At 41.1% G+C, this 102,107-nt stretch overlaps 6 protein-coding genes and 1 pseudogene across 9 annotated transcripts; 3 read left to right on the top strand and 4 right to left on the bottom strand.

Moving 5' to 3' along the window:
* The first annotated feature begins 14,369 nt into the window (after positions 1-14,369).
* On the top strand, positions 14,370-34,167 carry ylpm1 (YLP motif containing 1). 2 transcript variants are annotated; one of them, XM_070987823.1, is made up of 22 exons: positions 14,370-15,215; positions 16,806-17,030; positions 18,024-18,212; positions 18,541-19,049; positions 19,331-21,988; positions 22,250-22,373; positions 22,601-22,745; positions 22,831-22,920; positions 23,005-23,185; positions 23,307-23,330; positions 23,424-23,602; positions 23,817-23,971; positions 24,057-24,119; positions 24,272-24,391; positions 24,527-24,703; positions 24,791-24,874; positions 24,971-25,054; positions 25,138-25,212; positions 30,018-30,069; positions 32,782-32,903; positions 33,103-33,288; positions 33,900-34,167. In XM_070987823.1, the coding sequence occupies exons 1-21, from the start codon at positions 14,655-14,657 to the stop codon at positions 33,247-33,249; spliced, it is 5,964 nt and encodes a 1,987-aa protein (XP_070843924.1). In that variant the 5' UTR covers positions 14,370-14,654; the 3' UTR covers positions 33,250-33,288; positions 33,900-34,167. The 2 variants fall into 2 exon arrangements, with proteins under 2 accessions (XP_070843924.1, XP_070843925.1); XM_070987824.1 differs by lacking the exon at positions 23,307-23,330.
* A 2,585-nt stretch (positions 34,168-36,752) lies between these two features.
* On the bottom strand, positions 36,753-41,267 carry LOC139348119 (prospero homeobox protein 1-like). The gene is made up of 3 exons (XM_070988069.1): positions 41,256-41,267; positions 40,957-41,151; positions 36,753-36,920 (listed from the first exon to the last, which is right to left on the bottom strand). The coding sequence occupies exons 1-3, from the start codon at positions 41,265-41,267 to the stop codon at positions 36,753-36,755; spliced, it is 375 nt and encodes a 124-aa protein (XP_070844170.1).
* A 401-nt stretch (positions 41,268-41,668) lies between these two features.
* Positions 41,669-60,109, top strand: LOC139347943 (YLP motif-containing protein 1-like). 2 transcript variants are annotated; one of them, XM_070987821.1, is made up of 22 exons: positions 41,669-42,522; positions 43,092-43,319; positions 45,045-45,233; positions 45,533-46,005; positions 46,207-48,972; positions 49,138-49,261; positions 49,489-49,633; positions 49,719-49,808; positions 49,892-50,072; positions 50,194-50,217; positions 50,311-50,489; positions 50,704-50,858; positions 50,944-51,006; positions 51,164-51,283; positions 51,419-51,595; positions 51,683-51,766; positions 51,875-51,958; positions 52,044-52,118; positions 57,315-57,366; positions 57,574-57,695; positions 57,902-58,087; positions 58,653-60,109. In XM_070987821.1, exons 1-21 carry the CDS (start codon positions 41,962-41,964, stop codon positions 58,046-58,048), a joined length of 6,039 nt encoding a protein of 2,012 aa, XP_070843922.1. In that variant the 5' UTR covers positions 41,669-41,961; the 3' UTR covers positions 58,049-58,087; positions 58,653-60,109. The 2 variants fall into 2 exon arrangements, with proteins under 2 accessions (XP_070843922.1, XP_070843923.1); XM_070987822.1 differs by lacking the exon at positions 50,194-50,217.
* Positions 60,110-60,299: 190 nt separating this feature from the next.
* On the bottom strand, positions 60,300-66,978 carry LOC139347946 (prospero homeobox protein 1-like). Its single transcript, XM_070987825.1, has 4 exons — positions 65,632-66,978; positions 65,382-65,483; positions 63,414-63,608; positions 60,300-60,549 (listed from the first exon to the last, which is right to left on the bottom strand). The coding sequence occupies exons 1-4, from the start codon at positions 66,976-66,978 to the stop codon at positions 60,382-60,384; spliced, it is 1,812 nt and encodes a 603-aa protein (XP_070843926.1). The 3' UTR covers positions 60,300-60,381.
* A 971-nt stretch (positions 66,979-67,949) lies between these two features.
* On the top strand, positions 67,950-75,393 carry LOC139348004 (dihydrolipoyllysine-residue succinyltransferase component of 2-oxoglutarate dehydrogenase complex, mitochondrial-like). Its single transcript, XM_070987926.1, has 15 exons — positions 67,950-68,089; positions 70,962-70,995; positions 71,247-71,289; positions 71,411-71,475; positions 71,564-71,638; positions 71,745-71,800; positions 71,904-72,012; positions 72,433-72,600; positions 72,734-72,807; positions 72,905-73,002; positions 73,182-73,312; positions 73,446-73,519; positions 73,615-73,698; positions 73,855-74,022; positions 74,246-75,393. The coding sequence occupies exons 1-15, from the start codon at positions 68,027-68,029 to the stop codon at positions 74,378-74,380; spliced, it is 1,377 nt and encodes a 458-aa protein (XP_070844027.1). The 5' UTR covers positions 67,950-68,026; the 3' UTR covers positions 74,381-75,393.
* A 3,371-nt stretch (positions 75,394-78,764) lies between these two features.
* LOC139348118 (leucine-rich repeat-containing protein 74A-like) lies at positions 78,765-83,001 on the bottom strand (annotated as a pseudogene).
* Positions 83,002-84,769: 1,768 nt separating this feature from the next.
* Positions 84,770-97,216, bottom strand: jdp2b (Jun dimerization protein 2b). 2 transcript variants are annotated; one of them, XM_070988054.1, is made up of 5 exons: positions 97,079-97,213; positions 95,813-95,865; positions 87,403-87,620; positions 86,196-86,300; positions 84,770-85,890 (listed from the first exon to the last, which is right to left on the bottom strand). In XM_070988054.1, exons 3-5 carry the CDS (start codon positions 87,595-87,597, stop codon positions 85,699-85,701), a joined length of 492 nt encoding a protein of 163 aa, XP_070844155.1. In that variant the 5' UTR covers positions 87,598-87,620; positions 95,813-95,865; positions 97,079-97,213; the 3' UTR covers positions 84,770-85,698. The 2 variants fall into 2 exon arrangements, with proteins under 2 accessions (XP_070844155.1, XP_070844154.1); XM_070988053.1 differs by lacking the exon at positions 95,813-95,865 and having other exon boundaries at positions 97,079-97,216.
* Positions 97,217-102,107: the final 4,891 nt, after the last annotated feature.

Below are 102,107 nucleotides of genomic sequence, written 5' to 3'. Positions count from 1 at the left end.
GCTGTATAATATGAATCACTGTACTGGAGTCAAATGAGAATAAGTCCTCGTAATGGGTCAACGGTGGGATTTTTTCTTCGGTCTTTTTCTTTTCTGTGTCTTTGTGTCTCTCAGTGCTCATCGATTTTGGTTACCAGCACAGCAGGACATATAGCGAGTGAAGTAGTGTAGACCCTATACCTCAATTCATATTTTGAAAATTACACTGGGTTTGGAAACGGGCCATGGCTTCCTCCTGGGAATCAGTGGCACAGAAATAAAGTGACATCACTGACTGGGTATTAAAAAAAATGTAGATGAATCTACTGCAATTGGGGAGCACATTCCTCGGAGGAGAAAGCTGCTTATTCGCTGTTCCATTTGCGGACTTATCTCCTTGCACTCTGAGATGACGAGATTTACATAAAACATGGAGGAACCTCCCTGGCCGTTCTGGTCTGCGGTGTATAAAAGACCGTGCTAGGTGTATGTACCGTAGACATGTGATTACCCAAGAGGTTTACTCCCCTCAAAAGCAATATGTTAGCAATTGTGATCTGTGAATCAAGTAAAAAAAGGGAGCTTTGGTTGATTTTAATTAAGAACTTACCCTATGCTCAGAAAAAGGACAGGTTGACTATGCACACACACGTTCGCCATCATGGTGAGACAAAGGGAAAAAAAAAAAGTGAAAACGTTGGAGCTGAGAGGCAAAAAGCCAAACCACAGCTGGGTTTCACTGGACAGTTATTGTGTGGCATTTTCTTGTGTTTTGTTTGTTGTGTTCATGCATAATGTACCCATGTGTAAATATATGCTTTTTTTTGGAGTGAGTCAGATCAAACAGTGCACTGAATGTACAGTGACAATAAAATCACATGGTTTATGTAATCACTGCAGAGGTTTTCTTTGAATGTCTAAGAATACGGGAAGAAATCAATCTACAAAGAGAGGTTGTGACATATTTACTGGCAAGATTCACTTAATATATCAACTTTTTTTTTTTTTTTTTTCAGGATAAGGTGGAAACCAAAAACATACCCACACCCTGCTTGCTGGTCATGAACGTGACAATGTTTCAACCCCAGTGGTCTTCATCAGATCCTAACCCTTCCTCAGACCTGAGAAAGACCATTTGTGTTGTAAACATCGTCCTGTCAGCACAGAATAAAAGAAGAACTGGGAACAAGAAAGCAGTCTTTGTGCAGCACCTGCAAAGATCTCCGCATGCATGTACCTCATGATGATTGCCTCCATGGATACCTTTAATAATACTGTGTGTTTGGGGTGTATTTTGAGCACCACTTTATAAACTCTTTCATATGAAGATGTGAAATAAGATTGCTGGTTTAAGCTTTTAATAAGTAGCCAAAATTGTAAGATGCAATGAATTCACCCTACAATGATGATGCAAACACCATACAATGTAATATCATTTTTCAATATATGTTTTATTTGCATTTTCCCCTTAAAATTAACTAGTTATGTCAAACGAAATTAAGAAAAAAGTGAATTTTAAATTGCGACGTTTTAAAATGTGTTTCATATAAAGTTAATTGCTGTAATGTTATATTCCGATGTTTTTATTCATATTAAGTGTAATAGTAATTTCACGCTCTCATCATGAAGCATCTACATCCTGCGCTGCAGCCTCGTCAAGAAATGTACAGTCCACCGCTGCCTAGCATGACCAACCGTGAACACGCGTGTGTCTACGTGTGCACTTGTATGTTGACGCTGCCTTGGGGTGTGACGGCATCCTCCTGCCCCGACTGTCAGTTGGTTAGCTGTCTACACAATGTCCCGTTTGACCTTGCGTTGGCTACAACGCCGGCTGAATGCACATCTGACACACTCCCTTCCTTTGTGGTGCAATCCTGTGGAAGTCATTTCATTTACTGGGCTTTCAACTTCAGCCAATATGGGGGTTGTGGGGGAGTAAGCCTGTGTTTAATCAGCCTGCCACAAAGCATTCCCCTAAACAAAATCAACTATGATGTCCAGCAAAAAGATCTCTCAACGGTAGATTGAATTAAACATATAAATGGGCTTGTCACTTTTTCATTTTTTATTTATTCTCTTGGCACGGATACGCCCGCCACTCCATATTATTGCTGGAAATAACAACTGTGTATTAACTTGTGGATTGTTCTGCATTGCACAGTATGTCAGCATTACCAGCAGTGGATGTATAGATGTTATCCACTGACATTTAAGGATAACTAAGAAGAAAAAAAAAACTGCAAGGGAAGTGAAAGAAGCTCAAAAACAGATGCAAACGTGAACTTCTCATCAGTGGTGCTCCTCTCTCATAGGACTGCGGTGAGTGTTTTTTTTCTCTGTTTTCAGTCTTGTAGAAGGGAATTAGGGCATGGCCCACTGTCCTCAGAGTGACTTTCCATCTTGTCAGCCATGTTTTATTCTCCTTAAATTGTCAGCAGTCGTCGGGCCTGTCTGTGCTTAAGGAGGGGCATTGACACTGTCACACTGCGGTCTGTTAATCAGCCAGCCTTGTTTCCTACCTCTTTCACAAAATCTATGATCACACTGTTAGTGCAACCTTGTGCTGTCACCACCGGCTTTAGCCCCGCTGCCGTACACGCTCACGCTCCTTCCTTTGACTCGTGTGAGGATTATTCAGCGGCTGAGGTGAGAGTCCACTGAGGATAGGCAGTAAAGTGTCAGTCATGGTTACCCAGAGTGGTGTTGTCTTAGACAATGTAACTAGGTGAGTGTGAGTGAAGGAGATAGGAAACCATCAATATGCTCCCTGTGTAAATTGAAGAAGGTCATGATTTATGGCTCCTGGCTACAGCGTACATACATGCTGAATCTACTCTTTTTTTCCCCCTCTGTCGCCTGGCTCAAGGACAGGTAAGGGTGCCTTTCTCCACAGCTCATCCCCAGCACCATGCAGTCTGTGGCGCTTAGTGATGGACAGCCCTGAGAAAGGCCGGTGGTTTCTTTTTTTCAAAATGAACTGAGCGCCATCTATAGGTCAACAGAGTGACTGAGTGACGGTGCAGAGGGTGCAGGAAGGAAACAAACAATCAGATTGGCGTTAAAGCAGTGCACTTCACTACCTGTGACACTCCTCACCCACTTGCCTCTTTGCGTGTCTCACCACTTCATCAGTCACGTCCGTCTTTCAGTCTCCTTTTACTTGGGGACTCAGACAGAGAGGGGACAGCTGTGGGTTTTCTAAGGCCTCACAACAGCTGCAAGCCCCGCATGGCATTGCATCTGTTCCAGTCTTGCAGCATTATGGCCTGTATCTTAGCTAAAGCAAGTTGCCTTGCAGTCCATAGTGGGGTTCTCTCCGGTCTTACCCTATTAACCAGTGAGCAGATGGAAATTATATGGGAGGGTGTTAGGCCTGAAAATGGACTTGCAAGCATCTTGCTGTCTCAAGCACGCAGCTTAAAGTGGGACAATTCAAATAAGGCCACATGAGAGAAATCAGGGCTTGTCTGTAAATTCATTTGATGTGGCACAATGAATGCCGCGAAGTGCATGAATCTTAAAGTTTATTATATATTTGGATGATTTATTACGTCTGGGTGCCTCTGACGTTGTTACTTTGCCTTTGGAGGGAGCTAGACATAACAAATGGAGTGCTCATTAGCATTTGACCTCCACATTATGCTTTGTTTACCTGCCTCTCCTCACCTCTATATCTCCTCAGACAAAATCAGGGCTTTCGCAGAAGGCTCCAAGTGTGACACAGTTTTGTTACTGGGCGGTAAAGGTAAGTACCACATTTGCATTGCAAGATTTCTCAAACAACTTGAGCATGCAGAAACAAGGGAGGGGGAGAGATGCTCTGCTCCTCTGGGATGTAGCCACTCCCAGACGCTGTCGTCTAGGCTCAGGAGTCATGACAGCTGCTTAAATCCCCAGAGATGGCAGAAAGAAGTATGAACAAAAGTTACAGTAAAGAGTCACAGACACATCCTTTTGTGTGAGGGGAGGGGACTGTTATGTTTGGATGGGAAGTTGTTCACCACTAATCGCTTATGGCCAGTAACGTCATGAATGCCAGCAATAAAATGGATTTTATGTGTGAATTAACAGTTCATGCTTGCAAACAGGTTTGCTTTTCATCACCCATGACAATGATCACACAGTGTGGCTGCAGAGTAGCTAAAAAAAAAGAGTCAGCATATCCAGGTTTCCACAAGTGCTTTGAAAATAATTTAAAAATGTGCATTAAAGGGATTTTAGTCTATGTAAATATGTTTGTGTGCATCTTGTCATGTTTACTCATACAGTGCAAGCATACCAGAAAAGGGGAAAATGCTTGGTATAAGATACGAGTAAAATCAAATCAAATGAAAAAATGAATTAAATGTAGCTGAAAAACTTCTCCATAAAAAAAATAAAGAAAAAATAATTACAATCGCAATTATATGCTCTGTGCATTATTAACATTTCCACTTTTCCTGGGTAAGCAGGTCATGCATACAATGTGTGAAAAGAGAATCATAAGCAACAAGTAATGGTAAACTGGCAAACACACACACGCACACACACACACACACACACACACACACACACACACACACACACACACACACACACACACACACACACACACACATTATATTACCAGACCGCGGGGTGTGGCAGGTAACTGTGTGTGCTGTAGTTAATTGCGCAACGAGAAGCTGCTCTCTAATTTATTTCTTGCCTGTCCTGTACAAGAGTGATCATGAAACCCCATTCATTTCACAGAACACAATTTTCATATTTAATGAGCATGACTCCAATACAATTACAGTAATTAGTCAAATCTCACTCACGGCCAATGGAGCTCGCCACCATTATTAGTGGATCTTATTAATGATGTTGCACATGTGGTGCTCATAGGGTAATTGAGGGCATGTGTGGGTATGGGAACAGGGGTACTGGGGATTGGCAAGCAGTGGTAGTGTCAGTCTGTTTTCTGTCTCTACTGGGCCTTATGTTAAATGGAGGTCTGCTTGATATTAACTCTGAGATGTTTAAACACGGTGGTAGGCAGCGCTATTGATTTGACAACATGGTCGACCGCAGTGGATTTTCCATTAGTTTTAAATAAGATTGAACTTGATTTCTACCTAAATTCAAGTCAGTCACCAACTTTACAAAGACACGTCAGTTTGTTGCTCCATTAGTTGACCTGAAAGCCTTTTACTAGCTGCTTTAAATAATTGCTTATCTGTTCACAGCATCGCCGCTGCGCTCCGGACCCAGGAGGATCGCAATGTAAAAGACAAAGGGAGACGCTGGAAAAAGAAGCCCATTTACCTTGAGTGATGATACTGCAGTGTCTGACATTTTGGAGGTTTGTAGAGCTTCTCTTTCCAGACTGGTCCTTATTAAACCTGCAGAGCTGTGTTGTCGCTGCAGCAAGAGCATGCAGCACCAAGTGACACGTGGAAGAAGTCACTGTGTGCACATTTTTCTTTGTGTTGGTATGTGCAGCTGTGATGGCAAGATTTCCTAATGTGGACTTCGATCTGTGGTATTACATTTAAAAGATTTTAAAGATGGCAGCTTTTCCATTTCGCTAATGTCTTACAGAAAGACAACAAAATGCAGCAAACAGCGCATTGCAACCACAGCATGGTGGAAGTCTTATGTTGTTTCATGTGCTTTGAACCAGTTAGTGTCAGGGCTGATGTTTATAAAGAAGCAATAATTTTAATCAAAGAAAAGTGACTTAATGGCCTCTTATCCAATTAAGGGCAGTGTCACCGCTGAGTTAATGAGTGTGACGCCAGAACAGAAAAACCTCTATTAACACAACATAATTAGCGGAACATGGTGGAATTAGACAGCAGCAATGACAGTGCTTTGGTGTTTTTATAATTATACACGGGGAAAAGACAACAATTAAGCCAGATCTTAAAACCCCAGTCTCATTCAAGCCGGAGAGGACATGTTTTGTTTTTGGGGAAAGCTCTTGAGACACTGCCGCTGTTGTGTGAAGTTTGAATTACAGTTCAAAGACAAGAGCTGAAAGTGAGGGAGGTCACGACGACAATGTGAGGGATTCAGGGAGGCCGGAAGACTCGCGCACAGCTACCGTACAGTAGGTGCCATGTTTGTTACAGAGAGCTGAATGACATCTGTGTCACAAAAGGGCCTCTGCCTTTGGTGCTCAGGAGAAAACGCGAGGGGTCGGATCATGAGAGTTTACATGGAGCTCATTTTCAGCACAGATTAGAGTTCCATATGGTGGCGTACTGCTGCCACCATGATGAAACGCAAACAGAGCAACCATATCTATTCTTTTTTAAAAAAAATTGAATTTAAAAAGATAAGTTTGTGTGTTGTTGATGAGGACAATAATATCCTGTTATAACAACAATCTTATTTTTTCAGTAATGTGCTGCTATAATTCCACATTTCATCTGTTTTTCTCTTTGCTTACTTTGAAGCAGCTGTAATAAATATTTTTAGCAGCATGATCTCAACAACTGGTGGATGGCTTGTCAAGAAATTTTATTCAGACATTCATGATTTTGGTGATCTCTTGGCTTCCTTTGGCTCACATTTGTGTTTTTGAGTGAAATATCCCAACAACTATTGCATAGATTGCCAAGAAGGCACCGATATTCATGTCTCCCTCAGGATGAATTGCATTAAGTCTGATGATCTTCTGACTTTTCATTTAGTGCCTTCAGGTCAAAATAACAATGTTTCCACTTCTTTGGTCTATAAGCAAATGCCTCATCTTATGCTAATTAGCAAACATTAAACTGATGTACAAAATGGTGAACATGGTAAACCCACTGAACCTGCCCACCATCAAACTGTAGACAGACAACATTTGCCACAGCAAGTTAATGCCTTATCAGCTTCATGAGGTGACCATTTATCAGCGTTATGACAGCTTGTTGCGCTGCCACCAGAAGCCAAAAAATCAATTATCTCAGGTTTAAATAATGCTGTAGAAAGCACTTGACATTGACATTCCATTGCATGACCTGAGAGTGTGCATTTGTTTGTGGAAATTGATTCTCCTAACACAGCTTTGTTCAGGACTCAGTATCAGCGCTAACGGTGAAGGTTTGTCGGGATGCATCTCAATCTGAACCAACCGATTATTCTCGCCGCAGCATGCTGGAGGGCAGGCCTTATTACTGATGTGCTAATGTGACATTAATTGCTTTTACTTTTTCACTCCATTAAGAGGCTGCTATCTGTTTCAGGAGCCTGGCCAGATGGTTTATCGGCTCGGCTTTGGCAGTGGTGTTGCTAATGGACTGGAGCGCGGAGCTGTAAAATAACGACAGCAACAGGCGACCACGAGAAATGCCCATATTGAGTGAGTGTGGAGGTACAGAGCACCTGTCAAGGACAAGTGATTTGAAAGTGGGGCTGCTGTTTGATATCGCGCGTCCCTCAAATGTTAACCTGACAACAATCGAGAAAAGGAATTCGGAGGAAAAGAATGATGGAAAGAAAAATGAAAGCTTTGACCTCAAATACATCACGCCTGTTTGTGTAGAGTATCTTTAAGCTATAGAGCAGTGACAAGTCTTCGTTCAAAATATTGGCAGCCATTGATTATATGCTGAAAATAAGGCAGCCGCATTGAGCAGTAAAGCCAAGACCAGGGTCAAATGCTAAGTAAGAAGAAACTGGCACTAGAGACACCCAGGGGAAACCTCTTCCTCTGTGTCCTTATTCCCTCTCTCCTCTGTCCCACCACCCCTCCACCTCTCCCCTACCTTGATGCCAAACCTCTATGACCTAGGCCAAGATCAATAGCACAGTTTAAACAGGATGGACTGTGTAAATAGAGATGATAGATCCTGCCGCTGAGGATGCCTTGACCACTGATGGCCTCTGACTGTGTGGTAGCATTTGATCAAGTCTAACGTTGATGGCTGTCAATACATTTGGCGCACAGAGGTTTGGATCCTGTCAGTGGGACATCGAGATCTTTAAACATATAGGGGCTGGGTCCAAAGATGAGTGGTCAATTTTTAGATAATTTCCTGTTTGAGTGTTACAATCAAGGATGAACTGGGGCCATGAGGGATCTGGACTTGCAGACAGGTATTGGCAAATGGACATCCAATAGCAGCATCCCGTGGGTGTCCAGTGTGCTGATTCACCTTGTTCAGATCAGAGTGGCTGAAGAGCACATTCATCCTTTTAATATGCTTCTTAATATTAAGAAAAGCTCATAGCAATGAGTTGCAACAATTTAGCTGATTCATGGAGGAGCTGATCGACCTGCAGGCATCTATTCTGACACTTATTTATCAAGCAAAATTTTCCTCATTTTTAGCTTCTCAACTGTGCAGTTTTTCTCTTTTTATTGGAGTCTAAATTGAACATCTCTTTGGACTGTCATCAACACGTGTAGCAGCATGTTGCAGCTTGTGGTTTTAAACATGGAATAGCCAGTTGTCTAGTTAAGGTGCAGATTATGGGCTTTAATGAATGTATAAATCAGCATGTCCTCTCCATCATGCTTTGATTACAAATGTTTTCTGTGGACGAGTGTGATGTCATGTGTGCACACATTTCTTCATGGGGACTAAATTAGCTGTTTCTGTTTTCCACAATAATATCATGCATCAGGTTGGAATTCCCCAAATAAAACCCAGATGGCATGCATTTTCAAAACTGATTCACTATAAATAAAACATTTTTCTGCATCTTTGAAGACTTGCATTACCATATCTCGGGCATCAGCTTTTCTGCGCAATATTCCTCTTTGCAGCAGTTTTGATGGACCATGTGTATGATTATTTATATAGTTTACAGCTTCTCAGTCAGATGTCGTGACATTTATTGGACCCACCCCTTGGCAAACAGCCTCTAACCTCCAGGTGCATTTGTAAACTGTCAATCAGAGGGCCAAAACTGGACTTTCAAATGTGAACGTTTTGGAGTTTCACAACAGAGTTCTCCACTTATTTAGCATTACTATCTGATGGCATTGTTAAACTCACAGTGGACAATATTTTAGAGAAAGAAAAATAGATGCAATAGAACCAGAAATATAATCTTTTTTATTGCATGTTTTTCTCTTCCTTTTCAAATCACAGCACCTACATTACCCACAATGCAGTGCAACTACTAATAGGTAAGTACTTTCAGGATATTCGGGTGTGTTATACTCATAGCGGCTAACATAGTCTCAAGCCTCTGGCCTCAGGCAGATGACAAGACTTTATACAACTTATTTTTACATACACAGTTGTATTCCCCGAAACTTGTAAAGAGACTTTGATGTGTAAAATCAGTGGAGTTCCCTTTTGCTTCTCTGGCAAGAAGAAATAGGCTAAAAATGATAGTAGCAATCTAAGTGTGTAATAAATGCTGACCCACATTGATTGAATGGCTGAAGTTATGGTGTAATCCATTCCTGCAGCATAACTATGAGCAAGATTTATATGTTTTTTGAATGTGGAAACCAACCTTTTTTACACTTGTGTATAGACAACATAAGCAGATAGCATCTCTCCATCGAAGTTAATATTTCTTCAGTGAAAACAAAAGCGTTACTCGCCTACATTTACACAGCATGCATATCCAATAGTATACTTTGGAAATGCAGAACATGTTGGTCATAATTCTGCTTATCTTATCCATGTGACAGCTCACATTTTAGTATATAAACCAGCCCATTACCGCCTGTGTAACTTATATGCATCAACACAATCTGTTGAACCTGTAGCCAGTCGGCTGCTCATATTAATCAAACAGCCCACTTCCCTTTATGACACAAAGCAAATAGTCATAAATGCTCTTATCAGCCTTTCTAATAGTGCGGACGTTACAATCAGATTCATGGTGGCATAAACTATTACATTTCATCTTTATCATACCAAACAATCACTTCTTTTTCATGAGCGTCGTTTATAACCACAGGACAGCTTGTTGCGTAATGAAATTCAAAGCAGTCTATCGGCTCGAGGGATCTCACACTCTGTTTACTTATATTTACATATATTTATGTGGGTTTTGTTTTTCCACACAGCCAAACAGGCATGATGAATGTATGGCTGCGGTCCCACTGGGACATGTGGCTCCCTGCAGAACTGATCTGCGGTCAGGCAACATACAGCTTTACTATAGAGTCTGAGTCTGTGCAATGGTACATCACAGCAGAGCCTCTTCATCATCTCAACATGTTGTACTGACAAATAAAGACTTTCTCTTCAGAGTAATGTAACGATGACATTATTGACCCGATGTATGTGCAAATTATAGAAATACATAAATAACTGTTGTCAAGGCTTGCACATGAAAATTCTCTTTATTGCCGTATTCTCAGCAAAAACCTTCAAGACATATCTGGCAAATATTCAGCCGACAAGGAAATTTAAACAACAGCTTCATAGTCAGATGTCAGCAAACAGTTTATTGTTTATCAAATAGGTGACACGAGAGCATTCTTCACAATCAAATGTGAGGGAAACGTTCAGATCCCCTTTCATTTGAAGCACCTTGATTAATCAATTAATATTCCTCTCTCAAGGTCTTTTTATAAACCTCATCATTAATAAAAGCAGACATTCAATTAGCAGCCAAATCTTGATTGCCAATTTTGTCATAACAGTCTCCCTTTCTATGCTTTTTTTTTTTTTTTTTTTTGGTTCACTATAGTTGGGAGTATGGCGTGGTTAGAGAGAATTAACTAATTTCATTAATCTAATTGTCATCGCTTTCAACCATCCCACTAATAAGTACAAATTAATATGATTAATCAATTTGACGACATAAACTCATTCAATTACAGTTTTTCAAAGGCAAGTGGGTGTGTTGGGGTGATAGGGAGGTGCGGCGAGTGAAGGGAGGTGGGCAGCCGAGCAGCTTGCTCTGTGAGGAGCCCAGCCCACAAAATTGAAGTCAAGTCAGGCAATTAGTCATTGTGAATGATAAATAAATGGTGATAAATTGCGAAGGATAGATACCCCACTAACTACAGTCTCATTTGATTCAGTGAAATTTAGTCCTTTTTATACAGAAAAATAGACCGTAGATTATTGACTGCTTTAGTGTTTTAGACCAGACTGTGTCCATCTTCTTTTACAGCTGTGCATTCAGGATCAGGTCCAAACTACTTTTGTTTTTAGGTGTAATTTAATGCAGAAACGTCTAACTCTCTTCATGCACAGATAACAACTGAGAAACCTTCGCTAGGTTAAGAGGCACCTCTGGAGTTCACTCACTAAGAGCTGCACAATATACAGTAAGCTGTCAGACGTTAAATGCAAACAGTGTATGTTTTTCAATTCTTCTTTCCTTTTTAATACATGTGGAGGTTACTGCTATAAATGTACTATCTGTGTTTTGTTTTACATGGAGTTCAGGCAGAGAAGCTGGTGCCAAAGTAAGTACTCCATTAAAACAAAAACAAGTTAGCGTGTTTCCGTATTTTAGCCATGAAACAGAAGGTTTATTACTTTGAATTAGAATTGTGATCTCATATTTATCCTGTTTGCAATAATAATAATATTGTGTTTGGTAAATCAATTTTAAAAATTGTTTATACATAAATAGAAAAATAACTATCTAATCTAGTAAATTCAACACCTGACAAATGAATAAAGGTGCTTCATCACACTGATGCAGAAATCATATCAAAATCCAGTTTTTTAGTTGATTCAGTACAAATGCAACCACATAAAATGATAGATACCACTGTAAAAGCAGCACGTAAAAATCTCAGCTGCACAAATTCATACACTATATACAGTATATTGTCATACAGCACAATATTACTTTTAACTGAACAGTCCTTTCACACACCAAACACATTCACTTGTCATTGTAGGTGTTACGTATAACACTAACAATGGCTCTGTTCTATTCAAATGTCCCAGCAAGGCATATCAGTGTGACAAGGAGGCGGCATGAATTATACCAGGACCCTGAAACTGAAGCAGCTAAATGGAATTCAGCCTTCATTCATTTCATTACTTACACCTGTGCTTTTCTTACTCTTCCGTTTATAAAGAGGACTGTTGATTATGTCGTAACATACACAGAAAAAAACTCATTTGAATACCAAATGTTAGTTTTACTACATACTCTAAGTGTCTTCAAGGTCATTAATTCAATCGATTTGTCCTTTGAGTTCGTCACTGTAGCTGTCCTAATCCAAATTTTAGGCTCCTAACGAAGACTCAGATAGTATGAACTGCTGTAGTTTAATGACTTGGAGTGTATTTACTTGGAGCAGCTGCTGGGATTGTATTTGTGTATTTCAGATGTACTGTGCTGAGAGGAAGATGTGCTGGCACAGCACTTTGGGTGATGCCCTTTAATGCGCTCTATCTTATCAGCCCAGCATCACCCCTATTCAAACCAGCGTCTGATTGAGCAGCGTGATGCTATTTGGGTCTTACATTGGGAATAGTTTATAGAGGCACCATCTCTAATTTGTGAAGTGAGGTATTATAGAGGAGACAATTAGACCGAGGTTCGATTGGCGCATAGAGGCTTGGATGCTGACAGTCAAGAGAAGGCTTTCAAATGTCATACCAATTAATCTATCCAGCCATCAAACAATATTCTGGAAACAAAGTCAGGGGGGGCGATCAATCCGCATCACTTTTCTCCTCACCGGGTTATGGGAAAATTGATTTGTCAAACAAAGCATTTTGGAAGCAGTGCATGGACTTGTTCGGGATCCATTAGCCTCCATTGAGCATTTTGTTTAACATAGGATTTTCATCACAGAGAAAATGCAGTGTCCTCAATACTGTGAGCCACAACTTTACGATTTCTGATTTCTTTGTTCTTGCTTAGAAAGCTTGAGAAAGTGCTGATGGCGATTGAAAGGTGCTAACTGCATCTGAAAATATTACGCTGCTGTTTTCTCTCATATAGTCATCAAAATGGTCCAGAAATGCATCAGATGGTATGTGTTATTAATACACTACACAACTGAACAGTACACCCGTCAGGCCCCTCTCATCCAAAAAGCATCAGGCATTAGTCCCCAGTATCAGTATTATTGTACACTGAGGGGCTATCCTGCCATCCTATACAGTGTGGCTGCTCTAAGCTGTATCATGAATTCCCTGTGCAGTGTATTGTTCTAAGACAGAACTGTATCACATTGTGCCCGTCATGCTGTTTTAGAGGGGAGAGAGCTTCCTCTATGGGATTTCTCCAAGCCCCATCCCCTGATAATGTATCTCTCCCTAAAGGCTAGGCCTCCGTGACCTTGTCTTATTCATCGAGGGCGTCTTAAGCGAAAGAACTGAATCCTGAATGGGCCATTTCCCCTCTTTTAACACCCCTTTAATGTCATCAGTGAAATATGAAGTCATTAGGCGATATTAAAACACTGCTGACAAACTAATTAACGGGAGACATTAAACAGGACGGGCTTGATTAATCCGCTTTAACGATTCTTTTTAAGTGGTTCTGGTCAAAATTAATACAGATTTACTGGTGATCTTAAGAAAAAAACACTCTTATGTGTATCAGACCTCAAGGGCAACCTAAAGTCACTGGTCTTTTACCTCCCACTGCTCTCCCTCCCACCTTACCCTCTCTGTTGCTAAACACAGTCTGAACTCACACAGTTGGTCCCTGAGTCCCTGACAACAAACTGGACATGGACATGCTGTGGGTCGACCGATCCCAAAATATTTTCGGGCTATTTGGATTATTGTGTCATTTGGAGGCTATTGTAATCAGAGCAGTTACATCCATGATTGTTGTTAATTTAAATAATTTTATATTAACTTCAATTAGAAGTGTTTTAGAGCTGAAAATTACTTGGAATGAAAAACGTGACTTTTGTCACTTTTATTGTCATCATTATTATGATTAATATTATGATTAGCATTATCATTATTATTCATATTAATGTTACTGTTGTTCTTTTAAATGAGGCACAGACCGTTACCGCTATCTTTTGTTTATTTATTTATTTTTTGCAGCCAACTGTTCCTTGTTGAATAGAAATGTCTTTGTAAATGTCTCCCTCTTGTGGCAAAATACACATCCAGGTTCAGCTGCTCGGCATCGCATATTTGTTGTGGCCAGACGTGAAATAGTCAAAACTCACCACTGACCTCATTTTTTTGTGTTTTCAGATCATAATTTGATTATTGATTTTTTTTTTTCCAGTCCAGTATCTTTGGTGCAAATCAATATTATTGGCGTCATACGCTCGTTGGTACAACAGTATCAACGTCAGATCTGAAATCTTTCTTTTTTAATTCTTTATTAGAAAATATAAAATCTAAAGGATTTTTATAAAAAGCAATAAATAAAGAAATGTAGACAAAATGAATACATTTTGAGTGTTAGAAGAAATTAAGATGTTTCATTGCAGCATTTATTTTTGTATTTCTCAACATATAACATTCTGAATGAGCGAGACCGGAAGCTGATGGTGATAAAATGTGATGTGCTCCGTCATCAGTGTGCGCCCTGCAGTGGCGCTTCAGCCGTACGACTATATCACTGTTTGTAAACGTTTTTGTAATAAATTTTCTCAAGGATAAACGTGCACGTTTCTTTCTCTGTCGGATAACATTTTTTTTCACTACAGATGTGGTATTTATAATCTTTGTTTACTGTAAATTAAAATGTAGCCATCACTAAACTATAAGGGGGGTTAGCTGTTAGCTTGTATAGCCACTCAGGCTATATGTAAGCACAAAGGCTGTGTGACGTTACACCGTATCGTCTTTTTAACAATGTACCCTTCCTGGGGAAATTTTGGTGGACCCCAGTCACAAAACTATGGAGGGCCTGGGCCTCGCAAGCAACCTGGTGGCGTCCATGCCGGCCCGGCAGCGGGGTTCGGCGGCTTCGAGGCCCCAGCCAGCGGTTCGCTGTTTTCCAGCCTGCAGGAGCAACACCTCCAGCAGATGCAGCAGCTGCAGATGCTGCATCAGAAACAACTTCAGTCTGTGTTGCACCACGGCACCGCGGCTACTGCGTACGGTGGACACTCCGGTGGGCAACCAGGGACATCGTGGTATCCAGAAGGAGCAGGACACTTAGACAACAGTGTTGCAGCTCAGCCGTACTATAAACAAGACGAGACTCCTGGTCAGTCGACGAGAGGCCCCCCTGCTCCTCAGCAGGTTCACTCACAGCCTCCTCCACCCCCACCGCAACCCAAAGAACCCCAACCAGTGCCTCCCCCTCCAGAGTCCTCGTTAGTGAAGCCACCGGAGAACCTCAGTGCTCCCAAAGAGGCCAACAAGAAGCACCCATCCACGACAGAAGACGACAAATCCTTACCTCTGCAGGTAATGTACGAGATTGTGTAGACGTCTTTTGGTGTTAAATCACATCGCTTTTATCACTTTGATAGATATTTTTGCATTATTTGCAAATATGCATTATTTTATTGTATTGTTTTATTAGTATTGATATCGCACATAGCAGTAATACACCTGATTGAAAGATTGATATATTGCACCTTAAGTTGAAATTCACCTGAGCTAAATATTTTCACAGTATGAGTGAACACAGTTGATGTGTATTATAATGCAATCAGTTTGAAAGTTTTGGTGAGTGTGTGGTCTACTGGGAGCACTGCTGGTTGTAAAGTCTGACTGCTGCAGGGAGGAAGGACCTGCGATAGCGTTTCTTCACACATTTTAGGTGAAGCAGTCTGTCGCTGAAGAAGCTCTAGTTAACCACTCTAGTGTTAATCACTCTAGTTAACCACACCATCATCATAGAGCCTGTCAGTCTCTTGGCTTGCATGGTGTATAAATATCAGTGTGATTTCCACTTTTCAAACATTTTGACTTGAGGAACATCCAGCTGAGATTAAAACATTGTCATTATCAAAGTTTTGTGGCATAGTAAATGTGCAGGCATTAGTTTTTTCCACATCACACTTGTTTAAGTCGAATATTGGACCAGGATTGTCTTCTAAACTCTTTATGATGTCACAAATCATGCTCATAGGCCCACCTCCTTAAAATTGGATTTTCAGTGAGCAAAGCGAAACTTTCCCCTTTCACCAAATGAATCTGAAAGTATTCTTCTCAAGTCAAACTCTCCACATACACCTTTCTGCACGATATAAATATTGAACATGTGGTTTTAATCACACAGTCTGAACCAGGACAGCAAAGAGCAGCTCAGTGTTTGGAGACCCCTGTGTGGGCACTTAGAAGTACCTGACGGTGGCCTTCTCACGGCACACTCAATCTGAATGCACAATATAAATGCAACGCACATATAGCTGATAATAATAAGAATCAGTCAGCAAAATATCGAATCAGGTTTTGAGAGTCCAGTTAGTCATGCAAGAATCCAGACAGTCCAGCCTAAAATCTGGGACATTGTGTGCAACCTGATTATGAAATGGAGAGCTTAAGTCTTTGTTATTAATATGCAATACATTACTGCTTGTTTAAGAATTGTATCTATTTTTATTTAGACTTGACACAACATAGAACATCACTAAGTAAATGAATTAGCAACTCTAATCAGAATATTGAGATTCTAAGAGAAAATGTTATTCATTTAATTCAGCAGCATAGTTTGGTATTGTCTATGTCTCGTGGTCAAAATGAAATTAGTGTAAATCTTTGTGATGTGCAATATCAAGCATGTTAACAAGGAAAACAGGGACTGTGAAGTCATGTAATCATTAAATCAGTATTTATGCATGAAGTGAATTTAACCTCAGGTGGGTTTACCTTGTTTATGTTTTCAGTTAAGTGAAATATAAGCTTTGTAAAGGCCATCTGTCAGCAACTTTGTGTTTCACTAATAAATCGTCTCACCTCTGCAAGTCACTGAACTGCAGTCACAGTACGAGTGTGGTCAATGAAAAGAACAAGGTTCTTGACAGATGTCCTTGTAATCGTTTCACCCAGGAGCAACAGCAACTTTGGTACAAACAGCATCTTCAGAATCTACAGAAGTTGAAGCAAGAGAGAGCCAAGCAAAGTCAGAAAGAGGGTGATGGTCCTGTGCCACCACCAACCTCGGGCCAAGCAGGTCCTCCTCCTCCTCCATCAGAACCACCAACAGGCATACCTCCTCCACCTCCTCCAAAAGAGGAGCCCCCACTACCGCCTCCACCTCCCGAGGAAGGAAGGGTAAGTATTCCTGTGTCACAGGTGTGTTTATGCAAGAATTTAAACACAATTTTGAATGAATTTTACACAAAAGGTGTGTTTAAAGGTCTTGGGGAGTGCTATTGCTGATGTGAATGAAGTTTTAATGCATTTTGTGGCTCCAGAGGAAGTCCCACGAAATCTGTTCATTTGCCTCAATTGATGTTACTTAAGTCAGCATTCAGTATGTGGCAGACTACAAGTTTGAATGTGAAAAAAATTAGGCTTGGTGAAGTTAAAAAGGCCTGCTCCTTGTCTCTGCTTGAGGCTGTCAGCTCAAGGCTACTTCATCCACAAAGAGCATAACTCATCTGAATCTCCAACAGAACTGTTGGTAAAGTTGCGTTGTGGATAATGTAGGTGCCAGGGTTTGTCAAGGAAGAAGAATGCATGCCATATAAAGATGATATCTCTGGTTATGTATCTGGTTCTGCTGCATCGATTTTTATGTCTTTTATGTGTCATTTCATGAAACAATGAATAATACAGAGGGAGTAAAAGTAATAAACTTGCATGCAACAGTTCAGTAGTACAAATGTAGTAAAGCAGTAAATCTGAGCCCTTTTTTTATCTGAGGAAAAACACACATTTCACAGTACTTCTAAGCACATGAAGTACCTCTTTAATTTTGACCTTTCCATTTCATAAAATTGAAGTCATATGCATTTTTTTGTGTTTTGTAAAAGTACGTGAAAGCTATAAGTATCCTGCTTGTGAATTCAAAATGGTCTGGTGGTGTGGTCTCAAAGGCTGTATGGCTGGTTTTGGGGTCACTGGGCTTTGATTGCTAGTAAGCAATTGAAATTTTGTCATAATTCTTAGATTGAACAATAATTTTGAATTCAATAACATCTGGTTAACAGTGTTTGGTATTTTAGTTATTTAATTACATTACAGAGTGCCCTCTGTAAAAAAAACTCTTTTTGAGTCACATAGATATGCTTTGTTCCAATCTTGCCATCTTCATGTTCACAGCCCAAGGTCTCACAAGACCCAGAGGAGGCTGCCCGCCTCCAGCAGTTACAGGCTGCAGCAGCACAGTGGCAGCAGGTGCAGCAGCAGAGAGCAGGTATACAATACCAGGCTCTCATGCAACAGCACGAAAAGCTTCAGCAGATCCTGGAACAATATCAACAGCTGATTCAGCAACCTGCAAACCTACAGGTAGGTAAATGGTAGTTTCTATGACAGCGACTATCTGGCTAGTTATTTTCCCTCGTCTCAAGATGACCTGTACAGAAAGTCACCAGTGAATAGAAAAGACAGTCTGCTTAGTGGAACCAAAATAGGGTATAAGAGTGGAGGAGCTGCAGCAACTTGAATCTGCAACCCCTGACAGTATCTTTAATAACTCTTTAATTTTCAATCATCTTTAATGTAATTTCTCGATGATTTCTCAATGTACCTTTACCTCAGTGTTGTACATGTGCCTAAATGGGAATACTAATTCCAAAGGTAAATAACATCTTTTCCTCTATGGTCTTTCTTCCAGTCATTGTCTGCTGAAATGCAGCTGAGGCACTATGAAATGCAACAGCAGAAGTTCACCCCTTTGTTCCAAGACTGGGATTGCTCCTTTGTCCTGTGGCATGAGCAGTTCCAGGCCTATCCCCACAAAGACCAACTGCAGGACTATGAGCACCAATGGAAGCAGTGGAAGGAGCAGATGAATGCCACCAATGCCCACCTTCAAGAAAGGGTGGCCACTCTCACTGCCATGGTGCCATTCACTTCAAGCCAGTACAACAGTGGGATGATGGGACAGTATGGCCAGTACCCGGGACAAGACATGCAAATGCAGCAGCAGTCAGTAAAACCGGGTATGCAGCATTCCCCTGTTGCTGCTGGTCCCAGATCTCAAGGTCCTCGGCCCACTGGCTTTGGGCAAAATTTAGAACCTGCTGGACCCCCTGTGAGAGGAGGTAGTCCTGCGAGCATTGTCAGACCCCCAGGCCCCCCCACCGTTCAGCCACCAAGTTTCAACAGCATTAGAGGTCCACGGTCAGTAGAGAATGTTTTCTGTTACTGTGGTTGGCATTTTTTAAGTCTTATAATTGTGAATTGTTTTTTGAAAGGAAAATGTTTGATAAAATCAAGTGAGAGTATTTGAATTCAGGTGGGCAATTGAAATTACTAATTACAGGACCTGATGTTTGCAATGGATAAGTATTGTTTTCTATCGCTAAGCTCTCACTGGGTGTCTCTAAAAGAAAGCCTATTCTAGCAATAATGATTTCTTCCCATTTCTGTTGTCCTACTTGACCCATTGGAAACAACCCCAGATTTGACCAGGCACAGCAAGGATTTGATGGGCCTCCAAGATTTGACCAGCCTCAGAAGCGCTTTGATGCCCCCCCGAGGTTCAACCAACCACAGCACCGCTTTGATGTTCCCCCAAGGTTTGACCAACCACAGCAGAGCTTTGATGGTCCCACTCGATTTGACCAACCACAGCAGCGCTTTGATGCCCCACCTCGATTTGACCAACCAAGGCAACGGTTTGATGGTCCCCCCAGATTTGACCAACCAAGACAACGCTTTGATGGTCCCCCCAGATTTGACCAACCTCGATTTGGGCAGCAGCCTAGGTTCGAACAGCCCCCAAGGCACCCTGGCCCGCCGCCTCGTTTTGAACGCCCACCAGTGCCGCAGCAAATACAACAGCAAGGCCCTCAACCTAAGGCAGAACCTGCCACTAAGCAACCTACTGGTATGGATTCTAAGACTCCTGTAAAATCAGCTGGGCAACCCCAGCCTGAAAAAGAAAAAAGTGAATCAGAACCAGATAAGAAGATCAATGATGAAGACATGACAGATGACAACTTGTTAGGAACTGAGGGTTTTTTTGTACAAAGTGACCCCATTCCACAGACATTACAAACAAACGCAAAGCCTGAAGAACCCGATGACAATAATTCCTCTAAAAATATTGAAAAACTCAAAGCTGTTAACAGCAAGCCTACCGTAATTGCCCCTTCTACTATTGCATCTAAAAATACTGCTGTGCAAGATGCCCCAAAACCAGACGGACCATTGACAAAAAACAAAAACCCAGTTGTTCCAAAGCCCCCAGCAGTCCAACAAGAGCCACAAGCTTCTGGCCAAATGCAGCCAAGACCAGATCCTCCAAAGCCTCCCCCTGGTAGGGGACGAGGACAGCCACCAGTACGTGTCTCAGTCCTCGGAAGAGGACGTGGGCAGAGGGTTGGTGGAGAGTTCAGGGGACCAAACACTGTACCTCTTGGGGAGACAATGGGAGAAATGTCTTATGACTACATGCCTCCTGAAGAGGACTTTGAGATGCCAGAAGAGCAAGAAGAGTATCAGGAAGAGTATCACTGGCAAGATTCTTCATATGACGATTGTGGTGGTGGGGAGTCAGAGGTGCCCACTGAGGAAATGTGGATGCCAGAGGAACATCACTTCCCAACAGAGGAAGAGTATTATGAAGAGCCACTCGGAGGACCCCCTGTGGGGAGAGGAGGGCCCCCAATTATGAGAGGAGGGCCCCCCATGGGAAGAGGAGGCCCACCTATGGGTAGAGGTGGTCCTCCTATGGGTAGAGGAGGTATACCTATTGGTAGAGGGGGACTCCCTTTGGGTAGAGGAGGTCCACCTATGTGTCGAGGGGGTCCACCTATGAGTAGAGGGGGACTACCTATGGGTCGAGGAGGTCCACCTATGGGTCGAGGAGGACCACCCCCCATGGGTAGAGGAGGACCACCCCCCATGGGAAGAGGAGGACCACCTATGGGTAGAGGAGGGCCACCCATGGGAAGAGGAGAGCCAATGGACAGGCACTGGGAAGAACATGAGTCAGTGGAGTACTCAGAGGAAGGGGACCCTTTCTGGAGTGAACGGAGACCTCCAATGAGAGGCATGAGACCCCCATTTCCACCTGGCCGGGGTCGTCCCCCACGTGGTCTTCCTGGTTTCATGCATCAAGGACGAGGGCGACCCCCTCACCCAGGGCATGGCCCAGTGGATCACGAGCCATTAGGCCATGGAATGGAGACTGATAACGAAATGGATCCAGCAAGGCACACTATGTACCATGGACATGACCCTCATAGCCATCCAATGCATCCTGATGTCGGACGAGGCAGGCGTTGCGTGCCACCACCACCTCATGAAATGATGGATCCTAGGGAGGAGCCATTGTATGATGAAGGTATGGAGAGAGAATTGGGGTGGCAGCCACCACATGGCAGAGGCCCTCCGCCGCCTCCACATGAGATAATAGATGTAGGCGGAATGAGAAGGAGACCTGTGGGTCGAGGAATGGCTAGAGGCATGTGGCGGCCAGGTCCAGCACATGAAGAATATGAAGAGGGATATAATGAGGCTTATATAGAGGATTATGGTCATGGGAAAGATGGTTATCGCTGGCGGCCACCACAGGACTATCCCCCTGATGACTATCGGCATGAGGCCAAGTACTATGACTCTGAATGGAACAGAGAGCATGCTCCTCCTGAGAGGGACTATCCCCCCAGCATGGCACCACCAGAGACCTACAGAGATAGCCATTGGCTAGAAGAAAGAGAAAGAGGTCAACCATATCCTTATGATGAGCATGACAGGGGAAGAGGAGAGCTTAGAATCCGTGATCACAGGGATGAGACCCCATACCGACAAGATGAGCCAACACACCCACCCCCACCAACTTCAGAATGGGATAGGCCTTCAAGATTTCCTCCACCCCCTGAGAGAGCATATCCTGGTGATTATGAGGACCGCAGAGCTCGCTATGAAGGGCACAGAGAAAGAGATCCTTTGGATAGACCTCCACATTTACCTCCAGCTGCACCTGTCACAAACTTGCCAGGGAGCTCAGTTGATCCAGCACCACAAGGAACAAGCGGAGCAAATGTGCTTGCTCTCTCTCAACGTCAGCACGAGATCATCTTGAAAGCAGCTCAAGAGCTTAAACTTATGAGGTAATTTCTAGACTTTCCACTTTGATTCATATATGATAGGTTCACACATCTTGATTCCAAAAAGGCTGGAATGCTGTGTACAACATAGAGCAGAATGTGATAACTTGCTAATCCTTTTTGACATATGTTCAATTGAAAACTGTACAAAGATGATATATTTAATGGTTAACCTCATCAACTCCATTGAATTTTTAAAAATCTTTTAATTTTTTTTTTTTTAAATATATGCTTATTCTGAATTTGATGCCTTTGGATGTGCAGGGAATTACAGGAGGTGAAGACACCTGGTCCTGAACCTCAGCCTGGACCAGCTGACATCCTGCCTGAGCTTCCTGCTGGTCTTCTTGGTTTGGAGATTCCACCAGATGTCAGGACTGTTCTGAAGGTCATTTATATTTTCGAAGGCTAATTGTTTTAGCCCCATTAGTAAGAATACCCTTAAGAATGCAAAGATCATTGGTTATGCAAGTTGGTTCAAGCAATGTTGGTAACTACAAGATAACCCTTTTTATCTTCCATACATTTTCATAAATTCAGTTTAAATTCTATTGTTACTTTTCCATTTTGAATCTAACTGATATATCCATATCATATCAAATCTGTCACTCTTAGGGCATGACTGCAGCTGCACACACAGGTGTAACTGAGTCTGTGTCTTTGGATACCAGGCCTGCTGCCACAGTTTATCAGTCATCTCTCTCTGTTGCACCCACACCTATAGTGATTCCAAAGACTGTGGATTATGGGCATGGTCATGGTATGAGCAGCCAAGATGAACACATTTAGTCATTTTAAGTTAAGTTTCAGGGCTTTGTTGGTGACATTGATACTTAATGTTTCAGAGCCTGGAGCCACCGTTGAGCGGATCTCTTATGGTGAGAGAATTGTGTTGAGGCCTGACCCAATGCCATCAGACAGGGGCTATGAAAAAGGTGAGTTTTAATTCAACGAAGCTGAGAGCTTTCTTTTGCAACTTTTGAACCATTGTCCATTGATGAACTATTCAATTCTCGTAGAACCTCTTGGTCCCAGAGATCCTTACAGCAGAGACCCGTATTTTGAAAGACGACCAGACCCTTATTTGGACCGCCGGGAGTACAGTAGAGAGAGGGAATTATACAGAGAGAAGCTTCCGCCTGAATATGAAAGAGAAAGATTTGAGAGGGAGCGCTTTCCCCCAAGAGACAGAGATGACAGGTAAGATGTTTAATCAGTGGCTCTGCAACTCTTTGCTGTTTTTTTTCTTCAAACGATAGGGAGGTGTGCTGCTTCCAAACATATGTAATATTCTTTTCTGTTTGTTTGTTTTTGGTTCAAGCACACAGTCCATGGTTGAAGAAAGGTACTATATCACATTGTGTCATACATTGTGATTCGTCATCAGTGTGTGGCAGTTTAATGAAATGAAACTTAATAATGCTCTTCCTCTGTGCAGACTGCCTTTACGCTCAGGATACAGGGAGAGAGAACGAGATCTTCGAGAGAAGGAGCGAAGTGGCAGTCGAGATCGAGATGAACATTACGGAAGGCCTGTTTATGATAGACCTCCATACGAGCGCACCGGACTTGACCGCAGTGCGCTTGATCGTTACAGCCACAGTTCCTCACCTTACGGTATGTTCAGTCCCATCTGTTTACAGACACATTTTCACATACTTCAGCTGTTTGATGGAATTTCACTGAAACTTTTTATTTATCAATTACTAAACTGAACTTTGTTGCACTATAGATGATACAGTTGAAAAAAGTCCAGCCAGTGAAGTAAATTTATAATAGGAAAAATGAATGCCAGTTCAAAAATACTTGAATTGCAAATAATCTCATACAGTGGACAGAAGAAGTTATCCAGAGGACCGCGGGCCTCCCACTGCACCACCCCTCCCACCTCCACCTCAGCCGCCCCCACGAGTGGAGAAGAAGCCAGAGATCAAGAATATCGACGATATCCTCAAACCACCTGGCAGATTGTCTCGGCCTGAAAGGGTACTAATTACTGCTGCAGTGTTCCTCCATGTACCAAATGACATTGTTACTATTGAGTACTTATTTCAGTGATGTATTTGAACAGATCGTCATCATTATGAGAGGGCTCCCAGGAAGCGGCAAAAGCCATGTTGCAAAGCTTATAAGGGTGAGTGGAGTCATACCAGCAAATCATACTGAAATGTAATTAGAATTTGTAATGAAAAGTCCTTCCCAAAGGGTTGTTTTTTGCATCAATAAATATTATCACCTTTTGCAAATAGAAATGTGAACTCTTTGCAATTTCAATTTTGTTTTAAGGATAAGGAAGTCGATTGTGGCGGTGCACCTCCAAGAGTTCTTGTTTTGGATGACTACTTCATGACTGAGGTCGAGAAAGTGGAGAAAGATCCAGACACAGGGCGAGGGGTCAAAACTAAGGTGAGTCTGACAAGCCACATTAGCAACATGCTCATGCAGTTTACAGTTGGATATCAAATTCAGCATCACTGAGCTGATGTATTACACTTATTGTAAACATGATAAACCATGTAATACAATAAATCTGTCCCGCAGGTTCTTGAGTACGAGTATGAGCCAGAGATGGAGGACACCTACCGGAACAGCATGCTCAAAACCTTTAAGAAAACTCTGGATGACGGCTTTTTTCCCTTCATCATTTTAGACACTATTAATGACAGGGTTAAGCATTTTGATCAGTTTTGGAGTGCAGCCAAAACGAAAGGCTTTGAGGTGAGTCGTGTTCTTGAATGAGTCAGAAAAACCATGTTTCTCAAGTCGTCTCTGTGCTACAAAGGTTTTTGTTTTTCTTATGTCAAGGTGTACCTGGCTGAAATCACTGCAGACACTCAGACTTGTGCAAAGAGAAATGTCCATGGGCGCACACTTAAGGATATAATGAAGGTCAGTAAGACCCGCTCGCTCTCTCAGATTCATTTCTAATAGCAGTCATGTTCACTGAAGCTCATGCATGCTTCTTCTGGACCTCTCTATAAACAGATGTCCAACAACTGGGAGCCTTCGCCACGTCACATGGTTCGCCTGGACGTCCGGTCCCTGCTTCAGGATGCTGCTATTGAGGAGGTGTGGTCTTCACCACGTGACGGTTCTCATACTATTAGAGCCCTTCATCAGTAGCTGAGCTAAACTAATGTGTCTTTTATTAGGTTGAAATGGAAGACTTCAATCCAGATGATGAGCCCAAGGAACCCAAGGGAGAGGAGGAAGAAGAGGGTGATCTGGTAGGATGAAGAAATTTTACATTTATAGCCACATAGATTTTAGAATAATTAGAATTATTTGTATTCCCATCCACCACATTAGGTTTATCCAGTCGGCTGTTATTTGCCATTAGTCTTTCCATCCTGTTGTTTTGTTTTATTGATCAGGTGAGTTTTAGACAGATAAAATTAAAAAATAGGGGAATTTCGTGGGAAGTCATAGGCTCATCTTTGGAAGACCAGAGCAGAACAGAGAAAATACAAGGGAGCACCACAGGGACTATTGTGCATCAGTCCTAAAATGAAGTTATAGCTGCAATAGTACATTCACTAAAGGAGCAGCTGCTTCCTGTTTAGATGTTTTCTTGTTTTTTGATCATTTGCGCAGATTTCAGTGTTTGATAGTCACATTTGAAATCATTTTCATCTTCACATGAAGTTTTAAAATTCATATGGTTGCTCAAGTACCACCGTCAGTAAAAGTGTTTCCAGACTTAAGTCTGCATTATTGTAGATTAGACTGGACCAGTTTGCTGAGTTCAGATTTTCTTTCACAGTCAGACATATTTTTTATCACACTGATAAAAACTGAAACTAAAACAAAATTAAATGTTTAATCCAGAAATCAAAATCCTCACACGGTAAAGCTGAAAACATTTCTGTTTAATCTGTTTTAAAATTTATTTTTGTGAGAAACATTCTTATGCTTAATAAATTACCACAAAGTTAAAGATTCAAAAGAAAAGTCAAAAGAAATCAATTTCAGTTTCTCATCTACAAAATGAATTTTACAGGTAAATACTGCTTTGATGAGGCAAAATCTTTCCAGAAGCATTTCTAATCAGACACGAGTGTTTTTGGGTTCAGATTTTGATACTTTTTAAAAGCAGATAATATAATTGCTTATGTTGAACAATTATTCTGTTGAAATTTGAATTAACTATCGAAAATATTCAATTACATGTGAGTGATGGACTTCTTAATATCCGCGAAGTTGCAGTGAGGTTCTCCTCAGTTATTCCAACATGTTGATGAAACATTTAAAGCTGTTGCACTTAGTCACAGACTTCAAAGGTTCAAAATGTAAATGTTTCCTGTGGTACCACTTTAAAAGGGAACATCATCATGAAAACCAAACAACCAATGTGCTTCGGCTTAAAGCACCTATAATTGATATTTTTCTGACAATGTATGAAATGACAATGAGAAAACAATGTGACAATGATTACCTTAACATCCAGAAACCACCCCAATTTTTGTCCTTAATCCAAAAAAAAAAAAAAAACCCATTCCTACTGAGCCGTTTTCATGGCTATTGAAAATGAGTATTCCACTAATATTCCAATTTACATGCCGCTGTGCATACTCTAATTAACGAACACAGCCTCACACCTTCATTCACCATCCTGAAAGGGTTGGCGTTGCTATATTTGCATATATCCAAAAACCTGTTGATTTCCAAGTCTTTCAAAATGTTTTAAAGCAGGTGTGTGTTTCCCTTCCAACCAGTAATGTGGCTTTTTCTTTTGTCTGTGTGTGTGTCTATCCCAGCCTTGCAAACTGTTGGCTCGGCAATGTGCAGAGCTCATAGTAAACAGGCAAGAAGCCATGTGTTGCAAACTGCAGTGAAAACCCTAAATGAGATGCATATTCTGAATGTGCTGTGTGCAGTATATTGTATCCAAAGAATGCTCCTAAAACCCAAATAATACCTCAAATATCCTCGTTGGAACATGATAGATTTGGAATAAGGTTTAATTCTGAAAATCCAACCAGAATATCCTGTTTCCATGACCTATATCAAGTTACCATATTCAGAATAATAGTGGAATATTAATGTGCAATTAAACATCATCAATGTGAAAGGGTTCACTCACAGCGATGAACCTACAGAGATTTATCAGCTGAATCTGCAGGTCCCCTCAGTTTTAATAAATGTCATATTGAGATTCAGCTCATTGTTTAGCTTTTCAACCCACAACTTAATTGTTTTTGTTCACTCTTACTGCTCTCGTGGGGTCATTTTTGTCTGTTGTGTGTCCCAACAAATGTTTTAAACAGACAACCAGTTTATTTAATTTTACCCTTTCCCACTTATCATTTCTCTGCAGAGGGCACAGAGATAATTGAAGCAGTCTTATTCTTATTATTTCTCCACATGACAGAAAATACTTGCCTGTCCAGCCCTCAGTTTCAGTGGGCAATGACTCATCTGAAAACAGTTGAACTTGAAGTGCTGCATGCATTTCCAAAAAATCTTTATAATAAACTGGAGGTGAGAATGCCATTGAATTTGTATCTGTCTCTGGACAGAAAAAAAAAAAATGTTCATAATCCACCCCACATCACAGTTGGATGTGGTCACATATTGTCTGTTGAACCTGACCACATCTAATGGTGATATGGTGTTGCACAGTGTGTGGACAGAGCTTGCAGCAGCTCCTACCTGGCAATGCAAGCTGAATATCTAGTCAAAATGTAGTTATTCTTTTTTTTTTTTTAATGTGAATATTTTTCCTATGAACCATTGGGATGCACTGGGTCTTCTGTGTGTATAATCCTTTTACAAACAGACTCTCAAGTCTGTTGTCTTGTAAAGCAACAGGTTGCCTCCTTTCATCAGCTTTAATCGTCAAGCTTTGGTTTGTACTTTAAACTATCGAGTTAAAACTGAGCAGATGCTGCTGGAAGTTGAATTTCCAGTAATGTATCTTTATAATTCATGTTATATGTATATACTCACAACAAACTGAGCAAGGCTGGTCAACATTACAGCTTGCACCTTAAATATACTGAATAAACACACTGACATATTTAAAGCTTCTACACACACAGAATCCACCCACACAGATAATTTCACTCACAACCTGGATTCCAAAAACCTGTGATGCTGTGTAAAATGTAAATTAAAAAGAGAACGCAATTATTTGCAAACAAATTGTATTTTAACAAAGTGTTCCTGAGCCCATGTGGTAAAATCCGTTGCACAGGTCTAATCACGGCTTTTACAGCACTTATCGCAAAGAGCACTGGGTTCTCTGGTGTCCTGGCAGAATTCCCAACTTGGCTATCTCCATCTGACTCCGAATCATCTCTGTAATTCGCTCAAGAGCATTCTAGCAAAAAAGGCTGCCATGCATCACCCAGGCAGGCACTATACAACGATGGTTGAGGGTGAGTTTTCCCTCCCCTCACTGAGGCTCTTGGAGTGTCACGATAAAGCTCGACATAGATTTAATCCATTGCTATTGATTATTAATATCAGGAAGAATAATAGTAACACCAGTGTGTTTTTCTCAAGATTTGCACAAAACTGAAAAGAGGTAAAAATGTATATTAAAAAAAATAAAACCAAATAATAAAATAAACTCAGCATGACAATTAATAATATAGGTCAGACATATAAAATAAATACATGCAAAAAAGCTATTATATTTTGTCATTTTATTTTAGTTATTAGCCACTACTTACCTGTCTTTGCTCCGGTAGTTTGATTTGATTGTTGACTTTTTTTTGTTTTTGTTTTGTTTTTTCATTTTTTTCAAAGGTAAAAGCTGGTTCAAACTTAATCCAGAGCTGCTTTGAAAGCAACAAGTCCTCAAGCCCAAATCTGACCAAAATGTTGGATCATTCGAAGCAGGTTTCACTCCTGTTCCTCCTGCCTGTCAATAGATTTTTAGATTCCAGCGTTCCTTTTCTTAGAGAGGCAGCTCTTTAGGCAGCTGTTCAGAACAGAACTTGCAGGGTATTGAGAAATCAGTCGCATCTTTTTGTGTTCGACTCACCTTTTCACCACAAAAATTTAACAAAGTATAATGACTGAAGAGAAAAAACAGGACAAAAACTGTCAAGAAAAAATCAAAAGAAATTTGAACAGAAAGAGATGAATGAGTCTGAATGTGTAGTTAGTGGACCCATGAAATCAGCAAACATGTTGTTGAATCAGAACATTTTGACAGATTGCAACTGTAATTTAATTTCATCACTTGTAGAAGCTCTTTAATCTGTTGTATTCCAAAGGTTTCATCTCATAGTTAAGGTTCCATGTTGAATAAAAAGATGCCAAGATAACTTCCTCCAAAATGAACGAATTATACTGTGAAACTATTCTGCAAGGTTTGCAACGATTGCATTTATTCTGAATACACTCTATGTTCCTAAAAACAGTACATGGGGTAGTTGGGGTTCAGTTCCAATTAGGTGGTGAATTAATAAATGTGTTAAAGGAAACAATAGTTAGCTAGCCAGCCAAATAGCATCAATTTAATTTGATATCTGGGGGTTGGTGAGGGAAATGTGATGCTATGTCAGAAAAGCGCACACTGAGCATTTTCATGTTAAGTTAGCGTTTCTGTAGAAGTTTGAGCAGCAGTACTGCAGACTGCCACAGGGGGCATCGTTTTTTGTAATGTAAAATGTGTTGATCGTTTGTTCAGACAGGCAGAAAACATGACTGGAGGTTGAACTGCTCGTTTTGATTTTTTCTCACTTGAGAGCAGATCAAGGTTTGCTTGACGATTATTTTTCTTTGAAGGAAAGCACTGTGACACTGAATTTGAGCTCTCACAGCTGTTGTTCACTATTTTTCTTTAGCATGTAGTTAAAGGCTTAGTCTGAACACATTAGTTTCTTCCCGTCTGCAAGATACAAAAATTTGCATGCCAGTGTTACTTTATGTGTCCTCATGCAGTCTCATCCCTCAATTGTCTTTGTCTACTGATAAACCAGTCTCCTCTCTTTTCAGCCAACCCTGCTTTCTCTCCCCCTCTTCCACCCCTGAATCATCCAGATGTTTAACCTTTGAGGTGTTTCTTTATATAATATAGGGCTACATTCCGAAAAGCAAATGGGAGATGGACACCTCTGAGGCAAAACTCGGTAGGTATTCCTTTTTGTTGGGCTTTATTTTATGACTGACTACCCCAGTTTTATGATGTTTATGATGTCTTATAGCTGTGCTATGCTTGTATCTAATTACACGTCAACGTCTTTTTCATGAAAAATATTTCCAAAGGAGCTATTCACATGAAATCTAGACCACATGTTGGTATTAGCTCAGTAAGACTACACATAAAGAAATCTTAACATTCTACTCAATAAAAAAGTTACATGCAGAAGTATTGAACACAGTAAGAAAAAGCACTAAACCATTTGATTCCACAAATTAGTTACTCCTACCTGCGCTAATAAGATTGTAAGTGAATCTTGGTAGGTTTGTACTTACAGTCTTTCAGAATTATTGCAAGTAAATCATTTGTTACCTAGCAGTCACACAATAAACATCAGATGGGTAGAGGGAAAGAGCTTTCCCAAGACCTTCAACAACATTGTTAAGCAACATAGGAATGGAACTGGTTACAGAGGGATTTCTGAACCATCTATATGTGCCTATAAGCACCATTAGTGCCATTATCTGTAATTGGGAAGAACATCAGTCTGTCATCAACCAACCATGCACGGGAGCTCCTCGCAAAATTTCCAACAGAGCATTAAAAGTTATTCAGAAGAGTAGCCCAAGAGCCAAGGACCACCTAAAAAGATTTCCAGAAAGAGTCATCACAGAGAAAACGGGCAATGCACCCTACTGCTATGGTCTCCATGCACCATCACCCAAGAAGACTCCATTACTAAGAAAAATGCATGTTGAAGCTTGTTTGAAGTTCACTACACAACATTTGGAGAGGCCTGTAGATTATTGGGAGAATGTCATCTGGACAGATGAGACAAAAGTCAGACTTTTCCATGACAATCCGACAATACGATGTTTGGAGGATAAATGGCTCTGTATATGACCCTAAAAATACCTACAATGAAGATCAGAGGTGGAAACATTGAGGTATGGAGCCATTTCTCTTCTTATGCTACTGGCAGAATCCATATTATCAAAAGTAAGATAAACAGAAACGTACCTTGAAATTCTGGAGAAGAATCTGGTGCCGTCCACCAGGACGATGAGATGCGGGCGAACCTTCCAGGACAGTGATCCAAAACCTACTGCAAAGAAGACTGTCAATTGGTTCCAGAGGAAGGAAACAAAGGTGCTGAAACAGCCCAGTTAATCACTAGACTTAAACCCAACAGAACGTTTGTGGAAGGAACCGGAGACCAAGATTCACCAGCCCCAGAATCTTCAAGATGTCAATACAATGTGGAAGAATGGGTCTGAATCCACTCTGAACACTGCGAGAGATTACTTTCTTCATACAGGAAGCATCTCGCAACTGACATCACCAAGGATAAAATAAATTTCAGTTACTGTGTTCAATACTTTTTCCCTGTGTCAGATTCAAAAACTTTATTGTCATTAATGCAGGCAATAATGGAAAATTGTCTTTTGCCAAATTGGAAGTATGTTTAATGAACAATTTACATGCCAGCAACAGACATGCATACCAAGCAGAGACGGCTTTCATGTAACCACAAAACCAGCTGAGCTAGCACGCAGTTTGAAGTATGGCTGTGCAAGGCTACACAGAAAGCAAAGTGAAAAAACAGTTTCCCACATCCAACCTGCTATTTGTCATTTAATTGGCTTCAAATGAGCCTTAAAATTTGCAGTTTCTCTTGACTGTCACTCAATATTAAATGAGCCATTATTGCTTTTTTATGCTAGATGCTACTAGCCACATTAGCCACAGAAAGTCAAATTCAACAGGACAACCAGAAAAATAAACAGTAAAGCAACATAAAAAAGGCAAAAAGTTACAGGTTGAGCTGCATGCCTACATACATGCCTGAGCTAAAGTATTTATTCAAATCCTGCTACATGGCCCCCAAAGGTGTCTGAAGCAACGTGAGTGTGGGACTTTTCCGGTTGTTGTGGGGACATTCCCATCATGTTAATCCTTTGGGTCTTCCTTGGAAGATGGCAGTAGATGAAGATTTTTTTGTTGGATCTTCCAACAACAGAGAAATTGGCATGCATTGCTCATAATGTTACCTTCCACATCTTCATGTTAGTGAAGTTAGCATTCTAGTGAGGAAAGTAGCAGTTTGTGGATGTAACTCCAGTTTTATGAGTATGTGCATAAGTATGTTATCACAACCACAGTAAACCCCATTATTTGTCACATGCGAAAACATTTATTACAGTAATGACAGTATTGTACAATCCATTGAGCATGACAGCCCTAACATGTTGAATACTCATTTACTCAACTGTATGTACATCAAGTCCATAAGGAGAAATGGTCCTATGTGTGAATTATGACCCTCTGTCTCTGCACAGAGCATGACAATCTAAGATATTCATGTTGGGATAGATAGATACTTCAAATTTAACAGTCTTAATAAAGCCCACTTTAGTGTGTATCTGAAGAAAACATGTCTTCATATGAAGGGTGAATGTTCTGAGAAAATTAAAAGATCAGGTGGTCATCAGATGGTTCATCCAATCACCTGCCAAGTATTATTTGAAATTGATGATGGATCTGTGTAACAAACCATCTGGCACATCAGGTCAGGTTCCACATCTGGTCAAGAAATGGGAAGGGTTGAGGCTGGCCTGTTAAGGAGAAATGAATGTTAGGTTAGTTGACGATTTAATGGGAGGATAGAGCTGACCTGAACAGTAATCCTCCATTTGTACAGACAAGTTGGACGGTCTGGGGAGCAGTGGGAAGAGGAAACGTGAAGACATGGCAGGCCTAGATCACTACCTTCAGCTGCCAGACGACTATGCCACACGCATGTCCGAACCAGGAAAGAAAAGGGTAAAATGACAAGTTGTGCTCCAGAGCTGAGCTTGAAATTTATTTGACAACATGTCAGTTAACAAAAAAATACTGAATGTAAAAATCCAGACACTCCTCTTTGTCAAATTAAATATTAAATACGGTAAGTGAAATCATGCTCCTTCACTATTTTCCTGGTCATAACACACCTCCCCCGGTTGCTCTCCTTTGTGTTAAGGTTCGATGGGCTGATCTTGAAGAGCAGAAGGATGCAGATAGAAAGCGCGCCATCGGCTTTGTGGTTGGTCAAACGGACTGGGAGAAAATAACGGATGAGAGCGGCCAGCTGGCCCAAAGAGCTCTCAACCGTACCAAGTATTTCTAAGAAGATAATCTTGTCCCCTTTGTTTCCCCTCATTGAAAGGTATGTCTGTTCCTCTTTTGCCTCATGCTGTCAGGATAGCTGTCGATGTTGCTGCTAAAAGTTTAAAAATCAGATCTGTGTTTTATTGATTAGTGTTCTAATGTTGAAAATGTTTTCATATTGTTGCACTTTTAAGGACTTGATGATGACGTGTTGGAGGCCTTTTCTTATTACATGCCCTCCATTGAAAATATACTGCATAAAAACATGGAGAATCTTTGTTCAATCCAGTTTTATCTCATCATTGTTCAGCAAGTCGTTTCTTCAGAAAGGCATTTCCAACCTTAAGCTCAGTAAATAAAATGTTATGAATAATTCAAAAAGTAACTTCATGAAGTTTGTTTGGGGGAATATATTTTTACTGATTAAAAACAACTGTAATGCCTTCTGTACTGATACAAATACAGTTGTAACAGTGCTTTATTTTGTATAGCTATAATCATGAAAGATATCAGAATGTCTTAATGTACCTGAATTTACAGAACTTTTATTTATTGGGGAAAAAGTTCTTTAATTATCGCATTAGAACGTTTAACTTGGTGTCAATACAAGACACCACAACAAATCTGTGTTTGACCAAATTAGGAATGATTTCTTTTTTCTCTCTGCAGGTGTCCTGAATGTGAAAACTCTGAAGCTTACATGAGACCTGTCGAGGTGACATCACCAGAAGTTATCAAATTTTAGTTATTTAACTGAAGTATGGAGTATTTTTTTTTCTTTTGAAGCAGGCACTCTGGTTATTCTAGTCATGTATCCTGTATTCAGTCACGTTTCTTGCTGTTTTATACTTCATACATTCTGTACTGTAAACCTGTAGCACTGTTTCTTGGTTCATGCATACTTGAAAAAGACAATAAAAGTGTCAAAAAATTGCTTGCTTGGGGAGTCGTTCTTGAGTTGTAATTTGGACTTCATCAACAAGAAGACTGAAGGGCTCAAGAAGACTGAAAGGCTTTTGCCACTTTTTATGAGGATGTCCAAACACAGGTAATGGAACATGTAGACAATTGAAGCAATAAATTCCTCAGTATGTGCTATATTGACTGAGAAAGTGAAGCGCTATGGCTTGCTGAGCCCTGCTCACAGTGTCTACATGTACCAGGACGTTGCTAAGCAGATTAATTCCTGCATTTGATCACTTTTTTTCCACACATAGCTATGTCGTTACCTTCTGGGCAGTCTACCAAGTACATTTATATTCAGTGATCACGGAACAGAGTGAGCTTTTGCGTAATAACAAAGCTAAAGTTAACTGAGTTAACTGTTGTGAAGATATCTACGGAAGTTAGCATGCTAACCAGCTAGCTGCAGTATGTCCTGTCTTGTAATAGCACTTTGTACCTCAAGGGGTGAAAGTCCGATGATATAGCCCCCCGTAGTTTCATCTGGTAGATGTATGCAAGTTTGCTACATTTCACAAGCTGTCTTAACTTTTTAATCTAGTAAGTAAGCAAAATAAACTCACAAAATTTCAAGAAATTAAACATTCTCAAAATTGTCCTTATTAAACAGAAAAATATAACTGTCCACCTCCTGAATTCATGTTTCTCTCTTACCAAACTAAGAAACCAAGGTTGCTCATTGTAAAACACACTTCATTCAAACTCAGCAGAAACAAAATAAAACTCACCAAAACGGTGTTGTCTTTCCATTGTTACAACAATCACCAGCGCTTGATTAGTTCTCTGAGTTAAATGTACAAATATTCCAGCTCTAAATGATGCATTTCCATGCTGGTGATGCCCGACCTTCCTCTCGCTGCTCTCCTTGTTCACGCCTCTCCTGTCCTGGCCTGTTGCATCTTTATTGTTCCCGGAGTCTAGAGAGCTGGTTGAAGCCGCTGTAAATCAGCTCTGCACTATTTTTCCTGCCACAAAACTGGCCTCCTTTGGTCTTGGAGGCTGTGTTAAGTCTCAATCTGGCCGTGTTGCTTGGCTACTGAGCTTGGTTGGTTGGTTGCGGTATCAACACCAACAATCGCCCAGTGCTCTGAGCTCTCAGTCAGGGCAGACTCTAGTCAGCATAGCTAACTGAGCTAACTAGCTACAGCAGCTAGTAGCTACAGCCAAAGATGGCTACAACAAACAGTATAGTGAACAGCAGTCAGTGGTTACTCTGGTGATATGCTGTTTGTTTGGCGCAACCTTCAGCAGGTGGCCTGTTACATACCTATACCTATACATTGTTCCTTTAATGTTCACAGTTTATCCTGACTGTCCCTCAGTATTACAACCCAGATTCCATAAAAGTTGGGACACTGTGTGAAAGATAAAACGAAATTTGATAATTTGGTCATCAATTTGACATATACTCAATTAAAAACGGTCATTGTGGCTTGAATAGGTTTGCGCAAGTATCAGAAGACGATGTGTAATGGAGGTGCATGATTGAAGGACCGAAAACACCCACCTCACTGTATCTGTGACTTGGAATCAGAATAGAACAATTAGAGCATTAAAGGAAATGCAGAAAAGGTCCAGATTCTACAGTCCTGTAGTGCACAGGGTTGTCAATCTCTCCATTAGCATATTTCTACATTCAAAGTCAAAACATGAAAATCTTACCTGTACCATATCCAGCTGATTATTACTACATGTGATCACTAATGCACATTATCACAGCCACAATTAACCATAATATTAATGTCAATGACAAAGAACAATGTAAATGAAGTACTTTTATTTTGGTAGTGTAGGTGTATGATAATAATAATTACAATAATAATAAAGACTGGCTTTTTTAAGTCAATTTTATAATAACAAACTTTGCACTTGTGAAGCAAAAGGTCCAGAATTTTCACACGAGAAATTTTCCATCTGGATTATCAGCAACTGAAGTCAAAGCAAGGGTCATCAATTATGACTGAACACAAGGAACCACTGATGAAGACCATGTCTGCTTTGGACAGCCAGGCACAGTGTGTCACTGTAAAGTGAATGGATGGATCTTCATGGTGAGTATGGAAGAGAGGCAGAAACATGAGTTTATTTTTGAAGCAGTGGCCGAGATGACAGACATAATGTAATCATTCAGTAACCTTAAAATTCATGTAATTTCCATTTTTCTTTACATACATACATACAAAATGGTAATAATGAGCTCTGCTGAAAATTAAACATTTTGTCTTTTGTGGCGTGGACTTTGTTTTGTGTTTATTAAAGAAAAATGTTTCTCTAAAACCATAAAATGTGTTCTTTGTTGCACTTTGTGACTTGAAGACATTTCACTGATAAAATTGTTTCCCAAACATACAAAATATGTATTATTGCTATATAATATTAGCAGAATACATATTGTGTCAAACTGCCGAGTGTGGAGATTGGAGATGTGTGGACATATATTTCCTGTTTTAGAGCAAAGTATGATCTCTGAAAAACACCAAATAGTTTGCTAATCAAGGCACGAGTAAGTCCACATTGTGACAGTAACCATTGTGGCACATGATGTCTTCTGCTTGCTTCTTATCCAGAGTGATGGCTTTTGAATTCAGCTGGTACGTCACTGTCCAGTTTACAGATCACCTTGTAGATGGCCTTCTTCCACGAGGGATCACGATCCTTGCCCATTGAGATGGCAATGTAAAATTCTCGCAGTGTAATCTCAGCAACCTCCAGGAATCTGTCAGGGACCTGTGAACCCACAGGAGAGATTAACATAAACACCTGCAATACTCCAAAGTCCTGTTTGTGTTTGACATGAAGGGGAGGTGTGATAGATTGACATTTAACATAATCAGAATGAGTCAAGTCAAGGTAAGTAACAAGTCAACACAGCAAAGGGAATATGATGAACACAAATTTCAACTACAGTACATACACAACACTTTATATCTGTCTCTTCTTATACTTTTCCCTACTTTTATTACTTCATAATCTGAACCTTCTGTTTTTTCTGCTGTCATATACTTGAATACCTGTACAAGTTTCTATAACTCAGAAATATTGTTGAAGTCACACAAAATATCAGCAGGTGAGCAGTATTTGGCTTTACAGCACACTCAAACATTCAGTCTACTGTCAAAGATCTTAAAGTACATGAAGTGAAGACACTGTGTCAGTGTTGTTAAGTAGTAATATTGTGGAATATTCCACTTACTTCATGATCATGCCAACACTTCACGAATGAGAGTAGGGGTCTTGAGAGAAGAAAATCTTTTGAGGAAAAATAAAATGGCCTTAAATATGTTTTGATGTTCTTAATCATTTTTTACTGGAAAAATATCTCTGCCTTTTAAATTGTCAGTTCTCCCTGAAAACTACAGCCCGACCAAAAAAATAAACAGAATTCAGTTTCTTCTGTCAAATGACTCCCATGTTCTCTCTACAAGAGTCTCAACTCTTTACTTTGGCACACCCTTTTTTCCTGCTGTTTTTGGCTCCTGTTCCTCGAAGGTTGAACGCAAACTGAAACCAATCCCACCAGCTAAACGGTGCCACTCTGACAGCTAACATGTTTTGGCCTGTTGATCTTGAATTTCTGTCTTTTTTTTTTTTCTTTTTTTTTGGTCCTTGATGCTTCACGCTGGGTGTAATAGCATGAGGATTTCCATTTGACTAAATTTTGAATCTTGTACAGAATACTTAAACAGGGCTTCAACGTGTCAGACATGTTGTTTTTAGCTAAAACTTTAATGAATTTAAAATAGTTCACAATATTTTAACTGGTTAATTGTCCAATGTTCTGTCGCTTATGAGGGGCCAATTTAATCAACCCATAATTAATTAACTGTATCATTAGGAATAATCACATGGGGCTAGAAACTATTGAAAAAAGTCTATACAAAGCTAAATAATTCTAGGCCACATCGTCCCGACTGGTTTTCCATCATACTTTCATACTTTGGCTGGTGTGATGGTGTGAAAACAACTTCTTTCTTTTTGTGTTGATTTTGACGGTTTCTGTGGACAAATGTGGTAGTGTATCCTGGAATGAAGACCGCCTGGTGTCATAAAGATCTTGATCTGGCTTACATGTGCATTTTTTTTGGAAGCAAGCTACAGGAGAAGGTCATGTTGAGGCTCCAAGGACTAAGATTTGACCAAAAACCAAGGAAAACCAGGGAAAACAATGGTGGTGCCCATTCAATACCTCGTGCGATGATTTATGTAATACTATCTAACTTCTTCACAATTTATTTGTATTTGCTGTTACTTGCACTTTGAGTTCTGTTAATAAAATCAAATAGTTTACATTTTGTTTATTTGAAAATATAGTCTTTTACACTCCTATTATTTATTTTTTCAGTGATTGTAGGACAGTAAACGGTTTTTCACACAAACTTGGCTTATTATTCAGTATGTACAACTCTTCATAGCAGAGGCAAATTTGCCATGCCATCTTCAATATGATGGAAGCCTGCTTAGGTCTGTTCAAACTGACCAATCAGAACACACTGGGCTTGTCAGGAGGGGGCGAGGCTTAAAGAGGCAGGCACAAAAACAGTGTGTCAGACGGTGAATAGAGGTGCTGCAGCAATGGTCGGTGTGAGACAAAAAAATGTGGTTTTTGAATATTAAAACATTCTAGCATTTTCTAGTAGATACCCAAAATTAAAGTATGAACCTAACAATGAGCATAATATGGGACCTTTAAACCATTAGACATGCACATCCTGAGAGAAAAAATGCTCATTATACTAATGAACAGTCATCTGAGGATAAATAGTGGACAAGAATATGATTGATTCAACAAAAACTATATCTATGCAAGGCAAGCATGTATAACCCACTGATTTTACAGGTTGGTGTTACTGGGAGGTCACACTGATTGTGATGAATGCATTGCCCTCTGACAGAAATTCATTGATTTCAAATCCGATACTGAAGCGTGTGTTATATCTGTGACTCAAATTTGCAAATAAGATGTGTCATCAGACACTAAAATCTGTTTACCAAGCTGCAAAGTTATGGGCTGGATATTGACCAACGACCAGAATTGATTTTGTGAGTGTAGAACTTTATATTGGATTTTCATCACAGGAACAATAATCTAAATCTGAATTGCTGTTCTCATCAAGAATAACCGTACATTTGGGCATTAACCACTCCTTAGACTCTGCATCTCTATTTTGCAACAGCAGAAACACAAAATTCAATCAGTGTGACCACAGCACTTAAGTACCTACTGACCAAAGCCAAACCGAGTCAAGCTGACTATCCCTAAAGCCTAGCTTTGCAATGCTTACGTTACCTAAAGTCAGTCTTGGCAATCAAACTTGGTACACATACTGGAAGGTCAAAGCCTGGTCATAAATAGGCATTTCCACTTCAGTGGTCTAGTCTTTCAACTTTATACAAACCGCTGTTGATTGCCTATTGTTGATGGCATCAGTATTAAAGTGAGACTATAACCCTTAAAATAGTACATGCAAGCTTTGCAGCAACATATGCTGCCATCCAGATGACATGTTCTTCAGGGATGTTCCTACTTATTTCTGCAAGACAATGCTAAACCACATTCTGCACGTGTTACAGCAGCATGGCTTCATATTAATGGTGTGGATACTGGACCTGCCTGCAGTCCAGACCTGTCTTCCACTGAAAATATGTGGTGCATTATGAAGAGCAAGATTCAACAACAGAGACCTTACCTGAAGTCTAAATCAAGCAAGAATGGGAAACTTTCAGAACTTCAGCAATTAGTGTCTTCTTTTCTCAAATGCTGACTGAGTGTCATAAAGGAAAAGGTGACGTGACACAATAGTAAACATGACCCTGCCCCAACTTTTTTGGAACATGTTGCAGGCATCATATTCAGAATGAGCGTATTTACAAAAAAAAAATACTAATAATAATAAAGTTTATCCATTCAAACATTAAATATCTTGTCTTATATTAAATCACTCGTGCAACTGTCCCTCACTGATTTCTTCAGATCAATTATAATTGCAGTGAAGTGAACAGATGAGTAAATCAAATTTGGCTTTGAGACTATTGAGATACATAAAGTCCCGCACTGATTGGCTCTGTAATTTGCTGCAAACCAGACATGTTTGAAGTTATGGTGAAAAACACTGAACAAACTGTTATCTATGGATAATCCTGACCACCCACGTACTGGACAGACAGGTTCAGCTTCACTGTCACCAGGTACAGGATACAGGAAATCTTCCCCTGTCCAAAGCACTTACTCCCTACAACACCTCACCTCTGTCTGATAGAGAATTCGCAGAACTCTATAGTTTCTGCCTCAACCAAACTCTGTTTTGCTTCTTCAATCACTGTGCACATCTTTATACTACTATACTATACTATTTTACAGTATTCTGTTCTATTTTGGTATTTGTTGTGTTTGTTTTTCTACTAAGATGTATTTCTCTTTGTTACTATATTTGCTATATATACTGTGAATACTATGTGCACTCTGTGTATATTAGTGGTGTATTACTGTTCCCATACAATGCCTGGACAACCTGCTGCTGTAAAATGAGAATTTCCCTATTTTGGATCAATAAAGTAAATCTGTCAGTCAGTCAGTAACACACATCCAACAAAGGTAAATTGTGTTGGTCCGCACATGATCAAAATGAGACAACAATATGACCTCACTGAAAGCAAAACAGTGCATCAAAATGACTGAGTGACAAATCTGTGAGACCTCAGTAAAATCTCACCAGCATTTTGTAGCCAAAGAGCAACAAGCATTATCATGTGTCGCATCAGTTACCTGGAAGTCGTTGGCTTTATTGTAGTGCATGTTGAGAGCTCTGAAAAGTTCTGATTCTCTCCCCACAGTCAGACCTCTCACATCAGCCACTCCTTGAGCCAGAGGATGTTGGGCAAACTTCTCCATCTGGATGTAGTAAAACTCCTTGAAGTTACTGAACCACTTGATGAGCTGAGGGGTGATGCAGCGCATGAACTGAGCAGAAAAACAGGTAAGTGAGATGACCGAAGTGTGTAATCTGATAGACTGTAATTTGTAATTTTTGAGAGAGGAGGTGCTACACATGTTTTATGGTGTACAGTTAAAAACATCCATCCAATAAACTATGAATGAATAGTATTTTATTGCATCTTTGTGTTTCCCTTTTTACACATTTTGCGTTTTACAGAAATGCAATAATGATGTAGAGTTGTTCATTCTGATCTGATCATGCTTGATTATAATACTGCTGACAAATAAAAAACATAAAGACATTCACATGTGGACCTGATTCTTTTTTCAGTCATCTTTTATAAATATGATTCATTAAATAGACACAGCAAAACGGCATTTGTGACTAAAAACGTTTCATCATAACATTATTTTTTGTACGTCTTAACATAAATTAAACGTTGGAATATGAGCGCTGTGATTGGAAGATTCCGTCGCTAGCCGAGGAAAAACGTAACGTCTACCGGAAGCGGTCAGTAATAACACGTGATGTATATCCGTCATCAGTGTGCGCCTTGGACTAGAGTATCAGTTATTCAACGATATCGCCGCTTCTGAACGTGTTTGTGACATATTTTCACAAGGCGAAGCTTGCACATTTGTTACTCGGATAACAGTTCTTTTTTTTGTTATTATTACGGATGCGGTATTTACAATCTTTGTTTATCGTAAGTTAAAATGTAGCTATCCCTAAAATACAAGGGAGGTTAGCATTAGCTGTTAGCTTTTATAGCCACTCAGGCTATATGTAAGCACAAAGGCTGTGTGACGTTACACCGCCTATTCTCTCTGACAATGTACCCTTCCTGGGGAAATTTTGCTGGACCCCAGTCGCAAAACTACGGAGGGTTTGGGCCCCGCAAGCAGCCTGGTGGAGGCAATGCAGGCCCGGCAGCGGGGTTCGGCGGCTTCGAGGCCCCAGCCAGCGGCTCGCTGTTTTCCAGCTTGCAGGAGCAACACCTCCAGCAGATGCAGCAGCTGCAAATGCTGCATCAGAAACAGCTTCAGTCTGTGTTGCACCACGGCACCGCGGCTACTGCGTACGGTGGACACTCCGGTGGGCAACCAGGGACATCGTGGTATCCAGAAGGAGCAGGACACTTAGACAATAGTGTTGCAGCTCAGCCGTACTATAAACAAGACGAGACTCCTGGTCAGTCGACAAAAGGTCCTCCTGCTCCTCAGCAGGTTCACTCACAGCCTCCTCCACCCCCACCGCAACCCAAAGAACCCCAACCAGTTCCTCCCCCTCCAGAGTCCTCGTCAGTGAAGCCACCGGAGAGCCTCGGTGCTCCCAAAGAGGCCAACAAGAAGCACCCATCCACGACAGAAGACGACAAATCCTTACCTCTGCAGGTAATGTATCTGATTGTGTAGATGTGTTTTGGTGTTAAATCGCATGGATCTTATCACTTTGATAGATATTTTTGCATTATTTACTCTATCTGCAGCCAGATTTTACAGCCAACAAACACCTTCATTTAGGGGTTAAGTCAGTATTTGTGCATGAAGTGAATTTTGGCGTAGGTGGGATACTTTTTACGTTTCCAGAAAAGTGAAATCATTTTAAGGTACACTCAGAGGGTGTATGGTTTAAAATAAAACAAATGTGAAGCCAGGTTATATCACAGTTATCGTGGCACATTGAACAAGGAGTGAGTCGGTAATTCTGAGAAAGCAAAATTCCACACTGTGCAGTGTGAAAGTGAGAACAGGGATTTGTTAGTAAAGCTAACAGGTGACAGGCATGTGTCCCGTGTCAGGGTTTGTAAAGGCCATCTGTCAGCATGTTTGTGTTTTACTAATAAATCATCTCACCTCTACAAGTCACTGAATTGCGGTCACATTACAAGTGAGGTCAATGAGAAGAACAGGGTTCCTCGTGTGCGTTACCTGACAGATGTCCTTGTGATCGTTTCACCCAGGAGCAACAGCAACTTTGGTACAAACAGCATCTTCAGAATCTACAGAAGTTGAAGCAAGAGAGAGCCAGGCAAAGTCAGAAAGAGGGTGATGGTCCTGTGCCGCCACCAACCTCGGGCCAAGCAGGTCCTCCTCCTCCCCCTCCATCAGAACCACCAACAGGCATACCTCCTCCACCTCCTCCAAAAGAGGAGCCCCCAGTACCGCCTCCACCTCCCGAGGAAGGAAGGGTAAGTATTCCTAAAGTATTACAGCTGTGTGCATGTAAGATTTCAAACTTGAACTGGTTTTACACATCAAAGTATGTTTACAGGTCTTGGAGATTGCTAAAATGTTATAAAATATGTAAAACCCTGTAACCATCAGCTGTCAGTGAACTACTTGTGAATTTGAAGTTGGTGTGTACTGAAAGGCTGTTTTATAGGTTTGAGAAAAAAGTATTCAGCTTTGGGCTTTTATTGCTGTGCATTTCATCGTGAATGAAATTGTCGGAGTTTTTAAAATTGAATGGGTTTGTTCACTGTTTCACCGTACTATCAGCAACAACTGGTTAACAATGTCATATGATTAACTTGGCTTTTTAGTTGTGGGCGAGGCATGCATTTTTCTGTGATATATATATATATATATATATATATATATATATATATATATATGTTGTGATATAAAATGTAGTGTATAATTAATATCACCCTGTAGGCCCAATAGACTGTGGGGTCAGATGCTTTACAAGCTGGTCGGAAGGCAAAGCTGGGGACCAAGGTGTGCGGACTCCTTTCATCACAAACTGGTTCTAGGGATGTGGAATGTCACCTCTCTGGCTGGGAAGGAACCAGAGGTGGTGTGGGGGGTGTAGCTATAGTTAAGCTCAGATGTATTCATAGCACAGATTCTTGAACATAGTTTCTGGAGAGGGGCTGGACTCTAGAGTAAAGTAAAGTCCTTTATTCTGAAACAAAAAAGGCTTTGTCTGACAGGATCCATTTCTTAATGCTTTCAGACACTTAGAATAACACTCTGGGCCTGTCAGTGGTAAGAACAAGCACTTTTAGTGGAAATACATTGATTGTGTCCCCACAGGGATTACATTGCAGGCTTACTTCGCAAATGCTGGCTGCACTGCTGTTGTTCAACACTTGTCCTCAGTAGTCACTTGCATACAAAATGGTAAAATCGGTCTATAAACACAGGTAATATATGGCCCCAACTTCTCCCATTATTCTGGAACATTGAAGTCTTGGACTGGCACCAAAGCTGCCATGCACGGTGTCACATATTTCAGTGGCCTTTAAATTGCAATTTGTTTTTTAAGAATGTGGTTAATGGTTTTAAATGGCTCTTATATGCAATATTTTTGGGATAGTTTTAAATTTTGAAATTATAGAAATTGTGCGGAAGTCCTGCAAATCATTTGATGATTATTGTTGAGTATTGCATTTTGTGGAGCTCCAAAGTTCATACAAACATGTTGCTCATAAAACAGTGGCAGCATTTGAAGACTCAGGGAAAGCCTTACCCATATCCCTGACAGAGGTCTGTGAGGTAGTCAAGAAGCTTCTCAGCAGTAAGGTGCCAGGTGTGGATGAGATTCATCTTGAGATGTTGAAGGCTCTGGACATTGTTGTCTTGACAGACAGGCATTTTAAAGTGTCACATAGAGGCCAGAGACTGTACCTGTGTAGTGGCTGACTGGGGTGGTGGTTCCCATCTTCAAAAGGTGTGTTCTAATTATTGGGGTGCTGAGGTGGTTCTGGCATCTGATTAGAATACCTAGACTGCTGATAATTCCTTCTATTGAAGTTTAAGATTTATGGTAACATAACCCCAGCCTCTAAAATTAAAAAAACAAAAAACGTCATCCCTTCCGTTACAAACTACTTTCTGTTATGTAAGAATTATTGCTTTTGAGTTATAAAGATATGATTGCTCCAATCTTGCCGTGTTTATGTTCACAGCCCAAGATCCCACAAGACCCAGAGGAGGCTGCTCGCCTCCAGCAGTTACAGGCTGCAGCAGCACAGTGGCAACAGGTGCAGCAGCAGAGAGCAGGCGTACAATACCAGGCTCTCATGCAGCAGCACGGAAAGCTTCAGCAGATCCTGGAACAATACCAACAGCTGATTCAGCAACCTGCAAACCTACTGGTAGGTAAATGGTAGTTTCCATGACAGCTACAATCTGGCTAGTTATTTTCCCTCATCTTAAGATGACCTGTACAGAAAATCACAGGTGAAAAGAAAAGATCTGCTTAGTGGAACCAAAATAGGGTATAACAGTGGAGGAGCTGCAGCAACTCGGATCTGCAACCCCTGACAGCATCTTGGGAGGCCCATTTTTATTTTTACATATAATGTCTCAATTATTCTTTGTTCTGTATGTGCCCATATGGTAATACTAATACCAAAAATAAATAGCATCTTTTCCTCTATGGTCTTTCTTCCAGTCAATGTCTGCTGAAATGCAGCTGAGGCACTATGAAATGCAACAGCAGAAGTTCACCCCTTTATTCCAGGACTGGGATCGCTCCTTCATTCTGTGGCATGAGCAGTTCCAGACCTATCACCACAAAGACCAACTGCAGGACTATGAGCACCAATGGAAGCAGTGGAAGGAGCAGATGAATGCCACCAGTGCCCATCTTCAAGAAAGGGTGGCCACTCTCACTGCCATGGTGCCATTCACTTCAAGCCAGTACAACAGTGGGATGATGGGACAGTATGGCCAGTACCCAGGGCAAGACATGCAAATGCAGCAGCAGTCAGTAAAACCGGGTATGCAGCAATCCCCTTTGGCTGCTGGTCCCATTGCCTTTGGGCCATATTCAGCATCACCTGCTGGACCCCCTGTGAGAGGAAGTGGCCCTGCTGGCCCCCCCACCGTTCAGCCACCAAGCTTCAACAGCATTAGAGGTCCACGGTCAGTAAAGATTGGTTTTTACTGCTGTGATGAGCTTTTTTAAAAAATACATTTTGGAATGGGTTTTCAAAAGAAAAATGTTTCATAAAATCAGTGTTTGAATTCAGATGGAAATTCCGTCATGTTTACAGTGAATATGAATTGTTTTAAATCTTTAATAATGACGTTTTCTTACTATTTCTGTTTTCTTACGGGTCCCAGTGGAAACAACCCCAGATTTGACCAGCCACAGCAGCAGTTTGATGGCCCCCCAAGGTTCGACCAACCACAGCAACGCTTTGATGTTCCCCCAAGGTTTGACCAACCACAGCAACGCTTTGATGGTCCCCCTCGATTTGACCAACCACAGCAGCGCTTTGATGCCCCCCCTCGATTTGACCAACCAAGGCAACGGTTTGATGGTCCCCCCAGATTTGACCAACCAAGACAACGCTTTGATGGTCCCCCCAGATTTGACCAACCTCGATTTGGGCAGCAGCCTAGGTTCGAACAGCCCCCAAGGCACCCTGGCCCGCCGCCTCGTTTTGAACGCCCACCCGTACCGCAGCAAATACAACAGCAGAGTCCCCAACCTCAGGAGAAGGTTGAACCTGCCACTAAGCAACCTACTGGTATGGATTCTAAGACTCCTGTAAAATCAGCTGGGCAACCCCAGCCCGAAAAAGAAAAAAGTGAATCAGTACCAGATAAGAAGATCAATGATGAAGACATGACAGATGACAACTTGTTAGGAACTGAGGGTTTTTTTGTACAAAATGATCCCATTCCACAGACATTACAAACAAACACAAAGCCTGAAGAACCCGATGAGAATAATTCCTCTAACAATAGTGAAAAACCCAAAACTGTTAACAGCAAGCCTACCGTAATTGCCCCTCCTGCTATAGCATCAAAAAATACTGCTGCACAAGATGCCCCAAAACCAGACGGACCATTGACAAAAAACAAAAACCCAGTTGTTCCAAAGCCCCCAGCAGTCCAACAAGAGCCACAAGCTTCTGGCCAAATGCAGCCAACACCAGATCCTCCAAAGCCTCCCCCTGGTAGGGGACGAGGACAGCCCACAGTACCTGTCCAAATGCATGGACGAGGACGTGGGCAGAGGGCCGGTGGTGAATTCAGGGCACCAAACACTGTACCTCTTGGGGAGACAATAGGAGAAATGTCTTATGACTACATACCACCTGAAGAGGACTTTGAGATGCCAGAAGAGCAAGAAGAGTATCAGGAAGAGTATCACTGGCAAGATTCTTCATACGACGATTGTGGTGGTGGGGAATCAGAGGTGCCCCCTGAGGAAATGTGGATGCCAGAGGAACATCACTTCCCAACAGAGGAAGAGTATTATGAAGAGCCACTCGGAGGACTCCCTGTGGGGAGAGGAGGGCCCTCCATGGGAAGAGGAGGCCCACCTATGGGTAGAGGTGGTCCTCCTATGGGAAGAGGAGGCCCACCTATGGGTAGAGGTGGTCCTCCTATGGGAAGAGGAGGTATACCTATTGGTAGAGGAGGTCCGCCCATGGGTAGAGGAGGTCCGCCTATGGGTAGAGGGGGTCCACCTATGGGTAGAGGAGGTCCGCCTATGGGTAGAGGAGGTCCGCCTATGGGTCGAGGAGGTCCTCCTATGGGTCGAGGAGGTCCGCCTATGGGTCGAGGAGGTCCTCCTATGGGTCGAGGAGGTCCGCCTATGGGTAGAGGAGGTCCACCTATGAGTAGAGGAGGTCCACCCCTCATGGGTAGAGGAGGACCACCCCTCATGCGAAGAGGCGGACCACCTATGGGAATAGGAGGGCCACCCATGGGAAGAGGAGAGCCAATGGACAGGCACTGGGAAGAACATGAGTCAGTGGAGTACTCGGAGGAAGGGGACCCTTACTGGGGAGAACGGACACTTCCAATGAGAGGCATGAGACCCCCATTTCCACCTGGTCGGGGTCGTCCCCCACGTGGTCTTCCTGGTTTCATGCACCCAGGGCGAGGACGACCCCCTTACCCAGGGCATGGCCCAGTGGATCATGAGCCATTAGGCCATGGAATGGAGACTGATAACGAAATGGATCCAGCAAGGGACCCCATGTACCATGGACATGACCCTCATAGCCATCCAATGCATCCTGATGTCGGACGAGGCAGGCGTTGCGTGCCACCACCACCTCATGAAATGATGGATCCTAGGGAGGAGCCATTGTACGACGAAGGAACAGAGAGAGAATTGGGGTGGCAGCCACCACATGGCAGAGGCCCTCCGCTGCCTCCACATGAGATAATAGATGCAGGAGGTATGAGAAGGAGACCTGTGGGTCGAGGAATGGCTAGAGGCATGTGGCGGCCAGGTCCAACACATGTGCAATATGAAGAGGGATATAATGAAGAATTTGTCGAGGATTCTGGTCATGGGAAAGATGGTTATCGCTGGCGGCCACCACAGGACAATCCCACTGGTGACTATGGGCATGAGGCCAATCATTATGAATCTGAACTGGACAGAGAGCGTGCTCCTCCTGAGAGGGACTATCCCCCCAGCATGGCACCACCAGAGACCTACAGAGATAGCCATTGGCGAGAGGAAAGAGAAAGAGGTCAACCATATCCTTATGATGAGCATGACAGGGGAAGAGGAGAACTTAGAATCCGTGATCACAGGGATGAGACCCCATACCGACAGGATGAGCCAACACACCCACCCCCACCAACTTCAGAATGGGATAGGCCTTCAAGATTTCCTCCACCCCCTGAGAGAACATATCCTGGTGATTATGAGGACCGCAGAGCTCGCTATGAAGGGCACAGAGAAAGAGATCCTTTGGATAGACCTCCACATTTACCTCCAGCTGCACCTGTCACAAACTTGCCAGGGAGCTCAGTTGATCCAGCACCACAAGGAACAAGCGGAGCAAATGTGCTTGCTCTCTCTCAACGTCAGCACGAGATCATCTTGAAAGCAGCTCAAGAGCTTAAACTTATGAGGTAATTTCTAGACAAGATAGAGCAGAATGCAATAACTTGCTAATCTTTTTTTGACATATGTTCAATTGAAAGCTGTACAAAGTTGATATATTTAATGTTTTGCCCCAATCAACTTCATTTTTTCTAAATATGCTTATTTTGAATTTGATGCCTTTGGATGTGCAGGGAATTACAGGAGGTGAAGACACCTGGTCCTGAACCTCAGCCTGGACCAGCTGACATCCTGCCTGAGCTTCCTGCTGGTCTTCTTGGTTTGGAGATTCCACCAGATGTCAGGACTGTTCTGAAGGTCATTTATATTTTTGAAGGCTAATTGTTTTAGCCCCATTAGAAAAAATTCCCCTAAGAATGCAAAGATTATTCGTTATGCAAGTTGGTTCAAACAGTGTTGGTAATTACGATAAGACCCTTTTTATTTTCCATACATTTTCATAAATTCAGTTTAAATTATATTGTTACTTTTTCATTTTGAATCTAACTGTTATATCCATATCATATCAAATCTGTCACTCTTAGGGCATGACTGCAGCTGCACACACAGGTGTAACTGAGTCTGTGTCTTTGGATACCAGGCCTGCTGCCACAGTTTATCAGTCATCTCTCTCTGCTGCACCCACACCTATAGTGATTCCAAAGACTGTGGATTATGGGCATGGTCATGGTATGAGCAGCCAAGATGAACACATTTAGTCAATTTAAGTTAAGTTTCAGGACTTTGTTGGTGACATTGACACTTAATGTTTCAGAGCCTGGAGCCACTGTTGAGCGGATTTCTTATGGTGAGAGAATTGTGTTGAGGCCTGACCCAATGCCATCAGACAGGGGTTATGAAAAAGGTGAGTTTCAATTCAACGAAGCTAAGAGCTTGCTTTTGCAACTTTGAACCATTGTCCATTGATGAACTATTTAATTCTCGTAGAACCTCTTGGTCCCAGAGATCCTTACAGCAGAGACCCGTATTTTGAAAGACGACCAGACCCTTATTTGGACCGCCGGGAGTACAGTAGAGAGAGGGAATTATACAGAGAGAAGCTTCCGCCTGAATATGAAAGAGAAAGATTTGAGAGGGAGCGCTTTCCCCCAAGAGACAGAGATGACAGGTAAGATGTTTAATCAGTGGCTCTGCAACTCTTTGCTGTTTTTTTTCTTCAAACGATAGGGAGGTGTGCTGCTTCCAAACATATGTAATATTCTTTTCTGTTTGTTTGTTTTTGGTTCAAGCACACAGTCCATGGTTGAAGAAAGGTACTATATCACATTGTGTCATACATTGTGATTCGTCATCAGTGTGTGGCAGTTTAATGAAATGAAACTTAATAATGCTCTTCCTCTGTGCAGACTGCCTTTACGCTCAGGATACAGGGAGAGAGAACGAGATCTTCGAGAGAAGGAGCGAAGTGGCAGTCGAGATCGAGATGAACATTACGGAAGGCCTGTTTATGATAGACCTCCATACGAGCGCACCGGACTTGACCGCAGTGCGCTTGATCGTTACAGCCACAGTTCCTCACCTTACGGTATGTTCAGTCCCATCTGTTTACAGACACATTTTCACATACTTCAGCTGTTTGATGGAATTTCACTGAAACTTTTTATTTATCAATTACTAAACTGAACTTTGTTGCACTATAGATGATACAGTTGAAAAAAGTCCAGCCAGTGAAGTAAATTTATAATAGGAAAAATGAATGCCAGTTCAAAAATACTTGAATTGCAAATAATCTCATACAGTGGACAGAAGAAGTTATCCAGAGGACCGCGGGCCTCCCACTGCACCACCCCTCCCACCTCCACCTCAGCCGCCCCCACGAGTGGAGAAGAAGCCAGAGATCAAGAATATCGACGATATCCTCAAACCACCTGGCAGATTGTCTCGGCCTGAAAGGGTACTAATTACTGCTGCAGTGTTCCTCCATGTACCAAATGACATTGTTACTATTGAGTACTTATTTCAGTGATGTATTTGAACAGATCGTCATCATTATGAGAGGGCTCCCAGGAAGCGGCAAAAGCCATGTTGCAAAGCTTATAAGGGTGAGTGGAGTCATACCAGCAAATCATACTGAAATGTAATTGTAATGTAAAGTGTGATGAAAAGTCCTTCCCAAAGGGTTGTTTTTTGCATCAATAAATATTATCACCTTTTGCAAATAGAAATGTGAACTCTTTGCAATTTCAATTTTGTTTTAAGGATAAGGAAGTCGATTGTGGCGGTGCACCTCCAAGAGTTCTTGTTTTGGATGACTACTTCATGACCGAGGTTGAGAAAGTTGAGAAAGACCCAGACACAGGGAGACGAGTCAAAGCCAAGGTGAGTCTGACAAGCCACATTAGCAACATGCTCATGCAGTTTACAGTTGGATATCAAATTCAGCATCACTGAGCTGATGTATTACACTTATTGTAAACATGATAAACCATGTAATACAATAAATCTGTCCCGCAGGTTCTTGAGTACGAGTATGAGCCAGAGATGGAGGACACCTACCGGAACAGCATGCTCAAAACCTTTAAGAAAACTCTGGATGACGGCTTTTTTCCCTTCATCATTTTAGACACTATTAATGACAGGGTTAAGCATTTTGATCAGTTTTGGAGTGCAGCCAAAACGAAAGGCTTTGAGGTGAGTCGTGTTCTTGAATGAGTCAGAAAAACCATGTTTCTCAAGTCGTCTCTGTGCTACAAAGGTTTTTGTTTTTCTTATGTCAAGGTGTACCTGGCTGAAATCACTGCAGACACTCAGACTTGTGCAAAGAGAAATGTCCATGGGCGCACACTTAAGGATATAATGAAGGTCAGTAAGACCCGCTCGCTCTCTCAGATTCATTTCTAATAGCAGTCATGTTCACTGAAGCTCATGCATGCTTCTTCTGTACCTCTTAATGGACCTCTCTATACACAGATGTCCAACAACTGGGAGCCTTCGCCACGTCACATGGTTCGCCTGGACGTCCGGTCCCTGCTTCAGGATGCTGCTATTGAGGAGGTGTGGTCTTCAGCACGTGACGGTTCTCATACTATTAGAGCCCTTAATCAGTAACTGAGTTAAATTAATATGAGTCTCTTATTAGGTTGAAATGGAAGACTTCAATCCAGATGATGAGCCCAAGGAACCCAAGGGAGAGGAGGAAGAAGAGGGTGATCTGGTAGGATGAAGAAATTTTACATTTTTAGCCACGTAGTTTTTAGAGTCATTAGAATTATTTGTCTTCCCATCCACCACATTAGGTTTATCTAGTCAGCTGTTATTTGCCATTAGTCTTTCCATCCTGTTGTTTTGTTTTATTGACCAGGTGAGTTTTAGACAGATAAAATCAAAAAATAGGAGAATTTCATGGCAAGTCATAGGCTCATCTTTTTCATGTAGATGCATGTTTATGTAGTCATTATCAGGTTTGTGAGGACGACCAGAGCAGAACAGAGATAATATAAGGGAGCGACACGGAGACTGTTGTGCATCAGCTGCAACAGTCCATTAACTAACAGAGCAGCTGCATTCCTATGCATAATCAATATCTCATTTATTTTGAATGCAAAATCACCACCAAGTTCAAAGTTCTGAGATTTCAATATCAATGATGTGTGACATATTTATTTTGCAAAGATGAGGTAAATGTTCCACTTGATATGACTGAAAACGTGCAGAAACATTTGGAATGAGACAGTTTCCTGTTTTTATGCCTCAGATTTTGAAAAAAGTTCAAAACAGATAATATAACCATGATGTGCAACTATTCTGATGACATTTGAACACACAATAGAAGAGTTAAAAAAAAGTCAAATTAACATGCACTGTTGTTGATAAAATCAGAGTGATGAACTTTCTCTTGTCCACTAAGTTGCGGTGAAACTCTCTCCTCAGTTCTGCTGATGTTTTGATGAAACCTTTACAGCTTAGTCAGATTTTGAAAGTTTCCAAATGTAAATGGTTTTTTACAGTACTACCTTCAGGGGGATTGTCCCCATGTCGAGTGTACCAAACGTGAGACCAAACTGGTCTGCTCGACAAAATGTCATGAGTTTGTGAAAATGAAAAAGTCATTTTCATTCAAACAAAGAGAGGAGGAGGAAATCCCATCAGTCAACGGCTTTAGGCACACAGTTGTCTACTGATTAAAGACCTAACAACAAATTCACTTCATTTTAAAAAGCTTAAAATCAGTATTTTCATTAGAACAATGTATGAAATTCCACTTTGACAACAGTGAGACAATATGAAAGGGAGCACTCGCATTGATGAACCTGCAAAGACTGATGACTGGAGTCTGAGGCTGCACTCAGCCTTAAGAAGCTTCACAGTGAGTTTCAGCTCGTTCTTAGCTGACAAGCACAAAACTTTGATTTTGTTCACTCTCTCAGCTCTCGTGCCATCATTTTTGTTTCTTGTGTCTCAGAACAAATGTTTGAAATTTTAGTTGCTCACTGGCATTTCTCTGCAGAGGCACAGAGATAACTAAAGCAATCTTATTAAGGAAGCTGTAGGCATCATTGGTTTGAGTAGTTTAATGTCCTTCAAATGGAAGTGCAAGTTAAATGTATGAATAGTCGGAATGATTTCTCTGCATTGCATTATAAAATACTTGCCTGTCCATCCCTCTCAGTGGGCAATGACTCATCTGAAAACAGTCGAACCTGAAGTGCTGCATGCAGCGAGAATGCAACTGAATTCATTCTGTCCAGAGAAAAAATGCATCTTGACTTAAATGTTCATAATACCTTCTTAACATTTTTTTTAAAGATTGCAAATATATGGCTCAGAATGAACAGTCAAATACATGAAACATTGTACATACATCTTCCTCCAAAAAATACTTTTGTTTTGGAAAGTATTGTATTACTCTCTTGTGAGAGTTTTCCTAGAAATTTGCTGTATGTGCTTGAGTATCATGAAAAAGCTTCATGAATGAAAGTTGTTTGCAGTATTTAATTATATTATCACCCATACTGTCACACACGCACACCGATACATATACATACATACATACATACATACATACATACATACATACATACATACATACATACATACATACATACAAACATATACATATGTTTGTGTGTGTGTTAGTCTAATACTAAAATGAGATCCTGTCCCACCTGTGTTAACATTAAAACACATAGTCAAACATTTTTAGCTAGTTGCAAGTACAGCAGAGAAGAAGTTTTGCCTGAAGTAATGCCATTTAAAATTAGATTTTTATTTATTTATTTTTTTTTTAACATGCTTTTGTTCTTTAAAGTTTACATTTGAAATATGAAAGACGAGATTTCCAGCAGTGTGTCATGGCACCATAAATCTGTTCATATGGTACAACAGCATACTAGGCAGTGAAAAAAGCTCTTGCAGCATGAGAGATTGCAGTGCTGTGTAGACCATCCTTGCATGAAAATCACCTCTAAGCTCAGGTCTGCACTGACCTTGTAATTTCCTGTCTGCCAGGTTTTGTTATGTGCCTTATTATTCACGAACAATGACAACTTTCTTTAAACATGACCAGACTTCATAAGCTGTCTTTGACATGATTGTCATGTATGATAACAAAATTATGTGTTTGTATGTTTGTGGTAAACCCGTGGTGTAGAAGTAAGCTCATTCTTGTAGGTATGCTTAATGAATTTTCAGTATAGAGAATGCAAATTTTCCAGAGGAATAATCAGCAAAAATAACCTGTTTGTCGACGTACAGTTTGATATCAACGTGCAGTCATTCATTCAGTTATTCCTCTTTGAGGATCCTTCAGTTATCTGATTAAAAAAGTAAAATATGCTTTGCACAAAATTCAAAGTAGTGACTGAAATGGTTGTGAACTATTTACCTAAAACCTCCAGGACAAAATGATGCTGTTACTCGGGCTTATAAATAAAAATGTAAAGCTGCTTTTATCATCATTACAATCAGCCAGTTAAGACCTGCAGTTCCAAACAGCGCATGTGTGTTTTCTCCCAAAGCTTCTTTTCATTTTGATTGTCGTGGCAGTACGAGACTGAAGTCACGTTCACCCTAATGTGAAAGTCAACTCCACAATAGCTTCTCATTTCCAGATACTTACAAATAATAATTACAATAATGCCTCTAAAATGTTTTCTTTTCTCATTTTGTTCTAAATCTTTCTTGACATCTTTAGTGAAGTACTGTGGATGAAATAAAGAAAATTTTACAACAAAAGGAATTCACATCAGACATGGTCATAAATTCACATATATAAACTTGCATCAAGATTTCATGAAGGCATACACAATATGGTAACACCCCACCAACAGCAAGAGTTAGGTCTACCATGCATTGGGCTACTTGGCAGGCAGACTTGGCACACACACACACACACACACACACACACACACCCACACCCAAAAAACACAGCACATTCTCCAGAGTTGTCCTAAAATGGCATGCTGCTCTACCCAGACTACAACAGCTTAAAGATACCATTTTATGCTCATTTTTAGTTTCAAATGTTCATTTTTTTTGTCAACTAGAAAATGTTTACATGCTATAATGTTCAAAAAGCTCATTATTTTTCTCAAACTGTTTATGCTGCACCACCTGTATTCACCCTCTGTTTGAAACGGTGCCTGTCTCTTTAAAACCCCACCTCCTAAACAGTCCAGTCTGCTCTGATTGGTAAGTTGTCACAGGCCTGAGCAGGCACCGCCCACCAGGTTTTCACATTGGCCGTTTCTCAATACCAAGTACGCCAAGTTCGGACTTACGAACTTGGCAGTTCGCACTTAGCAAGTTCGACTTGGGAGTACAGTCTCTCTAGGACGGGAGGACGCAGGACCGTCATTCTGCAATTGGGACAGCAGCGTACTTGATGACGTTAGCAGGACGACACATCTCTGAAAACTTTAGAGCAAAATTTAAACTATGCGCTATCGTGATGAATCGACCACAGATTTTAAGTTTTAATATCCACTTTCTCTCATAAAATAATCTTAAAACCACATTCCGTACTACTAAAACAGCAGTATTTCCAAACTTGTAACTTATAGTTGTGAGTCCTCTCCTCCGACATCGTTGCGACGAAATGCATTCTGGGATACGTGGTTGCCCCAATTCCGCACAAGTCACCATCCAATGCATACTCGATAAAGTGGGAGGGGCAAGAACACATCCGGGTACTTGAGTGTACTTGTCGAGATGCGGACTTTAGAATTGGAACAGTACTTGGACTCAGAGTGATGACGTTTCTCAAGTACACAAGAACACAAGTACAGAGAAGAACGCATATTGAGAAACGGCCCTTAACTCTGCTGTGACCTTAAGGATGTGACATCATAAGGTTGGGATGGCTTGTTTGAGGCCTCTGAATAAATCTTCAGTTCATTTGTCATTGAATTGAGGATTTTTGTTGAAAAGTTGTGATCCAACTTGTCCAGTATTTTTGCCCAAGGAACGTTTGGAAGCAAATCAGTGCATAATATAATTTCCTAACTTACTTAACAAATTAGATTTCCTAATTTTAGACTGCCAAAAATAGCTGCAACAGCTAACTGCTAGCATTCTCACAAGGTGTGCTCTCGTGAGTGACATAGTGTCATCTGACAGAATAAAGTAGCGATGTAACGAAATATAATACTAAAACGTATCTTACAGAAGAAAATATGTTACAGGTAAATTATTTACCTGTTTATTTAAATTAATTCAATCTCATGTTGAATAAAAAAGTGCCAAGATAGCTTCCTCCTAAATGAACAAATTATTCTGCAAAAATATTCTGCAAGGTTTGCATCTATTGCATTTATTCCAAATACACTGTGAGTTCCTAAAAAAAAAAAAACAGTCCATGGGGTAGTTGGGGTTCAGCTCCAGGTTGGTGGAGTTAAGAGTGAATTAATACATGTGTTGAAGGAAACAATAGTTAGCTTGCCAGCCCAATAGCATTTGACAGCTGAGGAACGGTAGCAGTACTGCAGACTGCCTCAGGGGGCATCGTTCTTTGTAATGTAAAATGTGTTGATCCTTTACTCAGACAGGCAGAAAACATGACTGGAGGTTGTACTGCTCGTTTTGATTTTTTCTCACTTGAGAGCAGATAGAGGTTTGCTTGACGATTATTTTTCTTTTAATTTGACTTTGCACAGCTGCTGTCCACTATTTTTCTTTAGCATGTAGTTAAAGGCTTAGTCTGAACACATTAGTTTCTTCCCGTCTGCAAGATCCAAATATTTGCATGCCAGTGTTACTTTATGTGTGCTCATGCAGTCTCATCCCTCAATTGTCTTTGTCTACTGATAAACCAGTCTCCTCTCTTTTCAGCCAACCCTGCTTTCTCTCCCCCTCTTCCACCCCTGAATCATCCAGATGTTTAACCTTTGAGGTGTTTCTTTATATAATATAGGGCTACATTCCGAAAAGCAAATGGGAGATGGACACATCTGAGGCAAAACTCGGTAGGTATTCCTTTTTGTTGGGCTTTATTTTATGACTGAGTTTTATGATGTTTATGGTGTAGAGACCCTCTTTCTCTGTGCACAGCATTCTAAGATGTTGGTGTTGTGGTTGATAGATGCCTCAAATGCATGTTAAGATGATGAAGTTAGTTGACATTTTAATGGGAGGATAGAGCAGACGTGAACAGTAATCTTCCATTTATACAGACAAGTTGGACGGTCTGGGGAGCAGTGGGAAGAGGAAACGTGAAGACATGGCAGGCCTAGATCACTACCTTCAGCTGCCAGACGACTATGCCACACGCATGTCCGAACCAGGAAAGAAAAGGGTAAATTGACAAGTTGCTCTCCAGAGCTGAGCTTGAAATTTATTTGTCAACTTTGGGAAACAAGAAAATACTAAATGTAAAAATCTAGACACCCCAGTTTGTCAAATTAAATATTAAATACGGTAAGTGATTCGACTGAAATCATGCTCCTTCGCTCTTTTCCTAGTCATAACACACCTCCCCCGGTTGCTCTCCTTTGTGTTAAGGTTCGATGGGCTGATCTTGAAGAGCAGAAGGATGCAGATAGAAAGCGCGCCATCGGCTTTGTGGTTGGTCAAACGGACTGGGAGAAAATAACGGATGAGAGCGGCCAGCTGGCCCAAAGAGCTCTCAACCGTACCAAATATTTCTAAGAAGATAATCTCGTCCCCTTTGTTTCCCCTCATTGAAAGGTATGTCTGTTCCTATTTTGCCTCATGCTGTCAGGATAGCTGTCGATGTTGCTGCTAAAAGTTTAGAAGAGAAATCAGATCTGTGTTTTATTGATTAGTGTTCCAACATTGAAAATGTTTTCATATTAATACACTTTTAAGGACTTGATGATGACGTGTTGGAGGCCTTTTCTTATTACATGCCCTCCATTGAAAATATACTGCATAAAAACATTATGGAGAATCTTTGTTCAATCCAGTTTTATCTCATCATTGTTCAGCACGTAATTTCTTCAAAAAGGCATTTCCAACCTTAAGCTCAGTAAATAAAATGTTATGAATAATTCAAAAATTAACTTCATGAAGTTTGTTTGGGGGAATATATTTTTACTGATTAAAAACAACTGTAATGCCTTCTGTACTGATACAAATACAGTTGTAACAGTGCTTTATTTTGTAAAGCTATAATCATGAAAGATATCAGAATGTCTTAATGTACCTGAATTTACAGAACTTTTATTTATTGGAAAACCACAACTAATCTGTCTTTGACCAAATCAGCAATGATTTATTTTTCTCTCTGCAGGTGTCCTGAATGTGAAAACTCTGAAGCTTCCATGAGACTCGTCGAGGTGACATCACCAGTAGTTATCGAATTTTAGTTATTTAATTGAATTGGATGCAGTATTTCTTTTTTCTTTTTAAGCAGGCACTCCGGTTATTCAACATTGACTTTTCTTCAGGTTACGTGTCCTGTCTTCAGTCAGGTTTCTTGCTCTTTTGTACTTAATGCTTCCTGTACTGTATACCTGTAGCACCGTTTCTCGGCTGCTTGAAAAAAATCCAATAAAAGTTTCACAAAATTACCTCCATGGGGAGTCGTTCTTGAGTTGTCGCTTGGGCTTCTTGTTGAGCAAGCCCACAGTGTATTTGCTGGTAAAACAGTGGAAGCAGAATGTGCTAGAAATGAATCAGTGTGGCTGAAAAATGATTGTTTACATCTGCCCGACTTGACTTAGCATTGTTTAGGATGACAACAATCAGGTTTATCACTGTATATGGTTAGGAGAATGAAAACAAGAGTAAATGCTAACATTGAACTTTTTTCATCTTCATCTAAACTTTCCACCCAAATCTGTGTTGTCTTAGACACCAAATTTCAGTGTAAAACTGAATGTTAAAATATTTCAGAACCTAAATGGTGTCTTTCTCCTTTCCTTAGTTATGTCTTTGTCTTTCTTTCTTTGTATTAAAAACAGTACAACGACGTAATTTAGCTGATTATTACCAGAGGCGATCACTAATGCACATTATCACAGGCCACAATTAGCCATAATATTAATGACAGTGCAAATGAAGTGCTTTTATTGTGGTTTACAGGTGTATAATAATAATAAAGAAAGCATGTCTCATAAGTCACTTAAACTTCTTCACTTGAAACCAGCAGAGGCTGCAAATCTGAAAGTCAAAAAGATGGTGGGACTACTTTGTTCAATCATTTTTAAATGTAAAGAGGCACACTAGACTTTACCTGTTTGACCCTTGTTCTCACTCATAATATCACATTACTTTTGTGAGGAATTTCATTTCAGACTGTTCATCTTGGAGATAGTTTTGTCATTTTGTTTTTGTTTGTTTTTCTTTATCAATTTTACATTTCCAAACTTTTTCAAATATGAGAAATTTTCCATCTGGATTATCAACAACTGAAGACAAAGCAAAGATCATCAATTCTGACCGAACACAAGGAACCACTGATGAAGACCATGTCAGATTTGGACAGCCAGCCACAGTATGTCACTGAAAGTGAATGGATGGATCTTCATGGTGAGTATGGAAGAGAGGCAGAAACACGAGTTTATTTTTGAAGCAGTGGCCGAGATGACAGACATAATGTAATCATTCAGTAACCTTAAAATTCATGTAATTTCCATTTTTCTTTACATACATACAAAATGGAAATAATGAGCTTGCTGAACATTAAACATTTTGTCTTTTGTGGCGTGGACTTTGTTTTGTGTTTATTAAAGAAAAATGTTTCTCAAAACCATAAAATGTGTTCTTTGTTGCACTTTGTGACTTGAAGACATTTCACTGATAAAACTACAAAATATGTATTATTGCTATATAATATAACAGAATACATGTTGTGTCAAACTGCCATGTGTGGAGATTGGAGATGTGTGGACATATATTTCCTGTTTTAGAGCAAAGTATGATCTCTGAAAAACACCAAATAGTTTGCTAATCAAGGCACGAGTAAGTCCACATTGTGACAGTAACCATTGTGGCACATGATGTCTTCTGCTTGCTTCTTATCCAGAGTGATGGCTTTTGAATTCAGCTGGTACGTCACTGTCCAGTTTACAGATCACCTTGTAGATGGCCTTCTTCCACGAGGGATCACGATCCTTGCCCATTGAGATGGCAATGTAAAATTCTCGTAGTGTAATCTCAGCAACCTCCAGGAATCTGTCAGGGACCTGTGAACCCACAGGAGAGATTAACATAAAGTCCTGTAATACTCCAAAGTCCTGTGTGTGTTTGACATGAAGGGGAGGTGTGATAGATTGACATTTAACATAATCAGATTGAGTCAAGTCAAGGTAAGTAACAAGTCAACACAGCAAAGGGAATATGATGAACTGAGAACAATACCAAATTTCATCAACTACAGTACATACACAGCACTTTATATCTGTCTCTGCTTGTATTACTTTTTATGTGAACCTTTGTTTTTTTTTTTGTTTTTTTTTCAGTCCTCTGGTCTGAAGACATTACAAATGAGAGTCAGGGTATTGGTTATGGGCTGCACGGTGGCGCAGCAGGTAGTGCGCGTGCCTCACAGCATGTTTGGGCTCTCTCTGGGCACTCCGGCTTCCTCCCACAGACCAAAAACATGCTCATTAGGTTAATTGGTGACTCTACATTGCCCCTAGGTGTGAGTGTGAGCATGAATGGTTGTTTGTGTATATATGTTGCCCTGCGATCGGCTGGCGACCAGTCCAGCGTGTACCCCGCCTCCCACTGTTGACAGCTGAGATAGGCTCCAGCCCCCCCCGCGACCCTGAAAGGAATAAGTGGCATAGAAAATGAATGGATAGATGGTATTATCCTGCACACTTTCAGAGTAGAAACATAAAATGGCTAAAATATTTTTTAATGTGCTTATCTTATTCTGAAAATGTCCTTTCCTCTAAAATTCCTCCCTGAAAACTTTACTTTGATTTATACAACCCCTTGACGTCAATATACATGTCTGATAAGGCTCCCTTATTTTTTTTTTTATTTTTTATATGCCTCGAAATATAGTGCACAGGACATTTTATATTTGAAAAATAAACACGTCTTTGACATTTCTGCACTTAAGTTTCTTGTTATTTATCAGCAAATTCTGATCAGTTCATCCTTGAGCCCAAGTGGACGTTTGTGCCACATTTGTAGAAATTCCCTCAAGGTGTTCCTGAGACACCGGGTTCATCTGAATGGGACAGACAGACAACCTGAACCTCTCTGGCTACGGCTCACGTGGGCACAAATAATAATCAAAACCTTTATTTGCATGCACCTTTAATACAGGAATTGTTGCTCAAAGTGCTTTGCAAGAGTGCTGAGCAGGCCCAGTTGATTCAGATTTTCTATTAATTAGCAAAAGCTGAAGATCTACATGCCTTTGAAAGAGGGTTCATTGTTGGAGCGTGGATGGCAGGAGCTTCATTCACAAGGACTGCTCAACTCAACTGGTTCATGTTTCAATAGGAGCAGAGACTAAAGTGACATCTGCATTTAGATCTATGAGAAAGACGTCAGTAAATAGGATTGGAAATTGTGGCCGACAGAGTACCTTTGCTTAACGTATCTCCCATATGTTCGTGCATTCGTTCATTATGCTCAGACAAACACTAAGGACGCGCAGGACGTGATCACCGTCTACAGAGAGGGATGTTGCAGTGCATGAACTCCTCATTGCAAAGATGAATGCAAATTTGAGTGTTCAGTGATGCAAAAACCACAAGTCTACAGAGATGTGGAAAAAGTGACACAGATGAGTCATCCTTCACCCTGTGCATGTGTGACGTACACCAAGACAATGGTACAGGCCTGAAAGCTTGACCCCTGAGGGAGATCCGCTAGCTCTCTTACGCTGTGGAGAGAATTTTGCTGTCATGGTTTGGGTCAAGTTGTGAGTGATCAGCTTTATGCTGTGATGAAACACTTCAGTCCTTATGGGAGTGAGTGGTCTCTGTCAGGATGACAATGTCCCCATCTATAGGACATGAGGGCAAACTGAATGGAAACCTGGAGACACAGATTGAACAGTGCAGTACAGAAGACAGCTGGACCCCGTATTCTCTGAGAAAGTCGGAACTCTGAGCTGTCATTGCCGTGCGTGCGTGCGTGCGTGCGTGCGTGCGTGCGTGCGTGCGTGCGTGCGTGCGTGCGTGCGTGCGTGCGTGCGCATGCTCAGCCTTGGAAGTAATTGTGACATTTCTGCCTTATTACATGATTAATCAGCTGTGTTCTGAAACTCATAAGTCTTAATTAGCTCTACATTTTTTAACTTGTTTGAAACGCGTTGCTGCATCAAATTCAGAATAAGCAGATATTTCCAAAAATTAATGAAGGTGATGAGGTAAAACATTAAACATATTGTCTTTGTACTGTTCTCAATTGAGTATATGTCAAAAAGGATTAGCTATTATTCTGTTTTATTTTTACAAAGCATCCCAAGTTACTTGGAATTGGGGGTCTAAACTGAAAAAAAAAACAAAAAAAAAAAAACAAGAAAATGGATGAAACCTGAGACATCCCAGTGCTTAGCATGTTGTCATGTGATTAAATTCATACATTGGAGAAGTTTAATAACAATAATTTAATGTTAACAAAACTGATAGATTTCAGATATTACTCACCTAGCACAAATTCATTTCTGCATCATCTCAGAATTACCTGTATGTGCTAAAACCCCATATAACCACCCGTAGATGTGTTGCCTGAATACAATAAAGCATGCCTTTAAATTTCTGTAGGGTTTTTTTTTGTGTGTGTTTGTTTGTTTTTTACCTCTGTAAAGTAAATAGAATACACGACTAAAGCAAGTCACAATTTACTATCAACATGTGTACCATATGACCGACAAAATATTAGGAATGTTAGGAATACTTATATTAACATGAATATTGTAACTCTCCGTTACTCTCCGGACAGATTAGAAAATCATGTTAGGCTTTGGGACATTGAGAAACATCAAAATAACTGAGTGACAAATCCATGAGACATCAGTAAAATCTCACCAGTATTTTGCAGCTTCAGAGCAACAAGAATTATTGTGTGTCGTATGAGTTACCTGGAAGTCGTTGGCTTTGTTGTAGTGCATGTTGAGAGCTCTGAAAAGTTCTGATTCTCTCCCCACAGTCAGACCCCTCACATCAGCCACTCCTTCAGCCAGAGCGTGTCGGGCAAACTTCTCCATCTGGATGTAGTAAAACTCCCTGAAGTTACTGAACCACTTGATGAGCTGAGAGGTGATGCAGCGCGTGAACTGAGGACCAAGCAGAAAAACAGGTGAGTGAGAGGACCGAAGTGTGTCATTTGACTGTAATTTGTCTTTATGTGAGAGAGAAGCTGCTACACGTGTTTTATGGTGTACAGTTAAAAATATAAATCAAATAAACTGAATGAATAATATTTTATTACATCTCTGTGTTGCCTTTTTTACACATTTTGTGTTTTACAGAAATGCAATAGATGTAGAGTTGTTCATTCTGATCTGATTATGCTTGATTATAATGCTGCTGACAAATAAATAACAGAAAGTATTGACTTGTCTGGACCTGATTCATTTTTCTGTTGTGACAGACACACATTTTGAAAGCATAAAACTGGTTTGAAAACACTGTCATTAACCTCAGGGTCATAAAAGATGCAGCATATTGTAAACCATAAAAGACTGCTTTTTGATTTTGGCTGAAGATTTGCTCAGAAACGGCAAATGCTATTTTTTTTTCCAGTAAAATCACATTGGGGGAATTAAGATTTAACACATCAACATTTTTTTTCAATGAGCATATTTCCAATGCACCTACTTTCATGAAATTGAGACCAGACATCGGTATTAACTCCTACACCAATAAAGAAATCATTCCAATCCATAAAAAGAAGTTATGTGCAATGACAGGGAAAAAATAGTACCTGATTCCACTGATATCTGTGCTAATAATAATCAGCTGGGTTAGTTCATCTTGGTAGGTTAGTCTCTCCGCTCTTTGAAAAAGGATTACCCACCTCTGAATGCAAGTGAACAAGTCATTTGTCACCAAGCAGTCATGCAAGAAGCATCTCATGACTGGTCAAGGCAAAGAGCACTCCTTCCTCTGCAACATTGCTATGCAACACAGCAATGGCACCGGTTACAGACGGATTTCTGTAGCACCATTGGTGCCGTTATCCACAATTGGAAGGAACATGAACCGACCATGCACAGGAGCTCCTTGCAAGATTTCCAGCCAGTTAGTCAGAAAGTTATTCAGAAGAGTCCAAAAAGCCCAAAAGCCAAGGACCACTTGAATAGAGCTGCAGAAAGACCTGGAAGCAGCAGATACAGTCGCCATGGAGAAAACAGGCAATGCACCCCACTGCCATAGTCTCCATGCTCGATCATCCTGGAAGACTCCCTTACTGAAGAAAAAGTCATGTTGGAGCTTGTTTGAAGTTTACTACAGAACATTTGGAGATGCCTGTGTGTTATTGGGACAATGTCATCTGGTCAGAGGACACAAAAATCAAACTTTTCTGCAACAATCCGACATCATGTTTGGAGGAGAGATGCAGGCAGACCTTCCAGCAGGACTATGAACCAAAACCTACTGCAGAGGAGACTGTCAGTTGGTTCCAGAGGAAGGGAGCAAAGGTGTCGGAGCAGCCCAGGCAATCACCAGACTTAAACTTAATAGAGCATTTGTGAAAGGAACTGGAGATCAAGATACACTAACGGGCAACCCTACAATCTTCAAGATGTCAAGACTGTGGAATAATGGGTCTAAATCCACCCTGAACACTGCTGTGATTGCAAAGCTTGAAAACTTAATTGTCCATTAATGCAGGCAATAACGGAAAATTGTCAATAGCTGCATGGCTCATGTTGAGATAGATTACATTTTAGAACATCAAAGAACAACAATAAGTGAACATCATTCCACTTCTTTATGGATTGGAATGTTAGGATTTCTTTATCGGTGTAGTTTTGTGTCGTTAACATCAATATATGACCTCAATTTCATGTGAACAACGTGTATATGCGTAGGTATGTTCTTACCTGCACATCATGGAAACACATTTTCAGTACCAGTGAGCTTGGGTAGCGAGTGTAGAAGAACATCAGCTTTGCTTTCTTCAGATGATTTGTGGTTAGACCCTCCTAAATGCACTTGCGTTAAGAATAAAACACACATCCTATCCATATCTAGACGCCGCTTCAGAAGCTACAATACGGAATATATATAAATAAAGGCACAATATAATATCAAATATTAGAATACATCAGACTAGAAACTTGTAAAGGATACATTCAGCATGTACAGGTTATTCCTCACCAGACTGTCGGACTCAATCTTGACATGAGGGAGACACAGGCTTTGCAAAAGCAACGGATCCACTGACACAGTACGAGTCTGTGGGCTTCTGACAGATCTGGAGTTAACCTTTGATCGCACTTTGACCGAATTCCAGTGTGCGTCAAATGTTTCAAACTTCGCTTGAGCAGCTTCAGAGTATCCATCTTGCAAGCATCTTAGGGCATGTGTGCAGGCAGTGCTGTGATTCTTTTCTGTCAGCTCTTCTTCGTGCTGAGCGGAGTCGTAACTGAAGGGGATTGGAGGTCTGGGATGATTGTGAGCTCTTGACCTGGGCTGGAGGATAAACTGGTCGTTTTTATCCAGTTGAGGCTTTTCCACCACCAGAGACAGAGCTTCGGTTTGAACATGTGGAGCTTGCATCTCTGCATTGCCACAACACGAAAGTCTTGATTTGTTATCTTTGCAACCTGATGACTGAGGCATATGGGTTTCTACATTCCTCTCGTCATTTGTCTGTAGAAGCGGCATGCTCTTGAAAATTGAGTCAACGCTCCGACTGACAGCTCTGGACAGTTCGTACTTTAAAACATCTGCCATGAGCTTTATTCTCTCAGGTTTGGATTGGAAGTAGTTCATCAGCTTCACCTTCTTCCATCCCTGATATTTTCTCCGTGAGCTGCTCTCAGACTCACTGTATGAATCTGCACATGCATCCATTGGAGGTGTTTCAGGAGGATTGTTCCAAGTGGGACATTTCACTTTGTTACTACTGTCTGCACTGTCATTTACTCCATCCCCGTGGATGAACTTTGTTCTGAGCTGTCTGAGGTGCTGATGCTGACATTCAGGCTGCTTTCTTGTCGTGTGGCTGTGACTCGCGCTGCCAGATCCACTTTTTTCCTGATGTAAAGAAAGTTCTTGAATCCTTTCATTTTCCTGTATGCCAGCTGACTCGTCACGCTGATTTGCCGTCACATCTGTGAAGTGCACGCCAGGAGAAATGGTCATGCCTTTGATGATATTTTCTACTCTGGCACGCTTTGCTTGATGGCCACTGTTCAAGTTCCAGTCGTGGTGACCACAAGAAGTGGATGCAGCCGATGGATGCCGTCTTGTGGATGAATGTCCTGTGTCTCCAGTGTCACAGCTGCTGTAATAAGCAATCTCTGGGAGCATAATGTTCTCGCTGTCTTTGTGTAAGGTCACAGAAGCACCTGACACATCTGAATTGGATGGCATGCGGTCAGGTTGAAAAGAGGAGAGGCGCTCTGCTGTGTAGCCGTCAAGGCAGATGTTGCTGGAAGAATACATACCTTTACTCCAAACACTTGGATTCATGCTTGTTGGCTTTAAAAAGACAGCAGTGAAAAGAGACTATAATTAATGATATAATGTAGGTGCTATAAGGAATTAAGAATCTAAATGCTGCACGAAATCCTTGAGGGTATCACAGTAACAATGAAAACTTGGATTTTTGCACAAATATGGATCTAAATCACCATACAAATAAATACTAGTAAAATTAAACTGTTTTTTTTCTGGCTATTTACTTTATCCAAGTGAACTAAAATACATTTCAACTTTTCTCTCCAAGTATAATGTTTAATGTGCCTTCTAAATTTCTCATTTGCATCTTTTTTAGTTTAGCTATACTAGAAAAGATCAAAATTTTCATGCTCAGTTTAAGGCTGAGATGACAAAGTAAAATGTGTTGCCAAGATAATCAGAATCACAGAGTATTAGAAAACCGATCGCTCACCTGTAGCCTGAAGAGGACCCGAAGAGGCTGCAGGTCTGGAGCCTGCGGGAGAAGTGACTCACTTATTTGTACTGGCCCATTCAGAGAGCCGCTCCACAAACCAGGAGGTGTGGTCTAATATCCGACCTACTCCATCCCCACCTGCACATAACAACAAAATAAATGTATTATTTGAACCGAACAACCCACCGTTAACGAACTAAGAGAGGAGTGAATGATGAGTTCCCACTTGCAATTATTTGTAGTTTGTTCTCCTTTTCCAGAAAATTGTGGTTGTTCAGTTGTGAACTTAAAATGAATTGCTACCTATGTATGCCGCTATGTAGGCAATGGTACAATCCTGTTATCTTCAAATTAATGTTTTTTATGGTATCATAAAAAAAAATCCCTTTTATTTCACTAAAAACATGTCATGTGTCAGGTTGTAGATAAGGGTGTTCAGTACGATTTTTATCCAGACCCAGCTCCTGATGTACCCAGAACCCCGTAGCCCCCCCCCCCCCCCCCCCCCCCCCCCCGCCGCAGTGGTTCCTTCCAGTCGGACCACCCCGTCGCCTAGGTGCAGCGAGCTTCCGCACCGCTCTTTCGACTGCTGTCAAATAAGTGATACACCCAGCAGCTAGTGCCATGTTATCGCGCTCCAGATGTGTATACCGGACGTTTGGCCGTTCTCTGTCAGTGGTGAGCCAGGTAGGTTGGGAAAAAATCGGTGAACTGAGCTTGTGTATTAACTCTAAAGCGGGTTCGACTTATAAAAACAGGACCTTGCTAGCTGTTAGCTAGCAATCAACTGTTCCGCAGGGCCTCGCGTGCCAAGGACAGACGGACCCTGACAGCTTCAGAGACCACGAGTGAGCTCAAGTTTGTCAAAGACCTGATAACAGTATCCCGGCAGCTACCTGACGATTGAACAGGGCTTTTGTTTCAAGCTAAACGCCAGACTTAAAAGTTAGCTTTAGTCAGCATTTCATGACATGAGTAGCTAACAAGCTAAAGAACCATAACCTCTGTCCTCTTTCAGCTATATTATTGTCTACTATTTAAAAGTTTTTTTAATAACTGGCATGACGGGAGCAGTCTTTACAGGCTAATTTTAGCTTGTTATGGTGCCTAGGACAGGTCGGAACTTAGGTCTGTGCAGCTGACCTGACAGAAATAGCCTATGTTATGTTCGACATGTATGTCTTCCGAGGGGATAACATGGCTTTGACCTCACAGGTCCAGCTGTCTTGTCAGTACTTCGAACAGGCAATGAAGCTGAAACGCGACGGTACTAACTTGAGTGTCTTGCCAGGTCCGATTTGTACTTCTCAAAACTTCACGGAGTCTGTGGTGCTCGTGTTGCTAAAGTGTTCATGTTTGTTCTTGACATGTACTCGGTTGCCAGTTTATTAGGTATACTTGGCTCAAAGCAATTAAGTCTGAAATAACAGCTCTGCAGTAAAGCCTTCCTTCATGAAGAGTCTGTGTTCAGTTTTTGTAAAGTGTGAGAGTGGTCTTGATCCAGCTTCAGTCATTTTGGTGGCTGCTGTTTGTGGTGCTGTTGAATTGCTTTGCATTTAGAGCTGCAAGGATTACTTGTCAACTGCTGACTTAATTGGCAACTGTTTTAATAATCGATTAATTGGTTTGAGTAATTTAAAAAAAAAACGTTCAATTCTTTACTCCTGTGACAGTAAAATGAATATCTTTGGGTTGTGAACAAAACAAGACATTTGAAAATGTTATCTTTGGCTTTAGGAAACACTGATCAATGGTTTTGTTTTTGTTTTTTTACCATTTTCTGACAATTTATAGGAAAATAATCAACAATGACAATAATCATTAGTTGCAGTCCTAACTGGGTTATCCCAATTGGGATTTCCATAGTTCTGTCTCTCTGTATAAATGCAATTCTCTTTTACAGCACCACAAACTACACCCACCAAAACGTCCATACAGGTGAATCAGCACCTCTGAAAACTCTGAAAATTGTAACCTTCATGAAGGTAGGATTTATAGCACGATAGTTGAGTTTGACTGCATTAGTTGTCGCTAGGCAAACTCAATAAATTGGCAACTGACTGTATGTCTTGGGCTACAGTTAATGGCTGTGTCAATAGTTTGGCTTTGAGGACCTGGAATCGATGAGAGTTCTGCATTTCAGCTTTAAAAACTACATCTGATCAACTGATTGAATAATTGATTCAGCTTTTGACAGAAAGGGTGGTTGTAATATACTGCATTGATTTCTCCTAAGTGTAACCTAATGACCTGCCAACTGAGTATCTGTAATGTCACAAAAGATTTTCTGAAAATTTGTGAAAGAATCCATCAAGAGTTTTGATTAAGGAAATACTTCAAGAGGATCATTTTGAAGAAGTATTTTTGTACTCCTGACCCTTCATAACACATGTCAACAATAGTTGTTCTTGTGAATAAGATGAAACTCAAATGACTTGGTGGCTACATGCCTGCACATGCTTTCATCAACTGCAGATGATTTGGTCAATATCTTGCAACCCCACCCTTCTCTGGCATCCCACATCATTAGATTTAGCTCCGGATTATAACCGAATGCACCAAACAAACATCCATTTTAAAGCAGCCAGCACTAGACCGGCTTCATGACCAAAGGCCCTGCCCTGAAAATACCCACATGAATGACTTCTAAATTACAGCAATGCAGCACAGTTAGATTTACAGCAGCCTGTTTTTTGCTGTTTGAAAATCCAGTAGTGAAAGTTGAAGGGTTGTTTGAATGTTATTTCACATTTAACAGAAGCAAATTATCGTCTCAGCGGGCATTTGTGAAAAGTCAAGCTTTTCAAAGTGTGCTATCCCACACATGATGTTGGTGTCTGCCCGTATACCTAATGCAGCAAGTGGTTCATAAGAAAGTTGGTTCATGGTTGTGTGAGTTATTAAGATGTACTTATTGAGATCAGTCATGTACACAATTAGCTCTTTTATTCATCACATTCAACTAGGATTTCTCGCGAGGAAAGAGTTCAGCCGCGGTGGTAAGCCACTCCTCTCACAGTATGAAAGTGAAAAAGCTGCAAAAATTAATTAGTCAATCAACAGAAAAATTATCTAACTATTTTGATTATCGCTTATATGTTGAAATGTCAGAAATTCTCTGGTGTCAGTTTTGCTTTTTCTGAGATTTTCTGTTTTTCTCTGTTTTATATAATTGAACACTTAATGTCTTTCGGGTTTTGGTCAGATAAAACAACACATATCCCTCTGGGAAATTGCGATTTTTCACTATTTTACTGGCCTTTTATGCAACGAATGATTCCTTGAGAAAATGGTCTGCCAATTAATTGATAATGAGAATAATTTCAGCCCATTTTATGTGATCTAAGTGAAGGTCGTCTTTGTATCAGGTGAGATGCACTAACATCGTTTTTAAAAAGTACGATTAATCTGCTCATTGTTGGTTTTTGATTAATTACTTAATCAATTAATGAAAATCACACTCAGGATTTTTAAAGTTGCCAGTATAAAGGGCTGTGAAAATCACAGGATATGACTAGATACATGTGAAAAGCTGATTTTTTACTTTTTATCCTTTCAGGCCAATAATGTTCCCGTCCGACAAAGTGTGTCAGGTAAGCATGTTTCAGATTAAGTAGATTAAACCCAATAACTGTATTTGTTGGCCTTATCAGTAATATGACGTGTAAGACTGCAGTTTTTATTTTATTGCTCATGAATAAATAAGCTCCAGAGCAGAATCAGATGTGCTTTTTGAACTGCAGCTTTCAGAGAACACTCATGTCTCATGTTCGAGCCTCGGGAGATGAAGTCATTACAGCTTTTGTTGATTTTCTTCTTTTCCTCTTCTCTTTTTCATTGTCAGGCCTCTCTGCCTGCAGCCGGCTAGTTTACAGGAATTCCCAGCCGTAAGTGCTTCCTCCCAGTCTGTGGTTTGTCTTTGAATGCACTTCAGTAAACGCTTCATGTGTAGAAACTCTTCAGACCAATCAGGCATTGTCTAAAATGTTTTTCATTCTTTTCATTTAGATGTGAATTTCCATCATCAGCAACTGTCTTCCACATCAGATACTTCAAGACTTCTGCTGTTCACAGTATGTATTGCAGCGGTTCTCAGCATTATGCACTGACATCAACTCTTCTCAGTGTTTAATTTACGGCAGCTGTTTTGTTTTTGTGCAGGGGATGAGGTCGTCACAGTCAAAACTCCTGCATTCGCAGAATCTGTTACAGAGGGGGATGTGAGGTGGGAGAAAGGTTGGTATAATAAGTCAACCTGTCATCAGTAAAATATTGTCATAATTTCAAAGGTTTCAGTGTCCTGTATTGTATAACTGATGCACTGTTACTGTTTATCTTTTAGCTGTGGGCGACTCAGTCACAGAAGATGAAGTGGTGTGTGAAATTGAGACTGACAAGGTACGAACAAGAATGACCATCAAACTAAAACATCTGTTTCGCTTAAGCAGATGAAGAGTAAATTACTCTAAACTTGTGTGTTTTGTACTGTATTTTTGCACAGACCTCAGTACAGGTCCCTGCTCCAGCAGCTGGGGTCATTGAGGAGCTGCTGGTGCCTGATGGAGGGAAGGTAGAAGGAGGGACGCCCCTCTTCAAACTCCGGAAAGGAGGTGTGCTTAATTGAATCACTGAAAATGAACACATTTCTGAGTTTTATATGCTGGTGTCGGTGAAACTTGAGTTTCAGTTCAGTAATACACAATATAAATTTAGAATAATCTGCTTTAAATGGAAACATCTGATGGGACTTTCAGTGCTTGGTGGTACAGACACAGTTCTGTTAATACTTAACTGAAATGGGTTGGGTTGGGTTGTGGAGCTCAGCCGGTATCTTTTTTTTTTTTTTCACCATGTTTTATTTTTTAAATGACTGCTGTGATTGTGCTCAATATGCTGCTGAGAACCTTGTCTGAATGGATAATTTAAAATGTCATGTATTATGACACCACTGAAACATACTTAGGCAAAGGGTTATTTTGTGAATCATTAGACCGAACTACATTTGTCGTTTTTGACTTCTGTTTCTTCAGCTGCTGCTGCAGCCAAAGCTGCTCCCTCCCCAGCTGCAGCTGAAGCAGAGGCTGCAGCCCCTCCACCACCACCACCACCACCACCACCACCACCACCTCCAGCTTCAGCTCCCACTGCCATGCCTCCAGTGCCCCCAGTGCCAACACAGGCTGCCCAAGCCAAACCTGGTGTGTTTCCTTCTCTCGCATTTATATCTATGTACTGCAGAAAGCATTTACTTATTATTATTGAGCAGTGTGTATATGAGGCCACCAGCACTGGTTTTGGCTCCTGATGTCACGTTCTGTCTTCTTCATCAAGTTTCTGATGTAAAGCCCACTGCTGCAGCTCCAGCACCAGCTCCTCCAACAGCAGGAAGCAGAGGAGAAAACAGGGTAACACATGTGCTAATGACTCATTATGTTTCATTCATGCGTTTTGTTTCTTTATTGTATTAATATTAAAACATTTGTTTGTTCTCCTTCTGTCCAGGTGAAGATGAACCGTATGCGGTTGAGGATTGCCCAGAGGCTAAAGGAGGCTCAGAACACCTGCGCCATGTTGACCACCTTCAACGAGGTGGACATGAGGTGAGCCTTATAGTATTTACATTGATCTAGACGCTTCGTATTACAAGCCTCCATACAACTCCCGATTCACATTTCATGCCAGACGTGAGTCATTTGCACGCCAATGTCACACTGTGATCTTTGAATATATTACATTACAGACATTACAGATTATCTAATGTGTTGACATTTTGCTTCAGCAACATTCAGGAGATGAGGACTCTCCATAAGGATGCTTTCTTAAAGAAGCACAACATCAAACTGGGTTTCATGTCTGCGTTTGTGAAGGCTGCAGCACACGCTCTGACTGACCAGCCTGCTGTCAATGCCGGTACGGTCACGCTGACGTACTTCCACTGTTCTAACTCTCTGTTATGTGGCAGGCACAGCCAAATATTCTTCTTCCTATGTTTGTTTTGTTTTCTTTTTCACAAACATTCTTTCCAAAATGTTTTTAACTGCAGTTATTGATGATACAACCAAAGAGATTGTCTACAGGGATTATGTGGACATCAGTGTCGCTGTTGCAACTCCAAAGGTATGACTTTTGGCTCTATATAACTTTATAAATAGATATATATGTATAAGTGCTGGGTAACACTGAATTAAGCTGAATAACACGTATCTGTTCAGGGACTTGTTGTTCCAGTGATCCGTAATGTTGAGACCATGAACTTCTCTGACATCGAGAAAGCCATTAACGCACTGGGAGAAAAGGTAAAAAGCTTTGTGCCACAGACATGCTAACGTGTGAGATCATGTGGGAAACGATCTGTCTTAGTCATGTTAGACTGCAGTGCAACTTTGAGTAAAACCAGTGTCTATTTACTTTGATGACAAAAACGAGAAAATGCATTGTGTTGTGCACCTCAGGCTCGTAACAATGAGCTCGCTGTTGAAGACATGGATGGAGGCACCTTCACCATCAGCAACGGTGGCGTCTTTGGCTCCATGTTTGGCACACCCATCATCAACCCTCCACAGTCGGCCATCCTGGGCATGCATGGCATCTTTGACCGACCCGTGGCCATCAGTGGCAAGGTGAGAATTGTGTTTTCTTTTTTTTGTTGTCCTTTGATACAGATGGCAAAATTGTCTCTGCACTTCAAAAGAAAAAAATTAACCAAGCTGTAATGAAGTTTCTCTCCTGGGTGGTAATAGTGTTGTTGGTAGAAAAGTCTCTGTCTAATGAGGATCTACTAGTTTTCCAAATCTGATGCACTCAAACACAAGTGAATGATGACGCTGCTTTGTGCTTTGGCAGGTGGAGATCCGGCCCATGATGTACGTGGCGCTGACATACGACCACCGACTCGTCGACGGCAGAGAAGCAGTCACTTTCTTACGCAAGATCAAAGCGGTGGTGGAAGATCCACGGGTGTTGCTTCTGGACATGTGATGTTTCTACCACCACATTACTCTCATTTAAAGAAAGCTCGGCTGCATAAAATGAACTCCACGTCACAAAAAACACGCACAAGACGCACAAAATCGCCTACACAACCACTGTTGTTTCAACCGTTCAACCAGACTGCAGTGGGACATCGAGGTTGTGTTCCTGTATGGAGCTTAAATACTTGGTATTATCTATAGAGAGTAACTTTAAGTATCTGCAATCATAAGAATCTACTTAAAACAGGCCTTAGCTAAATCAAAGCTAAAAGATTGCCATAGTCTACCAATAATTAGTTTCCTACATTTGACTTAAACAAAGTCTCATTTACATTACACGTCTTAAAAACTGGCACATACAGGCTTAAGATGTTGAAGGTAACTCCCGTATGGGTGTGTTATTACACCCGTGTGCTCTCAGATGAAGCAGTAGACAACACTCGCAGCGTCCTTGTCGCCTGTGTGTAATCATGAAACAGAAAGGATTTTCCAGGCACCAGGCTTCATGTCTTTCTCCCCTGCTTGTTAGTTGATGCTCCTGAGCCACTTTTTCCACAGCGGGGCCAAGCGGAGCTCCCTCAGATGAGCTCAAGATGTTTTTACTCTCAACACAGGATTGAAAGAGGAGCTGGTTTGCTGCTTGCCATTGTTACCAGTAACAGATTAGAAAGCAGAATGAGCAACCTGTCTGTCGAGCACACGATTTGGGCGTGATTCAGTTCACTTACATTCCTGCTTCACACTCATCCGTGTCCTGTCTTTTTATGTTCTGTTAAACCTGTCGTGCTGCTGATTCTTTGACCATCAAACTCTAAAGACATTGATCAAACCTATATAACAAACAGTATGTTGTTACTTTATGGGCTGTATGTTGGGAGTAATGTTAAAAATGCACAATTTGGCAGCAGGTTTTTATGTCAAGCTCCAATGTTGGATTTTCTTTGTACTACCCTATATATCAAATGCATCTATTTAAAGAAACAGTTTTAAACATTAAACATCTCAAGAGTTTTATGTACGAAACCTTGTTTTGCACATTTACTTTGCAAATGGTACATACAGACTAATCCATTAATCTGCAACAAATTAGAATTTCAGTTAATGGTCAAACATGGGTAATTTTCTGGCTCCAGCCTCTCAAATGTGAAGTTTTCCTGCTGTAGTTAGTCTTGCATGACCATAAGTTTAATCTCTTTGGGTTTTGAATTGTTGTTCACACGCACAAGACATTTGGAAGCTGCAGCCCAGTGCGACGTGTTCACTGCAGACTGCACATTTCACCTGAGCTCTGATCTGAGCGGACTTTGCCTTTTTGCAAATGGCTCAGAAATATGACGACGGCAAAATAAAAGCACGAGGCTGAGGCAGGGAACGTCTTCACGGTCGATCTTGGCTGAAGCATTTTATCTTGTGCCAAATCCTCTGCTGCAGTTGAATTCAGTGCCAAAGGCTGATCTTCAAAGCCTCATTAGCCAGCCCACCGCTCGCCTCTTGAGAAGCTCTAAATAATGGGATCATCTCTGACAAAGTCTTAAGGGTTGATCGGCCCTTTCTCCCACTTCACAAACACAGGCTCAAGTGTGTGCAGCTGTGTATGATACCCCTTCAGTATTTCTGTTTACTTTAATAATCACGGGGGACAATGGGTCCTAATGTACGTCTTTGTTTCTCTGCCAGCACCTACACAAATGTCTGAACAACACTGTTTGGAGGAAAAACACAGAATTCATTAGGAGAGCACAAAAAACCCAAACATTAGATTACCATGAGAATACTGGAGGTCCTAATGGGCCTGAATACAGCAAACAATGATACAAGGGTTCCTTTAATTTAATTATTTACTTTTATTACCGCTCAAGATTCCATTAGCGCTTTCGAGATCATGCTAATTGGCAGCGTGTGCCAGTGGGTGCATAGATATCTGAAGGGTTTGTTGGCAGGTTTTTGTCTCGTCTTCAAAATTTGGCCAAATCTGTGAATTTCCAATTGGACTGTTCAATAAGATGTGGGTTTTAAGTCTTTGTGTCCATTCAGATGAAAGATGGCCCATTAGAAATTGGCAGCTAGCTGTTTGTTTTCATTAGGCCACATCAGAGAGATAATTTACCTAAATTATTCTGTTATTTTTTCTGTCTTTTAAATAGCTAATTATATCAATGTCATGATATAAAGAACTGAATTCTGATCCAGTTTGGAAAAAGTGTGGTTTGAGTTTAAGGTGGTAATAATGTTAACAACCAAAACTGTTTATTTATATTCTTTAGCCCCACTTTCACTATTATTTAGTACACCCTATGAAGTTTTTTTCAGTATGAAAAGTACTCTTCTATGCAAACACATCACTCATGAATACTGGCGGGGAGACCCGACAGCTTTCCAACAACAAATGGACCAACTCAAAGGCCTAATGGCATATGTAAGATTGTTTTTGTAATATAAATCGAAAAATAACTTTGAAGTATTGACACACTGGCAGAGAGCTACATTTTCATTTTTGATGTGCAAACTTCTCCCAGAGCTTAATGTTCTAATGATTAATCAGACTAATATCATGTGGATGTGATTATAAATCTATCAGCTGTGTGAAGTTTCACAAATGTTAGCATAGTGTCAATCCATTAAGCCATGTGGCTGAAATGGAAATTGGGTTTTTCATATTAAATTTAGCCTTTCAGAGCATGAATCAGAGTTGAGTGAACCTACATGATATCTTCTGATATCAATCGTAGTCAATAACCTGTCAAATGAAAGACCAGAGTCGTTGGGTGTGACCTTAAGTTGGCTTTAAGTTCTTCTTACAGTGTTGTTTTCAATTTTATCAGCTTTCTTGTTAAATTAGCTTGAGTCCAGTAACTCCAGCTCGTTATACAATATTATATGCAATATATTAAGATTGCACAATGAAGTGCAGCCAATGTGCTGACTCACTGCACACACACACACACACACACATAGAAAATGTATAAACATATATTCAAATATTTAAAGTGGAATAGAATTATAATAATTATAAAAACAATAAAATATGCAATAAAATAACACATTATATAAAAGTAGCACTGAAGGAAGAAACAAAAGGGAAACTAAATTATATTTACAAGGTGTATACATACAGACACAAAAAATACACCAAATGTGTACTATCAGTGTGGAGTGTTTTAATCTGTCATGCAAACAGACTGTTACAGTGAGAATGAGGGCAGTGCAAAAGGTATTAGTTTAGCAATGTGCAAAACCACTGGAACAGAAAACAGATGAGAACCTGCTGTAAAATGACTGACATTATATAACCACTATACTATAATTAATTTGTTTTTCTTTGTGTTTTTAGTGTCTTCAAATTGTTTATTTTAAATTAATAAGTTCTGTTTAATTCCACATTGATTTTTAAAGACCATACAGAGTGTTTGAGTCCAGATTTTGTTTTTTGCAACAGAGGCCAGCAGGTCTTTTCATCATTGCAGATTTAGGAAAGAGGAGACAGGCTGCAAAATATCTTGGGACTTCTCTGGCAGCCATTTGCCAACCCTTCAATACAAATTTTAATGATGAGGAGGGAATCGAATGGCTTTGACCACAGCACACCGTCTGGATGATGATGGTCCAGAGAGGAACGCGACGATCGAGAAGAGGCGAGATGGAAGAGTTCGCGTACGGCAACTAGGACGGCTATTACAGCTCCTCAGAGAGTGACGCTGACAGCTCTGACGCTGCAGCTGACGTGGAAGTCAACCATGTCGGTGGTTGACTTCCATGTTGACTGAGAGGTGAGACAGTGCGTCATGTCAGTGGTTGCCGCTTGAGCCACCTGACAGAAACAGACTGCACTGTTTGATATCACACCTTGAGACAATTCATCAGCACACCCTTAATAATCCTCCCCTGCAGGGCCTGAATAAGTAATGCTGCACATGCATATTCATGAGTGTGCTGTTTCCTTTACAGGCCGTTTCATTCAAAGCTAACCAATGTGGCCAAACAACTAGCTTGCATCTGGCCCTATTCTTTCCCTCCTCTCAGGCCTTTGATATGGATGCCAGCTCTCTTTTTCTTCCTCCTCTTGTTCTGTGGTCATACCAGAAGATTATTTTTGGATGGAGAGAATGAGGCGGAGGACCCTGTGGCCCAGCGGCAGACACAGCTGGCAGCGCTCAGGTGGGTGCAGCTGGTTGGTGTCAGAGGTTCAAGTATTCACACTGGACTGAATTGGGGCTGAGTGAAGAACTACAGTGGGAGGAGAGGGGAGGGGGAGTCACTGGGGTCATAGGAAGCTGTCATAATGGTGCACAATACCACTGGGTTTGTGATGTCAGTGCCTCCTCCTTATAAGTATCTATATTTTGCGAAATGCTTGCATATAAAGAATAAAATCAAATAGACTGAACTTTCATTTAAACACGTCTTCTCTGTTTTCCCTGATCCTCGTCGTAATGGTGGTGTCTCTGTGTCTATGACAGCTCAGCAAACTGACTGCAACAAAGAGACACATTCAGGTCTGACATTCAACACAACTTTCTGAAGCTGTTCACAGCTGTTTGGGCTAATCAGCTCATTAATCCACCACAAAATCTTAAGAGAAGAAGAAACAATCATCTGCACGCACTGAAAACTGTGGGTTGGGTTTGAAAGCTTGAGGAAAAACTTGTAAGTGGACCCCAAGTTAAGATTATTTTGTCAAAATACTATTTTCCAATTTCAAGAAATATCACTTTTTCCTGCTTAGCTTTTGTTAAGGTTTTGGTATTATTATGATAACGAGCTGTTATGCTACTAACACACATGCTAATGAGACGCTAATATAACAGTGAACATATGTACTTCAATATAAAGTGTGACCAAAGTTATTTTATGATTGTACTGATGTTTGTGTTTCTTCTTGACATTATAAATAATCATCCTCCACACACCAGCTCACAGTCTAACCTGTAGGTTATGGTGGCTGTGCAGTTCTTGTCAAACTTCTTGATCAACCACTCAAGCTGCTGCTGATCCAGAGGTACGTTAGCTGCCTGCACACATGACAACATAATTCACTCCAATGTGGTAGAGAATATCTTACTTCAGCCCAGTTATGTACATTTCTGACAGATTGTAGCAGCCCGACCTTAACAGCCTTCCTGAAGGCAGAGGTGGTGACCTTCATGGTTCCTTCTTGATCCAAAGCCTGGAAGAAGCCCATGATGCTCTGGTTTCGCTCTTTAAGGAATTTCTATGGTAGAATCCAGATCATATTTAAAATTTTGATTTGATTTTAATAATAACTTTTATTAATTTGTTAATTTATTTATTTTATTTAATTATTTTATACATTCAAAGGTGCGATCTCTTTAGGATACTCTGGCATATTTTTGTAACTTTCATATTTTGTCACTTATCCCCGTCATGAACCGACTGCGTCTCTCAGCAGACTGACCACTACCTGGAAGATGTGGAGGGCAGAAACGTTCCTGGTGACGGAGCTCATGACGCTGTAGCGAACATCCAGAGCAGGACGCCTCTGACGGGCTTCACCCAGCAGCTCCACAAAGTCCTCGCACACAAACACCGTCTGCTCTCATACACACACACACACACACAGGCAGGTTCATAGCATACAGATGGTACTGCAGGCAGATGTGAGCATTACATATACAGACAAGCCTCATATTCACACTTAAGCTCACACACAGAGGTGAAAATAGTTTTTGCTGCACTTACAGAAATATCAATCTCCTTCACTGCTGATTTCATGTTGTTTTGAACTGTTCTGAGCAGCATCAGAGCACCGATGTTTGTCAGGGTGTTGTGGGCCAACTGAATGAAATACACACACAGCATATCTTACATTTAACACAAATTCATCTTCAGTTTCTTACAGTTCAAAAAGCAGCATAAAAAAAATCACTGCTTCATTATTCACCCTTTCACCCGCTCACCTTGAGGACCCGGAGGGTGGCGTTGACAGCCAGGCCCCGGCAGAGCAGCATCACGGCCTCATCGTCTATGTGGTTACTGCTGAGGTCCAACAGCTCGAGCTTGCTGTTTTGTTTCAGCGCTTGACCCAGTGAGTCTGCCTCAACATGGCCAAACCCGTTCCACGAGAGCCAGAGCTGCCTCAGAGTGGTGTTCACCTGAGGAAAAGAAAAGCGTGAGTGACAGGCAGCTACGACAGGAAGCAGACTGTTGAATAGACACTGAAGGCTTTGTTGTGTGAGTCACCTGCAGCCCTGCACTCAAAGCCGCCACACCACGCATACAGAGGTGATTCCAGCTCAGGTTTAGGACTTCGATGCCGACATTTCTGGCTGTGAGAAAGGGGAAACTTTGAAAGGTCACAATTTGTTTGAAACCACAAATTACACATGAAGGTTTTAAAGTCAAACTGGAATGAAAATTCATTTTTTAGCATGCTTGCTTCCACTTTCAAGGTGAAATACAAACTACAATGTCAAGTTATTCACTCATTCATCGTGGCAGCTGTGGCTCAGATCAGTCGTCCATGTATCAGAAGGTCGTCACTTCATCTACAGTCTACATGCTGAAGTGTCTTTTGGCAAGATGGTGAACCCCAAAATGCTCTCGATGGTGTGGCACTGGGTGTGTGTGTGTGTGTGTGTGTGTGTGTGTGTGTGTGTGTGTGTGTGTGTGTGTGTGTGTGTGTGTGTGTGTGTGTGTGTGTGTGTGTGTGTGTGTGTGAATGGTTATTGCTTGTAATGAGCAGGTGGCACCTTGCTACCAGCGTATAAATGTGTGTGTGAATGGGTGAATGCTGGCTCGTGTTGTGAAGTGCTCTGAGCGGTCGGTAAGACTAGAAAAGCGCTTTATAAATACAACTCATTTCCCGTTTATTCATGCAAACTGTCATGTGGAATAACACACCACACTTCTTCTGCAGAAAACTAGAAAATACCGGTTTTTGTCATGAGTATAGAACACGACAAGTGAGTGCTGGTCAGCTGGTCGCACCCAGTCCTCATACAAATTACATGATGAGAGCTGTTCTGTGTAGAGGCTCTTCAGCCTGGAGCGTGCTTCCTGACAACATCAAACAGGTAAAAAAAAAAAGATTCTCCTTCAAGAAGTCACTTCAGCATTAACTCTGTCATCTGTCCTAGATGTTACTGGTCTTCCAGCTGTTTTGGTACCTTTTTTTTATTGTTTTGGTTCTGTTATGGGTCACTGTTGTCAGGTTATTTCAGTTGTTTTCTGATCTTTATGCTTGGCTTTTACTGTTTTTACTTTTACTTAAATTATTTGGTTATAAATTCGAAGGATTTCCTCCTAAAAAAGTCAGAAATAAACCGCCGTACCTAACATTTGACCCAGGTGTTCTCCTGCTGCGTCATACAGCCTGTTGTGACTGAGGTCCAGCTCTTTGAGCACATAGTCACCCTGAGAAGAAAGAAAAAGTTGAGCCGACGCTTCATTGCAAATTTAGACGCAACAGTGTCTGTTTAGGAGCTTGAATGCTCTTTTGCCACGATGGATTCAACAGTCAATACTTTGTGCTCACCTTTAAAGCATCAGCAATGTCTTTAGCAGCAGAATCATCGAATTCATTTCCTGCAGGAAGGGAGGGAAATTCATTTCGCTATTCATTCTTCTAATTTCAGCTGTATTCCAGCGATGCACAGAGGTGCATCAAAAACATCTCGCACAGGTGAAAGATGTAGTTGATCACCTGAGAGTTTGATGGATTTGATGTCGCTGTTTTCTAACAGCATTTTGGAGATGATGACTGCTCCTTCTCGGTGCAGCTGGTTGTTGGAAAGATTCTGAAATAAAGAAATTCAGCCGTTACTGAGATGAAAAGGCATCAGCGTGTTCTGAACAGTATACTGTTTTTGGAATTCAGAGCAGCTGAGAATCACAGTGTACCAATGCAAATACCACGCAGGGATTTCACAACTGAACATTTCAGAATAGTTACTAGACTCTGTATGCTGCTGTTTGTTTGAAGCATCTCCATCAGGTAGCGCGTCCCTTCAGCCCGAAGCGCGTTGTCTTCCAGCTCGAGGTTGGTTACAACACTGTCATTCTAAAAGAAATTACTTGGATGAATGAATGAAATCCTGATCATTTGAGAACTAAATGTCAGGCCATCTAGAAGCTTATTTATTTAAAAAAAATGCTTGTTGGAATTCTTTCATTAAACTACTTTTTCATGAATATCTCATTGAAGGGACTGAAGGCCCCTACTTGCAGAGCCATGGCCAAAGCTTTGGCCCCCAGAGGTCCCACTCCATAGTGGTTCAGGTTGAGACTGGCTTCACTCAAGTTGCGGAGGAAGGAGAAAATGGGAGTGGCCCCTGTCTGCTGACAGGCCTGCAGATACCGCTCTGCAAGGGAAGGATGCTGTCTCTGCTTGGTGGCATCTGAAATGAAGTGGGACAAGCCAGAAGAGAAGGAGGAAGAGGTGAGGGGAGTAAAGAGTGCAAATTCATTATTACTGATCTGTTTTAGCCGCCGTAACCTACTGCCTGCTTCCAGGTCAGTGTCCCACTGATCATCACCTCCGTCACCCTCTTCGCCTTCAGTTGGCCGGACCTTCATCTGATCTGGGTTTCCTGTGGGCATCACTGACTGATCAGGCTGCTGCTCTTCCTCACTGAGCTGGAGAACGACCCTGTTCTGCTCACAATGATCCATCATACCTGGACCTGCGCTACACCTGCACGAACAGGTGAGTTCAGCTGTCACTCAGAGTTTTCTGTAGCAGTAATCATGAGTTGACATGGGACAGACACTCCAGTGGTGGAAAATAACAAAGTACATTTACTCAGATTAAGATTTACATAAAATGTAATCAAGAAATAAATTGTAGTGTAAAACTAAAAAAGATTAAACTGCATTGATAAAGAAGATAAAGTAACTAAAATGACCCCAACCTTTACCAGTTTCTGCATTACAGTGGTGTACACAGCAATACCTCCATAATTATAATGCAATAATAAAAGTCTTGCATGAGTACTTTTACTTTTGGAACTTTGAATATTTGATGCCATACTTTTGTACTTAGCTTAGTAAAAAGTTTAATGCTTGATTTGTACTTCTGAGAGCTTTTCTTGACAGTTAGCTATGTTAGCTCAATTCACACCCAGTTAAAAGGTTCAGCTAGCCAGTTAACAGTAAAAGCTAACAGCTAATTAAGGAGTTTGTTGAAGCCCCAGTGAAGGCATAGTTAGCATTAAGGCTAATTCGTTCATGTTTAAATAGCGTCAGCATAGTTTTATTTATTTATTTCATGAAGCGACCGTTAGAGCAGAGCAACGTCTGTAAGGATGAAACCTTTAAACTGGAGTAAGATAAAACTATTTTGGATGAACTCATTCTTCTGTTTATCGTGTCATGTAAAACGTTGTTTACTATTCAAAGTAGAGAAAACTGAAGCCTACCTGAGCAACTTCTGTCACTTTCTGTAGTGTAAACAAAAACACAAAAAAGTGTTAAAGAAGTTTTAATCTCAGGAGGAAAACTCCGGTTGATGGAGGCCCGAAAACAATAATGACGAGAAGAGAAAATAAAACGAAAAATATCGAGATATTATGAATTACTATTTTGTTTTACATTAGCTCAACACACATCGCTCAGTACTTAGTTATCACATCTGCGTATTAAGTTATATCGACTTACTGGGTCTACCGCAAGTTTTGCAGTTCATTAAAATGTCCGCTAGATGGAGCTGTTGACCGCAGTCTGAGTCTGAACCGAACGTTCAACACGGTAGATTCGATTCTGTACGTTTAGACATGACTGTATACCGTCAGGTGGATGTTTGAATGTAGTTTTTTTTTTTAGCTCAACTTGAATCAATGACCTTTACTTGCTGTCCAAAATAAAATATCAGTGTAGTGACGGAGAAGTTCTGTTGTTCCTCCTCCAGCAGCACTTTGACAAGTCTTGTAATTACAATAAGAACTATAAGAAACTGTGGTGCAAAGTGTTCATTAAGGCACCCATTAAGAAACACAAGGGGGTTAAAGAAAGCCAAATAATAATTCAATTATTATTATTATTACAACAATTACTGACTGGGAACATACTTAAATGTCAGGATAAATTTGCAACCTGTGAAGGGCAACAGGAGCTGGAGTAATAAGTTGTCAAATTTGTTATAACACTGTCAGCAGATGGGGGATGTTTCTTTGGCTGAGCCCTGGACAAAGGGAGCTGCAGTAATCGAGCATGAATGACCTTTTCTGAGTTTGGCAAATGAAAGGCCTGATTTAGGCAATGTGTGAGAGCGCGTGCCAAAGAGGTCGCCAAAACATGATTGCACAACTTCCATCACCTCACAGTTCTAGTGCCACAACAGGGAGGAACAGACACAAGGACTGAGAGTCATTTCACTGACAACAACGTGAGGAATATGCACGTCTGATGGAGAACGACAAAAGAACAAGCCATGCTCTTTCTTGTAGTTAGAAAATAAAATTTAATCTATTCAGGGTACCAGAGTCATACATAGCAGATACAGGTCCAGAACAGACATTAAAATACTGCTCAGCTGAAAAGATTTCTGCTTGTTTTCACAGCTGTTTGACAGCGCAACATGACACACACAGACTGGAAAGATTGAAAAGACGAATCACATCAAGTGATTAACAAGCATTTCATATATGTTTATGAATACAAAGCAGTATAAAACAAGTACAATAATGGACAGACAACAAGTCCAAAAAACAAGGGTGTAAACATTTGTGTATATGTGCTTTTCATGACGCCAGCGTCACCACAAATCGGATCAACCGGTTAACTGCCATCGTCGAGGCAGGGTATAGAAATCAAAATTTAAAAAAAAAAAACAAAAAAAAAAACCTCTCTACTCCGTCTGGTGTACTTGTATTGAGTATTGTATACTAAAAACTCTACACCTGTATATTGCGGCTAGAATACATAGGAAAACTGCAGAACATTAAGCCTTTGTGGGCCTCTGCATCGAAACAATGCCACACAATCTACTCAGGGCTTTTGTAACAGAGCACCATATTGATATTAGTGTGTTTCCTCAGCGTCGATTCCAGTTGTACTCTACGGTTTCCATTGGTCCCTTTCTGTAGAGATGGTTGAAGTAACAACTAGGCACAGTGGGTGTCAACAACAACACTTAATGCAGAGATGAAACTGGGTATTTCCAGTCTTCCAATGGACAGAGCCAGCTCATGTAGCAGTACTAAGGAAGCCGTACAACCTCAGGTCTTTGGGCAGAGTCTCCAAAAGTCTTCAGCTTGGAGCTCAAGTGCTTGTTTCGAAATGTATTGCCAGTTATGTTTTCATTTAAATGGCTGCCATGGCTGGTGATGCTAGTCTGGGCTTCAGGGACCCCGCGTCCCTGCTTTCCTGCTTTCACTTGGCGTCGGCGGACAGCTGCTCCAGCAGGGGGTTAGCCTCGCTCTCTGGTGTTTTGACGCTGTCGGTCCTCACGATGCAGGTGGGCCGGTGGAGATTGAGCATCACCATTAGCTGCTGCCTCTCCAGGCGGAGCTCCTCGATCTGGGCCTTCAGCTCTGAGTTCACCATCTCCAGGCGCTCCGATTCCTGGACAGAGAGGATGAATTATTAGATCCTACTGGACAAATACATTGACCAGAGCACTTCAGAGGTATTCATCTTAAACCTGTCTGCTTTTGTCACTTCTGAAAGACGATGTGAGACCCCTGACTTTTAAGTTGTACAGTTACACTGAGGCTTGTGTTAGCCCGATGGCATTAGCTCTGATTTGGCCTGAATGGCTTGAACGTGAACCAGCTGTTCGGGTTAACTGAAGTCAGGTTATTCTTGGCTACCACCCTGAGCTGCTCTGCTTCTGCTCATCAGTATGCAGTGCTGTGTCATGAACTCACCCTTTGAAGGAAGTCAGTCCGTTCCTTCTTTTTGTTTCGGCATCGCGCTGCTGCTACCTTGTTTTTCTCTCGTCTCCTTTTCCTCCTTTCCTCATCTTCATCCATCTGCAAACACAATGTACCGTTACTATGAGAAACAGGCATTAAATGATTGTATTTTATACAAATGAAATCTCATAATTCCTTTCTAAATTACATAAACCTTCAACCAATAGTAGTGATCACCTAGGTGGAAAATAACTGTTGTGCAACCTCTATAGTGATTCTTGTTTTAAGCACTAGAGGGGGAAAAATTCCACTTACAGAGTGAATTGGCTTATCACGGCCACACACTGTGCGCATGTAAATTATCACTTTAATCTTCTTATTTACTTGCAAAAGTATTCCATTGTTTAATCCTAAAATAAAGTATGCAGACACCCATAATCAGCTCAAACCAATGCATCTACAGCTACTGACAGCTTTTTATTTGCTGTTGGTATTTAATGGTAAGCCATATTGTTTATTGACTTTTCTAGATGTTTGCATTATTTAGATTAGATTTTGCTACTTTTTTGCTAGTTGTTTGTGTAGTTTAATTATTCCTGACCTCTTCCTAGATTTAGTTTTTGCATAACTAGTATTTTGTTTTGTTTGTCTGTGAATTGGGCAACACTGTGGGCACCTGAGGTTACGTAGGTAGGAAGGCAGGTACAGGTCTGAGGCATGCACGATTTCTTGGCCTTTTGTTGGCTTGCTTTATTTTTTAAGAAACTTTACACAGACACTGGTGTTTTGCTGGCATGTGTCACACACTCGTGGTGCTGCAGTGGCTCTTTGATTCTAAGTTTGACTTAAGTTTGAGTTTTTGACAAATTGCCAATATACAGAGATACAGTAATATGTTATATACAACAAGTCTGTGAGAACATTGACATTAAATTCAGTGTGAAAACATTATTTCTGAGCATTGAAGATCTTTCTTATTCTTTACAACCCTTCAGACTGTGAATGCATGTGACACTAAAATCAGCCTTTTGGTTCTTTACTGACAAACATCAGCTAGAGACTGATGTCCTGTTTTAAGAAAATGATAAAACCTGCCTTGATAGAGGGCTTTGAATCCTGAATCTCATTTCCTCCTTTGTCCTCCTACCCTCTGACTTGACATACATCTTTCACACACTCCGCTTCTGCACTACTTCCTCTTCTCTCTCTTCCTACCCACCTCCGTCTTGATGGCCAGCGGCCTCTTCCCCAGCCTCCCCAGGAAATGCAGCGGGGACAGCATGGTGCCCAGCTGACGGAAGTCCGCCAGCTTGAGTTGATCAGTGAGCGTGGTGGCCGAGATGCCCGCCAGCGGGCCCAGGCTGGGCAGGGAGCCCGCCGCCAGCGAAGGGTCAGGTATCTGTCCCGGCATCATGTCCGACCCGGCCACCACCGCCGCTTTAGGGAGAGAGAAAAGAGGAAGAGAAGGAACGATTAGGATGAGAGAACCAAGCCTGAAATGATCGCTGTGAAGCAAAATGCTGCTCTTTTATACCTATGGTGGAAAGCAAAGGGTCACGTTAAAAAACAACCTGGTACCATACATTTGCACTTATATAAATACATCAATAGTTTTTTGTTGTTTTGGGGTTTTTTGGGGGGGTTTTTGTCCAGACTTGCTCTTCATTCTTCTAGTCTCTGGTAGTAGTGTGAGCCATACATTCATACCCTTCTTCCATTATCATGCTACAGCCCTCTGACAGTACATTTTATCTTTATTATGATCTTACAGTATCGGCATTTCTTCCACAATAAGATTAATGGGCCGTCCTGTGTGCTTGTCATCAAACATCTTTATAAATACGGGTTGCTGTTTCCAAGAATGCATTCAAACGTTGACAGCTTTGACAGCTGTGTTATCTTCTTAGTCAGCGGCTGGTGAAAAAGCAAACTTCACACTGTCAGCAGCTAAACACTCATCTCTGTAGTTTCACATGCACGGGGAAGCCATGAAACAAACGGAGGGCTATCTTTTACACTTACGCTTCTCATAATTTATCGAGTGGTTTTCGTCTCGAACGTTGGTTTGGTTTTGCGTAAAGAGGATTCAAAGGATATCAAAAGCATTCACGTCAGAACAGAGCGGGTAACACTCGTGCCTTCCTCGGCCACCCTCTTTCAACAATATGAGGTAGTTGAGAGGGGTCGACCGCAGCACTTTTTAATGTAATCAGGGAGGAATGAGGGACAGAGAGGAGAAAAAGGAGAACTTGTGCAGGCCTGAAGGAAGTGGCTGGTGAATTAAGACGTCGCTCTAATTACTGTAAGACCGAGAGCTGGAAAACTTCTGATGGCCAAATAAAAAACAAATGTTGCAGATGGGAACAGTGTAACATGAGCCGACGGTACCCTGCCCATCCCTGCAATCTCTGAGGAGAGGCGAAGTGAAAGCAGTGAATTTCAGAAAAGTCTGACGAGAAATGGTTCCTCTCACTGTTCGGTTTGTGTAGAAAAAGAAATATTCAAATGCAAAATGCTAAGTAGGTAGATGGGTGATAGAGGGGAAACATTCAGCTGCCACCGAAAAGAAACTGAGTCACTGCATGGATCAGATTTATTCCTGACAAAACCACCGTGTGGCTGATACAACTGAACAACTGATACTGCAATAGCTTTGGCACACTGACAGTGTCAGCTAGGATTACCAGCCAAACCCAAAGCGAGGACTTTTAAAAAGACTGATGATATCAGTGTGACTCCTACATTAATAGCTTAATTCACATTTGCCTCCTGAGTATTCGGCCGAAGCTGAACCTCTCCAGGTCGGGCACGAACCGAACAAAGCCCCTCTCATGTGGAACCAACAAAGACGTGTATTGTGAGGCACTGCGGAAACAGCTGACTTTGCTGGTGGGTGACTCGCTGACAGGCTGACGGTATTGTAAGTTAAACCAAGTTTTTCTTTCTTAGCTCCTTTTTTTTTTGCAGGGCTGAAAGACTTGCCCTATTACAAAAGCCATAGAGGAGGTAATGAAAAAAAACAAGGTTATGTAACTCTATTCTAATGTACTCCACCCTGCTTATGGGCTGGTCTCACACTGTTTTTACAGTTGGACTGGAGTTTACTGTCGAGCATGGTGGAAAATCAACGTTACTCACTTTTAGCGGGAGGAAATCAATTCTGAAGTGCACAGAGTCACTTCTCTGTTAAATGAATTAGACTCTGAGATAAATCTGTCACGCAAAAAAAAAAATCCATTTAAAGCGTTTAAATGGATTTTTCTACTGTCTCGTCTCAGTGGTGGAATGTAACGAACTACATTTACCCAAGTACTGTACTTATTAGAACCATATCCCTGTAATCCAATATTTCCCTCAGGGAAATATCACATTTCTTTACTCCACTACATTTGTCTGACAGCTTCAGTTACTAGTTACTTTTCAGATTACAGTTTTTAATACCCTTCCCGTCCAGTGAAAATCACGTATTTCCAAACGTGTTTATTCTGAATTTATCTGATAAACTGAAGGATTAAGAGTTCCTTTATGGATTAAGAAATTTCTCCTCCTTGTTAAGTTAAATAAACTGTTCAAAAACCCTGTTGGATTAGTTGTGAAATGCATCGCCACGAGGCTGAAAAAGAGCTGTTTTTCTGGGTTACGTGGTTCTCGCGGGACAGTGACACTACAAACATGATGATTGTAAACAATTTGATGCATTTTCGTAGATTAAACTACCCAACTACAGCAGTAATATTAATGTAAAAATATATATAACAGAAAAACACTGACAGGGAGCATTTTACTGCACAATGAGTACTTTTACTCTACACACATTTAGTACATTTTACTTATTATACTTACATACTTTTACTTCTGTAAGGCTTTGATTGCAAGACTTTTACTTGTAGTGGAGTATTTTCACAGTCTGGTATTAGTACTTTTACTTAAGTAAAGGAACTGAATACTTCATCCAACAATGTCTTGTCTACATTATAGGAGATTACTACGGGCAGCGTGTAAATCTGCAGTACTATTGGCCTAAAACATGGTGCATTGACTGTCATCTAATCTTCACACTTCTTCTGACCTGTTCTTTACCACGTTCAGTCTGCATGATTTATTCGCTCAGAGGACAAGCTGGTGTGTGGAGCCAGTGTCCAATGAGGCATTTTATTATTTAAATCCCGGCTGCCCCCTCCCTTCCTCCCTCTTTCTCCCCCCCTCTCCCCCACTGTATGTATACTCCCATTTACACTGCACTTGGCAGCAGCCTGTTGTTTTTGCTGGAGAGGAAAAGAACAAGACAGCCCTGGTAAAAATCTCTCTCAGACAAAATTCCCTCTCTCTCAAACTCCCGGGAGGGGTGGAGGAATGGAAGGTGCCAAGGCCTTCTCTTTCTGCAGACAGGCTGTGTCAGAACAAGGCAAACCATATGGCAGCAAATCCAGGGGGTGAATGAGTGGGAGAGCTCTTTTAAAATAGCCAGACAATAGTACAAATTGTTGGGCTGAAGTGACTGAACCACTGCGTTTACTATAAAGTCTTTGATAGGGCAGTAACCTCTGTGAGCTTACAAAAACAGCACATTTGAGATTATGCAATCGCGTAGACTATTAGACTCCCTGCATCTGCACCTCTTACTAGAAGCCACACAGAAATCACACAAACATGAGCAGAAAACCCCCGACATGTGACTACAGACCATGCCATGTTTTTTCTTACATTGCTCATCGGTGACCAATAACTGTGCTGGAATTCAAAAGATGCAATCCAAACTAACCTCTGGGCTGAGAGAACAGCCACAGGAACTGAAGCGCCCATTAGGAATGACTGAGCAAATCGCTTTCAGAGCCAAAATGGAGTCCGATATCCAAGTTGGCCAGACACTCAGGACCGGTATACAGACTCAGATTAGGCTCCGTCCTGGACACACACGATTTTTCAACTGAAATTGACTCTAAAAAAATAAGTCAATTCAGGAATAACCATATTTTATGTCTATTACTCTGGTTCACATGAAATACATTGTAATGCAATCCTGCTCAGTCAGATGTATTGCAAGGAAAGCCCCCGTTCCTTGCTATGGCTTGTTGAAGCATGCAGCTGAGGCCAGACCTCGCCACACACACACACACTTGGGAAAACACATTCAGTATATAAATGCACATAAACTTCACCATTTGTCTGCATGACATCAGAACGCACAAATCAAAAACCCACTGAGGTAGTTTTGCCAGCGGCCTCCAAAACAAAGGTGAACTGATGTCTGAGGCGAGATGCCTTTCAATTATGAGTCATAAAAGTGAGTTACACACCATACCAGACAATTTATTGTACCGCTGTAAACTCAGACACATAGCACGCTCTTGACGTGGCTCGTTTTGGAGTCAAACATGACTTTTAAGTTGAGTAGAAAGTTTATGTTTAATCTGTTCCTCCTCTTTCAATCTGCCACACAAGTGTGTTAAAATCCCCCTTGCAAATTCACCAGCGCGCCAAGCCTCCAGACATGAAACCCTTAAGATGTCTCATCTGTACAACACAGGGAAAGTTTGCCGATGCGTGTCTCGCGTGGCGTGATTACACTCAAAAAGCATGAGTCAAAGTGATTTTTACATTTTTCAAAAGAAGGGTATTTTTCTCTCTTTTTTCTGTCAGCAGCAGCAGCCTGCAGTCGAGGATTAGTGGTCAGTGTTTGATGATGCAACACCGTCGCTGTGCTTCTGCAGTTGAGCAGAAAAGCCAGTGCCACAGCTTTTAGGCCACACTAGCCTAAAACAAAGACACCTACACAGCCGAAGCACCGCTGCCTCTCAGAGCGAACTGAGAGGAGACGAGCTGAAGCCAAGGGCGGGGAGTGGAAATGTCATGTATTAGTTATGAAATATAGGACCGTACCCAAGGCAGGTTTTGGCTCTGGCCCAAAACTAACCTAAATGCATGTGAGCCATAGATAGCTGGAGGTGTGTGTGAGATGACTGTGTCAGAGTGTGCATGTGAGGGTTCCTATATGTGAGCGTGCAGCCAGTCAGCATGTCCTATATATATTTAGAATCTGCTGGTTTCTTTGCTCGCATACTGTCTTCAGCTCGACCCAATGTGTCCGTTTCCTGAGTCATTCCTGAGAGCAATTAGCAGTGCTGAGGAATTCAGCCCCTTACCAATTGCCAGCGGCACGACTGGAGGCCCTATTATCCTCATCCCCTATAGAGATGGTGAGGGGGGGTTACAGGGACTTTTCAAAGGCGACTCATTACCTTCACATACTATTACTTTTTAAAAAGGAGCCCACTAACAGCTCACCTCTACCAGCGCAATCATTTTGAAGACTGAAAGCAAGAATCAAAAGTCTTTGCTCGCTGATTTATCTTTGCCCAAAACACAAAGTTAGATTTTTGTGCTGCCAGACAACTCAACTTTAAATCACTGGATTGTGGCATAACGGGAAAGATGTGACCACTTTCCAAAATGCTATTTGACCACTTTCTGTCAGCATACTTTATTAAAGCCTAATTCTGGACTAATAAGGCATTGCAAGGCCCACACACTAGCATCTTGCAAAACTCTTGCAAACAGCTTCTACAGCTTTAACACTACACGAGCGCTGAAAATGAGCAATGAGCGCAAAGGCTCGGGCCAAAGCACGCTCTCTCACTCTCTGGCCAAGGTCTCAGCGATCATCATTACCGTCTGCACTCAGTCAGGCTGTGTGTTGAGTTACAGTCTTTCGCAATCCTCTGAGGAAAGCAGGGAATTTGGCACCAACTTTCCTCGAGGACAGGACAGTCCAAATATACAGTATCAACATTCCTCTAACCCCTCATTATATTTTCATTGGAGGGACAAGACGCAGGCACGAGGAGGGAAGAGACGCCGTGATAATGGCTGTTGTTCTGATCATGCTGCGGTCACCTCTGGCCATTTAATTCAAGGGTGATAGCATGTGGAGTGAAAGCGATTATCGCAACAGAAAATATGATCTCTTTTCATTTCATCTGCCACAGATAGTAGAAACCTTTCAAAATTCCTCTTGTGAAGATGGCTAAACCTTCCCAAAGCAATTCAGACCAATTATGAACATTTACCCTCACAACATTGTCGATGATGATGAGACCCTGAGCTGTAGCAGTAATGAGCAATCTTAATTTCCCCTCACAATTACAGTCTGGATGTGTCAGCAGTGAGTAAGCTGGTGTACAGGGCACACATAGGTTATCTTTTGTTCACAGTGAAATTACACAAGAGAGCAGGAAGTTTCACTGTTGCATTTTATTGTAGAATTCAGCCTAAGAGTGAAGTCTTTTCCAAGCAAATTGAAATACAAAGCACCTGCAGATATGCACAAAGCATGAGCACTGTGGCTGCCTTCATTCAAACATTACAATGTGATCATTGGCTGGATTCCTGCTTGGCCCGCTTCATGCCATTCAAACAGTCACATATCTATATTCTGCGTCTGGGTGGTCGTGGTTGAATTATTATAATGTTACTATTTTTTCCCCACATTGTAAGTCAGGATTAGACTTTGCATGGCACTGGGGCTTTGGCTTGGCTCAGACATGGATTAAATGAATCAAAATACAAAATGCGGACAAAATCCATTTCAAATGTATGGAGTTCACGTCAATGACAAATCCAAGGCATGTGCAATCCCTGACAATAAGACATTGGCCAACCAAGTCCAGAAAATCAGATTTAATGCTGCCTGTTGAAGCAATCACCATCATTGTGTAATGTGTGGTTGTCACTTTAATGCCGTTTCATACTTTGTCCTCTGATATTTCCTCATCTGCCCCACGTCAAGCAGACGCTTGCTCTGATTAAACAAGCCCCAGTGTCTACACTGCACTACGTGTTCAATCCTTTTGTTGCTCTTGAAGTCTGCGGGCTAAAGGTCAATGTTTAGATAGACGTTAAGTGACAAGACTCTTTTTTGTGCACACACAGTGAAACCTGCCTTCCAGTCCAGAAGAAATTCAGGAAATCTGGAAATCATAACTATGTGAAGGCCTTTTAAAAAGGAGCTTTTACTGTGCTCTTTCTAGAAAAAACAAAAAAACACTGGACTTAATGTCTCTTCTCTTGGTTACACCTTTGGACATTTGGGTGTTTGCTTCCACAGAGTACGTCTAGTCTGTCCTGACACTCTGTTTTTACAAACCATGTGGAAAGGCTTATGTGGACTACAATGTGATACTGATAATGTGATACGTACGGCAGTGAATAGCTGCTCCCCCAGCATTAGTATTAGTATCATTGAGCCTGGCTGTTGCATAGTTGGCTCGCTCGCCTGCAATGCGTCTGCTGTCTATTCAGTGTACTGGGGTGCAGCTTGGCAATTCCAGCTCTCCAGAGACGCACTGGAAGGCATTTCTACTTAAAATAAACCCTGTGCGCCCACGTCCAGCCTCTCAGCCCTGTCGGCCCTGCGCTGCTTGTCGGCTCGCCAGCCCTTCCCCATTAATCCACTGCAGCGTTCCATTTATGCAGAAACCATCCTACGGATGTGCCCGGGCAGGCGCTGGGGCATTTAAACCCTCTGCAACACACGCTCTTTCACTTAGACACATGCAAACACAGATAAAGACACAAAGGAAAAGGAAACACATATAGACAGAACGCACAGATAGTTTCCCCTCCATGGCATGTACTGTACGAGCTAACACTGCACCAGCTGAGGGGCGCACGTTCACCATATAGGAAAACACTGAACCTATGAACTTGCACGCCATAAACTGACACACATGCACACGATCCACCCCTATCCATCATATTATCCATTCCATCATTGCACTTTAACCTTCAGGCCAACAGGGGCAGAGAACCAAAGCTACCTCTGGTCTGGATAGAGTTACTGTTACACAGTAAAGTGTAAATCTTGTCAAAGACCCTGATGTGGACAAGAGATTGATATTTACTAGCCCATCACAACAGCACAGGGAAAACAAAGAATTGCTGCGGTGGTGATCAAGGGGAAGTGTAATACTGGAGTGTGGTTAACATGCAATTCACATGTGAGGCCTACACGCACACAGAGAGTTAAACATACAAGGCATGTCCACTATGATGGGCCAAAGCAAAGATTGCAAATATGAGCCAATCTGAGCACACATTCCTGGCTGTACTCACATGCTGCCAAATGCACTTCACACTTCATTTACATCACTTATGTTTCAAGGTGAAGCAGCTTTGCCAAGAAGTTTTTTTTTTAGTGCAGCAGAAGGTGATACTCAAGAGAGCATCTTGATCATCTCCTGATTAATTCCATCGAAAACATTTTTAAAAAGGGCTGCAGCTAACAATGACGGTCATTGTTGATTAATCTGTCAGTTATTTTCTTGATGACTTGATTGGTTGTTTGGTCTGTGAAATGTCAGAAAATGATGAATCAGTGTTTCCCAAAGCCAAAGTTAACATCCTCTAATGTCTTGTTTTGACCATAACCCAAAGATACTCAGTTTACTGTCATAGAGAAGTAAGGACACCAGAAAATATTCACATTTAAGAAGCTGAAATTAGAGAATTTACACTTTTTTTAATTACTGAAACTGATTAATTGATTATCAAAATAGTCAATGATTAATCTAATAGTTAACAACTAATGAATTAATTGTTGCATCTCCACTTTTAAAAAACACAATACCTACTCAGAGAAAACTTGTCAGTCCTCTTCTGTCAATGATGCAACCGTGTTTGGACGCTGTAGAAAGGCAATAAGACATTTATCACTATTCATAGTAAAAGTACTGGTATTGTTATGAGAGCTCAGAAGACAAGTTGACTGATTGATCAACATAAAATTAACCAAACACAATTTTGATAAACTGATTAATTGTTCAAGTGAGTTGAAGTGAACATTATCTGGTTTCTGTTTCTCAAATGTGATGATTTTCTGTTTGTCTTTATAAACTGAATATATTTGAGGTTGATCTGTCAAAACACACTATTTGAATACATCACCTTGGGCTCTGGAAAATTGTGGTGAGCGGATGTGAGTTTATATACTACACAATTAGGTGGTAGATACATTCATTGATAAAAAAAAAATAAAATAAATAACAGTTGCAGTCCTAATTATAATTTCTCCATGCTTACAAACAGAGAAACACTGTTATCTTAGAGTCAGTTTGCAAATCTGGTATTCTTAGCTTATCTACCCTGCAGCTGCATGCAAAGTGTGTGACTCTTAAGTAGGAGCACTGAAAGTAGTTTGGGAGTTGTGGAGCTAGCCGATTCTAATGTTACAACAGTCTAGACACATGGCATGAGTGTACAGCAGTATCAAAGTTTAATTCACATGCTTGTGTGAGCTGCATTTACAAAAACTTTGCAGTCTCTATGTAGTTTGGTGCATCAGACTAGCTTAGCTAGCAGTTACTCTGAAAACCCCCCGCGTGCGGCGTGTATAGCGTTACATAACTGTCTTCACAGGGCTAACCGACACTTCTCCTGTTTAGCAACACTGAAATTAAGACTCCCGAGATGAAAGTAGCTTCAGTCCAACATGAGCTGGTGTGTAATTTAGCTAACGTGTTCGTGGCTGTGTAGCGACAGTTGCTACAACAGTTGTTACAACAACGTACTTAACTAAAGGTTGTGGCGGCAACAAATTGACTTCTGTGGTAAAAGCCCACAGAAAACTTTTAAACGATTAACATGAACTCAAATTTTTCTTTTATTTTTTTTAAATCAACAGTTACGTGAAAATACATCATCATACGTTCATAGTAACTGAAAACAAACCCCGCACAAACAGTCGTATCACTAAATTCAATGTCTAAAACGTGGTGAGAAAAGTGTCAAAAAAAACGCAAATATGTCTGGCGTGTACCAATATTTGGCTAACTACAAGCACAAAAACAAAGAGGAGAAAACAATGGCAGCACAGCTCGACGGTTCGCACACACACTTACCTGTTGTGCGTCCAAAATCCGCAGTAAGAGTGTGGACGGTGTGGGACTTACGAGTCGGATGTAGGTGTTAGGACTAGCTGGAGACGTTGCATCAGCCCGTTTAAGTACTGATCTTATCCGCGAGCGCTCCGGAATGCGGAACTGCTGCCTCATACGTCAGCGGGGATGAAAATAATGTAAGAGGGCCGAACGCACGGAGGTTTGTTTGCTCCACCCCTAGCAACCAGAAAACACATACACAGACCGGAGGACAGGAAAGTTTCAGCCGAGGGACACATGGAGAGATAGACATGGCTAAAACACACGCCTCAAGCCATAAACGAGTCAATAAATAAAGGCACGGCTATAAACACTCTCACACACACTCTCTGTCGTAGCTGCAGGTGTTTTATTATTTGATAAGAGGTGGGGCTGAGAGAATTAAGCCCATGCCAGTAATAGACTGCAAAAATAAATCAGTCCAATTGGGTTAACTCATTTAGAAACTATAATAGAGTATTGCAGTGGTGGTCAAAGCCAAGTCTATAGTTATAAAAGCATTAATGTCAGTAGGTGGAAGAAATTTGAATACCTTTGGAGGACTTACAGTGTGGCACTGCTCCCAACCTTTAAACAAATCAGTCTGAGGCCTTAGTGTGGGTGTGAGATGTTAGTAGTTTGACCCGAGAGTGATTTTTAGAGGTCTGAGAGGTCAGGGTATCAGGTATTTCACTAGAAACGAGCTAAAATGAGAGAAAAGTCAGAAAAAATCAAGGTGAATTTGTGCGACATAAATATATTATTTTCTTTCTCACTTACTCTTTAATCGTCTGCAGATTTATCTTGTGATCTCTTAAGGGGTCCCGACCCCCATGTTGGGAACCTCTGGGATGGAGGATTCACACTGGGACACTTTACCCCGCAGCTCGTGCTGTTCTTTGTTGTCTTAATTAGAGTTAGATTACATTTAAATCCCTCAGAATGGACTGCTTGTGATTATTTAAGCAAGGGGAAGGATGTGGCTTAGTGCCTGATTACTTTCAGAAGATGTTTAATATGTTAAATGACTGAGGCTCCCATCCTGCCCAAAAGAAAATTAGTCATTAAGGCTCTTATAAGGACTTGAGTTTGCCAATGGCCCACAACAGTTCCTGAGATCAAATGACTATTTTAAGAACTGACATAAAAGTTGCAGCCTACAAGTGACAGAAATAAACTCATTTAACACCTACTGTGTTGTTCCAAATCAAACATTTAGAGTGTAAATGTTTATGCGACCACATGTCACAGCCTCATTTTCCAATAAAGAGTCATCACTTCCTGTTTGATAGGCTATTTACAATTTGAATGTTAAGACAGATTGCAGCTTTGATTATTTTAGCAAAGGTAAAAAATGAAAATATAGCTGAAAAATCTTTTTTTGTGTCATGACATATTTTCATTGCTTTAAATTCTGCATGTTTTTCATCCTGTACCCCAAAGTCATCTGGCCCTCGAGGCTGCATTCAGATTTATTCCCAGTGTTGCCTTAACACACACGTCTGTAAGACTGAGCGAGACGCCCAGCACTGCTTTTCTCTGATATATTCACAGAGCTGAAAGCTTATTATTTCAGGTGGCAGAGGACGTTTGATGCCTGAGTAATGCAGTAAATCTTGCAGGGTGTTCGCACATGTAGCTTTAGCTGCTGTGAAATCCAATTTGATTTTCTTTAAAGCTCTCCTTCATAAAGATGTGACTGCATTCATGACACATAATAGCTAAAACACATCATGTCTTAAGTGTTTCTGATGGAGGTTCCAGAAAGTTCCAGAAAAACTGAATCTGAATGCCTCTTCCTGCTGCTTCCCTCTAGTGTGGACACCTGTAACTACATCCCACTGGGCTGCTCATAAAACTGTAATGTGTTGGTTTCAAGCACATTATAAAGACATGTAGTTACACTTTAAGAGGACTAAACATAACCCTTGGCATTATCATTGCTTTTCACTCTTGCTCTTCAATTTCTATTTGAATGTTTAAATTTGTGCATGAGTAGGATGCATTATAACCTTATTAATGACACCAAAATCTTAATAAAGGATTGTTTTATATGAAATAATAAAGTCACAACTGAACTGCAGTATAATATCCTTGAATATAAAAACTGTGGTTGTTATCCTCAAATTGCTATAAAGTGATGTGTTTTACTATCATATGAAGCAAGAACAACTTGAACAAGAACAACCTGTTCTCCTGTGCACCGTTTATTACATCTCAGGTTCTTATCATTATCATTATCTGAGGCTCAGCTGGGTGTTACACGATGCCATCTCGACTCTTCCACCTAGAACAAGCAGCTGAGTTATTAGAGGCTCACCAAAATACCCCACTCTGTTCCTTTTTTTAGATTCTAATTTGGTTCTGCTGTGATTTATGTCTCGCATCTGAGGGGAGTTCGGCAGGGGACTGTGCGTCACAGTTGCTCTGAACATTGATGACAAATTTTTTGGGGGGGGCATTTGGGGTTAATAAAGCAGAACTGAAGCAACAAGCAGACAGATTTCCTAAAACAGGAGGGTCCTGGACATCTTCAGTTCCAACAGTTTGGAGGTTTCCCCTTGGCACGTATAGACTTTCAGCTGAATTCCTCTGTGCCTGCAGGAAAGCAGCCAGAGATGTCACTCAGTACACGAACACACATGGTGCAGGCCCATTTGGCACTTTAAGCCTTTAAGAGGGAACTGTCCCTGCCAGGAACAATAAGCCTTGATAATGACACTGAAAAAATATACCTGAATATGCAGAGTAAGTATTCAAAGCATGTTAAGATGTTCAATGAAAACAAAACTCTAACTCTTCTCAACTTAAGCCGTGAACATGAGAGGATACACAGATATGACTAGAAACACTGCTGTTCTAGAAAATCAGGCTATAGGTGATAAAGTGTTTGAAAGCTCAGAATCACATCTCAACACATACATACAAAGATCTTTATTTGTGTATGTTCCAATCTTCCAGGAAGTCTTTGCATTAAAACATAATCTTGGGTGCACTTTCCAACGGCTGCCCGAGTGATGAATGGAGAGGGAGTGCAGTTTGTGGTTTTGCAGCTTTGCCAAAGTCATGCAGAGTTCTTGCTGTGTGGGCGTCAGAAGGTTAAAAAAAAAACTACAGACGAACTTTTTGCACCACCAAACATTCTGTTTTTTCTGCCTCTTTCTTTATTAATTTTTTCAGACAGATGCTCACACATGTATTTCTACTTATATTTGGTGCTAAAACACCAGCATCATACTCACAAACTGCAAACAAGTCTCTCATATTCACTCATTTTCTTTCAAGGACCAACCTGAGGAAAAACTGTAGATTAAGTTGAAGCATTTGTCATAATATTATCCAACAGCACATCTTTGGGAAATACCCAGCAAACCAGACACCTCCAGACATAATCCTGACTCATCTGTCCACCACAATGCAGACACTTTAGGCAAACTATTTTTACCACTGCTCCATTTAATTTCCTTCCTTCCTTCCTTTTTTTCTTCTTTCAAAATAATCTCAGACAGTTGTGGATCACGTCAAAACACGTCTAGTAATGTGCACAGATGCACCGTTTTCAGTCAGGTTATTTAAAACTGTACGATACATGCGTCGTGTTTCCATTGTTGAGAGTCAGATTTGGAAATGGTGTATTACTACAGAATGATATTCCCCTTCTGACAACAACGGTTTGGGAGCGCATGGAAACTTTGTCATAGTCTCTTGAGTGAGCACCAAATTCTTGCATCCACTACTCTCATGCATGCACATGATGAATCCAATCAGCGTCTCAACTGAAACATATGTAGTTGTACTGTAAAATTCTCCTTTCCAATCATGTACTTGAACATGACACATGACAGCACACATGTATCCAACATGAACATACATGCACATAAAATACATGCCCCTCTTATTGGATTGAACTGTGATGCTCCATTCACACAAATCAAATCAATCACTTAGTGCACCAGTTGTGTGCTGGCACTGACTTTAAAACCTGCCCCTCTTCATCTTCGTCTCACAACCGCAGGCTGTCAGCTTTAATGCCAGCACTCCTCTTCCTCCTCCCCGCTGATCCTGTTTCCATTTGAGAAAAAGATCCCAGTGTTCTTACTGCTGTGAGACATGGATTCACCATTTGATGTTCATCCATGGTATCATGTAGTATCCAAGTCTGTAAAAAACTTATTCTTTTGTACAAAGAAATGAAATCTTTGCAGTTTTATACCTGTAAGTGTTAATTTAATGGTACAATAGTCATGCAAAAAAACACTCAATGTTTTTCTTCCTACTGTGTCACTGGAAGTGTTGTTTGAGTTCGTGCACGTATCCATCTTTGGCCCTGTAACAACATTGGTCTCGCATAGCGTTACTCATGTCACGGGACCCAGCCTTCCCAAACCCGTATGACATTGATTTATCCCTGTAAATATAGCACTTCCTTGGGAATATCACAGCAAGCAGGAAACAGAGTGGTCAGGAGGTGTATGAGGATGAGATAACAGAGGTGGAAACAGTGAGCGCACAATAAATAATAGAAAGATAGAGATCTGTAACCAGGCAAAGTGAGACATATTACAGAGTGCTGCTAGGAGTAATCTCATCATGCAACATTACAGTAGCAAACACAGGGAGCCGCCCTTCAAACTTCCCCATGTTTTATTTTTTTATTAATTAGTCGATGCACAGCTCATATTAGATAAAAACAAACATAGACATAAACAACAACATAACCTACATATCACATATATACAAATCTGTACAAACCTATAAGAAAAAAGCTAACAAAATAAAACCACTGGCGAATGGAAACAATGGAGAAGCTAACAGTTGTGCCGTCAGTGGATGCTGTGTGATAAGTGTAGATAATCAAAACCCTTATGGACTATTTCCCCAAGCGATGTTGACATGTTAACATGTGACAGCAGGAAAAGCATGGGCTTGAATAATGACATGAAAGATGGCAGTATTCCATTTAACTCCTTCAGTTTCAGGGTCCTGGTATTGTGCATGCTGTCATGGCACT

This window comes from Chaetodon trifascialis, chromosome 19 (assembly GCF_039877785.1).
Source record: "Chaetodon trifascialis isolate fChaTrf1 chromosome 19, fChaTrf1.hap1, whole genome shotgun sequence".
Lineage (NCBI taxonomy): Eukaryota > Metazoa > Chordata > Actinopteri > Chaetodontiformes > Chaetodontidae > Chaetodon > Chaetodon trifascialis.
The sequence above is the reverse complement of the archived record's forward strand: the minus strand, read 5'-3'. Positions and strand labels throughout refer to the sequence as shown.

Bases quoted from the DNA above. Each gene is read 5' to 3' on its own strand.
- LOC139348004 (XM_070987926.1), top strand. From the start codon at position 68,027: ATGTTATCGCGCTCCAGATGTGTATACCGGACGTTTGGCCGTTCTCTG. The intron at 71,476-71,563 runs GTATGTATTGCA...GTTTTTGTGCAG, and splicing joins CAAGACTTCTGCTGTTCACA to GGGATGAGGTCGTCACAGTC. The intron at 73,699-73,854 runs GTAAAAAGCTTT...TGTGCACCTCAG, and splicing joins TTAACGCACTGGGAGAAAAG to GCTCGTAACAATGAGCTCGC.
- LOC139348119 (XM_070988069.1), bottom strand. The intron at 36,921-40,956 runs GTAACTGATGCG...GTGGGTTCACAG, and splicing joins ATAAAGCCAACGACTTCCAG to GTCCCTGACAGATTCCTGGA.
- LOC139347943 (XM_070987821.1), top strand. From the start codon at position 41,962: ATGTACCCTTCCTGGGGAAATTTTGCTGGACCCCAGTCGCAAAACTAC. The intron at 48,973-49,137 runs GTAATTTCTAGA...TTGGATGTGCAG, and splicing joins CAAGAGCTTAAACTTATGAG to GGAATTACAGGAGGTGAAGA. The intron at 50,490-50,703 runs GTATGTTCAGTC...AATCTCATACAG, and splicing joins CCACAGTTCCTCACCTTACG to TGGACAGAAGAAGTTATCCA.
- jdp2b (XM_070988053.1), bottom strand. From the start codon at position 87,597: ATGATGCCGGGACAGATACCTGACCCTTCGCTGGCGGCGGGCTCCCTG. The intron at 86,301-87,402 runs GTGGGTAGGAAG...TTGTGTTTGCAG, and splicing joins CGCTGGCCATCAAGACGGAG to ATGGATGAAGATGAGGAAAG. The intron at 85,891-86,195 runs GTGAGTTCATGA...CTCTCTGTCCAG, and splicing joins GGACTGACTTCCTTCAAAGG to GAATCGGAGCGCCTGGAGAT.
- ylpm1 (XM_070987823.1), top strand. From the start codon at position 14,655: ATGTACCCTTCCTGGGGAAATTTTGGTGGACCCCAGTCACAAAACTAT. The intron at 21,989-22,249 runs GTAATTTCTAGA...TTGGATGTGCAG, and splicing joins CAAGAGCTTAAACTTATGAG to GGAATTACAGGAGGTGAAGA. The intron at 24,392-24,526 runs GTGAGTCTGACA...TCTGTCCCGCAG, and splicing joins GGCGAGGGGTCAAAACTAAG to GTTCTTGAGTACGAGTATGA.
- LOC139347946 (XM_070987825.1), bottom strand. From the start codon at position 66,978: ATGAATCCAAGTGTTTGGAGTAAAGGTATGTATTCTTCCAGCAACATC. The intron at 63,609-65,381 runs GTAAGAACATAC...CTTGGTCCTCAG, and splicing joins TGTGTTTCCATGATGTGCAG to TTCACGCGCTGCATCACCTC. The intron at 60,550-63,413 runs GTAACTCATACG...GTGGGTTCACAG, and splicing joins ACAAAGCCAACGACTTCCAG to GTCCCTGACAGATTCCTGGA.